We start from the raw sequence: 144179 nt of genomic DNA, 5'->3' as shown, positions 1-144179 counted from the left end.
CACTCTGGGGATGGCCTCTGGCAAAAAACTGTGCATGCCCTGTTTTGATTTTTTTCTTAAATATGTCATCAGAGATGTGTTACTAACATCTCTAATTGGGCCAGCAACATGTCCATCTTCAGAGTCATCAGAGATTGGCTCTGTCAGACATGGTAGAAGTTTCTAGCAGCTTCTCACAGAAGCCATTTCTGTGGCCCCATCTGCTACCAAAAATCAGGCTGTGCAGCCAATGTCAGCTAGTTCCAAGATGGACCTACCAAGGCCAAGTCCTTCAGTGACATGGCAGCATTTCTATGATAGCATATTTAAGAAGGAAAAAAAAGTTATTGCACAGGAACAATTGTAGCCAAAGAAGAGTAGAGTGAGAATATGTAAGAGGAACACGCCAAGGTGAGTGGAGAAGGAGGGGCAGGAGGTGCTGCAGGCACTAGAGCTGAGGCTCCCCTGCAGCCTGTGGTGCAGACCATGCTGAGACAGGATGTTCTCCTGCAGCCCATGGAGGACTGCTGTGGAGCAGCGATCCACTTGCAGCCCATGGAGGACCCCATGCTGGAAAAGGTGGATGCTGAAAATACACCATCCACAGGCCCATGATGGGAAACTTACTCTGAAGAAGGTTCCTGTCAGGGACCTGTAGACCCATGAAGGAAGGAGCCAATGCTGGAGCAAGTTTGCTGGCAGGACTTGTGACTCCGTGAGGGAGCCACTGGTGGAGCAGTTCATGAGGAACTCCAGCCCATGGGAAGGTCTCACACTGGAGAAGCTAATGGAGGACTTCTCCCATGGGAGGGTTGCCATGGAGCAGCACGGGGAGGGCTCCTCTCCCTGAGGAGGAAGCAGTGGCAGAAACAGTAAGTGATGAACTGACCATTCCCAGTCTCCCTGCACGAATGTGGGGTAGGAGATAGAGATTCAGGAATAAAGTTAAGTCTGGGAAGGAGGGAGGGGTGTGGGCAAGCTGCTTTTAAGATTTTTTTAACTTCTGATTCTCCTTCTCTGATTTGTATTAGTAATATATTCGACTAATTTCCCTAAGTCAATTTTTTTTTCCCATGGTAGTAACTGATGAGTAATCTCTTCCTGTCTTTTTCTTGACTGATGCAGCTTTCTCTCTGGTTCATTTGAGGAGGGGAGTAATAGAGTGGCTTTGGTGGGCACCTGGTGTCCAGCCAGGGTCAACCCACCACACTCTCTGAGTGGGGTGCCTCTTGGAGCTTACCAGCTCTCGCATGTGGGACTCTGGGAAATGTTGCCAAAAGCTCCCATGGGACTGGGCTGACACCTCATCCTCCTGGAAGGTCAGTTCTTTGCCCATTGAGAAATGCAAAGGCATTTGACATATTTCACTGAACTTGAGGGGTTTTTTTAAACAGGCGTATATAACTTTGTACATACTTCCGTGTGTCTGTGTGTATGCAGATGGGAGTACAGATTAAAGCAGATGTAGATTGAATGTTGCCATCTCAATTTTACTGCTATGGTTACAGTACACGCTATTGAATAATTTTGTAGGTATTAAATTAGTAAATGACTAAGGGATTTTAAATCCTTTAGCTGTAAACTTTTCTAAGTTTTGGCACAGCCACATCTAGGCTTCATCAAGAGTTTAAAAATAAAGGGAGTCTTCACTGAACCTTGTTATTCAACGGGAGAGTCTCCCTCTTACCCTTTTTTGTTCCCAGCCTCTGTATAATTAATTCTAAAGTGATTCTAACACAATTTAGTAAGTGCTAGAGTGGACCCTGCCATTGAACTTTGTTGTGCTTTTACAAATTTATATTAAACCTGCTTTTGCTGATGGTGATTTGTTAAATGACCTAAACCATTCACTTGTGACAGCATAAACTTTGAGTTTCTGTTCCCATTTCGCTCAAAATGCACCTGCCCTTTGTCATCATGGCCTGTCTGTGCTGGCCCCTTAGGACTGAAATAGAATCAAAAGAACAGTGTTTGAGTTGCATGCTGTTTTCTCCCAAGAGAGCCAGGTCCAGGTCTGGAGAAGCTGAGGCTCCAGTTATTTATTGACACACATAAAAATAAGTGGCCACTAAATACAGAGGCCTTGAAAGGTTGCTATGAAGAATATTTTTGAGAAAACACATCACTTTCCTGCAGTTCAAGATGTGTTCACGTTTTGTCCTACAAAGTCTGCTTCTCCCCATTCAGGAGCAGATTTTCTTTTTCCTGATTTCTTCTTCCTCATTTTTTTCTTAAGTATTTGTTGCAATTAATAGATTTGCTCATGATAAGAAATAGCCACCTCTCCAAATTTTACACCAAGGTGGAAATTTGAACAGTGATAAAAGATCAGGGTTTTGAAATAAGAAATGTCCAGCTAATCCTTCTTTATCTTCCTGGCAGATGGCCAGAAACCATCTCCTATTTTCAGCAATAAAACATGATGTTTTATTTGTCTGTATTTGATTTGGATTGGCTTATCCCTCTTTATCAGCTGGCATGGATCTGGTAGCTTGACTAGAACAGGATTGTTTCCAGAAACTAAGAATCCTTACCAGAAAACCAAAGGAAAAGGTGTATTTTTATATTTGATATGTTAATATAACCTGTTTAGCTGCTGTATACTCTGTTAGCACTAAGTAAAATGGGCAAAGATGGGCAAAAATAGTAGAAATATTCATTGGAACTCCCTTTCTTATGCGTATCTCTACTGAGTAAGACCTAACCTGATGTGACTTCCATCTTGTGAAACTGCATTAGATGCCTGGTATATATTTCCAACAATCCTGAATAAGTGGATATTTTGGGGTGTTTTGTGCTGGACTCATATTCCAATGTACCTGAGGCTTTGGTTGTGCAAGAATCAAATCCAGGAGCAGTTTGATTCCTTTCTCATTTTATAGCAAAGCTTAGTTGCTGGAGTACACACAAGAGACTTTAGGAAGGGGAAGTGTCTATCTTTTCCATGCCTTACATCTCCTTTGTACCCAAGCTGCCAAATATTACATGCAAATATTAGTTTACTTACTGGTCTGACCCTTGAAAAGGCAGCCTCTTGCAGTCAATGGGACTGCCTTACTTGTATGAGTTGGTGGTGTTTTAAGTTCTTGCAGTCTGGGCAGGGGGTCTTAGTAGTTTGGATTTTGTGCTCAAGATGTAATGTTGACAACGAGTTTTTGTAAATAGAGGTGACTCAGTCTTTGTTTTACAGCCCTTAACCAATATCAGACTGACTTCAAAATTAGAAAATATTATGTTGCTCATTCCTTTTGGAGTAGGTAGAATAAATGAACTTGCCACCATGACAAGTAACAAGCCCAGCGCTTTTCAGAACTCTGCAGCACAGAGGCTGTGCTATTTTACCTAGTACACTGTCTTCAGTACATACACTCATGGGCAGAGAAGATCTTCAGAATGTCCTTGAATGTTGATGCATTTGGACAGGCTGCTCTTCTGCAATTAAACCACAGCATTTACAAACCACAGCAGTTACAAACTTAAAACAGTCACTCGTTTGAAATGCATTTTCTTGATTCCTTCAAAGCTGAGAGGTGAATCTTATTTCCTCCCCAGAAGAGATATGATTGCAGAAGGTTGTTGCTGACGCAAGCTACTGAGGCAGAGTCAGGAAGCTTCTTTAGATTTCCACTGTGCTTGCTAAAGACAGAGGATCCTTGCAGCTCTATGGCACTGCCAGTAAGGGTTTTTTTTTTTGTGTGAACATTACACCTGAATCCATATAAATGCTTGGCCTGCTTTTGGGTGGGGGAGGGATTACTGGTGAAGAAGAGAAGAAAGCCAGGCAAAGCATCTTGTACCAAATCTGTCCAAGCGTTGGGGAACTTCAGAATTTGCTCCTAAATTCAGATGCTGCTTTTAACCCTGCAATTCTGTTTATCTGATCTTGTAGCTCCAGAGATGGCATGGCTTGAGGTGAGTGCTCAGGTTTTGGGGTTTGTTTTAGGATCAGAGTAGCTGCCTGTGAGTGGGACCTATAGGGTGCTGAGGGCTGACCTGCACTGGGGAGGCTTGCTCAGCTGTCAGCATGAGCAATAACCCTGGTTGCCTCTGCCAGAATCAAGGACACTACTTCAGGGTCTCCCTGCTGCTGGGATCAGCATTGCAGCACAGTGTTGCTCCCTCCACTTGATCCCAACTTTTGTGTGCTTAGTGTGCGTTAGCAGGTCTGTGCCTGATTCTGAGGCAACACCAGGACACAGTGCAGCTCAGCAGGCTAGCACCACAAGGTGCTCCCAGGGGTATGGGCTGTCCCATCAGTGCCCTCCACCTCCTGCAAGGTGAGCAGGCCCCAAACCTCCCTTAGCTATGGGAATGCTTGAAGGGCAGCCTTCTTTTTCATGGGGATGTAGCACAGCACAGCAATATTCAGGGACAGAAAGACAAGGATGAAACAGTTTTGTCTGTTTCCTTTGGACAGACAATTTTAGGTAAGGTCACCTCTCTAGCATGCCATAGCACCGTATTTCCTGAATTGTCTCTCTTAAGAAGAGCCAGAGGTTATTTTTTGAAAATGTGTATCATCCCCCTTCCCCAAATTTTTGAACCCTATTCACATCCTTTGAACCTTAAGCATGAGGAAAATTTGCAGCCAAAGTACCCAGAAGGACTTGGTTCATATGAGATATTTCCACTCTAGGCATTGTTCTAATCACTCTGTTGAAAGCCCATCATTGTGCTTTGAAGCAGGGCTGGAAAAATATCCATTAGTGACATTCTCTTCTAACTGATGGTTGTTTTACTATTTTGTAGCATTAGTTTTCTTTATTATAGGTGGTTATTTGTCCCAAGAGCTGGGATTCTGCTTCACTTTCATCCTAAGCAGCAAGACCAGTGTCTGGCTAATGGCCTGAGAATGAGGGGTCAAGGGTGTCTGCTCTCTCAGAGCCCAAGGAGGTGGTCAGCTGGGTGCCTCCCCACTGCAGTTAAGATGCCTGATCCTAAGGCACAAGCCAGCAGGTCATTCTGACCCAGAAACCTTCTTGTTCACTGGGTAAGGAGCACTCCCTGTGGAACAAAAAGGATGCTAAAAGCCAGTGTAGCTTTTCAGCTAAAAATGGCTGTCAAATTCACACTAGATGAACAAAAGAGTAGTCTGGGACAAAGTGAATAGAACGCAGTTAGTGACACAGACATCCTCCCTCATCCCTCTCCCTTTCTATACTCGAATACACAAATCCACAAACCCTGCCAGAGCAGATGCAGTTGCCACAGGCAATGCTTTGCTAATGACTTCTATTGAGGTGACAATGTCACCCTTATACCTTTGAGGGGCAAAGGAGCCTCTTGGGCACTGGCGGAGAGCATGCAGGATGGCTCCCCAGCCTCTACCTGCTCTCCACTCCGCTAACCCAAGAGTTTTGCTAGCCTATACCTTGGCTCTTAGGGACTTTCTATATTTGTGGCCGAGTTTGCTCATCCAAGAAGTAGCAGATCAATAGGGCAGTGCCTCAGATCTGAAAAAGGTGTCCTGGCAGAAAATGTTTTCTGCTATCTGGACTTTGCAAAATCTGAGGTGTCTGACTTTGTTCATACACCATTTTTATACTAGCTCAGCTTTATTCTCAGTGCTGTGGCACTCCTCCTTTGTCAACGAATGAAATCAGAAGGAGAGCTTGTGTAAATCCACAGAAACAGGGTGCAGCACACACCCATCCACTAGGTAGTCTGTATATTCCCAAGAGCTTTCTTGAATTTGGCAATCTGCAAACTACTGAGTATTTTCCATATAAGTCATTCATATCAGCAGAGCTGAGAGGTAGTCAAAGGATGTGATTTTATCAGATGACTCAGAAGTGGGAGTGTTTATTCCTCTCAAGCACCTTTACATCATCCTGACTCAGCAAAACAGGTCCAGTTCAACATTTTTTTTTCTTATTTAGCGAACTTCCTAGGGATGTTTTCTTTAATGTGGACTCCATTCTGCACATCCTGATAGTAATGCTCAGGAAAGCTCCTGCTTCAGGCAAGGCACTTTGTCCGGGTGTTGACATCAAAAATGGAGTCCCAGTTTGACAACAAGACCTGGCTCAGAGTATTTGTGTAACATGGTGCAGCTACCAACCTCCTTGGTGCAGCAGCACATGCCCTGTGCGTAGGTGTACCTCCACGCGTGTCTGTCCACACACATGGGTTTTCCAGTGCGTGGTGGTGTGTGCCACAAATACCACTGTACCAGCACTGTAGGAAAACCCCAGAGCTGGGACAGTGGAGAGAACAAGGTTTTTGTCAGTGGTCACAGCTGGCTTTCATTTATCATCAGAAAGAATTTCTAATCTGCAGTGAAACATTTGATTTTCCTTTAAAAACTCCTTGATAATAATTTGTTCATTATTTTCTTCTTCCCCTGTTAGGTCAATAATAAATGATTCAGATTCTTTTTACATTTTGCCCCACCTGACATGGAAGTCATCATCAATGAAATGAAGTGTGATGAAGTACCAGAGAATTCTGCATCAACCACAGGAAAACACAGACCTGAAGTGAAGTAAGGTTGATCTTCTTCCCCTTACTCTCATTTTGGTTGCTTTAACAACACTGAAATCTTTTGTGATTGACAGTCTGAGAAGTCAGCTCAGGTATTGAAGAAGCCCTTTTCTGAGGGTTTTAGGGTAAAGTGTTTGTCGTGCTGACACACATGTCCACCAGGGCATCCTTCAGTCACTCTGATTCAGGGGACAGGGCTCAGACTGGGGAGCAGCCTGTTCCATCTGCTGGGAGCTGACTGCAGCTGGGGTTTGGCAGACAAAACTCTGGGTCTGTTGGATGGACATTTTTCCCTAGAGTCCTTGGAACCACAAGAGGGACATCCCCAGACAGCCTCTGGGGTTTTGATATCAGTGTTTCTGGGTCATGTGTTTTCATTTGCACAACAGCGAGATGTACTCCCAATAAATTCCACCAGGTTCTTTGGATAACCCCCAACAGGCCTGGGACACGGGGCTGTGATGTCTCCAGGTGTTCCTGCCAAGTTTCAGGCTTAGGAAAACTGGAGCTCCTCAGCTGAGGATCTGTCCACCTCCTCATGTGATCATGCCTACGCATGTGTGTGTGCATACAAATATGTATGTGTGGGTGCATATGTGTAATCGACTTTACATGAGGGGAAATGTAAAACTAAGCATGGTGCTGGCTGGAGAGAGGCCATAAAGGGCTTTTTGGGCTTATCTCCTCTAGCACTGCATCAGAGCAAGGTGGTTTCCTCACCTGGAAACCCAATTTTATTGTGGAACAGAAGGAAAATGGCATTTGCAAACTGAATCCAGTACAAGTCAAATGAAAAGCTGATTTCATTAGCAACCAGTGCAGAGCTCAAGTTAGGCAGGCTTGCTCTTTGATTAAGGCTCTTGAATGTGTGATCATAATCTCTGACAAGCAGACTATAACAATAAGAAAGGCTCCTTAAATGAAAAATCACGTGGTGTGAGTGGAAAACAGCTCAAGGATGGAAAGTTGCTAACTCTGACTTCAGAAGATGGAGGTTATCAGTTAATATTTTTGGTTTTACTTAGGCCTTTGATGTGTTCTTCAGCAGGAAACAGGTATTTTCATGCTGTCATACGCTGAGGGTACTAAATAGGAATACTAAATGCAAACAGGGAACAGGCATATTATTTTTACTGAAAACTGTGTGTAGCTTCTTCAACCCCAGGAGTTCTGAAAAATGGGGAGGTTTCAAAGGGAGCCATAGGAGTCTGCAGCAATCCTTTACCTGAGACAGGAGCACAGAAAGGGCCGTGCTGAGCCAGACCAGAGGTCCAGCTACCTCGAGGTCTTATTCTTGCCAGTGGTGCCCAGGGGTGGTTGCAGGCAGGGCACATGCAGTGATGCCTCAGTAGGTCAGAGCAGGACTGCGCTGGTGCTAGAGCCAGGAGTAGGGGCCAGGTGTACCTTTGCAATTACACATATTTCTTTGGGTTTCTGTAGAACCTTGCGGCTGCTGTTGCAATGAAGAGGCAGCTGTGGAAATAAATTTTTCATTACTAGCTGGCTTAGCCATTGATGCTTCAGCTGTCACCCAGGAAAAGGCTGGATTTCTGGTACTGCCTAGCCACCTGCAGTATGAATCACACCCAGGAACCTCTCCCTGCCACTGAGGTGCAGAGGCAGATGTAAAATCAGTCTAAGTCCTACAAGTACAGCATGAGATGAGTTTGCTGCAGCAGCCATGCACCTGTCCAGCTTTCCCCTTACCACACAGCTGCACCACCAAAGGTGAAAGCTAATTTATAATTCCAAGCCCTGATAATCCAGAAGGTGTGGGTCTGCCTGGGTCTGCAGGAGGAAATCCTGTTGTTGACCACCCAGCTGAAATTCACTTCATTCTGGAGATCTGAAAACCCTATAGCAGAGAGGTAAAACCCATAACAAACAAAAACCCGCAAGAAAACAAGAAATTAACAACAACAGAGAAGGAATTCATCTGACTGATGGATAAGCTGAGCGCCTCTGACTTTGGTTGCAAAAGTGAAAGCCCTAATCCTTGTGCTGCTGGAGGTGGCTGCACACCACTCTCCTCCCATTGGTTCTCCCACTGCCTGGGTTGGGGCAAAATAAGTCAACCCAAATGTGCAGCTCAGACTGCGGCTTCTTTTTAAGAAACATAAAGCTGCTCTGCCACATGGAGGGGAGCCCTGTCTTCTCTAGGAGCTTTTGTGTAAGAGGTTTGATAGGTGGGTATCCCCTTACTTGGAAGTGGCATCTCAGCAGCTGATGACACCTGAGGCCAACTTCTTTCTCATATTTTAAATTATGCTTAATGATGCAGATGATGCCAATAAAGGACAATTCTTTTCATTGCCCTTGGGCCAGATGCTGAGTCTTAATGGCCTTATGCATCAGGGAAGGAGAACTGGGCCAGGACTTGTCCTTGTAGATGATCTCATCCACTTGTGTCAGTGAAGCAGTGGTCCACCAGGAATGAGTGCCAGAGTGGTGCTGAGTTCCCTGTAGTGCTGGGCCTGTTGGTGGATTCTGACTGGAAATACCCAGCACCTTTGCTTTTGGTAGAAATTAAATATCCTTCGTGGCATTTTATGTTTAAGGGGGCAGGGCTAATCCTGTTGAATGAGAAGGAGAGGTGAAGGTGCCACCCATGATGAAAATTGGCAATCAAAAAACCTTTATCATGGTAGAGCCACAAAACCTGTGCAGTGTACAAAACTGGACATTGGGTAAACAAGGCATGCAGCTGAAAGAATAGGTGAAAATCACTGTTTGGGATGCTTTTCATCATCATTCCCTTTTACTCAGTAAAACTCCCCAAGTTAAGCCAAGGTGAGAACATTTCTCATCTCCCTTCTCTGATTCATATTCACCTGTATTTGTATTATTTGTATTGTATTTGTCACCAAAAAAAAAAGTTAAGGAAGGCAAATCCCTTCCACTTCTCTTTTACAAACCCCACTTCATGCTAATGGTGCAAGAGGTGGCTGCCATCACCTATGGTTACACCATCCCGATGTTTTCATGTAGTTGTCTGAATATGTCCACCCAATGCAGCAACAGGTCTTTATCCTTCAATGACAAATTCCTTGTAAACCTTCTTATCCTACTTGTACAGTCATGAGGTAACAAAACAGTGTCTTGTATAAGTAAAACCAAGAGACTCTCTGAGAATCTCTAGTATTTTACAGCTGATAGGGTTTTGGACATGTGTTTCTGCTGTGCATGCTTCTGAGCAAACCATTTTTTCTGGAAGAGTTGTTTTCAGAACTATAAGTCCCAGGGAGAACTTATCAGGAAAATGGTCAGCTGAGACCACATGCACCTGCATTGTGTAGGTTAAATCCTTGGGTTAAATCCTTGTTGTGGGAGTTAAACAACACTATGTAGTTGATCTGGATGGTAGGGAATGATTCTGGCTGGTGTCTCAGAAGAATGTGGGGTGCACCCTGAGGGGGGTGTTGGGAGAGAGTCCTGCTTTCCCAGAAGCCACTCACTACTCCAACAGGAAGCAAGTGGCTGGACAGTCTGGAGAAAATGCTCTGAATGTTTTAAAAGAAACAAGGCTGCTGATTTCTCAGGTGGATGGTCTTGATTGGGCAGCATCTCTCCAAATGCAAGGAGTGTTTTTAGGTAGACTTCAGCAGTGCCCAAGGATCACAATCAGCCCAAACATCTGGCTTAAAGTGGGGCCCCAGACAGTGCAAGACATGAATTTACCTTTTGATTTCAAACCACTTCCTTTGAAAGATAAGTGGCTCAAAAAAAATGCAGTTTCATTGGATAAAGACTTTGTAAATGAGGCACACAGTTAATTTTTTACATGTATGACCTCCACTGTTTTGTTACTAACAGCAGCTCCAGAAGACCAGTTAACAGCTTCAGGAAGAGTTTTTCCAGGCAAAACATGGAGCTATTTTAAAGTCCAAAGCTTTTCTGTTGCTTTAACATATCACTCCTTTTTCAAGAAGCACTGACAAACAAAGTGTGTACCAAAGCCCCTTGAAATGTGCAGGTGCCAGGTTCACCAAGATGCATCCCAGCCCTCACCTGCAGACTGAACTTTGAGGTAGATCTTGATGCCTGTGGTGGTGGGGAGGCTGGGGAAACGCATCCTCTGAAGGACTTTTCCATGATGGGCATTTATGGTCCGACAACCTTTCCATGCTAGTTCTGCTCTTTGTTAGGAAAGAAAAGAAAACTTCCCACAGGGTCACAGCCTCCTTTTGGCAACCATCTGCTCTAGCATGGGGTCCTACACAGGCTGCAGGTGAATATGTGCTCCACTGTGGACCTCCATGGGCTGCTGGGAACATCCTGCCTCACCATAGTCTTCACCATGGGCTGCAGGGGGAATCTCTGGTTTCTGGAGCATCTCCTTCCTCTTCTTCTACACTGACCTTGGTGTCTGCAGAACTGTCCTTCTCAAGCATTCTCACTCCTCTCTTCAGCTGCTGTTGTGCAGCCGTTTATCCCCTTCTACAATTATCCCAGAGCACTACCACCCTTGCTAATGGGCTCAGGGTTGGCCTGTGGCAGCTCTGTTGTGGAACTGGCTGGCATTGGCTCCATCAGACATAGGGGAAACTTCTGGAATTTCCTCAAAGAAGTCACACCTTGCTACCAAAGTCTTGCCATGCAAACCCAATACAACTGGTCAGAAGACAGAGGGGCATATGAACTTTTCTGTCTACTGTCTAAGGAGAACTCTGCTGAGTTTGATGGTAGTGATGACCTGCGAAGAAAGTGCCCATCCCACTTGAGTGCTTTGGTGGTATGATGCATTTGAAGTGCTTCTGCCTGTCTGGCAAAACCCAAAGTTGTCTATTGAGCCTGGCATTCACATCCTGACCTGCTCCATGAAATGCACATTGCACACAGCGCCTTCCCTGCCAGAAATGCAGTAGTGTGGTGATTATGCTCTTGCCCTGAATGTGTTGCCAGCTTTATGAGCGCCAGTGCAGGAAGGCTAATGCATGAAGCTCATGCTTGTAGTTTGTCTGAATGAAAATGTACTAGCAGGACATTCATTCATTGAGTGAGCATTGTTAGTTTATGCCTCTTACCAAACAGACACAAAATTTGTGTTTCACAGCACCCTGTCCTTGCTGTATTGCCAGTGTAAGGCATAAGGTCCAGCACCCTCATTCTCACAAGCAAAGCCACAGAGCTGAACTTCCTGCAAAGTTACCTTGTTTGCAGTGGACTGTTTGAATCAAGCAGAAGCCAGCCAGATGAATGGAAGTGGGGAGGTAGTGAGAGCTGAAACTTATCTGGCATTTACAACCTGCACCTTCATGCAAGCAGAGTTTGCAAGTGAAGGGTATGTTCAGAGAAGATGATCAGGTGGGTAGCACTTCTCCTTTGAGGCTGTTCCATTGGGGACCTCAGGTAGATCCAAATGCCTCAGGTAGATCCAAAACTTACATTTGTGCTTTCTGTGCTACTTGGGGGTTCATGAACATGCCAAGAAAAAACAAGTTTGCTGTTGATCATTAGAAGTATATTTTCAGTAGACACAGTGAATTTTTAAGAATAGAGTAGAAGGTCTTTCTGTTTAGTTTTTGCCTTTTTTCCCCAGTTTTTATTCCATGCAAGATTTCAGTGAGACAGTACAAGTAGATATACTGCTAATCCCAGTAAATACTTATAGTGGTAGCTGCCCGTGAGACTCAAAGTGGAAGACCAGGCAGCAACTTTTGGCATTTGAAGGGCTAAAATGGTTAATTCTGTATTTGCATCAGTCTTAATTTTGAGGTGCAGGTTTCATTTTGTGCTAGTTGTTAAACTGTAAGAGCAACCAATTAGATTTCAGCCAAGGGGGGGAGAAGAAGAACCCACAGCTGTGAGACACTGACAGGTTGTCATGACCTGACAAAATTAATCTTCAAACAATGCAAGAGTTGGCTCAGTCAATCCCAGAACTATTTGTAATTACCACTGAAAATTTGATAAAGGCAGGAAATGTAACAGAAGACTCAAAATGTGCATCATGACACCTGCACAGCAGATTGTACCATAAAAACCTGATTTCCCCTGAAGGGAGGTAAGAGGTGATGCTGACATGCAGGAGCAGGACACCTGCACATCTCTTGGCAGTTCTGAGGCTTTTTATACCTTCTCCTGTGAGGCTTTCCAGAGCATGGTTTAAATGAGTTTACTAGAAGGTGGGTACAGATTTTGCTGGACAAATGCATCTGGTGACAATGACTTCTGGCCACACAGATGAGATAGTTCAAGCAAACTCCAAAAGTTCTTGATTTATTATGATTTTTTTTTTCTCAGTCTGGTCCCAGTTACTGTTTTTATTATTGACCTGAATGCTGGACATGTGGCATGTGCTTCTGACATCTACAGATGATGATTAACTGGGATGCACTGCCCTGAAGCACTGGAATAATGATAATGATCTTGGCGAACTGGAAAAGTGGTTTGGTAATAAAAGGAATTATTCTGAAAAAGGACAGGCACAAACACTTGTTTGTGCAAACAACTTGTTTGCATCCCTGCAGTATGTCTGGGAAACTTCTTCCCCTTCTGATAGCTGGCAAGCTGCTTCTGGACACAGAATAGAAAAGGAGAAATATAAATGCCTACATCATCAGCATAAGATGTGAAAGATGTTATCTCATACTGCTCATGCATGCTTATCAGTGATGTCTGGGAGGTGGCTGAGGCATGGGGTGCCACATGAGGGTGCCTGTTGGGAGTCCTCATCCATGAAAAGCGTAAACATAACACCTTTGGATGTTGAGTCATTGGGTGCTAGGTGGCCCTGAGGCCATCTGTCCCGGGAGAGATGGCTTTGGAGTTGCCTGGACTTGGAAGCATGCACTGTGGAGGTGCATTCTTTATTCTCTTCTCCCTGTCTCCTTACCTCTCCCTCCTCCTTCCTTGCACCTTGTTTTTGTACAAATAAAATTAGGACAAACAGGAACCAAAACACCCTGGGGGACCATGAACAGCAGTGATAAAGGGTGTAACAAATACAGATTATTTTGGAAGGTGTGGATTTTCTGCCACCTTCCTTTCCACAGAGACCAATGCACTGGAGGGGAACATGGGATCAGGGATACCCCCATGTACAGTACTTCCCACTGTATTCTGCAGGGGCTTGAGGCTTTAAATAACCAGCCTCTGGGTGCTGCAGAAGAAAAAACCCCAAACAAAAACACTAGAAACTGGAAAAGTTATGTTTACAGAGACCTTTAAGAACAGGATCTATGTCCAAACCAGGGCTGGTGGGCTTTGGGCATGGCAGCCATGGAGACACACCAGCATTGCAGTCGACTCACTGCGATGATGGGAGGGATGGAGCTCCAGGCTGGGATTCAGCCTATATCTGGGGCTGGAAAAGGTTTTTCCCTCAGTGCAAGTCCTTGTGCAACTCATACTTGGATGTGGGCTGGTCTATGCTTGCCCAGGAAAGGCAGCTTGCGTCCAAGGTGTGCAAGGCAATTGATGGGGATTGAGTGGTTTGTTTGGGAGCACACCATGAGCCCACAGCAGGGCTGGCAGGAGGCCTGGCCTGGCTCACTGGATTGCATCACTGCTTTGAACAGAGGTTGCTGAAGCACTTAGTGGGGATACACAACTGCTGATACCATATGTATGAAGGCAAAAGGCTCTGGCCGGACATGGTTGCTGCATCTCCAAGAGAAAGAAAAACACAAACAGGGTAAAGGAAGGGGAAAAAAGACAAAAAAGCTGTATGAGATGCTACAGAGATGGGAGAAAGATACAGCTGTAGTTACACAGAGCACAAAGTGAAACTGTGTCTTGGGCAATCACTCTATGGCTGCCAGTTCAACTCTGGCATGGAGACTGGGAAGGTGTAGGGGCAAAAAGGTTTCTGCAGAAAGTGGCAGAGCACAGGCAGCTGTTTCAGACTTGCAGGAGATTCACTATCCTATTGTGAGATTTAAGCTGGAGTTCAGGAATGTGGCCAACTCATATGAGAATTTTATTTGGACATATCAATCAGAGTGCATCAAATCCTGGCTGAAACATCACAAGGCTGACAGGGAAACAGTCATCTTCATCTGACCTTTTTTTTTTTTTTGGCCAAACTGGAGCAGTATGTACTTGCTTTGCTCATATGGTAAAGGCAGTACTTCCTCTTAAAGATGCTTTGGAAGAAGACCAATGAAAACAGCCTGTTTTAGGACAAAGACGGCAGCTAAATGTTGGTTTTCACCAAGAACAGAGTAAAATTCCTTTAGAAAAGGACTCTCCAGGACTGTTTTACGCATGGTAGCAAAGATTTTCAGGTATTGGGGTGCAAGCATCATTTTCAGGGAGAAGGTAAAAGAGATTCTCATTATGGTGCAATGTAGACCTCTTTTCTACACTGGTGCGGGAGCTGTGCATTACTCAGATGAAGAATCCAATGGCCCAACAAAAATCCCAATGTGGGGACCCTCTCTTGGGAGGTTGCCAGGATGGTTTGAGTCAGAAGCTATGTCTGCAGTCAAAATACAGGCCACTGGGACCCCAGATAGACAGATTTGGGGTTGTGGAGCTGTGGGAAGTATCACCAGGGCTAAAAGCCTGTTCTCAGGCCTTCCACTGTTTCTGTCCCGGGCAAGGGTGTTGGTGACTGCTACCCACTGCCTCCTCCTAGAAACAGGGATACACCTGGTCTGACCTGAATCCTTCCAGACAAGACTTAATACCATGAAACAACATGTCTGGCTTTCTTTGAGTTTTTCTCTTTTTTTGTTCCTCTATTCTAACAGGCACTTTCAGCAGAGAATATGCAGTTGCAGTGTTTCAATTCTGGTTGCGTCAGTCTTGTAAACTAATCTGGTAGGCAGTGCTGCTGACGCAGTGGCTAGAGCCTGAGGGAAACTGAAATCCTGCCATTTTCTAGAGAAATTTTGTGAGGACTAAGCAGCCCAGAGCCCTGCAGAGCTACAGCAGCAAGGCTCTGCAGACTCTTGCAGAAAGGTGATGGTAAGCCTGAAGGGCCAAACCCATTGCATTCTTTTTACCCACTCAGTTCTTTTTTATTTCTCAGTGCTTCCAGTTATTTGCTGCTTTTATGGTCCTGATGATCTACTGTGTGATTGGACATGTGTCTCTCCCAGGGTTTCTTGAATACTTCGCTGTCTGCCTTTGAGGCACCCTCTCAGTGGTGACATGTGGCACTTTTCTTCCTGCATCCTCAGACGCCCCACCACATCTCTGAGAGCCCCAGCAGCCACTGACTACAAGCTTTGCTTTGGAGACATGGGCTGGCAGCAGTACAGCCTAAGGGAGGAACTGAGAAGTCCCAGCTCCAGCCCAGACTGTATCTCTCCATCTCCAGTGCATGGCTGGGCAGATTATCTGCTGCCTATACTTTAGTTTCCCCATCTTCGTAGATGACATCAATACCTGCAAGTCTTGCTATGGAAATTAATTACATGTGGCTGTGGTCTGAAAACTGGCCAAGCTCACACTCGTCTCTGCAGAGGATCTGCCCTGTGACACTCAGAACACCAGCCTGGCATCACACCTAGTGACATCCACACCTCATCTTGTCAGAGAAGAGTGGCAAACCAACCCAGCTGCAGCAATGCATGGGTGCAGGTAGAAACTGAGGGTGGCAGCAGCATCCATCCCATCAACTCACCATATCTAGGCAGGGATGGCAGAGGAGCCTGAGCTTCTGGCACCCTTATGTAAAAGCATGGTGTGCTGCCCTGGCAGCCAGCTCTGCCTTTGAGTGCAGGGGACCAAGGAGTTTCTGTAGCCCTGTTACAGTATAGCAGGATGCCCTATAGGATATAACATTCCTCTTGGAGGCCAAGCCTGAATTTTGACATGACAGCTGCATAGTTCAAGATATAGGGACCAGTGCAGCTTCCTGCTGTACTGCCTTTCTGCCAGAGGGACAACAGCTTTGTTGCCCTGGAGACTGACTTTCCCTCACAAGAAAATTCCCCCCCCCCGAGGTTGTCTGCTCAGGGTCCCATTTGCCCTGCTCCCCGCTGGGTGAAGGCACCCTGCTTCCTGCAGGAGGTGTGACATTCACTTTTGACCTTAAACCACCCTGCTGCAGGGCTGATTGCACGTGAGCATGGTGCAGCACTGAGCACCCAAGGCAGCTGAGACAACATGCTGGGCATTGCTTCTCCACGTGGCTGCTGTGTGGAGCAGTGCTGCCCCTGAAAGACTGTGCCAGGCTGCAGGGCACTGGCTGCTGTGCATCTGGCTCACTGCTTTGTAGTCCTGAAGATACCTCTCTGCTTGCCTAGACAGGGCACAGCTAAATCTCCCACCAACAGGCTTTTGACATTTTTAAATTAGGGGAAGTAATTTTAGCCATGGGCAGCTGATCTGCAGCTCATTCTCCATCCATGCCTAGGGAGATGTGGAGCTGGCACAAGAGGCTGCACTGCTTCCCCTCAGGTAACAGACAGTGGCTCCCCTGTGCACATGTGTGTGCATGAGGGAGGTATAGAAATAACTCATCTGTTGGGGAATATTGGCAGTGAAGGTTTTCTGATAGCAGAGAAAACCTTGTCTGGATTGAGTGATGTCAAATTATTTCCCAAATGGAATTTTTTGATGTGGTGAACAATATAGAAGATCCAGTTGTGGTCTTCTTGTCCTTTTACAAGTGGTCACCCTGGCTGTTACTTCCTTCGTTAGCCCACTGACGCCTCATAGAGATCCTCATCCTTGACTTGATTTGAATTTCATTGAACTACAAGGGCTGTTTCCCAGTAATGATTGCTGGGGATATTTGCAGCTGCTTTTGATTAAAAAAAAAATCACTGGTGATGAGGACAAGACTGAGAGAGACAATGCATCCAGCAACGTGTCAAATGTGACAGAGTCCTGAGCCTTTTTGGGTCTGACAGGGAACCTGGCACCAGTGAAGGCAAGTTCTTTTGCAAGCCTACTTCAGGTGTTCTTTGCTTCAGTCTTTAATACTAAGATTGGTTGTCCTCAGGGTAGTTGAACTGAAAGGCAGGGATATGGAGTAGAATAAAGCCCCTACAATTCCCAGGGAAATGGTTCCTACTGGTGTATCCCAGTGCTCAGTGTTGGTGTCAGTTCTGTTTAAAATCTTTATTGATGATTTGGATGAAGGGATTGACTGCACCTGGAGTCAGTTTGCAAATGACACCAAGCTGGGTGGGAGTGTAGATCTGCTGGAAGGGATTGCAGAGGGATCTGGACAGTCTGGAATGGTGGGCTGAGGCCAGTTGTAAGAGTTTCAACAAGGACAAGTGCCAGATGCTGCACTTGGGTCGCAAGAACCTTACATGATGAAGGGAGGAGTGACTGGAAAGCTACCCAGCAGAAAAGGACCATGGGGTACAGGTCAACATCTGGCTAAACGTGAGCCAGCCGGAAGCTCAGGTGGCCAAGAAGGACAATGGAATCCTAGCCTGTATCAGCAATAATTTTGGACCAGGACTGTGGGACATGACTGTCCCCCTTGTACTGGACACTGGTGAGGCCCCACCTTGAATGCTGTGCCCAGACTTGTACACCTGACATTGCACACCTAATGTATGAAGGACATTGATGTGCTGGAGCATGTCCAGAAAAAGGCAATGGAGCTGGGGAGGGTTCTGGAGCGTAAGTCTCATGAGGAGACTCATAAGGGAGCTGGTATGTTTAGTCTGGAGAAAAGGAAACTACCTGAAAGGAGGTTGTAGCCAGGTGAGGGTCATGCTCTGATCCCAGATAACAAGTGACAGGACAAGTGGAAACAAGTTGCACCAGAGAGGTTTAGATTGGATAGTAGTTAATTTTCTTTTCACTGAAAGGGTTGCTAAGCATTGAAAATGGCTGCCCAGAAGTCACCATCCTTGGAGGCATTTAAAAGACATGTAAATGTGGCACTTGGTTTAGTGGTGGTCTTGGTAGTGTGAAGTTAACAGCTTGACTCAATATTATTAAAACTATTTTCCATTCTTAACAATTCTATGATTCTGTGGTTCACTTTTACTGCATAGCTTTTACCTCTATTGCTCTAAGGCTCAATTACATATCTTCTGGGAAATGTAAATGGATAGACAGGGCTCCCTTTTCTAATTCTTGGTCCTTAAGTGCTTGATGGTTTTCAGAGTGCTGGTGTCTGTGTACCAAGTCATTTATGCCCCGCCAAACTGCATTATATACTACTTTTGCATCTTTTCATGCATAACCTGAAAGTCTTAAAAAACCCCAGTAGCTTCTTGAAAGCAGAAACATAAGAAACCTTCTGGATTTATCTCTCTGACTGCACGGTGTGCTTATTATGCAGTATCATGCCTTGATTTACACTAACTCAACTCATCAAGTCCAGTGCTTCCTTAGAGTCCCACAGATAACCCAGAAAACTCATATGCTTCTTGGTGCAGTGGGATATCAGTTCCACTTACATTCAATCCTTTGTTTTACCTACCATTAGTGACTCCTCCCTGAAGTGTCCTCAAAAGTGGTATATATACATGGCAGCCACTCATATCTGGTTTATGTAATCCTACCAGGGATGAAATCAGAAGAACCCCATGCTTCTGGAACATTTAGGTTGCAAAATCACACTCTGGACAGGCACTGTGCAGTGTGATCCTTGGTGGCATGAACAGGGTCTGCTTGCCCCCTGCCCCTGGCTGGCTGTGTTTATCTTCCCTTATTTACCTGCCATTTTAGAGTGTTGTGACTCAAGATTTTGTGACACTCCTCCTCCTCCCATGTGGATACCAGCTGCCAGCACACACAGGAATGGCAGGAACATTATCTCACTGGTGCTGGCCAGAGAGAAGTCATACTACCAAAACTAAGATGAAATAAAATACTTACAAGCTCTGTTGCTGCATCTCCCCAGTGCCGTAGGCTGGTCTTGGTTTTGCTCTCCTTTCATCTGCCTAGGACTTTGCCAGTGTTGCTTGTTCCCAAGCATGAAGTACAAAGCAAGTGGGAGTGGGAATAGCCAGGTTACCGGCCTGCCTTCACACTTCCCTCTCTCCCCAGGAGCACATTCTTTTTTAATTTTTTTTTCCTCAGGAAGCACTGACTTGTCATTTCTAATGTTAATTTCACATAATTTCCCTTTATTATGATTATCCTTCCTTCACGTAATTTATTCTCACAGGCGCTTATAGCACTTCCCTGCAATAAACAAGATTAACTAATTAGCTGTTTATCCCTTACCCTACATTGTTAACCAAGCTATTTAATAAAATCATACCAGACATCTGGCCTAGCAATACCTGACTGGGCAGCCACCTCTTTTATCAAATTTCTGCATTCAGCTGATGGCAGATATTCATTGCCAGGCACTTAGCAGCCATCTCACCAGTGTCTGCAGGGCTGACACAATTTTTCATATTTATTGTAATCTTGCACTGACTAAGGCTGCAGCCCAGAAGAATGCTTAAACATGTTTTTAACTGCATAGTTGCAATTAAGTACCCTTAATGGTTGTATGACATGACCATATACTTAAGTGCTTTCAAAACTGCAGCTTTCTTGAGGTTTCCATTCTTGTCATACCACACAGTCTCCCATTTTGCCATCCCTTCTTTTCCAGCATGGAGAAACCTTCCCTCACCTTTGGGAATTCCCCAAATGCACCATGCTAGGTGAGATAGGTCTGGAGTTGTGTCCAGGTTCTCCCTGGGCACAGCTGTAAGACGGTCCCTGTTCAGCATGACCAGTAACTACTGCAGGCATTTCTGCCCCCGTCCTACTTGCCAGGGATGGACTGTGGTCCTTCCTGGGCTCCCATGTCTGTTTCCTGGTGTTACTGCCTAGCTCCACCCTCTCCCTGTCCTAAGCCAGGACAAGGTCCAACTCTGAGGCTTAGGTTTTTGCAGAGCATGTTGTGAACCTACCTTTTCCTTGAAGAATTTTCTGCCTCCCCAGCTAAGCCAGGGATGGGCATGCAGCCTGGCTTTGGTGCTGTGTGTGTCTCGGAGGTTGTCCGTTGATATTGCACCCTCCAGAAGCAGCTGAGAGCAGTAATTCCTTAATAACTCCTTTGGCACTGAACAATGTTTGGGACCTGCTTATGGTATCTCATGAGATATGTACACATGATGCAGAAGGGATCTCTGCATATTGCTGGACTCCTGTGTCCTGTGCACCAACCTAGGATCCTGCTCACGACCTCACCTATGAAACTGTAGCTTCCTGGACAGAACTGCACAAGGACAGATGCAGAAATCAGTTGCAATTTCTCCACAACAGTGGAGCAGATGTCAGGGGAAAGGGCAACCCTAGCCTGCTGCAGTGCAGTCAGAGAAGGCAACAGTATCTTCTTCCCAGGTATTGCAAGCTGATGTGGATGCACCTCCACTCTGTGCCTTTGGTGTCTGCCTGGAAAATGCAGACACCCCCCCCAGCAGCTGCAAGCATAACCTGTATCTGTAAAATGAAAAGCATGGGCAAGGAGTGCAAGAGGAAGGGATGGCAAGGCAAGGCAAGGCAGCAGCAGATGAAGGAGTGCTCAGCTCTGTAGGGCTGCCACTGTGTATTGCAGAGGCTGCCAGCCCTGCCTGCGCTGGCAATTGCAGAGCTTCATCACTCTTCGCACTGTGCCTCCCTCCTAGCCAGTGAGGCTGTTGGCTCCACATCCAATGAATCCTGGCGACTTCTGAGTTAGCTGCAAAAAACCATGCCACTCCCAGCTTAGAAGGAATTACTACAGCCAGACTATTGAAAACAAAGTGAAATAAATGGACTGTACTGAGGAAGCAGCTAGGAGGAGATAGGAACAGAAGGCGTGACTAAGAGGCAGACAGGAAAGTCCTGGGTTTGTTTGTGGGGTATAGGTAAGCTGGGATTGGTGACTGCTGTGATTGTTCTTTGCCACTTGGTTGCATAAAGACAGACTGATTTCCTGAGGCTGCTGGGATATAGCATGCCAAAAGTGTCATGCAGGAGAGAAGAGCCTTCAGTGGAGATCCAGGGTCAGTCCTCATCATGCTTTTGGATTGCTATGTGGTGCAGGCCAGCAGCACCACAGTGACAATCTGTCCCTGCCCAGTAGCCTCCTCTTCTGGCCTTTGCCATGCATGCAGGCTCTGGGTCCAAACAGAACTGGTGCCACTCTGGACTCAATGACATTGTCATAGCTTCAAAGTTTCAGGAGACAGAGAAAGAACTTGAGTTTTCAGGACAATCTGTTCAGCAGATGCTGGTTGCAAATGAAAATTTGAAGGGGGACGATTTGCATTCAGCAAAGATACTAGACTGAAAAGATTAAGGTTAGTGCTGGTCCACTGAGCTAGCAATGAGGTGTGCAGATGACACCTGCAGAAGGGCTATCATTAGTAAAGATGATAATGATGCTTAAATCTCATCTGTCATTTTAAAACTGCAGCACCTTGGGGGAGAAGGTGGGGCTCATCTGACCCATACCTAAAATCGGAAGATTTGAAGTGACTTTCTTGTGGTGGCACAGTCTGCCACTGGCTGGGAGAAACTCAAGTGTCCTCTTCACCAGGCCATGTATGATACTTCTTGCAGCACAAAGAAGTATGGGATCACGCTGGTCCATCTACAGGAGGGACACCTGGCATGAAGGACAAACCTACGCTGAAGAACCATGTCCATCAGCTTGTGAAGAACAGCAGCTTTTGTAGTGCTCCAAGCTCAGGAGGGAGAGGTGGCAAGCCTGCAGTGCTTGACATTGGCAGGCACTAGCAACACGTCAGTCTAGAAAGCAAGGGTAATGGAAGTGCAGCCCTGCTCCTGGGAGAGGAGCTCACTGTAAATGGGATGGATATGTGAAGAAGTGCTCTGGTTCATGTGCATGAATGGAAATAACCTTAGAGAAATAGATCAATAATGATACTGTATATTCCACCTGGCTTGCCTCTGGGAACTGCAATTCCTGTCTCTTGGTGCTGGTAATGTGTGGTCAAGGTGTGTTCTCCCAGAAAAGAATCTGCAGGGCGGTAAAAGCAGCAGGGATCCTTTCTGCAGTGAGGATCCAAACTGCTCTAAGAGTTGCACAAACTGTTCCTACTCTGAGATGCAAAAGAGATCTCTGGTCAGACTGTTAAAGTGTAGGGGTGACTCCTCATGCTAACAAGTGCTGGCACACACTAACCCTGTCCAGTGCCCCCCCTGAGATGAGAGTCAACACAAACATTTCCCAGTGTACTTCCAAGCAGCAAGACATAGGTGTCAGTAGACTCCTTTCAGAGTTTTAGCTTGTTCAGTTGTTGCAACACAGAGAACAGGGGCAGGGAAGGAGCCTGTTCTTACCACACGGCTCTTTAAATAAGGCAGTTCTCAGTGTTTCCAGAGCATGCACAAGATCTAAGCCCATGTGCACAGGCATCCCAGCTGTTCCCACTCAGGATTTTTACCCATATTTCAAGTACTGCAAATTTCTATCTTTTTCATAAGATACACATTAAATTTCAAGGCTTCATTAACAACACTATCAGTAACCTCACACCAACTTTTGAGTTGCAGGTTCAGGGAAAGGCTTTCAAACATTGACCACATTTTGCACTTCCAAGTCTCCACTTATGCCTGTGTATTCAAACATTGTCAGGTTTACAACATTATCTCCAAAAACTTCACATTCTAAATCTTTTGCTTGTTATGTCATATATGCTACTTGTTCAGAGGAGTGGTGTTTGAGTTAAAATTTTTTCTTCCTGTTACAGTGATTCTTTACCTCATTTGTCCAGGAATATGGGCATTTCCATACCTTTAAAAATTCCAGTACTGGTGCCGAATAAAACAAGTTGTATCTCCTTCAGTAGTAAGTGAAGCAGGTTTTAATCTGTCTCTTCATGCCAGTGGTAAATTTGGCCTTGACAGGTCTGCCCTAGCAGAACAAAGGATTTGAAAAATGAGGTGCTAACTGCATTTTTATCTGCAAATCCAAACCTGGACTAATCCAACACACCTTCTTAAGTTTGCTGGCAATTGTTTTGTCTTTTTGCTTAAGTGGAGGTCTATTTTTGTAGTCTCTGCCATCAGATTCTAAAGATTAACAGCTTAATATAATTGTTGTGAGGGTTTACAAAAAGAATGCAATGTTGCCTCTATATAGGTACTAAACAGGGTGCAACTTTATTTACAGTGTAAAGTGCATCACATGGAAGTCGTTTAAAACACACAACAAGCAGTGACATAAATGACAATACAGTACTGGGTAGGGAGGGGAAAATATTCCAGCAAGTATGAAAACATCATCAATAGCACTAATATGACAGCCTCTAGTTTCAGCTATTCTGTCCTAACACCATATCTCCTTACAAAACATGTTGACTGGGTTGATCCCAGGACTCCATGTACAAGTCACTAGTGTGAAGCTGGGGTTCTAAAAGCTATTCTCCAGCCCTAAACTGTCCAGCAATGTCCTGCCAGATCTAAGCACTCTCCTCATCACTGCTGTTCTGCTCTGGAGATGACCAGGACAGAGCCAGAGGACACACCAGAGAAGCACACTGGAAAAGGGACAAAAACACGAGAATGACATATAAATAAAGATCTACTTTTCTCACCTATGCACTTTTTCCCTTGAGAAGTCCCGTGTTGCTCACTGCAGCTTTCCTTCATTTGCTGTTAAGGCAGCAAGGAAGTCAAGGAACAAAGTGCCTACAAATAGTGGTGACTGTGTGCTGAAATGTGGACATTACTTACTGAACACTAACTTCAGTCAAAGCTGTAAACGTCGATGGTTGTGGAGCTGGGAGACAGAAGATTTTTGCTATGTGCTAGCAGAGTTCATTAGAAAAAGAAGGTTGTGGGAGCTAAAACCACAACTTTCAGCTGGTTGCAGCTCCCACTGGGAAAGAATCTACATTCACATTAATTTGATCCCCTAATGACTCCTATTCTTTACTATCTGTTTTTCTTTTAATTGGCTGAAAGCTCCTAATGGCTGATAACTTTGCTTGTTTCTTTCTTCTCCATTTCTGGTTTTGGGCTAACAGCCATCAGTTATGTGTCAGTATTTACTAGAGCCCTGTTACTGTAACTGTGAGCTTGTTTTGGTGTCCTATCACTTCCCTGTATCAGGGTTCATGCATAAAAGGAAGGTACATCCATAAAGTGGGGTGGGGCAGTTGTGCAGACTCTTAATCTGGAGGGTAATTAAGCAGGAATAGGAAGCTACAGAAGGTAAAATTGATTTCTCTTTTTCTTTCCCAATGATAACTGCAAATTACACTTTTCTTTTATTATTGGGAAAAATGAAGCTTCTGATCAATGACTCTCATTCTGACTCAAAGATCTTTTTTCATAGATCAGACTTTTTGCTAACTGGTAACAGTTACCAAACATGTGACTTTGAAAGAAGCAATGCATGTGATTTCTGTCTTGTAATTCCACCACCCTACTTAATCATGAATTTTAACATTTCAATTCATCAGAGCATGACTTAATGGTGGAACTCATATGTGTTTTCCTCAGATACAGTGGGATCACCAGTCTGAGAATGAGAAATCTGATAACATGTATGCTCTCAGTATTTCTCAGTCAGCTGAGCATTTCTGCCTGTGTGTGCTCAAGAGAGGCCTTTTCCAATTTTTTGAGGATTCTGCATAACAAAACCACAACGTTTTTGCAAGCAATAGCAAACTTTCACTCGTAAACTTAGCTGGTGCCTTCTCTCTCCATCTCAGGGGCAGTCAGATATTGGGAGCCAATCCGAAGATATCAAAAACATTCACCTAGCAGATACCAATGAAGAGATATACTTCATTTATATAGGAAAGGGATGGTGGTTACAGGCAGGTTGTGAATCCCGTGGCAAATGGAAGGTGCAAGGTTCAGAGATCCATCTGCTTCCCACTGCTGGATCCTGGATTATTCAGCTTAGAGCTACATCTGAACAGCCTGTAGGTCAGAAAGCTTCAAAGGCTCTTGTTGGCTAGACTTAATCCATTATTCTCTGAACGAGATGGTGTTCCCTCATGTCTTTTACTAAGAAATCGGACGTAAAACTCATGTTGATGCCTCCCATTAAGTCATTCTCCAATGAAGTTAATGTCACATAAACTACACTACAGAATCTTCTTATGCTCACCAGAAACTGTGGTTACAACGCAGACCTTATCACATGCAGTTATAATTTTTATCAACTGAAGTTCCAAGACAGGCCCAATGCAGAGTTTAGCGGCTCATTCAGCCTTGTGTAACACACTTTACTGTTGAGTTGCTGGACAGTAGTATGCTTTGACAGGTCGTAAGCAGAATTGCCATATTCTGTTTAATCATGGCTGGCAGTATAGTACAGTTTAATTAGCTTACTTAATGTAAGCTAAGTACTGTAATGTGAGAAATGGGAGGGACTTCACCTTAAACAAGCACTTCGTCAGTGGATTGTAGGAATCTTTACATTTGTATGTATATGTGTGTATGACACCTGTGTAGCAGCATATATTTGATAATACTTTTATAAATGAAAAATACAGAGGATTTCTTTAAAAATTGAAAGATGTATCACAAAATAAAATACAAAACAAGGGAGCTGGGGAGGGGTGGAGGAAGGGAAACAACGGATTTGATTTACAATGCATTAGAATCCAAGCCTTGGTGCCTAGGCTGAAGAAAGATATCTGAATGTGGAATCGCTGCTCTGATGTTAAAAGGGATAGAATCCAGCCTTCCGTTTCCTGCATCAAAAACCCAAACAAAATAAAATCAGTGGTGTGCTGAACATATCATATGATCAACACTGAGGCACAAGAGGATGGTGTCTGAAAGTATACCGCGGATTAGAATGCCATAGCTCAAAGAGGTGGAGAGAGTGGCCTTGGGAAATAGAATAACCGACATTTAATTTAAGTCATGGCTCATCACAGGGTAGTTTGGAACTAGTCTTATTCTGCATGCTGACAAAAACTTTGGGACCTTTCAGCTTCCCCTTATAAATCCACACCTTGTTAACTGCAGCAGGGAATCTCTGGTATCATGTTATTTGCCTGTATTGTTTTAGAATTCCCAGGTATCATATCCCATAAAGAGCCACAAGTAACTGAGGCCAAAACTTAACAAAATGTGAAACAGATCTCGGAGCTTGTTTCTGTCTTCACTTCACCCATCCAGTTATGTTTGGGAAATGTCCTCTCAAAACACATGTCCTTTCTGGAAGGGACAAGCTGCTAGATCCCAATCCTGCAGGGCTAATGACCCACCTTCTGTGCTCTGCTGCACAGAGCTATGGACTTGGACAAAAAAAACCAACAAAAGGAGCCAAGGATAGTCTGGTTTAGGAATAGCCTGAAACTTTTATCATGAGATAAACTCCACTATTTTTGGCTATTATGCCTGCTGGATTTGGGCTTCTCTGCTTCATGTCCTAAATGGATATACTACCAGACTTCAGATGCATACCCTTCTAAAGCTGAAAGATATTGTTTCTTGGCAATACATTTAAGTTGCTTCACAAAGGCACATAGAATCACAGCTGACAATGGAACACTATTTGTTTTTGTCAATGTGATTTCTTAGTCAAGCTTCTCTTCTATAGCTTTAAGATAAAATGTCTATCAGAGATACAGGAAGAAATGTCTGTCACTATCTGCCCAGAAGGAAGAACGGAAAAAATGACAATGTCACAGGCTTCATCTGTTCCCTGCAGAAAAATATCAATATTCATCTGGTTCTTGTTAAGCTCTCCAGGATAATGACCACTGTGTTCAGCAAGAGCCTGTGTGAGTTGAGGTACATACATTTTTGCTATCATGGCCCTAGAGCTGCCAGGAGATTTGAACTTGGACTTGCCTCAGAGGTACCTTGTTGTACTCTTTAAATGATTACATCACTCAATGCTGGTTGTAAGATGACTTATTATTTATGACAAACATTGCATAACCCCAGTCTTAAACATGGACCTAGCTGAGGTGTATACAGTTCAAAATGAACACTAATAAAGAGTAAGCCACCAAAATTTCCCAAAGAACATTCTGTATTACATGTCAAAACCCCACCTCCATTTACATAGTGAAAATACGTAACACAATGAAAACATTGTGGGTTTGCATGTCTGATTACATGTAAAGATAGAATTTTCAGAGTTTTCTACAAGTTTGGCAATCATTTTGCAGGGTACCCTCTAAGGTCTTTACATATTGCCTGTGAAACTTGAGGCATCTAAAGGTTACTGATTTACAGAATCTAGAGATGCTCAAAATGTTAAAATTATTTGCTCATTCCTCAGATTTAGAGTTCAGTAGGATGTGATTCAGTCTAGCCCTGGGACAGTGCTCAGTGACGCTTACCTAGAGCAGTCAGGTCCAGTCCAGGAAGAGGGACAGTAGCACCGGTTTGGTCGTATGCACCTCCCACCATTTAAGCAAGGCAACTGGCAAACAGCTGCACACAAACACACACAAATTTGCATTAATGAGCACATCCCCAACAAGCTGATTTGTTGTGGAACAGTAGCAGGACACTGAAAATCCATCCTGCCTTATTCTGTTAAGAATGGGAAGGACAGCCTGAGAAGCATACGTCTGCTAAGTGTGATTTGACTCCTTCTACTACTTCTGCTGTCTGATGCATTGTATGAGCTGCTTGAAACAGCCAGTGTGTAATTTTACATTGCCTTAAAAATTCTATTGATCTTTGATTCCAATTAAGATAACAAAGGAATGCAAGCAGAAGTAGGAGCAAGAATTAGAAGAATCATGAGATGAACAGGAGAACAGGAATAAACTGTTGTTTTTTTTTTAAAGGTATGTGACAGCTTAACACTAGCTGGGACAAGCAGACACCAGATATGGGAAAAAAGTATAGAAAGAGACAGCAAAAGCAGAGGAAGCTGAAGGTCAGAAAGCCATGCGCAGATCTATAGCAAGCAAGGAATAAGACTTCATGAAATGGCACCTGTATGGGGACAAGGAAAGGAAGCAGAGAACAACAGTAAGATCCTGAAAGACACTGGATAGCCCTAAGAGGTGAGATTAGGTGCAACAGGGCATTAGAGAAAAAACCCTTGTCTGCCTTACAGGTCATGCTGAGCCTGGCTGAACATGCTTTTGTGTGACAGTCTAACCCAAGGGTGTCACGTAACCAAACAAAAGTCAAAGTTGCAAGTCTTCCTATCAATTTTGAGATTGAAAGGTAAAGAACCACACAGTTTATAGAACCAATTTAGATATACACATAATGAGGTCCTTCAAACACAAACATTTATATTGCAGGAAAGATGTGAATACTTTAAAGCAGATAATGCCATATGTAGAGGACAGACCTAAAGATACCAGTGAGGACAAAGTCTGGGTAATATTTTTGCAAGGAATATGCCTCGGGGAACACTGATTATTATGGAATTACAGGAAATGGAAATGAGTAGTCACAGGAATGCAAAAAACCTACTCCAGTTCCTCTGGGCCAAACAAGAACAAACAATGGCAGGAGGCTATTGTGATAGACCATCCATATACAATTAAGTCCACCAAGTGCATAATGTTGAAAATTACTTTTGATTTTGGAATGAAAAAAATGACAAAAACATCTTTAGCTGTCACTGAAGTGTTTCTTTATCACAGCAAAATATCAATATCAGTAGCTGAAACAACAAATGATTAAAAAACTTCATAAGCAGTGTTTATGCTGCAGATGCAGTTGTTCACTATAATTTTCCCTTTAGCTACTGAAAAGCAGGTCAAGCCTGTACAGATTTGAATGGCTGGCCAAAAAGCCAAGAAGCCATCTATCCTCCTCAAGCACCTATTATAGCTGCAAGGCTTGTGAAATATGAGACGAAATGATGCATTATGTGTTAGGCAAGAGTCCCTTCAAAATACAATAGTTCAGAGTGAAAATGTTCTCTCTGGTATTTCATTTTCCTGCAGAGGTATTTGGTTTGCAGTGTATTCCCCAGCTTATCCCCCAGATTCACTATTCTTATCAGTTAAACAAATACTATGAACATTCATTAACAGAGGCATGAATTCCTTCCCAGCTCACCCCATCAGCTTCAAAGTCTTGCAGGAAGGCAAAACTGGGCTTTCATGTTAAGCTCCTATTAAAAATCAGTTAAGGTACACCTGGACAATAAAAATACAGTGAAGAAACTGAAATATATGTTTAAAAATAGCTAATATTTGTAAGTGCTTAAGATCTAACAGTGATTGAAAGATGTTTCACTAATCAGTCAGTTGCTGAGTTTGATTGTCTTTTCACAGGGAAAAGTCGTTCAAAACCTGCTGTTTGTTCAGTCTTCATATGAAATCCCATATTCTAAACTCAGGTTCAAATATTTTCCGTAACTACAGCCAACCTCATCTCACACAAATGGACTGGTTAGGCCACAAACCTGGACACTAGAATCACTCCCCTCCTACCTCTCACTATTTTTGTGCGCTCCATGACCTTCACCTTCAGTTAGGTGCAAGTAAGAGATCTAGTAAAAAGAAGTGCACGTTGAATTTGCTCAAAGAACTTAGATGATACCTAATGTAGGGTACCCATGTACAATGTATCTATTGAACTCAATCACCCTTAAATCCTTGCTTTGGTGTGCTCTCTGTCCTGATTCAGTACCCAGGCAATCACTGGGCATCCACCAAACCAGGCAGCTATGTGGTGAAAAACCACTGTAATACCTGCAGCTTGTTTGTGAATTTAATGGTGACCTGCATTTCCTGAAGATGAAAATGAAAATCATGCACCTGGAATTGAGAAAAATAGTTTTATTCTTCTCCTTGGAAACCCTTTCTCCTTTGCACTGCTTTTTGCAGAGAGTACTTTTGTGAATACTGTCTGTCCTTTTTGAGAGCAAGCTTTTCTGGTACTTTTAAAGGGAGGGACTAGTCTGAAGGTAGTTTACAACTGGGAACAGCAAATCCTCCAGGAACCTTATTGTAGGCCTGGGTTTTCCTGTGACAAGCTCAGGAGTTTTATGAGTCCTTAGAGAACTGTGCTAGGTATTGCTAGCAGAGTCCCAAAAAGTGAGAAAAAAGGCAGGTGAGAAATTTTACCCATATGGCAGCGTGATCCAGTCCATCCGAGGGGGCAGTCACATTGGTAAGGGGCCACACAGCGACCTCCGTTGAGACATGGCAGAATGCATATTGCTAAGGAGAAGAGAACCAGAGAAAATAATTATCTCCCATGAAAGCAAAGAATAGAGTGTGCAAGAGACGAGCTTATATTTAACTAGAAACTCTGCTGCCCCTTGAAGTGTTTGCATGGAGTATCAGCAGAGCTGAGCAGGACCTACCCACCAGGCATGAGCAGCTCATACAACTGGCATGACAGACAGATATGACAAAGAGTAGTGGCAAAGAAATGGATAGGCTGGAGCAATTGCTGGAGTCCTTCAGGTGCTTTGTAGGCTCTGTGTTCATGGGGAATGAGCCAGGGCTGTTTGTATCTCACATGTAATATCCACAGATATTGGCCACTTCTGTGATGGTGGTAACAAAACCAGTTCATGCTTTAATCACAAAAAACTGGATTGTTTGTGAATTCTCTGGGCTTGCAGATGTAGTATCCAAAACAAGTTAATCTGTGCCCTGCCCATAGAAAAGCACTTTGTCTAGGCCAGTGAAAACATGCTGAGACAGGTGAAACTATATGCCCCTTGGGAAAGGCAGCTTGGAAACAAGGCATTTTGGGTGAAAAAAGCTAGGGCTGGAAGCTCTGGGGAAGAAACAAAGCACATACCAAGCAGCTGATGACCTCTGGACAGAGCAGCAATTGAGCTACACTGCTCCTGTGAGCAGATCTGCAAAATTCCCATGTGTTCATGCTTTAAGTAGCTTCACAAAACCATCATCTCCACTATGATAAGTGAACAAAGTACTTGAGTGTACCTGCTCTAAGAAGAGCAAGAGTTTGAGCTGGGTCTCAAATTTGGACCCTCAAGAGGCATTTCCAGTAGAGTTTAATACTGGAAAGGTGGATGGGGGCTGCAGAAGACTGAAGTAGGGGTTCTTCTTCTGCTGCACAGCAGAGATCAAGCTGAGCAGGTACAGTCAGCTTGGATAAAAAAATAATTGTGAACTTCCACTGACTTCACAGGACTAACCTGTATCACCAGGAAATACTTTTCTAAATCATTAAACTTGTAGTACCATGCAAGTTTTTTAGAATGGTCAGGACTCTCTCAAGAAGATGAATCCTATTTTTTTTGTGAAATGTACTGTGAACTACAAGGTGACTAAATTCTCTCAGTGTGCTTACTCTGGCCTGATACTGACAAGTCAGTGCTCAGTGCTAGCACTCAAAAATTCCTTGGGCTTCCAGAACAGGCCCTCAACTTCAAAGACTAAATCTGTTTTTCTGTTCACTGCTGCACCTTGTTTGACAAGCAATGCAAAATTGGTGTTGTACTGACCAATTGTGGGAATTCTTTTCCCTTTTCTAACTATCTATACTAAAGTAAAACAAAACAAAACAAAACAACCAAACCAAAACAAAAAAACCCCTAGTGCCTGTACTTTCATGAAGTGTGACCTGCCTGGTCAGTTGCCAGTCTGAATTGGATGATGACTGAAATGGCTGAGATCATAAATGAAATGTCTGGTTCTGGAGAATGCTTCAAGTGTCATTACTGATGAAACTAATAAATTCAATTGTGGGATACCAAACAATTTTTTCAGACACAGGGTGCAAGCCTCTTCTGCTGAGACTGTGAGACTTACAGGACTAAGTTGCACAAATGGCTGTGGTCATACTGCCAGGCACAGGGACAGAAAAAGATGATCTGTGTGAATATATGACATAGCTGGAGTTTCCATAAATGCAAAAAGACAAAACTTGCTGAACCTCTTGTTCTCATTCTGTATCTACTACTAATTTCTGCCATGTGCAACTGATACTGTCACAGAGAAGACTTGAAAGCTGCAGAGATTCAGAGGACCATTTTAACATATGATAAATCTTAAATATTTGAACCATATTCTTTTCCAAGAACTAGATGAGAATGTGCACAACTTTTGTAGAGTTCCATGTATATTCAGAGTCAGGGGCAGTGACTCAAATCTGGGGACAGTGACACCACCCCTGCTGTAGGTCTTGGACATGCTAAAACCTTACATCAGGGCCATACTGAATACTAAACACTAAATAAAGGCACTTCCTTTTCTCTCCACATAGGCATGCCTTACTATATGTACAGTAATAAGGTTCCTCATGCAGCAGCTATGCCAGGCTGAAAGGGTTAAATCTCCCAAATTCCTTGTGCTAAGACCACCATGAAGAGAAACATGGATCAAACTGGCATCCCAATGTCACCCAGGGAATCTGATTTGAGAGTCAGATTTGGCTCTTTTCAGTGACAACAGATCCAGTTCTCTAATAATTTGGAAATCCGTGACAGGAAAAACCAGTCTAGAACTTGTGAGGGACAAGTACACAGGTCAGGAGGGACAGCCTGGAAAATGGGACACATTACATTATTTGAACATAAACTGATGAGGTTCATAACCACAGACTGATAAAAATGGAAGCCAAGAAACTAATGCAGCCACCAGCAGAACACTCACATCTCTTCTGTTCTAATCCCTTTTCATTCCCCAAAACTATCAGGTATTGCTATTAGAAACAGACTTTGGAGAACTGAAACAAGGTGTTCTTCAATCACAGTGAAAGAGCACTGAGAAACAAAATCACATCAATTTAAAAAGTGCTTGTTTTGCTTAGAAGATGTAAGGGAATGGTTATTTTTCTAGAGATAAGCCAAGTATATACCTTTGTTCCCTTACATTTGTCAAGCAGAATATATTAATGTTTTTTATGGTTTTATCTCTTATGCCTCTTCTGGTTCACTGCAGTAAATCGATCTGTCTTACCAACAACACCCTCAGGATTACAATTAGGAACGGCATACATACGCTCTTCGCAGAGACGGCCCATCCAGCCATCGGGACAGGAGCAGGCATTGGGTCGCTCGCAGATGCCGCCATTCTGGCACGGGAACCGGCAGACAGCTGGAAACATTGCAATTTCATTACAAACTCTGGACACTGAATTAGAAGCCTAGTAACTCAGCAGTAACTTGCACAGACCTTTTCAGAATAAAGCTTAGAGCAGAACAAACAAATGCAGTGAAGTTCAGAAACATTGCCTGATTTTGATTTCAAGGGCTACATCATCTTCTGGGTCTATGTGTTTGATTAGGTACTGTAAGGAAGAGTGTAAGAATCATTAAGATAATCAAAAGATTGTCCACAGAAAGAACGAAAATGTAGACATATTTATAGTTGAATAAATCATTTGGATAGTGTTTCAAGGCTGACACTATTTTTTATTTGATTTTCCCACTAACTTTTGTAATACAAAATTAAAATACCCATACAATACACCATAAAAACCTATTACCCTCCTCACACCTTCACCCCAGCCTCCTACATTGACTCTGGAATAGAATCAAGCTTTCTTCTAACGTTGGTATGAAACACCAAGACAATGCCATCTGGCATACACTGTCTAAAGTAAGATTAACTGTGTGATAGAACAGGCAATTTTTACTGCACTATCATCCACTATAATGAGAAGTGACCAAAAAGGGTGCAGCAGCGGCACAGTAAGTGTTCACCTCTAGAACCCAAAGTATGACTACAAACCTCACCAAGCATTCATGCTGACTGGGGCTCCTCGGCTTCCATTCCTATTAATATGCACCTTATGATGAAAGTGAGGAATTTGGAGTGGAGTCTGTCATGCTGGGCCAATGTGGTGCCTGGGCTAGACAGACTTTGGACTTGTCACTTCTATGACACTGTACCATCTCTTGTCATACACATCCAGGGAAACCAGGTCTACTTTAGAAAACCAGGTGAAAGCTATGCACAAACATGTTACACTTAAAGATCATTGGAGGAAGAATGATCTTTCTCATGTTGGTGTACACACTGTACAGAGAAAATGAAAAATTGCAGCTGCAAGAAAATATGACAGAACAAATACGTAATAAGACTGACAGTAATCTAAGGAAACTCAATCTGAACTCCTAATTGCATCTGAACTGCTATTGTTAATTAGTTATTAGGTGAGCAAAATATGCATTTAAGTTTTGAGTGTTTGTTAGCATTCAATACAAACAGTGGATTGGCACACTGAAACACTGTTCAGACCTCAAATCCTCATTGGAAAGAATGCAAATCTTTCCCTCAGAGAGACAAACTTGAGTCACTCCTGGAGCTAAGACATTCCAAAATGCAAGATACAACTTGGAGTCTGTTGAAATGAGGCCAAGGCTCTGCATGTTATTTTTCAGTCTCAAGAGCCTTCCCATCAAGTGTCAGCTGATAATAAGAATGGGAAGAGATCTCTGAAAGATTAACATAATTTACAATATTTTAACAGTGATTTTGAAAATTTTTATTGTAAAAATATCTATTACTACACAGACAGCTTGTCTCTGGGTGTTGACTAAAGCAGAATAGTGTGCCAAACAGGTTTCTTTTCTGCAGTGGAAGAACCATTTAAAGCTTTGTGTGATCTACACCACTTAAACAATATTCCATGAATGTATAATGGGATGTGAGATAAAATATTAATGTATAAATGATATCCCACATTAAATTCAAAGCACACGAAATAAGGTCTCTGAAATATTCTTCCTCTCTCTTAATGTAGAAGATGCAGATATTTCATGAGTTGCAAAAATTGCTTTGGATGGCAACTCCATGCTACTCAGCAATCAGATGTCAGGTAGAGATAGGCTTTTCCTGGGTTTCTACCCAGGTCCTGGTTGTGAAACTGAATGAGAATGTATCATCCCTAGATGTGCACTTGTTATACACCAATTTAGGCAAGCAAAGACTACTTGTCTGTAGCTGTGAGGATTATTCTTATCAACGGACAAGACTAGAAAAATGGACTGGAAGTTAAGCTGAGATCTCTTTTTTATTTTTTTGTCTATTGTAAAAACAAGCAAATGCAGTCCTGATGTGCCAGGGAGAGAATAGAAAGTATCAATTGTGACTTTAGCTTATGGTAGCAAATCTCACACCCATGGTATCAATCTTTTGACATCCCCTTGTAAATTTATCTACACAGGACACAAAAGCATTACACTGCTGCAAGTCAGACGTGTCAGAAGGGAAAAAATAAATTCTGTTGTGTGTTTTCAGCTTTGCAAAATGCTTCCTTGTGGTTGCAAGTGAACAATTTCCTCAGGCCCCAGCTCCCTCTCATAATGTTCTTATTTGCTGATGGGGTACAAACTTTCTTGTTGACAGCTCCACATGGACCACTCAGAGTCAGCAAGAGGTAAAGAGGCCAAACAGACAAGAGTTTTAGAGCATTTCAGAAAGAAGAACCCGGAGTCAGGTAAGCTGTGTGCATCTGTGCAGCCTAACGAGTCCTGCAGATATTTACAATCAGCAGATCCAGGCTAATACTTCTCACCCCTGAAACTCAGATCAGAATCTGGCCAGCAACCTCTAACTAGTGGTGATTCAGGCAAGTGCAGCTGTGGTGAGAGGTCTTCCAAAGAAGTCTGCTTTTTAATTATAATATTTACATTAACAAACCTGTTCAGCTGGGTCAGAACGTTTCAAGCAGACTTAGAACACATTAATAATCAACTCACACAGCCATAAACAAGAAATGCAGCATGAGTCATTACAAAGAGTGCTTTCATGTAGTTTCTGATGTAGACCACAAAGGCTTGGATCCTGTAGGACTTTTGTTAGGAAAATCACTCACATGAATTATAAAGCAGTTTTGAAAGATCACTTTGACATGTGTCATGAAAATGCAGGACAGTCCTCTCAGAAATGTCTTTAGTTCTTTTAAAGTCCCCTTTTAGAAAAGAGGAGGGAAATTGTTATTCCCCTCCCTTAATACACAGGTTATTCTGCTTTGTTTTCCACCTTCACCATGTCTCCACCTCTTCACTGCATTTTTGGAAATAATTTTGCCTAATACTTATTCCTCTGAACAGTCCCAGTAGATATTGCAGTGTTGCAAACAGAATGTTCGACAGTGCTTTGCAGATCAGCCCTTCTTGGTTCTTGGTGACCTTTCTTAGCAGACAATTGCATCCCTTGGCATAAAGGAGCTCTTTGTAACTAATAAATATTAAATAAGAATAAAAAGTAAAGCTGGTGATATTAAAAGGACAATTGAACAATCCAAAGTGCTACATCTGGAACAGATATTATCCAAATAATTTTGCTATTGAATTCTAGCTTAGGTAAAGTAGCTATTATGCAGAGATCCCTTGAATTCTGTAGCCATCACAGTTTAGAAATACAAACTTTTTAGAAACAGCCTTGTGCTTTGGGAGTGCAAATTTCCAACAGCACTTTTGGATGCATCATGACAACTGAAGTAACTCAGCTGCTTTTTCTTCAAATCTTCTCTTCTTGGCTGCGTGATGGGTAGTTGTTCATGCCAGTGGCAAGCCATGGTCACAAACCCAAGACAAACCTGTTTCTCAGGAAAAGCTACTCTACTCCTGAAATATGCAGAAGTTGCAAACCCTCTTCTTTGGTTCTGGTTCTCCTCAAAATGCTCTACTGATCCATGATTTTTAGGCAAGACGTTATAACTATCAGATACAGGAATTTAGGTGAGTGCCTGCTTTCACAGAGTAGGGTAACTCAACTTATTTAGGTATCCACATTCATAATATTTTGCTGTCAGAATTCATATAAAAAAATTGATGAAGGGTCCATGATTTGCCAGGCTTAGCACAGTATAGAATCCTTTATCTCCAAATGGCTTCTGACCTAAACAGAGGAAGGCTTCTGACCTTCCTCTGAGCAATGAAGAAATTTTGCTTGTATTTTGACATGGGGAGCTGAGACTTGCAGGAGAGGCTGACCTGACAATTTTGATAATGACTCCAATGCTCCCAGTTGAGTGTCCTTGAACTTTTCTTCTTCTGTATGAAGAGGAATGGGGCTGCTCGTGACTGGCCACTGCTGTGTTGTAAGGTTTTCTGCTTTCTCAATAAGATACCTAAAGCTCAATTTGTCATGGTGGCTGTTCCACAGTCTGAAATAAGACTTCAGGGTGCAGCTAACTCCCTGCTCCACAGCTGCCCAGCAGCAGAGAGCAAGCCAAGCTTCTGACATGGAAATGGCAGATGACAAGATCTCTTCCACCAAAGCCCTATGAGCCTGAACTCTTTTGCTGTGCCTCATCCATGGCTTTAAGTTAGTATTTGAATATGCTTATATATGTTTTTTATTGTTGAGTTTATTTTCTCTTCAATTTTTTGTTTCCCCCATTTTCTGTTCAAAACTTTTTATTTATTTGAATCTTCTAAATGGAAGAGTTAACTCTTGGCTTTAAAACTGAATGTTTTAGCTCAACAGACCAAGAAATAACAAATACCTGCTGATCTGGCAAGTGTAGAAAGCCTTGTATATTGTTAAATCTATGGATTTTCTAGAGGGCTCAGTGTGTATTATTTAGTGAGCTATATCAATCTACCTCTTATTGCAAATTGAATTTCAGGAGCTGCCACACTTTAAACATAGCGAGGGACTAAGAACCCAGTTTTCTATTTTGGTTTCTGCAGTGTTCAGTTTTTGACTGTGAAAAACTGACTGGCAGTGCTTATCTGAAACAGGTCACTTCTCAGGAAGATAACTAGTTCTGTCACTTTCTTGCAAAAGATATCAGGAGAAAAGATACTAGGTGTGGGATACAACACTGTAGCAAAAGAAACCCTAAGACTAGCTAGGACTAAAGAAAAAATTATGGAAGCCTTCTCTTTAAATTGGAAATAAAGCAATAACCTGGAATTAAATGCCCTGAGTGAAAATATGACTGCACTAAAACTAGCAAAACATTTCACTTTCATTTTTATTGCACCTAGGATGACACCTCTGTGTTTATGGCAAGTTAAGCTATCATTCTCTTAGTAAAAAATTCTTACCTTTGCAGGTAGGTGGTGTTGTCCATGTTCCATTTTCCAAGCAAATACTCCGCAGGGGCCCCTCCAGCATGTACCCACTGTAGCATGAATAGGTGATCATGTCTCCATACTGATAGAAGCTACCACGAATCAGAGCATTCTCTACATGAACTGGGGGACCACAAGATATCTCTAAACAAAAGAAACCATCCAGATGTTGGTGAGCTGCAGAGCCTACATGACACAGGTTTTAACTGTGGAGACAATGCTGTTGGGGTGGGGAGATGTCACAGACACCTTCCAGATGGTCAATCAGCAATGGAGTCCAAGGATCCGGACAAACTTAAGAAGTGGGCTCATGAGAATCCCATGATGTTCAACAAGACCAAGTGCAAAGTGCTGCACTCAGGTCAGGGCAATACCAAACGTGAGTGCAGACTGGGAGAAGAAGTCACTGACAGCAACCCTGAGAAGGGCTTGGGAGTTCCTCATGGTGAGAGGCTGGACGTGAGCCAACAGCTGCATTTTTGGATGCAGCCCTGAAAGCCCCTGGTATCCTGGCCTGCATCAAAAGAAGTGCGACCAGCAGGGTGAGAGAGGGGATTATCTCACTCTATTCTGCCCTTGTGAGACCCCATCTGGAGTGCTGCATCCATCTCTGGGGTCCTCAGGACAAGAAAGAGTGGGTCCAGAGAAGGGTAGAGGGATGAAGCATCTCTCCTAACCAGACAGGTAAAAAGAGCTGGGATTATTCAGCATGGATCCAGGAGAAGGCTTCAGGGAGACCTCATTGCAGCTTTCCTGTTTCTTAAAGGGTCTTATTAAGAGGAGGTAGTATTCATATGGGAAGACAGAGACAGAACAAGAGGCAATGGTTTTAAACTGAAAGAAGGTATGTTTAGTTTAGATATTAGAAAGAAATTCTTTACCCAGACAGTGATGAGGTGCTGGAACAGGTTGCCCAAGGAAGCTGTGGATACCCCATACCTGTAAGTGTTCAAGGCCAGGTTGGATGGGACCCTGAGCAACCTGATTTAATGAATGGCATCCCTACCTATGGCAGAGGGGTTGGAACGAGATGATCTGAAACGTCCTTTCCAACCCAACCCATTCTGGTGTCCCATGAGTCTAAACAGTATTGCTTGCAAGAAGTCAAAAGGCATTCCAACATGCTTGCTAAAGAATACTGCCTTCTGTCAGTATCAATAAATAAAATAAAAGGCAGCACCTCTTTCTGCAACTCTTGTCTCATCATCCATGATCTCATAGAAATCATTCTTAGGGTATTTAGGGTATCCAAGAGTCAACCCAGCTCCAGGGCTTGCAAAAGGTAAATGAAGAATACATTTACAGAAGGGCCTAGTAAATAGTAGGATGAATACTGTTGAAACACCAACCCACAGAGATGTATTCTGAGTGCTTCTAAAGGAACACCTCTGTTAGAAAGAAAGAAGACCTAGATCTTCTCTAGAGCTTCTTAGAGCCCTCTGTAAAGTATCGATCCCTGTGGAACAGTGCGTCTTGTACTTACTTTCACACTTCGCTGTGGCTGGAGTCCAGGTCTCATCAGCATTGCAGGTGATCACAGACTGCCCTTTCAGCTGGTAGCCTTCCCTGCACCTGATGGATACATTCTGGCCAACATGAAAATCCACCTCTGACAGAAGGGCATTCTCTGGGATTATGAAAGGCACAGGACAAGGGTTTGCTGTTCAAAGTAAGGGTGTGAGGGAAAAGAAGGGAAGAAAAAGAGATGGCAGGAAGAGAGACCACTTTAGGATAGTTTCTGCAAATTTCAAACCCAAAACACATGAGAAGAAATGGATGCTGTATGTGAACCCAATTTGTAATTTGATTTGAAATGATGAGATTTGGGTCATAAAATAATAATTTAAAAATTTCTAATTCACTGCTGCCACATGGCTTGCTACCATGTTCTGTTGCTGTCAGGACAGGGCATACTAAGGATTTAAGTGAGAAATATCCTACTTGTTACTGTGAAACCATTCTGTCTTGTCCTTCCTGTTTACCATAACCTTCCTATAAAAGAGAACCAGACCTATCCTACTTCATGTTCGGAGGGGCTGGATCAATAAAGAGCAGCAAAAATTCAGATGTTTGATTAGAGACTTACTGTGTCATTCATTGGAGTTTAGAATCTCTCTAATTTTATTTATTGCTGGCTGTAAGCTTGCTGGGATATTTTTGCATGGTCTATTGGTGATCTCATCAGCAGTGTGGAAAATATTGACTCCATAAAGAGCAGAGATTTATGTCAGTGTCTTGATACTAAAATGAATAAATACTTTGTAATACAAAAATTAAATGTCTAAATTAACCATCCTGAGACTACACTAGGTCTTAAAATTAGTTACAGACACATACAGTAACAAGAAAGGCTATTGTGAGTGTGTGGGTACAGTGCACATGTACATAACACACTATTTCACAGAATTGCAGAATTTATACAGCCATTAAGTCCGACCTTCTTCTCCATACAGGGCCAGCTAGGTTAGAAGTTGCTCTGGATCCTGATCAGAAAATTGAGTTAAATTTGAGTAACTGTGGTTGGAGATCTCATGTCCTCCCTGGGTTTCTTCTCCTCTGCTTGACTCTGTTGCTGGCAAAAAGTTTCTTCAAAAACTTCAATGGAGCTTGCTTTGTTGCAACTAGTATGTATTGCACTTCACTCTACCACTGTTCAACTCTGAGAAGAATCTGGCACTTTTTCCTTTGCACCCTGTCAATATGTCACTTGTGGATGACAATGAAGTCCCTCTTTTGCCTTCTCCTCCAAATGATTCTCTCACCTGCTTCTACTATATATCAAGTGTTTGACTATAATAACTCCATTTTATGTCATCTTTCCAACTAGAGTGACCTATGCAGAAGGCAGCTTGTTCTCTTACTGTCACAAAAATACACTCAGAGAAATTAATGCTTTAACTTGTATCAGTAACTGCCCCTATTGTTTCTCTGCAAAAACTTTTCCATTACAAAGCAAACACACACGTTTACAGAGAGGCAAGGGATTACTCCATCTTCCATCTCTTGTGCACTCTGCTGCTGGTTCTCCTTCCAAGCTGTATCCCCTCTCACAGAGATATGTTACTGTACTGCCAACTGTATTGTTTTCATAAATTGCTTTCCCATTCAGCAAGGAAACTGGAATTTTGCATCTGGTCTCTGCAAAGGAAGGGGTCTTATTAATTCAGCTTGATATTTAGTCCTAGACTTCAAACATTTCCTGAATTAATAACACATTATGTTAAAAGCCACTACAGACTTATAAATCATGAAGAACATTGATTCAGTAACCTTGGGAAGGAAATGTAGCCAGCCTAGAAAAGAAGCTTCTTCTGGTGATGGAGAAAAGCCCCAACAAAATGGGGAAGTGAGGGCACATTTATGACTTCAGACTGGGGCCAGTAGGGCAGAAAGATGGAAGTCATTCTTTCTTGCCACTGATAGGTTCTCCAGAAACCTCATATTACAGAGTCATTTTTCAAAAGCAACTCAGTCTCTGGATTATATGATATCCATGCATAAGGGAGGAGCTATAACTTATCCCATATTGAAATGTTCCAGGACATGAAACCAAACAGTTACCTTCACACAATGGCAAGGGCTTACTCCAGCTCCCATTGGCAAGACATGTGATGTTCTGGGGCCCAACAAGATGGTATCCAGAGCTGCACACAAAGGTTACATTACTTCTGTATGTGCTTCCAGTAGAAATGGCCTCTGCTTTTTCAATGGAAGGATGAAGCCCACAAGTAATTTCTAGGAGAGAAGAAAACTTTTGGGTTTTATACACAATGAAGACTATTCCTTCTATGAGTCACACACCGTCTGATAGCTCTGTTCTCATCCTGAATTAACAGAAAGACAGCAGGAAAGAAGCTGTGAACTGTTACATGGAGAGTAACAGTTATACAATTCCTTTTCTGCCCTTTCTCCTGGGGTTCACACTGCAGACACCTGAAACTGCGTCTAAATGTATTTGGTGGTGTTATAAGATATGAGGTGTGTTCAAACCAACAGAGGGTCCAGAATATTTCTTCTGTGCATGCCTGAGGCTGCATTTTCAGTCCCCTTTGTGCTCCTACAGTGGAAGATGATCTCAAAATGTGCTCCAGAACAATGGCAGTACTTAAGAAGAATCTTGACTCCTGTCCCACAATGTGGAGACCAAGTAAATTCATTGAAGGTGAGAGAGAAGAATTCAAGGCATAGGACCAGCAAGAAAACATGGAAAATTATTTATTGGCAAAGACTATAAATATTTGCATTTTATTTATAAGCCGTATGAAATAAGTCATAAATCCTTCTTCCTAAGATCCTTCAATTAGTTATTTGCTTGATAGAGAGCCAAGATTTGATCCTAGGGAGCACAGCTGTGGTATCCAGACATACTGAGTGGCCAGGATATACTTGCTTTGGCATGTCAGGGGTGAACATGTCCAAGGCTCTGCACACCATAATTCAAGGCAAGTCAGATACAGCAGGCCACATTCCTACCCTACTGACCTCAGCATGACCCTCTCTATGCCATTTCAATGTGCCAAAAGGAGATTGCTTCTGATCAGAGAAGTACTGTTGGCTTTTCCTCTTGCTCCTCCTCTTACAGCCCTTTGCTGGAGGGAAAGACAGGGAGGAAGCCAGACAAAATACTCTCCTCCTGCCCTAGCTTTCCTGGACATCACATTGCTCTGCTTGCTACTTACGTATGCATGTAGGGGCGGAAGGGCTCCACTTTCTGTCAACGTGGCAAATCCTTCTGCTTGGCCCTTGCAGCTCAAAGCCAGGGTCACAGCTGTAAAAAACTTCACTGCCAAACAGGAACTCCTCTCCCTGAACAGATCCATTTTCTATCATGTCTGGGGGTCCACATGATATTCCTGTAACGTAAACAATACTTTCCAATCAAACAAAATATATATGGCTTGTTCTGTTCATAGGTCCTCCACAGGTTTTACTCTGAAAAACAGGAAAGAACACAGCAGTTACCTGGTCATTGCCAGGAATTTGCCCCTGAGTAGCAGAGCAGAATCATACTTGGTGCTTCCACTTCATGCTAAAAGTAAAAAATCTATTGCGACTGTGCTGGCAGGAAGCCTCAGGAAACTGTTGCCTCTTTCAGCCAACACCTGAAGTCCACGTAAACATTTCTGTAGAAACTCCTATTTCAGCACTGGAATCAATGACATCTCAGAGAAGTGAAGTGCCTTTGAGAATGATATCCACAGAGTTACATTGGAGGATGCTAAATATGTGTAACTCCTGGCAACTAACGTGCTCAGAGATTCTCAGTAACCCATGACCTCAAGTGTCAGACTGGAAGCTCTCTGCAGAGGAGTAAGGCAGAAAGGTGTAGAGATTTTCTTCACACTGCTACCTGCACACACCAGCAATTCTGCCCTTCCAGGCTGTTACCAGCGGTACTTACCAAAAATATTTAGGTAAATGCAGACAGTATGGGTTATAAAGCAAAATGAGCATTAGTGATTTCTGTTGTGTGATATCACCCTTGACCAACATTAAGTGATAGATTCAGGTAGAACATACTTCTGCACACTGGCACGCTGCCACTCCAAAGCTTGTCTTCTTGGCAAGTCCGTTCCGCATCACCCTGTGAAACAATACAAAATACTCAAAGAACAACTTTGCTTTAATTAACTCTTTTCTCCCATCATCTTTAGTATCCAGCAAAGTGAGGAAGCTTTTTCTCCATGTGCCACCCATCCAAAGAGAAAATGAAGTGCTACAGCCCAAGTCTACTCTTAGAGTTTATGGCACAACTTTCAGCAAAATTATGGGTGTCCTTTATAAATCAAAAGTTTGTGGGGCCAGTTAGTTCTCTTGTCCTTATATCTCTGGAGAATCATCTTTTTTTTGTCAGTTTTATCATTCTTGTTCCTAGGAATGTGTTGTGATGATAATTTTTCTCCTTTCAGCACTCACTTATAGGAAATTCAACTAGCAATTTTTTCAACAACTATACAAGCTTGAGTTTGATAAACATGATGTGGTGATTTAACCACATCCCGATCACTCATTCTTTATATTTGCCTATAAATTACATTATTTCATTCTTATATACAAGTTTTATGGACAGCCTAGTAGCCCAGGATTTAATTCTTATTTTATTCTGAGACATGGAGGACAATATTTAATTATGTCCCTTGTTGTAATGTACTTTTATTACAAAGCAGACCTATCGATAAAGAGTAGATATTTGACATGTTGTTGTATGGCATCACACCCAATGGACTTTGCTTCCCAAAGGAAAAAAGCAGGACTCCTATAGCAGGGACACAGGTTGACACTAGGCGGCGAAACTGGATCACGAAGCTTGGAAGAGCTTGTTACTGTAAAACAACACTGGTTCACTGCTTCCTAGAATGACTTGAAACAGCAACACTATCTTTTTGTCTAAATACTAAGACCTTCAACTCCAGTGCATATTTGCACAATTTGACAACATAATGAAAATTAAAGTCTTTGTTACCTAAGCATTCTCCAAACTCTAATTTTAACTTGACTGAGTGAATTAACTTCTGACTGGGTGATTTTACATGCATGAAATTCTTAATTAGTTACTGGTGTTATAACAGTACAAAGGAAGTGCAATCCTGCACTCTGCTTGGCCCTCACAAAACCAGCATTAAGAGCCAGCCTCTGTCCTGGAGACATCTCACCACCTCATGTCTCACTCATCACCTGGGAACAGTGGAGATCATGCCGTGCCTCAGCAACCTACTGTCATTTCTGAATTCACTGCAGCTTTTGAAAACACACCTGAGGCAGCTCTGAACTTGCTAGCCTGAATCCTGATACTGGGAAAGCAATGCTGTTTCAGAGCTCAGGTGGGGATAAAAGCGGTAATAAAAACAATGGACAGGAAAGAACTTTGATTCCTCCTCCATCAGGGAATAAAGCTGTCATTGAACAAAATGGAATACCTTTGATCTATCACTTTAATACCATCTAGCAATGTCATAGAACTGAGGGCAGTGGAGTTTATGAGGACCTTTAAGTCTGGAAGGCACAACTCTTGGCACACAGACATAATGATTGGGACACTATGCATCAGAAAAAAAAAATGTAGTCTAACTCTGGCTAAAGAACCAAGTCAAGGGAGTACATGAGAAATTAACTCTTCTGTGACTTATGACCACAAGCATAGGCAATGCTGCATTTGCAGAGGACTTCAGTTAAGAAAACTCAAATACTGCAAGATACCTGCTGGACATATACCTCTGAAAAGGATATTTGCTTCAACTATACCCTTAAACCATTCAAAGACTGTCCCAAACATAGCATGAACTGTCTACAGACAATAACAAAACCAGCAGACACCCAGCTTCCATGGTGTCAAAATGAATGAGGCAGTCCATAGCAATCACTCAGGAACTGAAAATGAGAACTTGAAGTTTAGACTGTTGGAGATTTGAGCTTGCTTACTTGTAATTCATAGCCAGAGTCACATTTATAAAGAGACACATCTTTGAAATTGTATTTAGTGCCAACCACAAATCCATGCTCTGGAGACTCTGGAGTTCCACATGACACAGGACTGCAGATGTTGCCAGAAAATGGTGGCACCCAAACACCATTTTCCTGAAAAAGAAATGTAATTAGAAATGTAAGAGCACTGCTTTATATGTGCAATCATATCTAATTGAAAAAGAAAAATCATGGTAGGAGCATCCAGTTGCTGTGGGTGTACAGATATAATATTATCTGTTCAATCCTTTATAAAACTTGGTAATTTAAGTAACATTTTCAAGATGTTAACATAGACTGCTGTTATCTTTGGCAGAAACACTTAGCTTGAGATTTAAAAGGCAGAAGGAACAAAAAAAAAAAAAAAAAAAGAGGAAAAAAAGCCTGAAAAAGCAAGTTCACTGCAGCAAGGTCACCTAATCACTCAGTGAACAACACATCAGAAGAATGAAAACTAACATCTGCCTGATTTCATGTTCTGTATTTCTCTCCTGGTTGAATGTCTAACACCATGACTAAGTGCTTCAGCAGCCTTCTCTGACTTACTAAGGGAAGTCTGATACCTGAAGAAACACTTGTCAAAGACAACTACTCCTACTTCTACAGATATTTGAAAGAGCAAAATGAGGGGAAAACATTTCGTAAGAAAGACTTACTCTGCAAACCCACACATGCTCAGCTTTTCTCATACAAGTATACCTAGTGACTTTAAAAGTCTATTTACAAACTCAAGATGAGGCTGTCCACAGCTAATGTGACAGGAGGTTACCAGTGGAATGGATTAAGAGTTTGTTCTTTAACAGAGGATTCAAGTTTCTACAGGTGTACAGTGGATGTCTACTGCCTGTCATTCTAGAGATAAAGCTCTGCCTGCAATCCTCAAAATATATTAGAAATCTTGGACATATTTTTTTTTAAATCTCAGACATGATTTAATGCTTGGCATGTGATAAAATGAATGCTTTTCTAAAATGAATGCTTTTCTAAAGGACAGCCTTTTGATGGAAGGAGAAATAAAATATTTTTAGTTCTGAAAGTTCATACATAGAAAACAAATAATTGTTCTTATTGGGAAACAACTAAACATACAATATTTTGCAGAATATGCTTTGAATTTTTTAGTTGTGCCCAGCTAAGGGCCAAAAGGTAAGGAAGATATGGGAAGGACTCCTGAATTCAAGAAGGCCAGCAGAATAGAACAGTGCTAATAAAACTATACCTTGCATGTAGATGTGCTTGCTCCCACCAGAGTGTAGCCTTCTACACATGACAAAGTGATGCTTGTATTTACAGTGAAGTTGTTCCCCAGAACGATTACATTAGTGATATTTCCTGGAAGGGGACACTTTCTGGGGCAACAGGAAATACTTTGAGGGGACCATTGTCCATCTTCCTGGCAAGTGCATATATCCACTTCTGTTGCCATTGTGTAGCCTTCCAGACATCTGCAACACAGCATGAAGACCTGACCAGAGAGACACAGCTAGGAATAACCCATAAATTAAAAAGTCAGGACAGTAACTTTTCAGCATTAGTTGTTAATAAGTATGTCTATAGATTTTTCTATTACTTCAAGGTAAGCCTGTAAGAAGTATGTCTAAACTGAATTAATTCTGTTGCAAGAGCTGGAGACTTCAGACTTCATTTCCAGTTGTTTCATGCTGCTGTAGCATCACAATGGAAAATGAATTGGTGGCTTCAGTACTAAGAGGGTACTGGAAGTTCTAGTGCAATTTCTACACTGCCCATCTCTTTGCTAGGAGGGCCTTTGGAGAGGTAAAGAGAGTGTGTGAGCACCAAGCAATTCTAAAGATGATCTCACTTTCTTCCAAGAACAAACTAAGCTTTAGCCTTGCTTAGACACCCAAGGCTGACTCAATGGTGCTCTACCAAGAACAACTTAACTGGCTTGCACTAGTGGGTTTAGTAGTGGGCAGCAAAAGTACTCTCTTCACCTTGTTAAAGTTGCATGGGAATGACTGATACTGTTCAATTCACCCACCTGCTGCCTCTGTCCCAGTTCTGTCCCATACCATTATTTGCTTTTACCATCAAAAATACATCTCCCCTTTGCCCAAGGCTTTCTTCATCTTGGAGAAAGAGATCTGCAGTGTATACACTTCAGGAAATTAACAAAAACCCCTCAGTTTCTCATATCTGTCAAAGGAGTAACTTGCTCCAGTGCTCCAGACAGCACAGTGCTGCAGTGCAGATAATGGGAGAGGAGGGATATCAAGTCTTTTGTATTACAAAAGGGCACCTGAAGCAGAAGGAAACCATAAATACAATGCCAAGAGGCGAGAAGCTGCACACCCTGCTGACTGTTGCTGTCACCTGATAAAAAGCCCTATATGTTGAAAACAGTGCTTCAGTGGAGGAGAATAAGAAAGCAAAGGGAAATGGGAAATTAAAGTCAGTGGAGGCATCAGCCTAACAGGCTGAAATGCCTTTCTGGAGTTTTCCTGAGTGGTCCAAATAGTATTTTATAAAGTGCATGGCAATGTGGGCTTTGTCAATCTGAGTATGTAGAAACTTGCACTAACTGAAGGTACATGAACCTTCCATCTTCTTTCCTTCAGAGACTTTTAATGAAAACAGAATAGCAGTATCATCCTTACCTGTACTGGACCTTACTTCCATAGGTGTAAATGTTCCCAAGAACCTCTGCATTTGGGATAGATGGTGGTGGGCCACAGCTTAAGAGCTCACAACTTGGGTATGGCTTCTTCCACACACCTGTCTCCACACAAGTCAGTTCTGGACCCCCCTTCATGACAAAACCTGTCAAGCAGGTATAGATGATTGTGTTCTCATCTTCAGAGCTGCTCCCATTGATAAATGTGTTGGGGATGATGGGTGGAGCACCACAGGAAATCTGTCCGCAGCCAGGAAACCCAGAACTCCATTTGCCAGCTGCCTCACAGGTGACTTCAGGAGGTCCCAGCAGTTTGAAGCCCTCCAGGCATTGAAACTGGACACTTATCCCACAGCTGAAATCTGTACCAAGAACGATCCCATTTTGAATCTGTGGTGTAGGACACACACAGGGTAGGCAAGACGGAAGGCTCCCACTCCAGGAGCCATTGGACAGGCATTGCCGTAAGGGACTGCCATGCAGCTCATAACCAGGGAAGCATATATAGTGGACAAATTCCCCAAAAGTGAAGGCTGAGCCATTCAGAAAGCCATGGGAGATGTCTTCAGGGGGTCCACAAATGACTGGTTCACAGTGTGGTGCTTCTGAGTCCCAGGTACCGTCACGCTGACAGGTAAGCGTCGATGCTCCTTGCAGGCTATAACCATCATTGCAGTGATAGTGCACTTCTTTATTAAAGCTGAAATCTGAGCCAGTAGTTCTCCCATTGGGAAAAGGCAGCGGCACAGGGCAGATCACAGCTTTGCAAACCGGAGTGATTCCACTCCAGCTTCCATTTTCAAGGCAGACTCTACTCCTGTCCCCATCTAACAGGAAACCTTCGTTGCACCTATACTCTGTATGTCTCTGGAATGTGTAGTCGTCTCCAGTTACCTGACCGTTCTCCAGAACTGGTGGTGGGCTGCAGGAAACAGGAATGCAGATTGGTTCACTGCCATCCCATTTCTGGCTCTCTTGGCATCTCCTCTCTGTGGGGCCATTTAACTGGTAACCAGGATCACATTCATAGTAGACAACACTCCCGTATGTGTAGTTTTCCCCTCTTACCTTCCCGTTCAAAGGATGGGTGGGAGAATTGCACATTAATGCTTTGCAGTAAGGAGTAGTGTGACTCCACTGCCGACTTGGCAAACACAGCCGTGTGTCAGAGCCAACCAGTGTGAATCCTGGCCTGCAGGTGTACCTCACTGCACTGCTGAGCCTGTTCTCTGTGACGTGCAAAAAACCATTCTCTGGGGGGGATGGCAAGGTGCACTCTATTGAAACACAGGCAGGGGCAGTGCCGTTCCAAGCCCCATCTTCTTGGCAAGCTAGAACAGGGTTTCCCAGCAGCTCGTAGCCAGAGTAACATGTGTATAAAATGATAGTTCCAAATAAGAAAGTGGTGAGCTGCATTGCACTGTCTTCCTTCAAGGAACTTTTGAAGTCCTTCATGTTGTCAGCCAGCAACACATGTGAAAGGGAGGGGTTCTCTGTAACACCCTCCTGGTCAGGACGCCTTTCCCCGTGTCTCAGCTGCACGTACTCTCCGAAGTCAATGTGAGGAGGCAGGCCACAGTCTGTGGGAAGGCAGGTTGGTGTAGAGCTAGACCACCCAGATTCTTCACAGGTCTGCATGGCAAGGCCTGACAGCTGGAAGCCTGGCACACAGCTGTAAATGACCATGGCCCCATAGCTATAATCTGCACCCTCCACAAAGCCATTCTCAATTGGTTGAGGGGGCTGGCAATTTATGGCCTTGCAAGAGGGAACCTCTGTACTCCACTCTCCTGTTTCTAGGCATCTCAGTGTTTCTTCCCCTTGGAGCTGGAAACCTCTGTCACAGAAATACCTAACTGTCTGTCCATAATGGAAATTTGTGAATGAGTATTTGCCATTGAGAATCTTCTTAGGCCTTGGGCATTGAATAGGTTTGCAAACTGGCTTTCCCCCAAGCCACTGTCCATCTTCTCCACAGAGGACAGTTGTATTCCCTAGAAGTTCAAAACCTGGTTTACATGTGTAGAGGGCTGTGCTGAGGAAGGTGAGGCCCTGCACATCAACTATGCCATTCTGAATTTCTTCTGGTTGAGGACACTCCACAGGAATACATTCTGGCAAAGGCAAGCTCCATGAGCCATCAGCCTGGCACCTGATGGTGGACTCACCCTTCAGCAAAAACCCATCCACACAGATGTATTTCACAGTGCTTCCAAAATGAAGGGATGAAGTCAAGGGGTCCCCAAAGGGGATATAGGGAGGTGCAGAACACTGTACAACTTTGCAGAAGGGAAAGGAATCATTCCACTGCTGGGAGGGCAAGCATTTCAGAACAGAGGAGCCATGCAAAACATAACCCTCCTTGCAGGAGAACTGTACAACACCAACTTGGTAAGACACTTCTCTCAAGACCAGCTGATTTTCTGCTAGGGGTGGCTCTGGACATTTTGTTGGCACACATTTGGGGCTCTGTTTTTTGCTCCATTTCCCAGACTTTTGACATGTCCATGAAACATCTCCAATCAGCTCATAGCCTTCATCACAGAAGAACTCAACTTTGGAGCCCATATCAAAAGTTTCTCCCTTGGAGTAGCCATGCTGGATGGATGGTGGTTTTCCACAGCTGAGGGGAGCACAGTAAGGGGGAGATTCACTGTACCACTGCCGGTTTGCTTGGCAGATAAACACTGGGCTCCCAACCATCTGGTAACCAGAGTCACACTGATAATTTGCCTGATTTTCAAAGAAGTGCCCAGTGGTGTCCTGGAAAACAGTTAAGACAGAGACATGTCTGAAATGAAGATGCATGATTTGGGCAATAAGAGACTGATTTAATTTCTTGTGTTCTCCTGGTCTAGCTTCTAGCTGAATCCCTGACGGCAGTAAAGGCTATCTCAGAAGGAATGAAGGCAAGTAACTGGCACAAAATGTCTTGCCTCTTCTTTTCAGGAAATCTGAGGCCAAAATAAAACAGAAAACTCAAGCCTTTAAAGGTAAAAGCTAGAAAAGAATTCCTCTGCTTTCTCCCTTCCTGACCCATGAGACCAAAATAAGTGTGGAAAGGATGATGGGAAAGAAATGAATCAGGGGAAGCTGCCATCAAATGGCCTATTATTGTCACGATTCTTTAGCTTCTGTGTGTATCTAAGGTTGGAGCCCTCAAATCTACTGTAACTAGGAGACATTTATAAATGCCACATATGCAGCTGCAGGGCCTTGAGCAGGCAGCTGAGTCTGGGCTTTGATTGAGGCATTAAAAATTTTCTCTAACTGTAAGGAATAGATGAGGGAGTGATCCTACCTAAGGAAGACAAAACAGAGTGATATGCATTAATTAGAAGATGCATCTGTGTGGGAGTCTGAACAGAAACTGTTGATAGTACTGCTGGAAACCCATGTAGAAACTGTAATGTCAACCTCCACCCTCCAAATTTAGCAAATGCAGATTCTCTGGTATATGGTATCCCTGGTATCTGGTATCCTGTTATCTTAAATCCCTGGATTTAAGGAAGGAAGAGGGATGCTCAGAAGAAAAATGTTTCAAAAATTCAATGTCAAATCTTTATAATAGTGGTTTTGATCTTCCTTACCACAATATTGTCCTTGTGTACCAAGTGTGCAACATTGTTGCAATTTAATTTGATAAGGAAAGGGAAGTTCTGACTTCAGTAAAGAAAAGTGCTTGCATCAAAAGAAGAAAAAATATCCCAAGGTGATTTATCTATTGCATATCAGATTTTTTAATCGCAGTGAAAAGAGCAAGGCTTGTGAACTGGCATCAGTTCCTCAAATCTAAGAAGGCACTTGAAAGCTACCCAAGAACCAAGCAAATGAAGACTAAGACATTAAGGAAATCAGTTGAATACATCTTCCAACTGATAAACCACTTTATGATAGGAAATCCCATGGAAATAGTCATGCTTTTCAGATACGATTCTGATGCAAATCCACCCGCTTTCCCCCTTCCTTATCCTATCTAATCATGTACTTCCTCAGTTTTAACAGAAGAGCAAAACAGAAGGAAGAAAACCCCAACAGCAACAGTTGTGAAGATATATTCAGTTTGCCATGGTACCAGGCAGATGAGAAATCACATTCTGTACCTTAATAAAGCCATTCTCAAGCTGCGGTGGCTCTCCACAGGACACTGGGTGGCATGTGGGCAAACTGCCACTCCAGTTGCCGGTGGCCTCACAGGTCCGCTTCTTCTCTCCCTTGATGTAGAACCCCTTGTTGCAGCTGTAAGCCACCACTGCTCCAAAACTGTAGTTGGACCCACTGGCATAGCCATTGCTAATGTGGGGAGGCTCTCCGCAGCGGACGGGGATGCACTGGATGCTTAGAGGAGAAGGATTCCACTGGCCCCCTCGCAGGCATTCGATCTTGGCCGAAGTGTTCAGAACGAAGCCTTCCATGCACTTGAAGCTCACAACGGAGCCAGCTGCAAACTTGGCTTTACTAATGGACTCCAGGATGCTGTATGAAACGGTGGATGGCTTTTCACAGAAATCAGCTATGCAGTGGGGCATGTCCCTGCCCTCTGGAGGCACCCATGTCCCTTCTGCATTGCAAAGCAGCTGAGAGTTATCAGCCAGGCTGTAACCATCCAAGCAGAAGTAATAAGCTATATCACCAAAGAGGCGGTGACCACTCTCTGGTGATGCATTTTCCACATGGGGTGGTTCATCACAGGATACTGCCAGGCACTGCTGGTGGCTCACACTCCACTTGCCGCTGGCTAAGCACTCTATGGTTTCAGGGCCAACTAATGTGTAACTGTGGATAAGGAAACCACATAGGAAGTAAAAAATACAAGCACTGGCAAACTCTACCTAAGGTTTCATGAAGCCCTTGCTTCAGGAAGCTTGTTGCTAGAACCCCAGAACAACAGGATCTTTTAAATTAGCTATGATCAACTTCAAAAGGAAAATCCTAAAGCCTACATGTCCATGGGTGAAGTATCACAAAGGTGGATATCCTAGCACACCTTGTGCATCTTACCTCTCTCTCATCTGTCTGTCCAATGACCATTTCTGAGCTTCCATTTTGGCTCAAAGTACTACAATAAACCTAGTATGGTGCTGTAATGGTCTATGCAATCCTCAAGGAAATGATCCCACCCAGAAACTGTTTCTGTTTACCAAAACTGATTGGAAAGGAAAGAGATGAAAAGCCTAGAAAGGCCTTTTGGGTTTCTGTATTAGCCCTTTCAATCTATTTTCATACTTGCAAGCAAAGTGAAACCTCTTAGTGAGTTACCCAGAGATGCTCTTACCAATAACACATATAGCAATTCTAAAATAACTTCTTCCTAAAAACTCACTGTTAAAAATTATTAGAAAGTCAATAAAAAATTAATGCTGACTGGAAAAAACCCAATGAAATTATTTATAATAAAATTCTACCACATTAATATTGTTTGTGTAGCTGTAGTTCTCCAGTCTGTCTCTGGGATGCAGGGACAGGCATTAATCCATGGAGCTCATCATCCCACTTAAACCCCTGCTGCTTAAATATGCAAGAGGTAGTAGTGTATTTACAGTAACTGTGACTGTTTTCTTACTTTTTTTTTCTCTGTGGTGTGCTCTCACAAAGAGCAAAGAAACAATAACTACTGCAAAGTCCCCATTGACTTTCCAACTGCAGGCTGTTCAGATCTTGAAGCAACATCTGTAAAACTGTTTTGTCTTGTTTGCAGAATTTGTTTTCAAGGACTCATGACTGGACCCCAGAAAAAGAGCCTATTATGTGCCAATGTTTAAAATAATCCACTGTCACAGGCAAACAGCTGTGACAGTCTTTAAATGCTGCTATCTTACCCCATTTAAAATGCTTGCACAGGAAAGAGAAGCAGCTTTTAAAATCACAATACAGTCTAGTAAACATAATAAGGATGCTTTGTGTCAATTATGTTTCAAATAACATTGCAAAGCCAATTTATAAGAAAAATGCTGGCTTGTCATTTACCATTTTACACCGAGAAAAAGCAGAAAATCCTTCAGTCACTTTGTACCTAAACTGGCAAAAGCTCTGCTTACCTGCTCTGCCTTTTAGACAGAACAGTTTCAAGAAATTTTATGGAACTGCTTATAGGCTGTAAAGATTATTGTGTGCAAAGGTTCTTGCAGGATCAGAGTCCAGCATTATACTTTCATGCTTGATGTCATCAAAACTGAGCCTCCTCTTTGATGAAAATTTCTCTACATAGAGTAGATAAAAATAAATTTAAAATAATACACCTCAATAAACAAGGAGTCTTAATTTTAAGGAAATAGAATTTAGAACACCACAGCAGATAGTTGTTAAACTGCATCAAAAGCATTCTTACACCCTGATGAGACATAAACAATTTACTATGATCGGAGCCTTGAATTTAACACAGAAGTACTGGTTCTCTAGTACCTCCAAGGAAAAGGGTTTCCGTTTGAATTGTTCTACCATTCCCCCTGATTCCTCTCTATTCTTCTCTTCCTGAGGGTATTCAGTTCCCCTGAAACTTAAAGAAATGTCTCTGTCTCATACTAACCTGACCACCCACAAAAAAATCTCCATTGCATTTAACTTCCAAAAAGTTAAGACAGAAGTAATAAACATGAATTGGTGTGCAGTTAGAAAGGACTTGTGAAACAGTGCACCAGTTTTACTCAACCTGATCCAGTACTGCTGATCTACATACCCTTCCTTACAGGTATAAGAGACCGTGTTTCCAAAAGTAAAGTTATCTCCTTTGATGACTGCATCTTTGATGGCAGGAGGGGGTCCACAAGACACAATGTTGCAAGCCGGTGGTGTGCTGTTCCAGCTCCCTGAAGACGCACAGACAAGTACAGAAGGTCCCTGAAGGCTGAGACACAAAGATCATTATTAAGGCATCATTTCATTCTGTGTGAGGGATGGAGAGTGAAAGAGGCTGCTTTGCTTTCTGGCCCGAGTGAAACTAAGGAGTCTTTCTCACTGACTTTAGTAGAGGCCAGAATTTCATGCTTTGCTCATGGAAAAACACCCTGATGCTATTAAAAAAAGCTGGTCTTCACATCACTTTGAAGAGCAAGCTGGTGGATTTCTTGTGAAGCCTCAAGGCTCTGTGCAGACACACACAATTTCTGCTGCAGCTTTGCCCCTCTTTGAGCACAAAAGAAATACTTGTTGAACCTTAAAATTTTACTTGTATGCCATCAACAACATGCCAGTCTTGAGATTTGCAACTAGGCCTCTGCCTGAGATCTGATTCACTCAACGACTTAAAACACTATCTTCACCCAGGACACTGAAGGAAAAGCTCCAGTTCAAGTCTGTTCACAAAAAGGCATTCAGTTCCTTCAGGAGGTAAAGGATATTCCCAGCAGGATATTGCTTGAGTGAATGGCCACACACATTTGAAGTTGATGATAGTTTTTGGTTTCATTATCTGAGGAAACAGGATTGGTTCAGATGGTGTGACTTGGATGTTTGAAAAGAGTGTGAAACACCTCTCTGAGATGACCCTTGTCTCCAGCTGCTATGTCAGCTGTCTGTGGGTTCCCTGTAAGGCCCACATCATATCTGAGAGCCCTACATGGGAGAGTCTGATTCCCTACAATTTGGTGTCAAATGGTATTAGATCCCCATGTTTAGCTGACTGAAATAAGTTAATGGAAAAGGACACTGACCTGTAATGCTTTTACAAATTTGGTACAGGCCCTTGTGAGGGAAGTAGGGCTTTGCCTACCCGTGGCAATATGTTTAAGACTAAAAACACCTAAAAGGTGCTTGAAAGAAGAGATTGGGTCCAGAAATAATGCATAAGATGGACGCTGTTTGAGAGGGCTTTCTCTGGAGTAGTAACTACAGTAGAGAGGATCTCTCTCACCAAGCTATGGTAGACAGGTAAAGACAAAGAATCAAAATTGACGTGGTATTTGCTGCCTGTATGTCCAAAGTCCACAGTCAAAAAACTCATTGCACCGCCTGGTTTAGTGGGGTACAGATAAACCCACAATGCAAATCTATGACTTAACACTACACTTAACTGCAGCTGAGTTATCCATTTGTACTAACAGAATTAAAACATTCACCAAATGAACACACCTCGCCTACCTGCCTGCATCTGGACAAGGAAATGATTGCAGCAGGAAAATGTAGAAAAAAAATCATCCCTAAACATGGGTCCATATGGGACCACTTATGTCAGAGCATATCTGCTAGAAGTACAAGCAGATATGAGGGGAGGAGAAACCTCATATGTACAGCCACATCCTTGGATATAGCATTAATGTGTTAATTTTTAATTGCAGCATGTCAAAAATATGTTTGCAGTATAATTGCTTACAAATGTAAAACAGAACAAATACTTAGAGTAAATTACTAGTACAAAGAGTTAAAGGAGTAAATTAGTAACTTCCAGAAAGTTCTTCCACAAAAGGTGATGTAAAGTAATAGCAAAAATAATATGAACTACAGTTGTAGAGCTATAATGATCTTTAAAGGCAAATGAGAACTTTCAGAAATAATAAAAACTATTTTTCTGAATATTCAAAATATTTTTGTAAGTTTGATGGTAAAATGAAAGCATTACATATGTATATAGCAAATCCTGAGTGACTTTTCTGAATTGCTCCAGTTCAAGATAAAATACAGAAAGTGCCCTCAAGGTATAAAGAAGTCTTTTCCAATTCTGTCTTAGTATTTTATTACTCTGAGCAATGATCCCAGCTTTTTTCTTTCAGATATAAGTCAGACCTAACAAGCATGCCACCTGCATTTGGTTCAGGCACATTCGAACATTTACCTGTATCCATTGTCACAGGTGTATGATACAGAGGAAAGGTAGGCTGTGCCACTGAGAGTGTACTTTCCATTGCTGATATCCTCTGGGCTAGGGCATGTCACCATTTCACAGGAGGGGGGAGCGTGACTCCAAATGCCACTAGCAAGGCACAGAATTTCCTTTTCACCCACCAAGTTGTATCCGTCATTGCATCTGCATTAGAGGAAAATAAGTGCTATCAAACACAGGGTCTTTTATGCACAACATAATCAGCCATCCCTTTTTGCTCATCATCCACATCTGCATAAACCACCTTTCTTTTCAGGAAATAGAGAAGTAGTACTGGAGTAAACAGTCCCCTCTGCTAATGAACAGCCACTCTATAACCAAATGTCTTTCCATTATTTTAATCCCATCTTGCTCCTCTCCTTCATTTCAACCAATCTCTCAATTCAGCCATACTCTTATTTGCTGCCAGATTGTCAATCAGTTATTAATACAGCACTTCAAACATACTGAATTCCTACCTGTACACCACCTTATTATGGTATGTAAAATTTGAGCCAAAAATGGCACTGTTCTCTGGAATAACTGGATCACCACAGGATATAGCTTTAAAAAGACAGGAATACAAGAGAGGTTGATATAACACAAACAAAAATGAACAGAAAATTAGGATTTGCTTTGTTTTCTCTGAAAAGATTTGAAGAAATATAAAGCCCTAGGTAACAATGAGTTCTTGACTAATCTGTAAGTGACATTTAGGACTCTTTATCTAAATTCACCTTACTGAGAAACTGAACTAATTGGAAATAGGTGGTTACAACCACGCTACAAACCACATGCTTGGTTATCAAGAGGACTCCATATCTATCTCTCTCTGTGGACAAAGTAATTGTTTTTTTGCTTAGACAGTCTTTGTCAACTCTTCACTTTACCTGTTGCTTCATCTCATTTGTTCTGGTTTTCTAAAGAAACAATTTCTGCTATTATACCATGACTATATACATGCATCAGCCTGTCCTTTCGGGTTGCTTTTAATCCACTGAGACAGTTAATGGTCTTTAAGTGATTAATTGCTTGAAAATGGAAGGCTGGGTGGAGAAGAATTAGAATTAGAAGAACACTTCTAATGCTTGCATTAGACTGAGTCTATACCTCTGACGCACTGGAGAATCTGAGTAAGAGAGAACCACTACAGACATGACAACTGTGCGTATGTCTTAAGAGAACAAAGACTTCAACACTGATATCCAGATCTGCTAGGACAGGGTTTCATAAGCTGCCATGATCTCTAACGGCTCTTCACTATTACTTTTCCCCTCCCATCTGTCTAATGTTAAGGTCACATTTCAGCATGCATTACCCCTAGGAACCAACCTTCACAATAGGGTGTTGGGTGGCTCCACTCTCCAGACTCCATGCAAGTAAGTTTCATTGCTCCTGTCAGCTGGAACCCTTCTTTGCAGGAAAATGTTACTTGACTGCCAACACTGTAAGTATCCCCATGTAAATGACCATGGTCTGGATTTCCAGGATTATGGCATTTCACAGGTTCTGAGGAGAAAGAGGGAAACTACAAATAACATACTTATGTGTCAGGTTTTATGAATAAATTACAAGAGAGATCCTTGGGAATTTGCTGAAAGTAGAAGGCAAAGACATGGAAAACACTAAAGTAGTTTACATAAGTAGTTTACAGCCTTTTCTTTTTTATATGTAAATGGCTGAAGACTCATGCAAGTAAGCTAATCTCCACGTGTGGAAGAGCCCTCTGTAACTGAGTTCACATTCCTTGTTAGAAGCAAACATATCTTACATTAATTTCTCCCTCTGTGAGGGAAAGCCCATTCCAGCATGTCTATCCCTGAAAATGAAAACTGCTCAACTACTTTCTATGCCAACCTATACCACTGTCTAGTTGTCTTCATCCAAAGTTACCTTGTTTAATGTTTCCACATTAGTAGCAGCTCTAGCCCTACTCAGAAGCCTGTGTTAAAATGTTTCTTCACTGCGCAGCTCTGCTCTGAGAAGTGAAACACTGTGGCCTTGCCAGGTCTTGTGCTCGGTGTGCAATTAGGTTTTTGCATGTGTGTATGTCTTGGAGCAGCATCCCAGTGACAGCTGTATCCTCACGGAGAGGTGAGTTCTCAAGAAACAAAAGGAGACACTATCACAGCCCCATCCAGACTAAACCGACCTGGTGATGAAAGCGTGCCTGTCCTAGATATCCATTGTTGTCTCGCAACTGGAAAGCAGGATACTGGCCTATACAGAATCTTGGAAAGGCTAGCTGGATGTTTTTCTTTCCCATACCTGCACAGTTTTTACCATCTCCCGTGTAAGGAAGGATGCAAGTGCAAACATAGGATCCGTTTGTGTTGAGACAAGATGCGTGCTCATCACAGTCTGATCCAACAGCGCATTCATCAACATCTGCAAAAAACAAAACAAAACTAACCCACAAACCCCATGTCTCTAGTGTGTTATTTGTAGCGAGCATTTGCTTTAAATTTCTGTCTTACTGTCAAGAGGAATTACTTTAAGTAGTACAGTTAAAAATCACTTACTGCAATCACATTTTTCATCCATTGGTAAAAACACTTAATATTTAAACAAATATTTATAACTCACTGTAAAGTTTTATTGTAATTTTAATTATAATTTACTCAGCAGTATTGCACAACATGAGAAAATCAGACATAAATGATATTAACTTTCAGTCACTACTTTCACATAAAGTATCTGGTTTCCAAACTGCAAAAGAACAGATATTGCAACTATTGTGCTACTAGTCTGCGTAGACACCCTAAGGAAGGATTTTTGCATTAAACTCTTGCTTGGGAAATCCTCTTGATCTCAACCTTTGTACTTATAAGCCAGGAAAACTTAGTCAATAGGAGAAATTCTCTGAAAATATTAGAGCCTTATCTTAGATGAAGATAATTAGACTAGGTCTAAAAAAAGCCTGCAGTTGCCAGAAGAGTTAAAGATAATTCAAAATATATTAGTTATTATAATTAACTATTTACATGGCAGTTGCACCTAGAAATCCCAATTGATAATTTATGATCCATGTAGTTTGATGCTATGCTGCAAAAAAAAAAAAAAAAAAAAAGATCCCTCACTCCAGAATACTCCATAAAATCTTTAATCTTGACAAGGATTAAGTAAGGAAACATCCTTGGTATAAAAACAATGAGTCAAAATTGCAAAGAATCAATTTCAAAGTATCTAATTGAAAAGTGCTGACATCAGGGATTATTCTCAGGGATTATTCTTCTCTATAAAAATGCTTGTTTCATGCTGTTAGAGAGAGGTAGAACAATTCTTAGTCTAAATGCCCTGCTACAGGGCCCCTGTTGATCAAGGTGTGCCATGCAGACACACAGGTTGGGTTCTTTGCCCATTTCCAGTAAAAAATCACTGGTTAAAAGAGCAAAAAGTTTACTGAATTAGAGGGTTTATTCTTCACCACTGGATGAGTCTGATCAGCATGAAAGGACCACAACACATTGAAAAGAAAAGGAGTTTCTTTCTGATATGCAGGATGACAGCTGCACTGTAATACCAAGACAGTTGCCAACTACACCAGGAGAATGCAAAGTGCTGCCACAGCAGAACTGGAATGACTGCTTCTTCTGTAATGTCTTGTTAGGCAAGAGACTTCCAGTGGGGTGGAACGACACGGTGAATCAGACCCTAACAGAACAAAAGGAATGCTTCAGGGCATAGGTGTGCCAGGATTTGTTAGCACCTCCCTGAAGCATGAGTCAGAAAGGTAAATGGTGGGTCAGGGTGCCAAATCCACTCTTGTTTTCATTTTCCCATAACGTCGCTTTAAGAGAGATAAGGCAAGCTGGAAGGTGGGGCGCAGGCTTTTTCCTTCTGAACCTTGTGACTCCTACAGCACGGAAGTTGAACTATTTGGACAGTCTTGACATACCTGGGATGATGTTTGTAGATTCTGAAGAAGTGCTGCTAGACAGGATGCTACAAAACTAGACGGATCCTACTCCAAAGTGAATTTTGGCAGAACTAAAAGGCTTTGGTAATTTCTTTTCCTTGTCTTGAGTGAAAAAAATATGTGCTATACGTACAAAGAATTAGGACTCAAACACAAATCTTCCCAGTTTTTCACCACACAATTCCCATGGCTAAGATCCAGCACAACCAGATGCAGCAATCCAAGTACAGCTAGGTAGTGGATTCCAGCAGGGGTATGCTGGAGACATGGCCCTGCAAGACCAGTGACACCTAGTCCTCGGTACACAGTCCAATGCCAGCCTCTCACACCTTTCAGCTTGTGCCACTGCACCTGGCACATCAGACCCAACCGACCAGCGAGTAAGTTAAGGTGTGGCAACTGTATGAACTGCGGTCACAAGTGTACTCCCAGCGCTCTCAGTGCCGCAGCTGCTTGCTGGCAGGCATATCTGACCCACCAAAAAACCCCCACAACGGAAAAAAGGCTCAGAGAACACTGGCAGATGTGATCTGCCCATCAAGTTAGGGACTAAGGAGACAGCAAGGTGGCCTTTTGTTAAGGTAAACATCAACTAACAGTTGAGTGGATCAACTGACAGTGTAAATGCTTCTCCTTGAGCTTGTTAAAGACTGTGAACGTCTTCTGAGTTAGCCAGACCAGCATAGAGGAGTGGAAACGAATACATGGTCAACATGAGGTATAAATGTCAGACAAGTACCAATGGGCTTGAGCTGGCCTTAACTCACACACTCATTCCCAGCTACTGGGGATGTGCAAGGTCATGAGGGTGAACATATTACAGAGCTTGATAATGGGATACACACTGGAATTATGCCTAAACTGTGTATTGCAATTGCTGTATTTTGTTAAGTAACTTGAATTTGCTTCTCTTGTGCTATGCAGTACATTTTGTATAACTCGGCTTGATTCGAAATCCTGTGCAGCATCTACTGTCTTCAGGTCAGTAAATCTGATATTAAATACTATAATGTCCATGTGTGAAATATCTAAAAGAACCTGGTCAGAGAGCATGAGACACTGACAGCATGCTGGAGAGCAACAAAATGCACAGGTCAGAAGCACAGAATGTAAGGATTGCAGGACATGGAAGGAGAAAGGCTGGGAGTGCAATGCAGGCCTATATAGTTTCATATATGTTTGAAAAAAGCAGGATGTGGGGCATACAAGAGGATGGACAGAAAAAGGTGACAGAATGTAGTTTTGGTTTCACGTAAAATTAATATTTTGGACTGTGGGATTGTGGTTAGCCTCCACAATTTCAGAACGAATGTCTGCTCAAATCTAAGGGCACAGGAGAAGTGTGAGATTGTCAGTGCATGCAGCCAAACGTATGGCACATCTTACCAAGGCATGATGGTGAAATGCTGTTCCAGCTTCCATTGTCTAGGCAGAGCATCCTGGAGTCACCTAACAAATAGTAGCCACTGTTACAGTGATAGGTAATAGTACTGCCAGCAAAAAAGTCCTCAGCTGAATAATATCCATTTTCTAAAGTTGGAGGCACTCCACAGCTGATTCCTGCAAGATGGGTGAAAAGAGGGCACAGGCATTAGCAGAGGAAACACAGATCATCTTCAGAATAATTCCACATGAGAGCCATTACTGCATGCTTTTCTCTGCAGCTGTACAATCCCATTAGCAAGAGAGCCCAGTCCTTTTCTGAAGTAGCTAATCAATTCCAGGTCTAGTGGAGGGTCTTGTTTTCTGGGCATTTTTCAATGAGAGTCTTAGCAGGACTTTCCAGCTCCTGCTAAGAAAATTTGGCTGTCTCTTGAGGAGACATCTGTGGCTGAGATCTGAGTAGATGCCCTTCAGTCACAGAACACTTCTGATAAGAAAGAATCCTTTTTCTTTCCTTATAAGGAAAAAAGAAAACTGAGTTTGCCTTGTTGTTGTTACTTCCCTTTGCTGAAAATCAAGCTCGGGATTGCTGTGTTTAAACACTGCAAAAGTAGCCAATAGAGACTGCTAAGAGTTACAGTCCTGGCCTGAGATGAGGGAGTGCATGAATGATGGAGAGACTGGAGCTGACTTCACATACAAACCTGGGCATCCCTTAGATTGACTATTGTAAATAATCCCATCTGATCCCAGTTGTGACAGCAGAAGTCATCCCTGTACCTGCCTACCAGAGGTTTTTATTTATTCTAGCAGAGTTGCTTCTGTACATCTTTAACTCAATCAAAAAGGCTTAAACTTATTCCAACAGCTACACAGCTCATCTTTGTAGATACATGGGTTACAGCAAGTCCTAGTCCCCTAGCTGTGTGCAAGGATCATGCAACAAGAATTTAAAGCCTATAGTTGTGGAAGCCAAGTACCTGCTGGGAAGGAATAGACCTGGAGAGTTTGTAACAAAGACAGGCTCTCAGGCACCTGTGGTTTTGGGGGTATTTAGCACCAAGAAGAGGAAAAGGATTCTGGTGGGTGAAGACAGTGATTACACTGAGCCTGATTCTGTCAGTACTTTTTCAGGCCTACACCATTAGTATAAACCTGTAGTTCATTATGCAGGAAATAAGTATCTTCAAGTAACTTTCATTCATCAGGTCCTTGTGGAACAGGTACCTTAAAGGCCAGTGTGCAAGTCTAGCCTTCATCTACTCAGCCTGTTTGTGGCAGGTCAGCCCTCTTCTGTCTCAGTTCTGTGATCAGCAGGTAAAACTGCTTGGCCCAATGCAGAGAAAAGAGAAACACTAACAGGATTCTGGTGGTTGTCACAGCTCACACACCAAGAAAAGTGCAAAGCTGTCTCTGCCAGTGAGCTTTCCCTCTGCCCAGCAGGATTTGCTTTTGGGTAAATCCTCATGGGCATGCTCTTGTTTACACAGAAGATGAGAATTTTGCTACAAATTACTGAATAAAGAGGAAGACATTAAAATATAGATCAAACTATTTTAAAGGCATTTTTAACAAATTTGATTATTTCCTCCAAACTACATATAAGTTCTAGGATTATGCAATATCTGCTTCTGGAGCTAATTTACTATTCTGTTGAAATGAAAAATGTAATCAGCTCCAACACAAGCAACTGCAGTCATATGTGCAGTCACAACAGGACCAAAGGAAAGGAGAAAGCAGGAGCAGGAATCATACAATCAAAAGAAACTTGGCAGCCTGAATGCATACAGCTCAGTTTCTTTGAAGAAATCTGGTAAATCTTGGAGCACTTCCAAGTCCTAACAGAAATATATGCTGCCTATAAAGAAATTAGGTCATAATTTACTCAAGTCAAGGCTTCTACTTCAAACCAGACATTCTCAGTGACATCTAAAAATCACAGAGATATTTTAGCATTTCCTGTGCATCTTCCACACTCCTAATGCCACTGGGGAGGAAAGTACCAGACTGCTGATCCAAATGGACTAATTTCTCTAACAGCAATGGATGTTAGAAACTGACTGAAAAACATGTAAGAACATGGTCATGATACAGTTTCTGCTCAGCAAAACATGAGTTTATTTTTAAGCATCCGTGTATACGCTGTAACATGAATGGATTGAAGAGCACGATAGCTGCAAAAAATCCCAGGCCATGGATAGTGATAGGATCCAAATAAACACCAGGGTTTCCTAATCCTGCCAGCTCACTGAGACAACTCACTTTCACATCGGGGAAAAGGCCGTGTCCACTGTCCCAGGTTAAGGCAGTGTTGAACAGAGTTTCCCACTATCTGGAATCCTGGGTCACAGGAAAGGCTCACTTTTGACCCTGGCTTTAGATCAGCAGAAGAGGCCCGCAGATGAGGTATGGATCCTTGCAAAGATGGACAATCTGTGAACAGAATATATGCATTCAGTAAGAGGTACAGCTACGTGCTGAAAGGAACAAGCTGGTTATGTGATTGTTTGATCCTGTATAAGTTTACCCAGGAAAAAGCTTTCAGAAATGTTATGCATGCTACATCCCATGGGCCCAAAGGGTTTTGAGAATCATCAACATATAAAATCAGAAAAGGAATCTACAGAAAAAGAAGCAAGGAGGCAGCAGGTATTTTAATACCATACAATAATTATTAGAATAAAAGGCAGGAGTTTTTTTTTTCTAATCCACTACCATCTTTACTCTTTTCCCATCTCAATTCAGGAAGCAATAAATTTTTGCCATAGATTTCAATGAACTTTTGTTACAAAACCCTGGAATTTGAAGAATGAAGTACTGCATATTCTAACTGTCAAATTATCAAAATAATTTATTCAAGGTTAGTAAAGCAAAGGCTGCAAATTTGCTAGTTGACCCCATAAAAGAGCCTTATAGCGTTGCTCAGAAAAAAATGGTTCTAGGAAGTAAAGTTCTAACCAGCACAAAATATACTCTTGTAATCTATCTTCACTCTTCCAACAACTCCTGGCAGGAAATCTGGCCAGGCTAGTACATTTCCTTTTTGAAGTTCTTCTGGACAGGATGTAGCCAGAGATTCTACCTATGGATTTAAAAAAGTTGGTTAGATGATGTTTAAGGACAGTGTAGGAAAAGAATATTTAAAAAAATATTCCCTTCATGTGTGTATGCAGCACTAGAACAGATCCTTGAGGGAGTAATGCTCATCTTTTCTAGCACAAGAGGTTCCTGGCTGAAGTACTTATTATTCTGTTCTTATAAGCCATCCAGATATGGACAGTTCGTGCTGAGTCACTACCTGAAGGACTACTTGACATACAAACAAGGTATTGAACACAGTTCTTGAGACACAATTATATTTGTTAGTGTAAAAGAAGAACACATCTACGTCACAGAAAAAGACAGTAATGAGGCTGCAACCTGAAGTGAACGCTTATCTATTTGCAGAAAATGTCAAATAGGAGCCAAAAGGAACTTAATGTCCAAGATCTGTATCCTGAAAACTGCTATCCCTGCACCATATATAAGGGACAGAAACACAAAAAGGAGAAGCTTAATAAGGCAATTAGCTGTTTCCAGAACAGCTAATTGTGAACTGAATGAACTAGACTCTGTAGAACACTGTAGGCAAGGCCCAACCAAAGTGGGACGGGGACATAAGTAATGGAGTATAGAAACAGGAACTATACAGGCCAGCTAAGTACAGGAGAAACAAAGGAACACACTATTAGACCAACAGCAGATTGGTATCTTGAATGAAGCTCTGGTCATATGTCTCTGATGGAAGAGTTTTCTCAGATGGGTGATTGCCTTCTGTCAAGTTTCCAGCAACCAAGAATAATATTCTACAATGTCTGTCCTTGTGAGACGGAAAGGTACATCATGAACTTTGGAGCGATTTGTTCTCATATTGTCCCTGCTCTGAACCCATTGAGGCAGACTGGACTTTTAGCAGTCAGTTAGACTTTTATACAGTCAATATAGCTGGAGAAGGAACCAACGTTCTCTGTTTATTCTGAGGCCATTTCAAAGTTATCATTTCAGCAATCGGTGCCAATGGAAACTGCATAGGCCAAAGGCTGCAAACAAATTGCAAGGAATCTGCATGAAAAAATTTCCAATGTAGGAAAAACAAGTTTGGGAATCAGCCCTTTCAAGCCATATGATGGAGAATGGAGGGCCAGAAAGGACCTCACAGCTCCCTATACACAACTCATATTTCTGTTGCTGTCTATTCAACAACCAGAGTGACAGTTTACCTATACAAAATTAATGTGCAAGTGAATAAGCAACTAAAGCATGTAAGTAAAATCTTAAAGACTAGATTCCACCATCCTTTATTCACTAAGCAACCTATTCCGTCACCCTGCTTTCCTTTATGGCTGAGAATAGAAAGTTAAGACATAATGAATAGTTCCAGCTGGCCAGAACAAACCTAATGATTACAGATTACAATAGCACTTTACTATTCCAAGCTCTGACATGAATGAAGTAAAAATTGTGTAGGAAGCTTGACTCAACATCCTGTCTGGTGTTACATCTGTCTTTTCAGATGAGCAATATGGATACTATAAATGAACAGCAGGATTTTCTTCCTTGTCCTAACTCTGTTGCATCTGAAGCAAGTGGGAATTCAATGAGACCTGTCATTAAACAGGGGCAACTACTGGGAAAGTTTCAGAAAGTTGCACTTAAAACTCTTTACCAGTGTGCCCTGTAAAATCACATGTATGCTTATCAGCTTCAAAACTGCTAGTGAATAAAAACTTGAAGATCTGATTGGCAATGCAACAGTTGGTGACCCTAAAAGTCAAGAACTGTAGCAGATAGTTGGGTAGTTTTAAACCTGTCAGAGAGGCAAAGTAGTAAAAAACCAGAGAAATAAACGGAGGAGACATACGGATGCTGGAAGCAAAGATCCTGCTTTACTTTTTTTCCTATTCATGTTATTATTTCTTATTTGGGTCAGGGATAACAAACAGCTACAAACCATCAATTAGTGATGCAAATTTAAGAAAAATCAGGAAAAGAGCAAAACTTTGTAATCCAAAGATTCTTCCTCAGAGAAATTTCTCTAACTTTAAACATTAGTCTTTGTTGTTCAAGTGTTATCAACAGTTTAGCACTTGTGACCTTCAGGATTGAAATCGTAATCGTAATGAGCAGGAAGCAGTGATGGAGCACTGTCCTCAGGTTTGCAGATAATATCAGGCTGGTGATAATATCACCAGTCAGTGTGCTCAAGGACAGAGTTGCATGCATAGGCACTTTGACAGGCTGGAGTAAAGACAGACTTCAAAAATTCAACAAGGAAAAATGGGAAGGAAAAAAATTTGGAACAATATAGGTGAGGAAAGCCAAGACCAGGAAAAGAACTCTGTGGAAAAGAACTGAGGGGCTCTGGTAGGCAGTGAGCTGAGTACTGGCCAGCTGTGCACTGTGCAAATATTGAGGACCAACAGCATCCTTGGCTGTGTGAATAGGGTTACCATCAGAAAACCAAGGAAGTGATGATTCTTTCTCAGTGCTTATTAGATCACATCTGAAGTACTGCATTCCATTTTGGGTTATTCACAGCAAGAAAGACACTGACGAGCTGAAGCAAGCTCGGAGATGGGATAGAACATTTGCCCTGGGAGAAGAGCTTTGTTCCGCCTAGAGCAGAAGCAGCTATGGGGACACCTCTCAGCAGCCCCGTGTGTATGGGGAGATGATCAGGTACAGACAGGCTTGTACAGCAGCACATGGTGGAAGACACAAGCAGTAGTCATAAATGGAAGTGAGAGGTCCCAACTAGGCATAGAGAAACAAATTACACTTGAGGATAACTGAGCACTGAAGCTTAGCTCCCAGAAAAGTTGAGGGATTACTGTCCTTGCAGACATCTTTCAGTCTTTATTAATTTTTAACTCAGTGGAAATTTGGTGCTGCCAAGCTTTTATTTTAGGTACCTGATTAGGTGTAATTCCATTTTAAGTTATCTTGCCCTTTCAGACTTTTTCTGGATCTATAAAGCTCAGATTTTTCAGTGTCTAATGCATTGACTGAAATTGTAATGTCTCCCCTCTGAAGTTTTAACAGCAGAATGAGGAAACTGTACATAGTCTGTAAAACAAGCACTTTACTTATTTCACTGGATTTCTGTTTTGGAGCCACATAATACAGAAAGACTCAATCAAGATAGAAGGTGACTCAGTGTTGATTTTACCAGGCTTAGTTCTGCTTAAAGCTACTTTACTAACCACACTAAGCTTATTACCCTAAGCCAGAACTCCATCTGGTCCCACTGACTTCTGTGGGAGTAGGAGTCTCTCCAGTATGCTGACTGGATGAATGTTCATCCTATGTTCAGAGCCCTCTGCTCAAACATTGCACTCAGGACTTACCTGCTGTGGAGAAAGCACATAGTCCCAAATGTTGAGCTGGCTGATGGAGCCCACAAAAGATTCAGCTGGGTTGAATCCTTCTCCTTTTTGATCTTGCTCTTGACCCAGCACAAGTGCACCGCCACCTAAACCCAGAATTTGAAAAGGGGTAGGAAACAAAGCCTTACAGCAGGGATCCCATAAGAAGATTAAAAACTAAACAAAACAAAAAATTTTGCTGCCCTATGTTACTTGGATTTTGCAGTGAAGACCAGCCACCTTCAAACTCTCCCAGCAAAACCTCTTGGAAGACTTATGTTAGACTGAGATAGGTCAACACAGGAATTTGGAAGCGACTGTCAAACTCATATGGGAGCAGAAATCACCTATGGCTGCTTCAGGAATGATATTGGCTCAATGAGATCACTTGTAGGTCAGTATTTGAAGCATAACACACAGCAACATAAAATACAGTTTTGAGCAGGTGGGGCTCATTTTACAATATCAACTTACAGTTCCTGCTTCAAACAAAAGCTTACAAACTCATAAAGGTTAAACATGATTCCATACCCCCCTTGTGTGCCATGTCTCAGAGCATTAACTACCCTCAGTGTGGGAGTATGGAATCATACTCCCACACTGAGGGTAGTTAATGCTCTGAGACATGGCACACAAGTTAAATTTATTCACCTTGTCCATTAACATGTGAACATGCATCTTCTACATCATAGGGTATGTGGACAAGGTCAAAAAGTAATGGAGACAGCACACTTCCTTAGGTCTTATCTCTGGAGAAAACTACAATTTAAGTGGGAAAGACAGGGGCAAATGTAAGGGTCATGGACTAAAAGTCTTTAATACTCTATTTTTTATTTTAATAAAATAGTATTTTGAAATTCTATGTAAATTTGGATGGTGGCAGTATGCAAACAGTACCAAAACAAAACCTCCTTGCAGCCAAACGATACCAAGATTTTCATAGCTCTTTAATGCTGAAGATACTCCTTTTATGCCCTCTGATATTATGCTATAGATAACTGATCACAGGAAACAATGAAATAGCAAACCTCAACTTGTTAGAAAAAAATACAAACATAACTTCAAATATATGCCTGAAAAGAACGGGAAAAGGCTAAGTCAATAAACCCTGAACACACATATGTAAGGGAAATGCCAGATAAACTTTATTTTGTTGAGTGAGACACTCTCACAAAGCCATTCCAGAACCAGCCCTGCACAGGTTCCTTTGTGGACTAAACTGTGATGTCCATAAAATAAGCTACCTACCAATACACCTCAGAAATGTGCATTTTGTCTTCAGTGATGCTGAGTGGGGGGAACAGTCCTCACAAAATAAGAACAGCAAACATGAGTTTTTCAGAAATGCTGAACATGTGAATAGATCCTAAAAACACCGAAACATTTTCTTGCATATTCTGCAATAAAAACAGAATGAAGGCAACCAAATGTGGTATAATATAAATAAAGCATACCAGGGATTTTTGATCCGACAGAGAGCCCGCTGCCTCCATCAGACAGTTTTCCATCGATGTACACCTTCCACGCCCCGTCCCTGCACGTCCACGTCACTGCAATGTGGTGCCAGTTACCATCGTTCACTGAAGGACAGTCTGTTATCTTCTCTTTCCCATTCACATAAAGAACCCAGCTGCAGGGAAGGAAGACACAGGCAAACTCAGCTGATGCAGCTACCTTAAAAGCACGGTCTGTGCCCCATGACTCAAAGAAATGTTATTTGACTAACAAGATAACAGGCATGTAATAACTATCATGTGAGAAATCTCTCTTGAAAGATCATCACGGAGGACTTGGAAGTTGGCTATCATATACATAGTGAAATGAGTGACATGCTTTTGTAACAAACTATGAAGGCTCAAGTCATGGCTGCATAGTGGATTCTTAAATTTTTCTGTTGAGCCACACTAGAATTCACACTACAAGTCAAACTGCTTTTGCAAAAGTGCAAGTCATACTCTGTGTTTAGAATCATGCCAGAAGTACTTTGACTGCTGAGCTCCACTTGTTCCACTAATTGTCTAAATCAGCCATTAAGAAAAGATGTGAATATAGTACAGAAAAAAAAATCATGTTGTCTAAATTCACAGCTCTCTTGCCATTACTCTTCTATAGAGCAAAAAGTGATGGAAACAAAGCAAGAAGAAAAACACAACAAAGAGACAACTCTGTCAAGGGAGTTTGGATGCAGATTTTTCTACCCCAAAGTAGGCAAACCTTACATTCAAACTGCTGTTCTACTCCCTTTATCAATCCAAGACATCTGTAAGCTATAGAAAAGCAAAACTGTGACTTACCCATTGTAATCAGTCAGAAGAAATGCATTATCACTTCCATTTTCTACTGCATAAGAAATGGGAGTCCCATAGTTTGTGGTGTCCGTGGATTTCATCCAGAATGTACAGGTGATGTCACCAAGAGATGGTAAAATACCATCAAGCATGACATATCCATAGATACCAGAGACTTCAAAATCAAGATTGAAACCAGAGGACTGTTCTGCAACGAAGACAAAGAGTATTAAGAACAATAGTCACACAAACATGGAAAGAGAATCCAATGAAATCTAAGCAAATACAATAAAGTTGATTGCAGTCCTGCACAAAAAATTATTCACTAACTTGAATAGAGACAGAAAGAACTTTTGGTAGTCTAACATCAGCCAGCATACAGAGCTTTGCAAAGCTAAAATACAGTGCTTGAAGATGAATATCCAAGAGACACTGATTATCTAGCAATAACACGAACTGAATCACTGAAATGACATATCCATCTACCATCTACCATCCAACAACATAAAGAGGTATAATCACCTGGTTCCATTTAATCGAGCTTTGAAGAAAAAACCCCAAACAACTCAAGATTTTTCCTTTTCTGGACTTAGTGAAATACACCGCCTGGTATGGGACAGCACTTCTGTGCTACTGCTCAATGCACAGGGACATGCTTTACAAGGATGCTACATGTAATGTAATATAGTGGAGCTCTCTTGAAAGGTGGGCGTTAAACTCTGTCATAGGATGGCAGGTGTAAATGTCTTCTACTGTCCTTGGTAAATCAACTTGGCTTCTGTTTAAAGATTCACTGGCTACTTTATAATTTTCAGGGAGAGGGATTTGAGCCTTATGTTCTCCAGTATATCCCCCAGGAAGTTGTGCTATGGGTGTGACCCATGCCACCGGTCCACAGCAAACTTGATACTCTTTTGCCTGTAGGGAACTTGATGCCTTCAGGACTTCTGAAGCTAAGACTACCCCTTACTAATCTCCAGCCCTGTGATACAAAGCCCTACACAAAATACAAGAAACAGAAAGATCTACTTAACCCAGATACACAGAGCAACTACAAATTAAATTCAATAGACCTATGGAGTATTAAAAAGCTAGAACCATGCCTTAAAAAAGAGAAATGACTCAGACACATGCTGTTACTTGTCTGCAATTACACTTATTAATGCTGCAGTCACACACTCATCCTCTCACAGTCCCCCCACCCTAGCTACTTTCTGGCGAAGCTGTATGAAATCAGCCCAGCCAGTGAAAATCTTGCACAGAGACTTAGTCAAGCCACCTTTTTCTGAGACTTAGTCCTGTGTACCTGTTTCACACCTGCTGCCTGTAAAGCCAGGGGGACATTTACAAACGTACGAGTTCAAGGCATCCACACAGGTGGCTTGGTTTAAGCAGGGACTGGAGGCACAGTCATTGATGTTCACTTCACAGTTCTGTCCTGTGTATCCTGTCACACACAGACACCTATGGAGGAAGATAAGCACACTTCAAGAGTGACAGCCATCACAACAAAGAGTTCTGGCTATGAGGCCAGATCTACCAATGGGAACAGTATATAGCAATACTAAAAAAAAAAAATCAACAGATTATATACTACAGAATTAATGGAATTTTATTTTGGTCATTCCTCTTAAGCATGCACTCTATTAGCTGCATAATAACACGTCTAGACAGGGACAATACAATATTTAAAGAGCCTGCATTTTTTATATGAAATTGTGAGACATAGCCATTACACTTCCATGAGTAAAACATACCTCTTACATACACAGAATTAATGACGAGAGGTATTCAACTTTTCAGATAGTCACCTTTATATATAGGGAAAACCAAGCCAGTATAAAGACACCAAAACTGATACTTGGAAAACCAAGGTGTTTGAAAGGCACTAAAACTTCTGGGGCTTTTGGGAGGGAAAAGACTAAACCAAACACAGATGTTAACAGCTGGCCCATCTACCTATACAGTAATCTAGGATATGACACTTCTGATGGCATTTGTAGCTTCTGATCTGAGTTCAGATAGCCTAAATCATAAAATTAAATATCTGGAAGTTTCCACTGGGGTTTGTATTTTAACCTCTCTAGGCTCAGTATGTACAGTTATCCCTGTCTTTCCAAGCCATAGAAATGTAGTATTACCAGCTACATAATTGGCCATCATGTATTATTCCAATGGAAAGGAAAATAAGCCCCTGAAGTTTGGAAAAATGGACATCTTTTGGAAGATCGGTATTAAAACCATGCAGTCCTACCATGCTTACATTTCAAACTCTGCATATTTTCTTTGCTGTTTTCCTTGGAATTTTTAAGAGTCAAGACACTAGGATATATTTTCTTGTCTTTTAAGATCTCCTTCTTCATAAAGGGACCACTTATTTTGGATCAGGCTGCCAAAATATGATTGCTGAAATCTGAGAAGGCTGAGGCACCTCAACATGTCTGACTTTCCACATTATATTACATCAATCATCTGTTTTTCACCTGAAGCTGTTGATACCATCTCTGCATGTAGCTCCATTCCTACAGGGTCTGCTGAGACACTCATCAATGTTTCTTTCACACAAGACACCAGTAAAACCTGGGAGACATTTGCAGGAGAAACTTCCAACTCGATCTTCACAAACAGCCCTATTAAGGCATGGGTTGGAAAGGCATTCGTTCATCTCCCTTTCACAGTGAACACCTGAGGGGGAAAAGAAACCAACAAAGTAACAGCTCTGGATTAAATTAACCTAAGAAAAAGATTATTAACCCATCTCCTTTTTTTAAAGTATGTAGCTGATCTTCTGAGAAAAAGCAAACATCAGAGTAACCATGCAGGTTTGGAATTTACTCCATTAACAGAGGTTAAGTAAACACAGAAGAATTATGGGAACCATCTTAACAGTTACAGAAATAACATGTAGCAAGCTGTCAAATTTAAACGTGACTAATTTCGGGTGAACCAGGAAATCACCTGAGAAACTATTCTGAGTAACTAATGAAAACCTACTATAAAAGACATTTGGCTGAAACCCTAACTCTAAGGAGAGATGTGAAAGCCAGAAACATGTGACTCTGTGATTAATGATGTGAAAGAGGCCCTATGTCACAAGCGCTGAAACTGCATGTGATTTTATAGTGGAGCTATTGGGCAACATGATAATCAACAGATATGTGTATTTGTTATAGAAATCTGTAAAAGTAGACTATGGGATTGGGGAGTAGTTTTAATATAGACCATTTTATCTGCTGTTAAAATATTTTTATTTTTAAATAAAATTAAAAACAACAATTTGAACCCACTAAAATGCTGTTATTAGTTCCTTAACATCACACAGCAAGTTCATGGCAAAATTAGTAATCAAAGATCTAGCACTTAGATCTAGCACTTCCTTCTGAAGTCACATTTACACTACGGAGAGTCTGAGAGATTAGATGGACCTAAGGAACATCCATAACTTACATTCATATCAACATGTAATATATATATTGCTATAAAGCAGTGAGATGGAAATACTTTGGGTAAGGAAGGAAGACACATTTTTTGGTCAGAAAGAGTAAAAGCTGACTCAAAGAGAACAACGTGTACCTGTGAACCCTTCTGCACATGAGCAGCGGTAGCCATTCTTGCCATCAACACAGTGGGCTCCATTCAAACATGGACTGGAGCTACATTCATTTATGTCTTCCTCGCACAAGAGACCTTTGAACACGCAGGATTACAAGGCATGATCAAGACACAGTCACAGACTGTATGCTGCAGTGACTGGATGTGGACAACAGAACAAAACCGCACCACGAGCATGACAAAGGTTACCGGGAGCGGGTGACAAAATTACATGATTGACTGCACTACTGAAACACTCCAAAGATAATCTGTGTTATTTAGATGCTGGGATCAATATGCAAAGTCCACTGTGTATCTTCATAATGTTTAAAAACCCATACAGCTACTGCTGATGTTGACAAATGTATAGTCATAAATATGAACAGTGGGGGAGACCACTTCTAATGGAAAGCACAGCACCTTGTTTTTGATCACACAAAATCAACCCCTCAGTAGTTTATTTCCATATTTAGAAAACAGGTGCTGTTTTGGCCGGCTATTAGAGCGTGTTAGTTTCCCTGCAAATTTCAATACCTTCAATGCGCAGGAGAAAAAATATAATCAAAAGTCCACTCACTTATTCCTAAGGCTGCAGTAAAGCAACTGCATAAATGCTGTGTCTAGTCTCACAAGCACCTCCCCTGTTAGTATTTACTAATTCCCTAACCGTTATTCCTCTTCAGACCAGAAATGTCACAAAGGAGAAGGGTACATGCACACACACAGACACACACACTCCCACACCCTATCCTTGGATGCTCGCCCTTTTAGTTCAAAACCTATTCACATATAGTAGAAGTTTACTCTAAGCTGTAGATCATATTGTTTTCCTGTTATAATTGGATGTGGAATGACACAGTGTTTGTGCTTTGTCTTACTTAGTTGGCACAGAAACCAAGCCTGTCTGAATAAAAAGCTATGAAGTGAAACAAATTACCTGAATAGCCTGGTTGACAGTGGCAAACAAAGGTCCCAATGCCATCTTTGCATATTCCATTGTTTTGACAAGGAGATGATTTACACTCATCAACTTGTGTTTCACATTTCAAGCCTAGAAAACAAAATAAAGGACTTAGAATTGGAAGCCAAAATTTAAAATTCTTCAGAAAAATGGATGCCATGACTATCTAATATAGGAAAACATAATTAATTGCCTACATTAGCAGACATTCAGGTTTATCATATTTTCATTAGGTTGTGCTTTAACACAGACCTAAGACAAATGTTGTTAGAAAGGTGTGATGCACATTGGGCAACAGACTTCAGCTTCAGAGAGGGGCAATCAAAAGTAACTTCTTGATAACAGCTGGATTATAAGACATCTCTTTGATTTGAAGCAACTGGGCAGCTAACACTGAAGACAAGTACAGGCTCTGTACAGGTGGAACTAGCTGTCAAGACTGCAAATTTCTAGCTTTTGTTAATCATAAATATTGCCAAGTGGTAGGATTTTCACATCCACCAATTCCATTAAAAGAAATCCCATTCAAAACCTTTTCTGCAAAACACAACATAATTCATCAAGGACATGAAGAATATCTATTTTTTATATATTCTAAATATGTGATGCATATTCCAATTAGTTAGGCTTATACTGAAATGCTTTACTCCTTAAAACATCCTCATTTTAAAGGCATCATGAAGTAGTAGCTACTTCACCTGCTTCCCAGTTTTTTTACCTGTATATCCAAGTGGGCATATGCAAATATATCCACTTCCTAATTGCTTGCATGTCCCATTATTGTGGCACGGTTCCAGGAAACACTCATGAAAGACCTGCCAAAGGCACAAATGATACAGCAAAGCTGGCACACAATACTCTAGTTTTAAACCATATACCCCACTAGTCACTCTGGAAAGCTGGGATAAAAAAGTCACCAGCTTTAGCTTCTAGCTCCTCCTCTGTATTCTCAGCATGCTAACCATTTGTGGGTTTTTTCCTACTGAAAAATACAGCAAATTTGAATATTATTTTAAAATTACATTTTACTTAACAAAATCTCCTCAAAACTGTCTGAGCTATGATTCACAGTCTATATTAAACTACATTTATATGCACGTTCTCCACTTTGCATTCCTCTACATCAGCTATCGCTTCCTGCTACTGGCCATTAGGTGGCCTGGCAGGGAATTTCACCATGTGGCATTATTTCTCCTGTTGTTGCAAACCCTAATTCATCAAAGCCCTTAAGTTAATGGTAAACTAAAACCGCAGGAGATTAATTTGTCTCCTGTCCCTGTATTATATAATGGTTCAGGCCAAATTTGTCACGAGTCAACTTCGCTCCTTTTTACACAATTCCAAATCCCAATTCAATCAAAGCAGTCTTGTCAAGAGTTACAGACTAGACGTGAGCGGCTGGGGCAAGGAGGCATCTCCAGCAAGCATTGTCGCTAGACTAGTTTCACTCATATTTCAGAGAGGGTACTCAAAACAGAGGGAGCTCTCCTTGCCTCCTCTCCAGTGTATCTGTGTTACAACATTCAAACTCAAGATTTTACGTCTGAGGCTTAGATGTCTGGTAGAATTTTCTGGAATGCAGCATATGGAAGTCCTCAGATGACTGAACACGGTCAATATACTTTTTCTAGATTGTCTGAACCTCTTCCATGTAGTTTACTTTTCTTTCACAAATGCAATAGGTATTTAATACATCAGGTGAAGGCTGTCAACAGCTGATGCCACATCCTCTGTTCAATGAAACTGCTTCTATGATTACAAAGAGAGTGTGAGTGTTCCCCTCTTAACCATTGCTTTCATCTCTTCAGGAAGTAAAGTCAGCAAAAGAATTACAGTTAAAAAGGTCTTACTTGTTTACTGCTGCACGAAGTGCTTTTTCTTTCATTTGAGATAGCACTGGAAAATAACACTTTAAAATAACACAGTCCCTACCTGACTGCTGGCTTTATACTGCTTGCTGATATTTTCTGGGAAGGCTGGTACCATCATTATACTTTCCTCAGCTGCTGAAAAAGTAGAGCCAAAACCTAAAGAGTAAAAATATGAAAGCACTGTTAATAACACTGTGTAACAAGGTCCCTATTCCATGGGGGCATTATAACTGCATATTATAATGTGCCTAAAGAAATGCTGAAAAAAGGGAATTTGATAAAAAGAAACTTTACAGTACCCATTACAAAAATATGTAAGGACAAACATTTCTAAAACACATACATGTATGTATGCATAAAAATATTTTGTGTCTTTTTATATACAGTTACAGGCATGCATATACATATTACTGTTTATTTATATATATATTTCTCTCCATAGCATATTTGTATAGTACACATAGGAAATATACACACACAGTGCATATGTATAGTCTGTTTATTGAGCCTTGGCATGCATCAGAGTGAGTCTTAAAGCCAGAAGCAACACCAGTAGGCAGAACCAGCTGAGAATTTCACAGCTTGAAATCAAAGAGTCCAGAGAGTAAGCGGGATGTTTTCTGTTAGGACTACTTCTGGCTATATGTTTTAGATGTTCCCCTTATTCACTTTATGCAGAGATTATTTGGCTTACTTGAACAGTCGGTGATGGATTTGGCACCAATAATGGTTGTTGTTCCATAAAAGGGACAGGACAAGCAGTAGGACTTCCCCGGATCTGGTTGGTAGTAGTCTCTGGGACAAGGGTAGCAAGGTGTCAAACCTGTACGAGAGAACTCGCCTGCAAGACATGGTACTGGAAGAGGAAGGAAACCTTTTTGAGTGACCTGATCTCTTGCACAAGCACCTTACTCCCCTCCACCTCTTTATTAGCACTTTCTCTTCTCCTGTCATAGTGTCTTAGACTTAAAAGGAACAAGATGAAATCTGCCAGGAATTCACAACTCTGGGAAATGTTAATTTAAAATCTTCTGTGAGACGCCATCTTGTTCTCAAAGGATTATGGCAATATCTGGGAAGTATTTAATTCTACTACTTTTGCTGCTCTGGAGGCAGCTTTTAAATGGAACTTTCCTTTTGTCTTTCACACCTGTTTTTTGGTTACTGTTTGGTTGGGGTTATTTGTTTGTTTGTTTGTTTTAGTTGTTGGTTTTTTTCCCTTCAAGAAGAAGCAAGGACCAAGACAAGACTTTTTTGCACCTTGAATCCTTAGAGACTATTTCCCTGGGAATTCTTCTGGCAAAGCTTGCCAAACACAATTGAGGAGAACTTCTTTGAAAAAATTACTGAGCAAACTGTGTTAAAATTCAGAATTTTTGTATAGAAAACAAAGGAGAAATAATAGTGACAATTTTCTTTCTCTTCTGTAAGGAAAAATTTTCATTTATGTACCCATCACATATCTCATTTTATTCCTCATTATATAAGAATCAGAAGGAGGGGAATTGGTAACAGGAAATGACCTATCATTTTGATGGAAATATTCATTGGTCTACACTTAACTAGAATAGGAATTCAGTCTCAGGCAGATGAATTGGATAACATTAGCTGATATTTAAACAACAATTTACACATTTTTAATATTTAGTCTAAAAAAAATTAATTACCCTTTTTGTTACAAACCTCCACAAGCTGAGACATCCACTGCACCTCTTTTTACTGTTGATGTATTTTCTGGACAAGAGATGCAATTCCTGGATCCAAATGATGGCTGATATGTTCCAAGTGGACATGTTTCACACGTCTCAAGGCCATTAGGTGAGTAAGTTCCCTGCTTGCACTGAGCTGTAAGGCAAAAGAGTTCAGAAAATTTAAGCAATGTCCAACAGGAAACATGGCTCTGAAAATAATGTTGAAATCACAATACATATCACAAGGAATTTTATTTCTGGAGCACACTCTACTCTGAAGGACTTAATGGGTACAAAGAGCAAAAAAAAAAGACTGTTGTGGTAGGGTACTGATAGAGCAATTATAAATTATTAACAAGTGAATTCTCTGCAATCAGCCTCACAGATGACTTACTGCAACTCTGTTACTCATTTTAATCAACAAAACTAATGGCAATAAAGACAATAAAAATTAAATCAAACTAGCTACTTCCTTTTCAGAAGAAGTCATGAACACATAGAGGTTCTGTGCTGTTCAATGCCTCAGCACTGTAGGGTAGGATGGAAAGTGGCTAGCAAGGATGACAACGGAATTATTTAAAGTGTATTAGTGTCTGAAAAACGCAATCATAGAAATGAAATACAGAAATGAAAGACAGAAATTAAACAAAGCATCAAAGGCCAACTCTTCTCAGAACCTCTGCCTGGGCATCCTCCATGGTAGTGCAGTGATGAAAATGTAGATATTTCCATATGCATTAAGGTGCAATTAGGACTGCTCCTCGTTTCACATGCTAGCTTCATTCCAGTACTTCCACCGTGGGTCCAAAAGGATGTCACCAAGAATTCACAAGTGGCTGTTTGAATAAGACAGAAGTCCCTACCTTTGCACTCGGAGATGCTTCTAGATTGTAGATACTCAGTATAGCTACCAGACGGACAACTTTTGCATTCCAGCTGCCCTTCCTCATCTTGATAGGATCCAGTCCAGCAGCTTTCACAGGTAAGATGTTCCAGGGAGTAATAGGTACCCAAAGGGCAATTGACTGAAATGTAATGTTGGAAACCTAAGTTTCCCTCAGAGTGAAAAATCATACATACCTCTCCTGCCCCTGGAGTTTCCATTTAGTCAAACAAAGTTTTTATGAAATGTGGCTCTGTTCCCCAGCAGGTAGGGAGATATCTCTCTGAAACACTGCAAAGATTTAATTGTGCACAAGAAATGGAATCCAATATCCACCTTAGCTACACATCACTCACAGGACTAACAGGGTTAAAAGACTGCATACCAAGCACTGTTTTCTCTGTATGGCCAAGCAAGGATATGCCTGATTTCCCCCTGGGAGTAGAATCCTGGGTACAAAGCATCCCTTTTCCACAGGCCTTGGTTAGGAACATAAACATCCTTTGGAAGCCAAACTGTGCAAAGCATTTTTGCAGTTTATTGTTATGGGAGACCACAAACACTGGACTGTGTCAAATCATAACCCTCTGCAAACATCCTCTAAAAGCTTGTTTTGCAAAAGGATTTTAAATACACATAAGAAACAAGTTATCTGGCTTACCACACATTCTCCCTCTCAGCACAGAACCAGGCCTGCAGAAAAGAAAGGCTTTTTCGGTCTCCAGTGAGTTGGTGTCAGCTACAATGAGTTCAGATGCAAACTGAAAAGAATACATAGGTTCCTTATTGAGGGTTCTATTCAGCCTGTTTGTGATCATTTCCAGAGTTTTAAGGAGCCGTTTCTGGTTTTCCAGTTCCACTGTATCATTCCTTTCATCAGGCAGTGGCACGCTAGCTGGAATATAAACAGCAAACACAAAAAACACATAAATTTTGCAGTCAGCACTTCCGGTGTACTCTGGAACTTATCAAGAGTGCAGCACTAAAGCTTGTCAGTGGAAAGTGAAAAGGAGGCCATGTGCAAAAAGCTCTCCATGACAATGAGGCTGTGATCTTTCCCTCAAGAAGAAAGTCTGTGATGAAATGGGGCTATCAAATGTGTCCAGAGAACTGCCATCTGCATCTTCACCAGGCTTCTGTGAGCTAAATAAGGTTTATTGAATCTCTTAGAGACACAATTTTTAAAAAGAAGGAAGCAGAGAAGTTCGGTGTTTTGACTTGTCTCACCTGTGATGTTAAATATTAACTTGATTTTTTGGTCAGTCATTGGAACATTCAGCTTATGCCTTTTGACCCGAGCAGGTGCTGCTTTTATAGAGGCAGAGAGACGCTTGGATAAATCTTCTCCTTGTACTGCATCAACAAAATCACCATAGGAATAATCCAGGTGGTTTGCTGTTCCCCAACCAGCAGGTCCTATGAGACATTAAGAAAAAAACAAAAAGAAAACATCATCATGTGGAAAATAAGTACCCTCACTTATTTCTAAAATACAACTCCAATATAATCTGTCTGAAGCTCTGGATGACGTGTTGGCTTTGAATCTGTACAAGTGGCCACTGTACCTGAGTTTTTACTAATGAAAAATCTTACTCCTGACTGATACCTTAGAGGTCCTGAGTCTGCTGAAATTAGTCAAAGCTTTAAAGAACTAGTTATAATAGTCACATGTTGCAATTCTTCCTCTTCATGCCTTGCATGAACCCTCACCTACACCCTCATCTGCCAGCAACTTCTTCAACAATTCCATATTGCCTTTGATTCCACCTCTTGCCAACTTACAGACAGCATAGCCTATGCCATGTCTCCATTGCATCTTCTTCTAACAACTCTTGAACAGTTCTAACATTGTCTGGCCTCTCAGAAAAGACATCACCCTGTCTGTGTATTACCCCCAGACAGGCATTTCTTGTTACACACAGTGAGTCAAATTCACCTTTCTCTAATGTCCTTTATCACTCTAACATGATTTCAATCAAAATATTTTGTGTACGTAATCTACTTTTTCATGATTACTAAATCTAGAGGGATGTGCTCTATTTAATTGATCTAGATTATTTTTTAAAAGACATGAAGACAGAAAATAAAATCTGCTGATTATCTGTTAGCATCACAAATATTATGTTTTGTTTACAGTGGTAACTAGGACAAGTTAACTCCACAGTTTAATATTGTGTGTTTCACAACTAATTTTCTACACTGCTGTGTCTTATGCCTTGAAGAGAGTTCTCTCCTGCTTCCACAGTGTAAAATTATGAGAAACTCCTGGCAAAACAGCAACAAGGTTATTTTGGTAAGAGGTTGACATGAACCAGAAGAGAATAGGACGCTAAATTCCATGTCTGTAAGTGTTTTTTCCACATGCCTTTACAGATTAGTTCCAGCTGTCATCAGCATTCATTCTTACTCTGATGACAACTGCAGACTGAATGTCCAGACCTGCCCCATGTCTGAGCACAAGCAAATGCTCTCAGAGTGAAGCATTATAAAAGGTGAGCATAAGCAGGAAGTTCTACCAAGTAACTCCACTATACACCTGTGGAAGAGACACAGTCCTATGACAGATTCTGATGCGGATCTGCCAAAATGCCTCCTGCTAAGATAGGTAATGTAAGTTCTCCACTTTCAGCTTTTCTGCTCCCAGCACTCCTATGGGACTCAGAAAGGCCAAGAATAACAGCAGTACAACACGGTCACTAAGCCATTCAAAAATGGACTGAAAATGACAACATACTTACTTTGGCATGAACCAAAGCGGGAACAACCACTAGGATGGTTATGGCCTTCACTCTGATATTGCCACAGTCAGGGTGCAAAATCTGCCTGTGCATGCAGGAAGTATTTTCACAGCAAATGAGCCAACTTAAGTGCATACAGCTTTACACAGTGTGGATTCTGTGGAGATCTGAACTGGCATCACAGATGGTCCTCATTTTCTTAACAACCTCCAAATCTATTTATTGTAGCTTTTCAGTATTTTGGTTTTAAACTATGTTTTTAAGAAGTTCCTTTTTCTAGGCTTACCAAGAAGGTTTCTAGGACTCTGTGTGTGTGTGCTTTTTTTCCCTCCCCACCACAAGGCATCCCAGGAAATTCTATTTCACATTATATAGGAAGCAGCATTGATACAAGACATCAAAAAGTTCCACAATATTTTTATAAAACCTTTTATGCAATTGCTTATTATCTTATGAGTACCAGAGTTACTTAAAAAAAAAATCTCACTAAAGACATTGTGGCAAGAATCATGCTGCTTTAAACCTGGATGGCTAAGAACCTATAGAATCAATAATTACCAATGGCAAATCCATTTTCGTAATCATAATTATATTCCAAGCAGTGTTTCTGTGTCTGATCTTCCAATCTGCAGTCAATATCATCAACATCATTACAGAACGATGGGACCTTTCAACATAAAGAAGAATAACTTTAAGAACATAAAACCACATAGCCCTCTCCCCTGACTTACAAAAACTTCTAATTACAATGCAAAGTACTGGTTCTGTCAGTGACACTAGATTTCCCCCTTCATGTCTCTTATAACCCCGGCGTGGTCTGCTGGAAGACCATGTTTAATTGATACAGCTTGGAAATAAGAAAGCAATTTACATGAGTACAATCTCTTCATTATAGTTTTTTTTTTTAAGATAAGATGTTGATTCATTACTCTTACAATTAATCACTCTTGTATGCCAAATCTAAGAATACAGAAATGAATTCAGGCATTTTTCTCCCTGCCAAAGAGGACTGGAGAACTCATATTTATAAAGCACCTGTGTTTTCTCCAGCTATGTTACTTGTAATTCTGTCAGGTTTAAAACAATGCTGTCACCTTTTTCTAGCTTTCAAACCTTACTTCTTCAAATTCTTGGAAATAGTAATAAGCATATTCAAAACAGCCTTTCTAAATGTTTTTCAAAACTGTTGCATTTAGATGTAAATGCTTGGATAGGTCACTACCCACTTTTTTCTTATCTTTTACTTGCCAATAGGAATGGTCCAAGCACTGGAACCTGGTGGCACCAGGGAAAGAAACAGAAATAAAACTAATCAAGATTTCTCTACTGGAAAGAACAAACGCGAATCAGGGCAAGAGAGTAACAGCCATTTATGTCCAAGTGTTAGACATTGCCTGACACGTCACCTAACTTTTCAGCCACTTGACAAGTCTAACTGACATATGTTCCAAAGCTGCAGGAGTTTGCCCATTATCTGTATGTGCTAACAATGTTTGTTTTGGTTAGTAGACAACCTTTTATTAGAATATGGGCTGTGTTCTGCAAAAACACCTGTAGATGCCCAGTTTTCTCTACTGGAAAAATGATGTCGCACTAGGCCTGGACATCCACTCCTGGGATCAGAACTCAACATTCTGCTGGTTCTGCTTCTCAGATGAGGAGAGATTTGTGGATTAACAGAGGAGATTGTGATATTGAAGTGGAGAGCAAGAGTCATGGCAGAGAAGAAAGACAGGGCCTCTTCAAATTCAGTATCATGCAGTTCTTAATGATAAGAGTGAGAACTCAGAAACTCATGAAACCTGAGCAGATTGCTGCTACTGGATTTCAGTGCCCGGAGGTACACACCAAATGTGGAATGTATCCATTGGTACACGCGTGTGTTAATTCATACTATTTGGTTATATAGTATACATATCCTATACAAAATGCATTTATTTTATGATCACATCCAACTTTCAAAAACAGGACTGAGGGGACAATTGATTGGGGGTTTCAAAACTACACAGGTTCTCCTTGGAAGCCTACTGAAAATCTTGGATATTTGCATAAATTCTGTCCTATACAAGTCCACATTGGAGACCAAACTGAATTACATTAAAATGCCAATGAACCATCTTTATTTTTAAAAATAGCTTGTTACCCTCTGAAAAATCTGAGATTTAACTTAAAAGCTTATGCTGTCAATTTCCTTCTAGAAAATTAGTTATTTGGGAAAAGTAACAATATTTTTCAAGAAGTATGCAAAGGGAAGGAGTATTTACTAACCTACCATTTTACCAAGTGCACTCTGAAACGCATCAGTAAAGCTGTTTAGAAGATTGTTGTCATCACATCTTGTTGCTTTGTAGAGCATTTCAAAGGATTTGAATCCATGATTTGCAAAACGATTTACTGAAAAATGTTGGAGAAATAAATTTTTATTGATCAGTGCAAGAGTTTCAGAACTAAAATCAAGACAATTTAGGCTAAAACTGAAATACAAGAAGGTAAGTGCAGTCTTTGAATCAGCAATCCAAATGGATCACTTACATCTCAGTCAATGATTTGACTCTTTGGCAGGCACGAAATTTACTAGAAAAGTTAAAAGAAATTAAAACCCAGGTAACATTTCTACTTCAGATTTTTCTCAATGGCAGAAAACTATGAACTGTCAACTAAACTCCATGCTGACTTCTCAGAGGAATGCAATAAATATAAAAGTCTTATTACTAATGCAGCTAGACTAAATATAAAAATTCTTATCCAGAAATTAAGCCAAGTTCTGAAGTGTCCAAGTTACGGATTTTGAATTGGCAGCTCTGAAACATAACTCTAGTTTGTTCATAGCTGGAACACTGATCTTTTATTGGTGAAACCAATAAACTGACTCTGATGGAAGTGGATGCAACATGGTACCAAGACTGGCTTCAAATGTAGTTCTAATACATTTAATATAAAAATGTCACTAAATGTGCAAAATTCCACCACTGAAATTTTGCATGTGTCCCTCTCAAAGAGAACACATAAGCTCTTCTAATCTGGTGGTAATTAGATATGTAAGCACAGCACACATTGTGAATTTCAATCAGTAAATTGCAAAGACTGTTGTATGCCGACTAAAAAGATAGTGTTTGTTAGTAAACTGTTTCAATTAACCTGTTTGTTTTGCCATTGTTGCTATTTTGTGACTCCTGGAATTGAAATTCACTACTACTTCTGTGATTTAGACAGCTTCTGAAAAAACATATTTACAGACTTCCAAACATTATTTCACCATTTTTGTAACAATTCAGATGCAGAGGACAGAGTATATTTGTTATATAAATAAATAGAAGTCAGATTTTCTAAAATATTTTCAATTGCTTTCTCATTAAATTTAGTGTTTCATGAGTTGCAAATCCATTCTAGTAACAGTAAGACTTACAAGAGCAGCTAGGCCACTCTGGAGAATAAGGTGGCTTCCAGAGACCATCATCATATGCACAATAGTAGTTTTCACTTGTTCCTTCTGAAAAGCTGTAACCCTCTGCACAGTGCAATGTGCAATTAACTCCTGCTTCATCTGATGTGCATACAAAATCACCATTCACAGGCTCAAAGGAAACATCACAGGGAGAACCTATGAAAAGTACAAAGATTTATATATTGATTAATGTGGTGAAATAAGTGATCCTGAATGAAAACAGCACTGATAGGATTTCCAAAAGTACCTAGTATTGACTTGATCTTGCCTCTGCTGAAGTTTGTGGAAGCATTATTTGCTATATCCATAAAGTCAGGATCAGGCTACTGCTAAATAATTCTCAAATTCTGCTATTGCAATCAGAAAACCAGAAACATGAAGACTTAAAAAAATGTTACACATATGAAAAACTATTTACTAAAATAATTTAAAACATCAATCTAAGTTTTCACATAAACATTATACAATGAATTCTAGTAAACTAGATTACATATTGAATTCTGAAATGAAACATTATCCATTCTGGACCCTAACAATAACATATGAATCCATTAAAATCATCTTCGGATAACCTCATGACCCCAGTTATGATTCATTTTTCAGGCCAGCTGTGAAGGAAGTTATGAACGTCTGTAGATACTATGTCACAAACAGTGAACCACAAAAAGTCTGAGGTGCTATAGACCTTGGTACAATGCCAGTTGTAAGCACTGGCTGGTTCTTGCTGAGATTTAGAGCAAATCAGAGACTAGCACATTCATCTGCAGCTTACCTTTCCTGGAAGCTATACCAAAATTCCTGTCTGCATGATTTTAAATTCTCTCTTCACTAAAAGATATTTTTATACAGATGTCCAACTGAGACATAGAAAGTAGAAAGCAGATATAAAGTAGATTTTTCATTCTTAATATAATTTACGTGCCAAATGATTTCTTTGATTTTTAATGAGAAAGTGAACTATGGGGAAGAGATATCTATGCAATAAACAAAATGCAGTAGTATATCTAAAGGTAAAGGCATATTCCAAAATCTAAAGAGTGTTTTATTATCTGTTGCAGTATTTGCATGTAATTAGAGAAAAATTGGCAGAAAATTCCTTTCAACTACACATTTGAAGCAAGATTCAAATAACACTTATTAATACATTTAAATGTATTAATAGGGTTTGCAAAACCTGTAAGTTTTACTACTTAATGAATTATGATTTTAATGCTTTTATACGTAGTTTGAATTTACAGTACCAAATTCACTGCTGTGCTGATTCGGTTGTAGATAATTTATTTGTTGGTACTAGCAAATATTTTGACTGCCTTCAAGTTACCTCAATACAAAATGGGAATAACTAAATGAGGAGGTGGAGCAGTCTTGCATCCTTCATGATATTCAGTTAAAACAATGCCAGGTCTTGGCCAGAATTTGAAGACAACGTACCTTTGATGACAATGTGGATCTCACATGTCCTGTTGTTGCCAGAAGGATCCACAGCTGTGTACTGGACTGTTGTCTCTCCTTTGGGGAAGAGATCTCCAGGTGCATGACTCCTAGTGATGGTCAGTGGACCGCCTAGAACAGTTAAAAGATAACCTAAAGCATTGGTAAGGAAAAGTGTTGCTCACACCCAACTCTGACAAATGGAAAAGGAAATGGCAGCAAATCTTCCAAATTATTTAAAAATAACTAAGTAAAAGGAACCTAAACAAATCTCAAACTCCAAGCGATCAAGGGCAAACAGGAGCTCTCTAGCCTTCCACTGTCTCATGTATATTTTGGGGACCACTGTCTCACCTGAATTGTCTGAAAATTCTGGTTCTTCCCATGTCGCTGGGTAGTCATTCTCTGCTGCTTGCACGGGTGGTGGAGATCTGCACCTGTCAACTACAGGTGGTTCTGCATCTGCAGAATTTGAAAGGATGGCATGACATTAGCTTGCAGAACTACTGCCAGACTCAATAGCATCTCTAACCAGAACAGCAGCTTTAACTTCATATTGGAAGATACAACAAAGGTGCACACTTGGAAGTTGCTGCAATTGGAAGATGCTGAGTGAATGGATAAGAGTAATTATTCTGCTGAATTTGTGGTTTCTGCACTGTTTGCTTTCTCTGGAGCAAACCTTGGACTACCTGCAGGACACCCGAATAATACAACTGTCTGACAGAAATACTTGAATAATGATGTGCATCAGTGCAATATGTGTGAACTTTGTTGGAGTGTGTGGAAACTTTGTTGGAGTCTTTCAAGAATTAAATAGATTCATGATGAAGGCAATAACTGACAGTGTAATAATACATTTAATAAACCAGGGTGAGGAGAAATCTTAACAGTTAGAAAGAACAGCAGAATAAAATGCACCCCAAACTGAACATTGCAAGCAGTGACTGCACATATGCAAAGCCTTTATGGAGATGACAATATTCCTAGGCTTATAACTGCACACATGAAGGCCACAGTGACTCACAGTCTCTTTCTGCACAAATAAGAGGTCTTCAGCCATGATAGACAGCCTTTCCAGTGATTTTTACCAGCACTTACCAATAACCTTGACATTGAATGTGCATCTTGCTTCATTGCCTGACTTATCAGTTGCTGTGTAAGTGATGTCAACTTCGCCAATTGGGAGTAGAAATGGTGGTATGAAAGCTGGGGTAACATGAACTGAGACCTGTTACAGGAAAACACTAATTATTTAAAAGCCAAAGCTGGTTACTAATCATAATATTCATGTTTTAAAAAGTGGACAGAATGGTATCCTTCAATGTCAAGCCTGCTCATTCTGAATGAAAATAGCCCCTTAAAGTAATGAGGACACGCTTTGCAACAGAGTGCTCTATGTCCCTTCTTAAATCTGCCTTCCTTATGGCAACATGGATTTCCCTAGTCAGGATCTTGACCCTGACCTGGTGCAGATTACAGCACTGTGCATTAAGAAAATTCCATAGTGACCCTTGTTTGTCAAATGGGACTGAAGGCACACTATGTCAGCTCAGAACCTGTCTGGTCTGCTGACAGTTCTCCAGCTGCAAGGGCAGCAGACCGGGGAGAGGAGCGGAGCAGACAGTGGTGGGCCATAAGTACTTACAAGTCCAGTTTTAAGCTATGTACCTGCAAGATTCAATAGCCCACAGATGGTTCAGTAGGGCACTTGGCTTCTACAGTTCAGTGAATGACCCTGTGACAGCAAAGCTGTAGTACCTGACCATAGCTATGCCACAGAAAATCATGTCTGAACTTAAATCTCTTCTACTGGGATAGCTCAGTTTCCTAGTGGAAAAAACCTCCTGCATTAAAAGCTCACACAGACTCACTGCTCTTCTGCTGACTTCTGATAAAGCACTCAGTTGCTGTAACTTGATCATGCCTGAGCCTGTAGGGAATGTTGCTCTTTATGAAACAGCTCTGGAGCAAGCTTTCCTGGTAACTCAATTTCCAGACACCCTGACAGGCAGAGTAGCCAATGGCCACATTTCTGAACCCTGCACAGGAAAATCACATTTCTCTTTCTCACCCAGGAAGCTGAAATTATTTTTTTCTTATCACAGTGTGTACTTGTTAGCCCTTTAGATTAATGTACCGGTTTACTTCCTTCTGAGATGAGTTTATTAAACTTCTTCACATTCTAAGTGCTCATTTTTAAGGCAGCTGTCTTCATATTATAAACAAGAGCACATTCTTTCTTTTGACCACAAAAATTAACCATATGAGGTTTTATGCACTGATACTCCATGCAGTGTTCTGGGACTGTATAAATCTAATCATGACAGAAAATGCTGAATTCTCAAGATACAAACTTTCTAGGAGATTTTTCTTCTACTTCTGCTTATCAGAAGAAAGAAATTCTAGTGAATCATAAAAGTAATTGAAATCAGACAGATTGCCTCCAGTTAAATAGATACAGATTTTGACTTGCCTCTTCACCAGAGTTATCCTTAGCTGTTGGTACCTGCCAGCTGATATTAGCAGAGTTATGATGTTCCAGAGTCACAGTCTCAATATTGTCTGGGCAGTGAATCTGAGGCGCTTCAGTATCTAAACCAGAAAAAGACAATCTGGTTTTATATGTGGCATTACAGAAGTAAAACCTTATAATCACTCTTTTTTGTACTGTCTAGAATAGAAATGTAAGCATTTTTGTAAAATTTCTGTCTCTACCCATTTGTAATTATTTCCTAGAGATTCACACATGCATAGTAAATTCTCCTGTGGAAAGGACTGATTTCTGCTGTATTTTTGTTTATCACTGACTACAATGCTATTCTGGTTTCTACATAGAACTAAACCCCAAATAATAAATAAGAATAAATTTGTTTCTTTTATTACCCATCCCTTCCTTCTCCAACCATTTCCTTTCCCTTCCCAGACACAGGACACATACAGATGAAAACACTTGCTTCTGATATTCAGTGACTAAAAAAACCTGAAAGTAGTTGTGACATGATATACATACTATAAACAAGACAATAGTGACTCAAATTCTCTGGAGCATGCTGTGGAACTGACTTAAAAGTGACAGCGTCAAGAACTCAGACAGCAGTTGCTGGAAATATTCCTTAATAAACTCCTGTTACAAGGTGTTATATGGGGCAAATGGAGTCTCCCTGTGACATGTGACAATGCCAGATGGTTCCAGAGGACTGGTGGTACAATATGGGTAACACCACCACCAACATCTACACCCTCAAGTTTCTCTGACAAACATGAAGTACTTCTTCAGTTCCTTGGCACAGGGCCCCCCAAAACATTTGTGGTCAGGTTATTTTATTGCTGTAGTGCTTGATAAGTGGTCTCTAGAATCATAAGACAGGGATACATTTGGCTCTGAACTCATCTATGCCCAAGAGGCTTTAAAACAACTCAGAACTGATATAACTTATATTTTTATTATGAAATAGTTCCAGTAAAAACATAAGTTGGGCAATTAAATTACATAATTAAGAAGGCAAAGCAATAAATACATGGGATTTTGCCTTCCTTTGAACTCATTCAAATGAAAATTTCATTAGAAATGCACTCTTATAAATAACTACAACTTATGGTTCACACTCCCTTGACCACAGTCTTCATGCTGGGGCAAATTCTACTTGAAAGTGAAATTCTCTAAAAAGGGTAATAATAAATAAGTCAGAAAGAAAATGGCTCTTTTGAACTGGTCAAATATGTTGGCAGCAAAACAGAGAAAGACAATAACAAGAATGAAAGCAATTGAAATACAACTGTTCATTTTTATTCAAAAAGAATAAGCTTCATACTTTCTCAGTGCCTCCTACATTAGGGGTTTATGCACTGGTAGTATCTAAAAGCTTGAACCCAAGCCATGCTGTTTTATCTTGATCTAAACACTTCAGCTTGTCCTGGGATCCCATCAAATATTAAAAACTGTGGTTTGGCCCAAGTTTACACAAGAGATTCAGAAAAACAATGTGGTACATCACAAAATGGGAAGCAGTATGTTTAAAGAGAGACAGAAAATCTTCCTGGCCTGTACAGAGGAAAAAAAGCCTCAGTTTCTGTAGCGACCTGGCATGAAAACTGGCGTGACTGTTTTCTGTGCTGTTCCAGCACCCAGGGGCTGGCCAGGGCCCCAGTTTGAGGGGAAAGAAATAATTCTCGGAGCATAATAGTTCACAAAAAGGTGAAGAGCACATTCCCACAGAAAATCCTGTTTTTATCCTACTATAATCCAAAGACAGACCCTTTTCAGTTCAGTTATGGCTGTGTGTCAGAGAATAAATAACCTAGCACCTCTAGAAGAGGGGGGTAAATATGGCAGAACCATACTGAAATGCCCAGTTTTACACTCTGTGTCAGCCACTGCACTAAGTGTTAATGAATTCTGGCCTTAACTCTTGTGCATTGTTGCTTGGGGCATGTCAACAGCTGTAGCCACTCAAAGATAACTAAAATGAACTCTTCTCTATAGTCTGTCTATCAGCCAGGCCTTACACAGCCTTTACAGGGTTTACATAAACTTGTGCTAAAACACAAGTTTATTTTATTATTACTTTATTAGAAGTGTGGCTTCCACTCTGAATATCTTCAAACTATGAGCTTTCACCTCCACTTTGAAATTTCAAATTTACCTCAGGCAGCTTCCTAACAAATAAGAGATGGAGCCCAGGAGAGAAACTTGATGATGAACATTACAAGATCACACTCAAAGGATCTCTGAACTCCACATTTTTATTACAAACTACAAGTAAATCTGACAGGCAAGCTGTAAAGGCACAGGCAATACTTCTTACACACTGTGCAAGTTATGCTTTCCCCACTCCAAGCCTGTTCTCACTCAGTTATTTGCAGTGTGCTTCCCTTCAATTCTGCCCTCATGTATACACAGACATGATTTTGTGCTCTACCTTTACACAGAGCCTCCTGGATGTTTGCACTCCATCTCCCAAATGAAATGCACCTTATTTCTTCTCTAGCTCCAGACAAGATGAATCCCTGGGGACAGCTCAGCTGGCACACAGTCCCAGAAATGGCAGGCTCCAGCCCACATCTGGGAGGGAGAACTGTCACACCTGCTGGTTTCTGGAGGACGGGACAACGCTTTTCTGCAAGACAGCAGCAGAACACGACTTACAACTAACATACACAAAGCACACATTCACAAAACCTGCAAATAACATCATCTGGAAAATTAGTGGGAACAAAAAATACACAGTCTTTTCAAGAGTCTGTAGGGGTATGAGTGCACCAAAACATTACAAACTGATGAAACTTTGTTACTTAACTTTCAGTCATGACTGAAGTAAACAGCAGCCAGTTTATCAGTTCTTCTATTTCTTGCTCATGCTCTTCACTGAAACTGAAACATGATAATTTTCATGCAGATCCACTATATCTTACTCTATAGATTTGCCTTTTTTATAATTTCTTCTTCTTTTCCTTACAACTTCATCTTTCATGATTGCTTTGCAGTTGCATATCTTTGCTTCTATGAAAACTAGACCATAGCAGGAGAGAGGGCATTGAAGAGGACTTGTAGCTTTCTACATCTTCTATACTCTATCTTGAAATAAGAAAGGGAGAAGAAGAAGGATTCTCTGCCATGAACTCTTTATAGGTTATGGACATGACACATGATTTTGCTTACTGCATTCCAAACCAAATTAAATTGGACTTGGTCTTGTCTGTATTCAAAACAGCTGGAAAGACTCAGGGTGACCACAGCAAGCAGCTGAGCTCTGTAAAATCAGGGAACGTTGATGGTTGCTTAAAGGTTTTAAAGGAAGTTTTGAACTACTCCATTAATAAGGTTCACTACAAATCCTGAAGACAGTTTGCGTCAAAGCAAAAACCATGATGTGTTTAAACAGGTTCACAAAAGCTTTGTTTCATTCTTAACCTGTTGTTTTTAAGAATGTTATTTTTACTTCAAATATGGAGACATTAACAAAGGGGCAAAAAGGGGTTATCTCATGAATGCAGTTTGCACACTTTCTGTACTGTTTCTTATAACAGTTAATAGGCAAACACACAAGAAAAATTCTCCCTTATTCAGAGCTAATGAGAAGACCTGTAACTCTTTATAACTTGTCAGTCTAGAAATCAGACAGGTCTTTACACCTAGAGAACACAAAAACCAACCCAACTCAGCTACACAGAGGGCAAGTTCTACTGAGCTCGTAGCAATGGTTTAATGACACAAAAGTGATTAACATTCAAAATACTTCACATTCCTTTTCTCTCCTCTCCTTTCCCAAAACACATAGCAAGTAACTGAAAACTGGTTTTCATGCATGAAAAAAATTGAGAGATTCTAAGCATTCTGTGTATTTCCTGAAATTTAAACCCTCAATGCTGAAATGCTTAAAAGCCCAAGCAGTTAACAACTGCACTTCATTTCAATAGGATGCACAGGGCACAAACACTTCCAACTCATTTTTATAGTTCAGGGAGACACTGCTGGCTCTGCAAGGTGGAACAACTCCATCAGAAAAAAACCCCAAACCCTAAGTTTTGGTTGCTCACGACGTGAGGGTAACTGACAAATAGCAAAAAGACAACAAATTTTAAAAACAGTATTTGTAGAGGGAAGCTAAAAGCATTAAAATATATATTAATCTGGGAACAAGTAGAGAAACTGAAACATGTAAGCATGAAAAGCAGAGAAAGTTGCAGCTCTCAGGGAAGTAAAAACAGCTGGGCCTCTTGCCTGAAATACATCTAGCTATAGTAGAAAAATCCAACTACAGCACAATCCCAAAATGTCTGACAAAAATTAGAATAAAATTTGGTGTATCTAGCAAAAGGGAATTTCTTTTAAGTAAGACAGATTTTTACCAGGAAAAGGAACTGCAATAGTGTTGTTTAGATTTTTTATCTGTGCTCAACTCCAGAATTTGATCAAGCTGATCCAAAAGTCTGGAATTCATTAAGGGTAGAGGGATTTCCATGACATTAGTCATATTGGTAGGGAATTAATAGAGGAGTATTTCTAAGGAGACACAAGAACCTGCTTTCACCTGCAAGCACCTGTGATGAAACACAACACTGTATTGTAATTTTCAACATCAAAAGGAATTTGGCAAATAAGAAGATTACAAAGCAAATCATGCCTCTTTCCTTCAATCCCTTTGCCAAGACTGCTGCAGGAAGTAAAACTGGCCAGCTGCAATCAGGAGTGTGAATTAGCAATTTTTCCAACGCTAGATGGCATCAACACCCTGAATGTCGTTTGTATTTTTAATTCACTAAACCTTGAACAAAGAAAGGAGAAAAGCATGTTGCAAAATTTATTTATTTAAAAGTGATTGATATTAAACTTTTGCCAATGGGTAGGAAACAAAAGAACATGACTATGGAGCTTTCCCAGTTTTGTTTTTTTTCTCCCCAAACTGGACAAATGACCAAGCTTCCCTTTTTTAGCAGATATCTTGTTTGTCAGACACCTATAAAATACATGTAGCCTCCTCAGAAGTAGCTAATTGTTAACAATATCTTTAATGAAAAAGACAAAGATTTTAAACTTGTGTAATATCCAAACTTGTATTACCTTCCAGCCTCTTAGAAAGAGATGCATGACAATAGACCTCACAGAAGTGACTGTAAACAATCCAGGAAATGTTATGTTTTGTGTCAGTGTCAGTTTTGGTTACACATGGCTGTGGTACAGTCTCAGTGAGCTAACTTGCAAATATGGCAAACTTTGCACTGATGAGCAATCAAACCCAAAAGCATTCAGAAAATCAGCTAGAAGGACACCCTGAGTCCAAGACATCTGTTTCAAGGTAACAGACTGAAGAAAACTCCATTTCAGTTTTCTAACAGAAGAATATGAAATCAATAAATTATCAATTGCAAATGTGTAAATACAGCAGGATTACCAGTACCTTTTATATAGCAGACTGTAAATAATAGTTAGGAGCTATTTGGACTAAAAATTAACAGACAATACCTCCATGACAATGATGATATTCAGAAAATGGGTACAAAGGGCAGCTTCAACCTTCAAGAGGCATATACAATATCAGTGTTCTGATATGCATTTCTCCCTGAATAAAACTCCACACATGAATATTGAACCAGAATTTCAGCAAGCTTGTTCTAAACACCAGTCACAAGAAGCAGCAGAGATGCTTCCTAGCTAACACTCTTTCCTTTGTGACAATCAAAGGTAACTTTCTCACTAAATTTTTCAGACTCAGCAAAAAAGATATTGCCACGGGTAATCCAGGAATGGAGACAATATTGCATGGTGTGAAGAAATCTTCTGATAGAAAGTAGAGCTGGATTTTATTAATCAAAATGCTAAGCTAGGAAGGATGAATTCAACTGATGAATATAGTTAATCTTCTAATTATAATATCCCAACCGGATTTCAGGGTCCCTTCCTTTTGAAGTTAATTGAAGTTTTTCCACTGATTTTAACAGAAGAAAGATTAGGATCTCTTAGCAACCTGTCTTGTTAAATTATTTCTTGTAGATTATTTTCATAATTTCAGAGAATGTACTTACAGTTAGAAAATTATGCTTGTCTTACACAGGTCCACATTTTTAAGACTGTAATAAAACAGTAAAGAAATAGCCGGAGGTTCAAGTGAAGTCACCCTACTGGCACTGCATTTACTGGATCCAGGTGATATATACTTCACCCTAACTTTTGTATTGGTGGACTTCAGAATTCCCCCCCCTCCCCCGCTTCAGTCTATGCTTAGAAGTGTTTCAACTGCATTTCATCATCTTTCTTTCCAAAGTTAATTCAATACCTGTCACTAGTCCTAAACAGATAATTTTCAAATATACAGTCCTTTATTTTTTGGAACACAATACATACCTACGTATCCCTGCACAGCTGGTGTGATCCCTGAATCCTGACTCAGAGGTGCCTGGCTTCTAACTTGTGTAAACTCTCGTTTCCTTGCTGTGAGTCCAGCACAAGTGACAACAGCTGCACCTTTAGTCAGCACTCACAGTGCCTGGATAACATAAGCTAGTCCTTGCCTGCATATCAACTTTTGTTTTGTGATGGTAACTCAAACTGCTGGTTGATCATATTTAATCCCTAGACCTACTGCTTCTATGTTTCTTGCAACACACTGTGTGACAATGTCTAACACTAACGAGATCCAACAGCCTTTCAGTAATAAGCACTCCTGCTGTATTTAAGTGATAATCTGTCCAGTTTCTCCATTTACAAATTCCTTTGCCCTTCCCCAACTTCTAAGACAGGTATAAAACATCCATTGACAAATTCTCATTTATGTCTTAGCTTCACCAGTTATTAAAATATGAAGAATTTCTCACCTGTGATAACATGTCAGAAAAGGCTGCACTCTAACAGAGTTAGATCAGATACTTACCCACACACTTTGGCTCCTTTGAATCCCACTGAGAGGTTCCCTGGCAGGTGAGTTTGCTGTTTCCTTCAATTTCATAGCCCTCATTGCAGGTCACAAAACATACTGTCTTGTAGGAAATATCAGCTGTTGAACAGTTAATGTGTCCGTTTTGAGGAGACCGAAGTCTGGGACATGTTCGAACTGCAAAGGGGAAAAAACACCAGTTCACTCTCAGCACTGAGTATCACCGGAGTTACACTACTTTGCCCAGTTTTTCAGAGGTAGGAGAGATACTGTCTTGTACATTAGTTACAGTAGTTTGTATGAATTTAGGGAATAGAGCTAGCACAGAGTAGATTTTTTCAAAGGCTTGATACCTTCCTCTTCCTGAAACATAGAATGTATGAGGTTGGGCACACACTTCCAAGCTCACCTAAGTATTGACATAAGTTCAAACTAACAAACTAACTGTGCATCTGGTACACAGTATGCAGCCTGAGCTGGTGATGCCTATTGGCCTCCAAAACAGGGCAGCTGCAGGCAAATGGCAGCCTGTGAAAAAGTGTGTGCTCTTGGGAGTTTCTAGTCTCCAACAACATCTGAGAACTTTTGGGGGATTTCGAACTGGCAGGCTGGTATGGGCTGAGTACACACCAGGGAACAGGCTAAGAGCTTATGAACAGGTTAGATGACAGTGTCCCAGTACTCAGGAATTTTCTCAGGCACTCTGGACTGTATTCATAGAATAAAGACATGTGAAGGCCTCAGCAAATCAGAAGAGAAGATGTTCAACATGCTGGAGGAGACAGAGAGAGGAGGAAGGAATACAAGCTGTTTATATGGCTTGTATAGCAGGTCCATGAGAGATGAAAAGGAACAAATCAGGCTGTTGCTGATATAAAAGAGACCCTTTCAGGTGTCAGACATGGAGACAGTCCTGGCTCTGCTCACCTCAGAGGTTTTTCCCCTATAACATCTTGCAAACACTGAAAGCAGTGTGATTCCAAGGAGAATGCAGTCCTGAGCAGGATGTGATTGCAGAAAGGGAAGCAGGGAAGTGAAGAGTGATCATCAGATTGTCTTACGGTTTTACTACTGAATCCTGATGCTCCAATGTAGCACAAAGCTGCTCTGTAATTAAGATTGATCCCAGAAGATCTGAATGATCGTAGTAAAAAAAATGTAGCAATGGTATGACCTGGGTTTATGTTCTTTGTTTCAATGTCATAACCTAAGACTTTATAGTAGGACCTATTTCCTCTGTACTGTCTTTTCAGTGCAGTTCCTTTTCAGCTAGGAGGTCATGCTTCAGGATTTGTGTCTTTGATCCCCTCCAGACAAAACTCAGAAATACATACACACCCCCTGGCCTTTGGGTCCCTCAAGGAGCTAAGCTATGCACACCTGCTGTCTGGAAATATGCATGTGATGATGATGATGATGATACACCAATAACCAGCTACTGGCTTTCCAATATGAGCGGAAAACTCTGATTAAAAACTGACCTCAGCTGAAGTTGGCAGATACAGTCCAGTATGTTCAAAAGAGGGATAAAAACAAATAAGGGCAAATGGTGTGATGCCCAAAAATATAACCAAGACTGCAGTTCCCTAAACCCACAGAATGGCTACAGTTCAAAGAGGCCACTGGAGCATTTCTAGTCCAACCTCTCTGCTCTACACTGGTCATCCTAGAGCACATTGTACAGGATTGTGTCCAGACAGCTTCGAGTATCTCTGCTGAGGGAGACTCCACAGCCTCTCTGGGTGGCTTGTTACAGTGCTCAAGTCACTCTCCTTGTAAAGAAGTTCTTTGTTATACTCAGGTGGAACTTGCTGTGCATCAGTTTCTGCCCATTGCCTCTTGTTCTATTGCTTGGCACCACCAAGAAGAGCCTGGCTCCCTCCTCTTCAGATACTTATATACATTGATAGCATCCCCTCAGTCTTCTCCAGGCTAAACAGGCCCAGCTCTCCCAGCCTCTCATCCCTTCCTCACAAGAGGAGCTCTCTTCTCTTGTTGGTAGGATGGCAACCTCTGGTGATGGGTGGTTTCAAAGAGCTGCTTCTCTGCTGTGATTTGGGAAGCTGATTTTACCAATTAACCTTATCTTGCTACTGCCACATAGGAGGCAAAACATGATCTCCTGTATAAATGCACTCAAAGGGAAACCAACTTGGCAACCTCTCATTTCTCCATAAATTGCTTACTCTGCACACAAGTGGACACCACTAGACACCTCAAACTAATTAACGGGCATATAGGCTGAATTATGCTTCAAATGCAAGACAGCTCTATAATTACCACTAACTGCATAGCCTCTGAAAACTACAAACAACACATGTAAAATGATGTCTTTTTAAAAAAAACCCAGCTATGGTGGCACCTAGTGGAAAAAAAGTAGCAAAACCTATGTATATGGGATAAGAAAGAAGGAAAAGAAGACATATAGATGTACCTAATATGTCTTTATATTACTACTGTCTCACTCTCTGAAGGTGTTACTACTTTTGTTCATGCATATGCACAGGCATTCTTTAGGAAGTGTACTTAAAAACAGCCTTGAAATGCTCATTTGTGAGGTACTCTGAGCTTCAGAGTAGCTTTATAATGTGGTGTATCTTAACTCTAGTAGGAGGAGTAAGAAAAACATATTTACAGCTGAATCTCAAATGCTTTATCCACAAGAAAGTAGGTTTGCTCTTAAAAGGTTTCTGCAGAAGTAGAAATACCCAATCTGCAGTAAAAGGAAGGAAATTCTACCAAACCCTACTACTTAGGAAGCCAGAATGAATTAAGAGCGGTGAGGAGGCTCTTGTCAATTGTTCATGTGCCTACAAAGAAGGCAGTTCCTTCACTACCTGCTGTCCAGCCATTTCTTCTGGACGACTACACAGCTGGAGTGCTCTTGCCTCCTCAAGTGTTTCAGTGTTCATGCTTTCATGCTTACTCAGCGTCTAGGCACAGCTCTGGCAGAAACCTGTACCTGAGCCCACGTTACCTTGGTCATGGTTCCAAGCATTAAACACCAGCCCATCCTCTTATCAGTAACACAGTTTCCATTTCCAAAAAGCCAGTGAAAACAGCAACAACAATAACACGATATTCTTCTTGCTCTGGGGTTCCTCCTAATATTTTTTTTCTGGACTAAATATTTAATTCTGGACTCTTAAATAATTTTTTTCTGGTTTGCAGTTTTTTTTTTTTCCTGGGTCACTGGTAATTGCATGACATATGACTGCACTAATCACTTTCTAATAGCACAGCAGATTTTAGCTACCAAAAGAACTGAGGAGTACTTAGTGTCAAAATCCAAAGCAGTGGAAAGGGATTTTCCTTCCCTCTCCTCTTCCTAATTTATGTGATAAAATACTCTTGGGATTAACAAGACAGCTATAAACCATGCCTTTGATCTTGCTCCCTTTCACAGTCTGAGTGAATCAAGACTAGCAGATCCAGCACATGTAACAGCAGTATTTTCAATTTTTTTTAAATTGGAAGTCTTCAGGATGATGGACAACAGCACAAACAAAGCCAAGTCAAAATATATCCTTCCAATGCTTCAAAGGATATTAGCTCAATATCAAGACAGTATTCAATGCAGACTTTCCCCTCACCTTCCAAATTCCCTGTTACAGAAAGATCATACCCCAAATAGACGAATTACTTTAAATGCTCCAGCAAGATTTTCAAGTAGTAGAATCTTCCACTTCTCCATGAAAGAGAAGATAAAGGATCCCTTCTTTGCGCCTGACTGCAGCTTTTCCCCGATTTTTTGCACAAAGGATGCCTGTGTGACAGAAGCATTAACAGAGGGTGCCGTTTCCCCGTGTCCCAGTCTGCTTGAAGCAGCATGCAGTTCTGGCTGCTGGAAAGTCCACAGCTCCAAATTCTGCTGCTTAAGATAGTACTGGCCAGCAATTGATTTTTCTATTGAAACCTTCTCCTCTTGTCAGTGGAAGCTACAAAGGAAACCTAAGATTTCTGTGATTATTTGAACAAAGTTCCTATAAATCTAAGCAGACGTACACTGCTATACAAAGAATATCCCTGAGAGACTGATCTCTAGCTCAGATTCCTCCTTACAGAACCATAAGTTGCTGGCTCTTTCATGGCTGTAGTATTTGCTGTACTGTCATAAATTGCTAATTCTGCCAAAGATCAGTCCTGTCTTTTGCCCTGAACACAAGGCCAGGACAAGAGTTACAGAATGAGCTGATGGCTTTTTATTTCCTAGTTTCCAGTGTAGCACACTAATGTCAAGGGCATTCAAGTCAAATTAAACATGCTGAACTACATCTTGTGGATGTTGAGGAGATAAAGACTTCTACCTGGTTTATTTTTTTTTCATTCTCTCCTTGGAAGACATATGAGACAGATATACAGGCATGGGATTGCAGTTTTCATTCTAAATCATCAAAAACCCAAACTCAGGCAGTTTTGTTGTAGCAAAACAAAACTCTGCTCCTATCAGAAAATCTAGAAGTATTTTTTTTCAGGATGCTCTTTCTTGTGTCTCCTCAGTTTCACACCTTATTTTGGGCTGACATTCTTTCATAGTGAAATTCTAGGGTATTGTCAGTCATTCCCTATTGAAATTCCACTCAAAAGACTTCCAAAGACCCTGCTCAAGTCCCAGGCTTTTGATTTTTAGTAAGAAGAAATTGAAAGAAAGCAAAATGGAATTCTTCCATGGCTAATGCCTCCCAACACCAACAACCCTCTATGCTGACAATGTGGTAGATGATCTAAAACAGCCAGGTGGCAAGGTCTTGTTATACATTTAAATCCTTGGTAGGATTTCACTGGATTTATACAGTGCAGATACAAAAATTCATAGAAATTAGGTACACAGAGGTGAAGAGAGGTTTAAGGAAGGAGTCTGTATATCCACTTGCTAAAGACTGTCCATCTAGTCAATCTTGCTCGCTTTTTATGTTGCAGAAGTCCTTCCATTTTACAAAAGAAGGAAACAGAGTGACTGGGGTGTTAGCCAACCTTTGGAACGAACTTTCACACAGGGCTAACAGGATCAGATCTGCACAACCAACCATGTAATGAGTGAAGAAAACCACTGCTAAGAATGAACAACAGAAAAAATGCTTTTCAAACACATACCTCTGCAAGTAGCCTCTGATCCAGACCACTGCCCATTTGGTTGACAAAGCCGGATGCTGCTTCCAACGAGATCAAATCCTGTCTTGCATCGGATTCCACAGGCAGCATTAAAGTAATTGTTGCAGACATTCTGGACAAAGTGACCATTTTCAGGGGGCTTCAGTTCAGGGCAGTGAACAACTAAATAATTAAACAGCCACAAAAAAGTGGTTACTAGCTGGAGTGCAATAGGCCCCTGAAGGAAAACAATCTTTTAGAATTTCTAACTCAGCTTGCACCTCGGCATTTTTGCTGGTTTGGAATGACAGAGAGAATCTTGTATGCAATTTGACATATCCCTTTCAGTACAAAATCACATTAAAAAATTGTCCCAGCACTGCATTGTGCATTCCAGGGGTATTCTGTTTGTGGATGGAAACACTTACCTTCACAGGTTTGTCCTACAGCATGATAACCCTCCCGGCACGTGCAATCCTCAAGGGAGGTACTTCCCGGTGGAGAAGTATGATTCTCATCAGGACATGAGATACAAGTGCTGACTCCACCTGGTGAACCTTCAGGCTTGTACGTTCCTGGTGGACAAGCTTTCAGCAAAAGAAAACAGAAAGGAATCAGGACATTCACCTTTCACCTAGCATATTTTTTCAGGTGTGTTGTTTTACTCTTTCTACATTTTCATTTATATATTCAGTGTCACCTAGGGCAGGAGCATTCTCCACTTGAAGTACTGCAGACTTCTTAACAGGTTTGAACTAACACCTACCAGACCTGGTGGAGTTATCTATAGTGACTGTCTGGGGACTGACATTAAGTCCATGATTAATCACCTTGAAAAGAAACCCAGTCCCAGAAGACACACCAGATTTTCACTGACAAAACCTGCGCAGACCTTATGAAGACATTCTTGATTCAGAAGTGTAAAAAATCAGTTCAGACTTAATCCTTGCCATTCAAAACTACAAAATGTTTAATGCATAGAGATCATAGCTAAAAGCTAATACAAGCCAGCAAAACCCCTGCCTTTGATTTACACATTATGGTCATATGATATATGTGATCTATATACTAGATGTGCTGAAATGTGAGAAAACACAAACAATGAAGAAATTAATCAAAGCAACTACTGCTTGAGCCTTTGCACTCATTTATTTTGCATTTAATATTATTAATTCTGTGCAACTGCACACACAAACTTTAAAAACATTCAGGTGATGTTTTCTAAGGCAGAGAAAATGCACAGGGAAAAGGCACCTCTCACCAGAGAACTTCAGATGGGCTTGATAGCTCTGAGCCTTACTGCTCTCTGCCTTGAATTCTTGTCTTCAGGAAATCACTGTAATTATTTGTGTTTCTTTCACAAGAGGTGTGAATTAGGGGAGTGACTAATCAACAGGACAACACAGCAACTGCTGCTAAAGTGAAATTTTGATTGACCAGATTACCACTTGAAACAGAATGTAAAGACACTTGTGCTGAAAAATGTAACTGCTAATGAAAAGTTCAGGAAATATTCTATTATGCAATAGGAACACTGAAACCTGGCCAAAAAACTCTCACTCCATTTACTTAATTGTCAGCAAAATGGCCACATTTTCTCCTTCAGACTGCAGGTCAGGTTCTGTCATTCTCCCCTCAGCCAATTGGTACCATTTGATGTAGCTCTGAATGGGATGAAGAACTGTACAACCATAACCAGGCTCAAGTGACTCCCTCCTTACACAGTTAGGCGTGTCTTGCTTGTGGAATTGGTCTCTCCTATGGAGCTGTATTTAATGGAGCTCAGATATTCTGGCAGCATCACCCTCCTCTTTGGTAGCTATAAGACCAACTTGGTCTATTCTGAGACTTGGATGCAAAGATACTTTGCCTCTTGTCTTACTAATGAGAACCTACTGCTTTCTAGGCAACTGGTAAAAAAACCAAACCAAACCAAAAAAACAAAGGCAAAAGAAAATCCATTCTCCTTTCTCCTCACCTGTCATGAGAGAATTGACTTTCATAAGCCAAGTTTTATAGAATATACCCCCCCAAAAAATCAGCCAATATGAACAGGTGGCACTTTCCAGGAGGAGGATGATTTTTTGGATACCTTCCAGAGAAAATACTTTTGTTTGTTTTTCAAAAAACTTTGAGTGGTTTTTTTGAAGAAAGCAACTGAGTGGCTTCCAGTTAAGAGGTAGTTTTGGGTGCTGAAATTGGATTCACTAATTTGTATTTTAAACACACTTCTAAAGAGACAATGACAATGCCTATTCAGTAAGAGATATAAATGCAAAAGAAAACAATTCAGGAATGAAATAGGCAGAAAAATCCAATCAGATTTAGAGAAGGGATTTTTTGTTTTGGGATTTTCAGAAAAGTATTGGGAAAAAAGTCCCTTTCATATAATTCACCTGTTCTTCCCATCCAAGACAATCTTTTTGGACTTCTGCTTCTATCCTTTGTTCTGTGCAGAAATTCCCATCTTGGACATCACATGTCTCCAAAATATTCTCTCCTGCTTTAGATGATTAGAGTATCAGAGGCATTGCCCTGAAATCTTTGAAATATTTCCATCTGGCACTTTGTGAAGGTCTCTGTACATCCTTTTTAAAACTGTATCCAGCACAAAGTGATGAAGTGCATCCAAGAGGACACAGGAAAGAGTGAAAATTAAGCATCACAGGGGACCTGCTCTGTGACAGAGATGCCCTCCATATGCCACTTGAAGTAAATTAGACTCTTCTTTTCCATGTATGGCATATAAAATGACATCTAAACTAAGTAATCCATTCCAAAAAATCCCCCCATAAACCAACAAAACCTCAACCTAATTTCTCTCTTCCTTTCAACCTCACCTAAAATAAAAAAACAGCAGTAATTTTCTCTCTGTTTTGAGAACTATGGAAGAGAAGTAATCACCCATTCTATGATGTGAACATTTTTAACAATAAACCCAGTAATTTGCTTAGAGCTTTGAATCAGTCTGGCTTTGAAGAAAATGATTAATTCTGAAATCACACTTACAATTTGCTCTTTCCAGTCAAGCAGCAGGAGGTAAATAACACTGTTAAGATGGTTATTAATGTCTCTACTGAGAAAAACATGTTTTCCCAAATGTCCTCGTTCTTTATGTATGCTTCAAATGCTTATCACTGCCTTTACAGGAAGTTGAAGTATATCCTAACTTGGCATTTTATGTGGAATTTTCTTCAAGTCTGAATCCCTGCTCATTGATCCCACATGTGCCCTAGACATATTCAAACTATGAAACTCCACACAAGTTTCATTCAGAATCTTTGCCAGAAAGCACTGGCTTACAGAGATATTTCCAAGTGTGTGAGATCACACAGCCTATCCTGAGATGTCAAAGAGGTGATTTAAGAATAGAGCATAAGCACACTGTGCATTTCCGTCATTTCCATGACAGTCACAGAGGTTAGCCTGGCCACAGCTCACGTTAAAACCATCCAAAATCAGCTGTGGATGAGCAGAGCCCTGGCCATCTGCTCTAGAGTGTCCACATTTGACCCAGCTAGATTGCACATCCATCTTAGCCAGCACTACAGCATGGCCCAAGCCTACACTCGGTGATGGATTCAAAGCTAGGACAGAGTTTAAGGGACAAACACATCTGAAGAGCATGTGTGGCTCAATCCATGACTGATCATACAGTCAGGAATCTTCTAGGATCAAGCAGTGCCAAATTTCATTCTAGTCACCTGTATGCATTCAGCAACTCTGTACCAAGAAAAAACTGACTACAGGGAAAGATCATATTCTTTGGTCCTAATCTGTAAAAATAAATTTTTTTCCAAGATTTGGTTCCCTTTCCAGCAATGTCCGGGTGTAAAAAGCCTCAAAACAGTGTGTGAATAAACCCAGTCTAAATAAGCACCAATTCAGCACTATCAAGAATAACAAAAAGAGGCAAGAATTTAAAAATGGGAAAACAATTTTAACAGTGTCAGTCTTTAAAGAGAGAGGAAACTCATATGCACATTGCAAACATGATTTTGAAAACAAAAGATGCGAATTTCTGTATATGTGAACCATGTTGTTCTCTGTCCAGAAGCAAGGGAAGGAGCAAGGAACTGCTTTTTGTTTAATGTAATTCTCCTCTTGAGACCAGAATAGTGAACACTGAGCTACACCAGAGGATTATCTCTTTGTTGGAGGATATCTGGAAGCAGGGATTAGTGTGTGAACTCAAACAAGCACAAGGCCCAAATTCCCCAAGCACACAAAGATGGGTCATATTGAAGCTGTCATCAACAATCTGCTTTCATAAAAGGGTAGATATTCATCAACAATTCACATGCATATTCTATTGTCTATACTAAAGACAGTGTGCTAAATTTCTGACCAGAAACGACAATGAAGTAATACATGGTTACTTCAGCATGCCTCCTGCCTTTTCCTCCTCACATATGTTCTCCTAGGGTATATAGCTGACCGAAGAATTGTAAGAAAATCGAGCATGTCTCTTCTGGTTTTGAACATTACTGGGCTTGATGACATGTTAGGCCACCAATAGAATGCACTTTCTTACTTATACTTAAGTTGCACATAGAAAAGAAATCACTAGAAAAGAAATATGACAGGGGTTTGCTAAAATCAAAGACCCACAGGACAGACATAAAAACATTTCAGTCAACTAACCATACTGACAGCACACCTATATGCCAAGATGTTGTTTGAAAGTAAACAGTGAACATGGAATGTTAGAAACAGCTGCCTTCCTTCTGCCTGCCTTATTCTGCCTTCCTACAATTATCAAATAACTGACATTTTAATCTTTATGCAAGAATTTACTCTTGTAAAAGTAAAAACAAAGTTTATTTCAGAGATTCATCAAACAATTAATATGTATTATGCACTTTGGCTTTTTTAAAACTGCAAATACTAAAGCCATCAGCAAAGTTAAGCCAACTAGCACTGAATTCCCACAATGGCATAAAGTCTCCAGTCTGGACTTAAACAGGTGGAGATCATAGGACAAAGCGTTCATCTACTCTGTGGCATGGGATCACAATTCTTCCTCTAAGTGTACAAGTACAAATTTTAAGGATAAACGTTTCTGCCTTAAAAATGTAAAACTTTCAAAATCCTGGGAGAGCAGGAAAACTCAATTCCCTCTCCAACTAGTCCAGTGCTCTAAGTCACTGAAATGGAATTATTCTTCAATTATCCCAGTGTTAAGAAAGAGGAGACTCAAACTTCACGTATTTCAAAGATTAATTTGAGGGATTTTGTATTTTTCTTCAATGCATAATTTCTTCCACTAACTACCTTTACTAAGTAATGCCTGGCATGAATCGTTTTTTCCACACTTTATGCTAATGAAGTATCTGATTAAGGATTTATCTTTTGTGGGATATGGCAGGAATCAGCTAGGCAATATCCTGTTCTCTTCTGCATCACCCTGAGTTCTATTGATACACAGCTACTCTGATGACTGTAGTCTATAATTCTCATTTTTTCCTCAAAAGTGCAAAGCCTAAATGAAATGACACCTTCATGCAAATCTCCAATAGTCTTTGTAACTCAGCCTCCAAACATCTTCAATGAGGAAAGAAACCCTAGTTTGCTATTTAATCAAGTCGTGTTTATGATACTGTAATTATTTTTATGACATTGATTGCATGGATAGGTACTTGACAGATCTGTCCCAGAATCACAGTATACCACAAATACCTGCTCTTACTTGGTTTCATGGTGCCCACTAAAAATGATGGAACCCATAGGTTACAGAATCTTCAGACAATGGACATGGAGAATTTTAGCCGTGTGGATCCTAGACCTACCATATGATTCCTTGTGGTTCTAGTAATTTTTTGGAAGTTATGTGGAAGATCCACAACCAAAACCTCAAATTAAGTCACACTTATGTCCTTGAAGAACTGCAGTCTGAAGCTATGGGTTCTCCCTTCCACTCCTTTACTCCACCTATTATTGCTATGCATTGGCAACAGTGGAAAAAAAAAGTAGTTGTCACTGGAGCCTTCAAGTGTGTGAAAAAAGTGCTCTGGTAGCTGTATTTGCAAATAGTCATGTATTAGATTTCCCACCACAAATAGATCTGACTATAAAACTTATTTTACTAATTGGGAATTAAAATTTTAATAATGAAGGATATATGGATAAATTACAGTACAGTATTGTGCTACATCTTACTACTTTCATATCTGTATCCCTCAACATGACAAAGTACTGCATGATCAGATTCGTCTAAGGGCCAAGCACTCCCTTGCTTAGAAGCAGCAGTAGGAACAAGTATGAATTTCTTTTGACATTAGCCGGCCAAATAAAATGCACTTTACAATGACAAGCCATGGTGTTATGTAGGAAATGGAGATCCCATTCCACACAAAGCAGTCAAAGACTTCTTGGGATGTCCTACAGTACCAGCATACAGTGTTGCTCATACTGACTCGTGCCTCCAAAACTCTTTCTGCTGCTGCTGCACACTTAAAGTGTAAGTGACCTCTGCAATGGAAGAATGTGAATATCATATGGGAGGCCACAGCTGCATGGAACTCCCCAGACCTCTGCCATCTCCATATATTTCACAGTGGCATCTCTTGCCTTTTGCTGCAACCATCTTATGAGTCCTTCTCAGCTTGGGCCAGTAGGATTACTGGCCAGAGACCATCATGGCCTCTGAAATATATTTTACTGCACCAGCGCATAAATATCTTTAAGCTTACTTCTCTAAGACTTTCCACATGATGGGTCTCTATTGTAGAGATTACTTCCAGAAATTACAGCTTTTGTTGTCACCTTTATTATCTAGGAAGATGGTTTTTCTTAAGATCTTCTGTATGGTAGGTTTGTCAGGTTGCCCACATCGTGGTTATGAAATGCCTTTAGAATGATAAGGAAAAACAAATCTAAACTTTTGGCAGATGCAGTAATCTACCTTTCTGCAGTTTGCAACATGTATGATGCTTCAAAAAACCCTCAAACAAAACAACAAACTAACAACAACAAGAACCAACTAAACAAAAAACTAAGGCAGGAGCATGCTAGGATTACAAAAAATAGGCAAGGAAGTGGCTTTAGTTAAACATTTGACATGTATGACTTGTACAAAGACTGCAAAGGAAAACCCTGAACTTGCCTTTATGTGTAGGGATCAGGGAAGGATTTCTAAGCCTTAGCATGTTCTCCAGCTCTTTAATATCTCCTGTTATCCCCAGCATTCAGATGGCATTGAACCTGCTCATCCATCTGCACTTTGTCAGTATTTTTTAAGCATCCTTCTCAAAGCAACATGATTAGCAATTTAACAAGCTAGATGTCTCTGGTCTTATTTGATGTATTTTCCTCCATCTCCTTAGTAGTTGTACAAATTTTGTCTCAGGCAAAGGCAGCAGGCTGAAACAATTCAGAAGTTTAGCTGGCTCTACAGGATACATAGGGGATGGTTCACTCAAACATTAAAGATGAGGTTGCATACAGCAAAATTGAAACATTCCACTGCCAAGTAGTCTGCTGAATTTGCTACAACATTCTGAGATGATTTAGCTCTAGATTTTTAAGCACTTCAAACAGTCATAACAAACTTTCAGAAGAAAAAATGTTTTCTTGATAAAAATGAGAATCTTGGATCCCCTCCCATGGGGCAGAATATGCTGCCTGGAAGGAGATCCAATCGTTGGGTGAGCATCTCATCCTGCTGCTGTGAGCATCCACAATGTGGTGAACAATCTGCCTGCTTGAAGAATATAAGCCCAGGAGGCATCACAGCTTGTAAACGTTAGGATGCCAATGAGAACCTTCTCCACAGGGAGGTCTGGCTGTGCTGAGCATCTCTGGGTAGGCTTGGGGCCAGCACATTCACACAGGATTACTGCAAAGCAATGAATGCCGAACACCCTCCTTGGTCATAGCAGCACTATTGGCAATATAGAGGAAATCCACCTATGCCCACTTTTAAAACTTTTTTTAAGAAGAAGGCCAACTATTACAAGTTACAAGCAAGATGAGTGCCTTAAACTTGATCCACTCTTGCATTGTAAGGACATAGAGCAGTGAGATGTATTTTATATATTTTACAATCATAAAAACAAAGACTACTGATAGAGGTTACTACATATACTTTTACAGGTTACTTCTCTTTTTGTTTCAAAGCATGTGGCATACTTAAGAATGAGAACAAAATTCCTGATTCCATGCACTGTAACTTTAAAAGAAGTCTGCTTATGCTTCATTCAAACTACAAGATCACAAGATAGATCCGGACAACTTGTGCAATATCTATATACAAAAGTAACATTCAGGTATTGAAGCGAAGCTCTTTGGGTTTAAGTGTCAGTGCATTTCACACAGTTACAGGTTTGCTGTTTGCATGGACATAAAATCCAGCCTTGGTGATACATTGGAGGAGATGCCCAAACATATACATGCCTATCAGTGACAAATATCAGTTCATACCAGCACTTCTGATTTTTGCAACTTGAATACTGATTTATGTGCTCATGTCCCCATGTATTTCTAGAAGTTATCATTTCTAGAAGTGTAAAACTAATTCCAAAACTACAAAAAATTATTTATGGGAAATTAATTCAGTTAATATTGTTAAGTTTGCTAAGCAAATAAAGATTATGTATGAATTTATTTACATGCAAGTGAAGGGTTTTTTTGTCTAAAACTTCATGCAGAGTAAGACCCTTATACAAAAAGGGGAAATACAATAAATTCTGAAAATGCTTTGCTCAGAGCAGCACTGATATACAGTAGGCTTCTCTGGACATGGTCTTTATCATAATCACAGACACACATTCCTCAGCAGACCTTGATCACTGTTGATGTGATAGCACATGCTACTCTAAATACTACTGTTTATATATTTAAATAGCATCTGCTATTTAAATATATAAACACTGAAAAGGAGCTTCGCCATCCTGTACTAGCTGCACTTGTTTGCCATTTTGGTATTGTTGCTGTGAAGTTGCACATTCTTTTTTAGAACAGCAAATTCAAAAAACCCCAACAAACTGACTGACTGATGTAAAGAAAATTCCATTAAAGAGAATCCAAACATTTTGTTTCATTTGTGCTACACACAGATGAGCAAATACCTGCTTGAGAGATCTAGTATCTCTCTTGTCTGAAGGCACTCGAAGCCCAGGGCTCTCTAGGCCTGGTCTAACCATTTTACCGTGTATCAAATAATTCTACTTGTCCTTTCATCCTTTCACAAAAGGGTCTGGGCCAAGAAGGAAAAGAGAAGGACAAGAAAAGGACATGTTTGCACCAACCCACCATCTGCCTCCCTAACAGGAAGGACTAATAATAAGCAACTAGGTGCCTAAAGGGCTAAAATTATCCCTAGGTCAGATCCCAAGTGATAGCTGTTACATATGGAAGAGTTGAAAAACTCCACTGGGCTGTGATCTGTGCTGCCCAGCTAACTGCTGTGCGACCTAGAGGCATACACTGGGAAACAAGAAATAGACTTCCTTTATCCATAGCTTGAAAGAGGGACAACTTGGCAAGAGAGGAGTCTGAGCTGGGATGAAAAACCCATTCTTTAACAACTAATGTGCTACACCCAGAGGAATCTGGACAGAAGTGAGAATCTCCACTGCCTGCGACCCCTGGGACTTGCTGAAATTACCACAAGCCGGCCAGCACTTGCTCAGCACAGCCTGCACTTTCTTCCAGAAGCAGGGAGCAGGAGTCTCATGTTACAGCTAACTCAACACATCATCTTCTCCTGGGATTGCTCAGTTTAACAAAATAAGGGAGAAGGGTTTAGAAGCTGACAAAGCATGCATCCCAGTCTCCACAACACTAATAGGTTACTGCAGGGAAGAACGTGCCTGGTGGTTCAAGATCCATTTCCACTATGTTCATCAACTCAGCAACTTGAAAAGTTTTGTGTTCAGTGATTCTTGGGACTTAATAGTAACCAAAATTTACTCTCTGCTCAAACTCAGTGAGCAAACTGGCTTTCCCGAGAGAAGCCAGTTGTGTAGGGAATCCAGTAGTCAAGAGACATTCTCAGATTTTCTCATTCTCATTGATACAAAAATTGTGAATTTTCTCTCTGGCAAAATATTAACAGAGCCCTGTATGTTCCTGAATAATTTTGCTAGCCTAACATGAAATACTCCTTTTCTTCTGTTGTCTCCAACACCCACTCCTAACAGCTTCTGGTGCATATAATCCTGGAGTTAAAAAAAAACCAAACCAAAAAACACCAGATACCTATTTCTGCCTCCTTTCTCTGCAGATCAGAGTAGTGCCAGTGCTCAATCACAGATGGGGAATGCAGCAAGTAAAAGTTATTATAAACAGGAAAGAGAAGCTATTTCTGCCAGACCCTCAATAAACTGTCACTACTACATTAGGTGCCAAACTTGGCCTCATTTCCACATCCCTTATTTTTATCATTAAATATACTTTTCAACAACAGTGATTATACTCCTATTAAGTAACATTTCTGAGCACTGAAGATATAGCACATGACTGTGCAGATGGAGAACATATGTCACTATTTCCATGTTTATTTACTTAGGGTAGGAAACAGAGCTTTTGGTTAACTTAAGACTGCTGGAGGACATGCAATGGCTCAGGCCAGTAATCAGGCCATAAAAAGTGGTGGTTTTGCCAATTATTTTTTTACATATTGTGAAACTAGCCCAACTATTCCTGCATAGAGTTCAGTAAGTCTTAATGTTATAGTTCCCGCTTAATTCCTGGAATCACCACTGGTACTCCTGATTTACCGTGAAAAATGCCATAAATCCCACTCCCCATTCCTCAAGCAAAACTCTTATGGAAACTGACAGGATTCCCTGAATTATTTTAATATTTTCCAAATATGTGTATCAAAATAAAGTCTTGTTTGTAGAAAGCCAGAGCACTGAGATAACAATTAATCAGTATGCTCACTACTAACTGCTGCTTGCTCAAGACACATTTGGAAAACTGACTGCTTTTCACTTCACATTTTCTCCAGTTGTCCTTGTCCCCCCCCACCATTCCTTCGCAAGATATAAAAGATGTCCTTAAGAACAGATCTGACCCTTGCTAAAGCAGTATCTACTGCAGGAAGAGGGTCACTGCAGATCTGAACGGAAGAAAGTATTTTTAAATACTAAGTACTGTGGCTGTCAACAAAGTGAACATTACTGCTGCAAATTAAAGGGATGAAAGATAAAAAATATTATGTTGCAGTACCTTAACCAAATACACAGCCTCAAGCCTCAGTCTAACACAGCTTCCTTCTCTGAAGAATTGCCATTTAAAACATTTCTGAACCATGCTTTTCATCCCCCATTAGACAGCCACTCTTCAATGACCTAATTTTCTGCAATGCAGGAATCTTCCCGTAAAGAAGGAATCCCAGGGCAGTGAGTTCTACATTTCTAAGGCCTCTATTTTGCTATCAGTGTTGACAGAAAGTGCTAAAGTAGCACCTGTAAGATCCAAGGACTTTACTGAAGAGTAGATGATTAAACTAGAGTGAATCCCCCTGTGGCAGCTGCCAGAAAGGGAGCAGGGAAACACCAGAGTAAGGTTGTCTCAGGAACTGTCAGGCTCTCAACCTCTCTGCACATTTAAGTGAATCTGTGCTCTATGTCTCACTTCTCCATCCTTTTCTCTGCTTGAAAGGTAATTTTTCCACCTTAAAAATGCAGAAACTTGTTCTCTTTCTAAAGGGCAGCGAGATTCTTTGCATGTTTGGGGAGAAAAGGACTGCTACACTTCCAGTCCTACCTTCTCCTTTAAATACATGCTCTCTTTCTAAGCTCTTTTGCCATAAACAAGACTATATACATCTTCAGAGATGGAGAATAAGAAGGAGGGAACACTTTTAACAGCAATCTGAAGGAAAAAGGAAAAAAAAAGGTAAGTGACAAAAATTATTAAATCACTGCTCAATGGACCCAAGACTCAAAATTATCAAACCACAGAGTTTTAGCTAGAAAATCTATTTTTAAATAGCACTTGATTCCAAATAGTTATCTTCACAACATAATTAATACTATCTACAAACATCCCATTTTTTCCTGAGATGGAGCCAAATTCTTAGCTAGTTGCTTCTACTTTTGCAGACTGTGAACCAGTGAGGGTGCAAGTGACATTTTATGAACTACCACTCTGATTATGAATGCATAAGGCACTGCACTTTCTATTTCAATGTAGGAGGCCTACCAAAAATTACCTTAAAATAATGCGAATAAATCAATCTCTAACAACACTGTGAGTGAAATTCAAGATGTTAGAGACAGCTTTGTGAAACATCAAATTCATAGACCTTGAACTTACTACCATTAATACTTGCCTGTGCTACAGCCTTGAGGCAAAAACCAGACAAGTCACAGCTGTAATCCATCACCTCCATCTGGAAGGATAAGTAGGTAAAAAGAAGAAGGGGAACAAGAAGGCAATAAGAGCCTTCTCACAGGCTCTCAGAGTGCAAAATTGCCTTCTTGTCTGAGACAGAGGGGAAGGTGCCCAGGCAGTTGATGATAAAATGCCGTTGATGGTGAAGCACTATCTGGAGAGTGAAGACAGCAGAATCCTGGAGGTGGGCAAAGCAAGATGCCTCACTTCTTAAGCTGGAATTGAGGGCCATACATATGCTCTTGGGGTCACAGGATAGCTTATTACTGCTTCTAGGCCAAACTCTGGCACTTGGGCTGGGAGAGCCATTACCATGGGTGAGTTTTGGGCCTTTCACTACAAGAAAGACACTAAGGCACTGAAGTATGACCAAAGAAGGGTAGCAAAGATGCAAAAGGGTCTAGAGCACAAGTAGCTGAGGGAGCTGGGCATGTTTGGCCTGGAGAAAAGGAGGCTCGGGGGCGGGAAAATTATTGCTCTCTACAACTCCCTGAAAGGAGGCTGTAGCCAGGTGGGGGTCAGCCTCTTCTAAGTAGGCAGTCATAGGATGAAAGGAAATGGCCTTGAATTGCACCAGGGCAAGTTTCAGTTGGATACTGGTAAAAAATTCTTCACCAAAAGGTTAAGAAAGTCAAACATTGGAAAAGACTGTCCAGAAAAGTGGAGTCATCAAACCTGGAGGTATTACTAGATGTGTAGGAATGGTACTTAGGGATGTGGTTGAGTGGTGGATCTGGCAGTGTTAAGTTAATGGTCAGAATCAATGATCTTAGCGGTCATTTCCAACCTCAACAGTTACATGATTCTATGAGTATTGAAAAGGAGTATCACTGCTAAGTAGTGAAAAAGGTAGGCACGATGGGAACCCTCAGCTGCTGTTACACTAAAGAGATACTGGCAGAGGGTCCCTCAGTGTCCGAGGCAAGTAAGAGCCTTCTCAATTCAAATTTTGATCACTGTTCTCAGGGGTTTGGGCTGTGAGCACAAGTTGAGCTACTGGTCCACTTTAAAAGCCACACATGAATGCAGCTTGGCTACTCTCACTGATGAAATCAAGTGACTAATGAAAACTAAGTGTCCTTGCCTCTGTGCCATGACCTAACCAGAATCCCTACCATGACTTGCGCCATGACTAGCCAGAACCCCTGTGCTGCCACTGGGACAATTTTTTAGTGTTTTTGGCCACCCAGGAAGAGTGTGCGTGCTCACAGAAGTGCCATGTTTCAAAAAAGGTGTTGCATTTCATAAGGCATTTTGAATTTCCATTCAGAAATAAAAGAGATCAAAATTTATATATGTGTTTTACTCCTCTACAATTCACAATGAGATAAAAACTCAAATGTAGAGATTTGCAAGTGACAGCGTATTTTGCTAAAAAGTTGAGGCAAAAGCTTATGTTCTAAAATGAGGGAAACATTTGCATTTCATGTGATATTCTTTGCAAGCTGACAACAGAAATAGGCCTAAAGGATCGGAATATGTTTAGGCATACATATTAATGCCTCTGTGAGACAGAAAATAATGCAAGTCTAAAAGATAACACCAGCTTAAGAACATGTAACTCTTCTGGTAAATGACTATGATGCTTGGCAAGCACTACTTACATCCTGTGCAGACACCATGACTCCTCAGAACAAGGCCCCTCAGCCTCCCACTTTCGTCCTTGTATTAGAAAAACTTAGCCCTGTGAACTGAGTTACCTGACTGACTTTTGTAGTATTTCACATTCCTGCAAGAAAGCCCCCTTTCCATACCTTCTTTCTTGGGACTCAAGGCACCACTGTGTCACAGGGATAACAGATGCAGAAGATTCAGACAAGTTACCTACTGCATTTAAATTTCCTAAAGCACTTCCTCACTGGACTGGACTCCCCAAAGTGAGCATACACAGTGTTGCTGATGTCAGATGGACTGGTCTTGACTGCTAAGATGCTAAAGCTATTGCAGCAGGCTTTAGCAGACTGGCATTCCCATGCCTGCACAGGCTTCATGGTCTGTTCTGAAGTCATCAGGAGGGCAATGTGTGAAACAAGGCATATAAAGAGAAAACAGAGTAACAGGCCAGTGTTTGCTTCCAGAGCTCCAGATTTTTTATACAGGCATAAAACTCAGAATATATGTCTTTAAATTCATGTGATGTAGGGTATTCCCAGCCCATCATGTAGGTGCTTTTGGTCCCACCAGGACACTGCCTCTATCTCTACACAGCTTCTAATACCACCTATGTGTATTTCCAGATATGATTTGTTCTAGGGGAACACAGTTAGAATGCAGCAAGCACTTTTCTGCCATAAAACCAAAAACTGGAGCTGACATGGAGCCTGACAGTAGTCAGAGCAATGCTATACTCTCAATTAATCTGTGAAGTACTAACCAACAAACACCTCAGAGTTAATGGCAATAAGTTTTGAAAAAAAGACATGCAGTACTAGTAGCCTCAATGTAGAAAAGTTCTCGTATTTTATCTTCTGGAATTTTTGTTTGAGAAACAAACCACATGCTACAAGGAGATGGCAATTTTGCATGGATACTTGGTAGCATTTACAAAGGAACACCGTTTCTTTGAAACTTTTGGGGGCGAAATTTCCCCCCTCCCCTTTTTTTTTTTTTTTTTTTTGTGTGTGTGTGTGTGTTCAGAATGTTTCTTTTGATGTCAGGGGAGAAAACCCCCAGCAGATTTTTGTTAATGGCCAAGAGAAGGAGCCAGTTCTTAAGTTACAATAAGTGCAGGTCCATATAAAATCAGCACATCTGCCCATACTGACACAGATGGTAGATTTTTGCCATTTCTCTATGGTTTATGCTGCTTAAAACCTGCAATTTAGTCCCTAATTTTATTGGATTTTGTTTCAGATCTGTCAGGTCCAAATTGTATCTATAAGATATGGCTATAGACCATATACTAGGTTAGACCATATATTTAACTACATTATACTCACTTCTGTAACATCAGCTTCTCAACTGCCCACCAATCCCAAGGTCCATTTATTCTTCCTATTCTTATTGACTAAAACATTTCCTATTCAATAAATTTCAGACTAGGGAGAAAAAATTCAACTTCTCAAACTACAGTCAGGTGTTAGTTTTATTAAAACATCTGCATTGGAATTGTTGAGTTGCTGCTCTTTGTTTTGCATGGTTACAAACTAAACCCCAGGGTTTTGGCTTGAAGATGTTTCCATTTTTATGCAGAGTCCTAATTCTGTTTTCATCAAATCACCTACAAACCCAGTAAAAAACAATTTCCTGATTGATGAAATCAATCTGTGCTGCTGCCTTCTCATTCCCTAGGGACTGGATCACACTCCACTATGCAGTCAGCATTGTTTCAGGTTGAGAAATTTGGGCTATCTGCAGCAGATTTTAGCCTGATAGAAGAAAACATGGCAGCTTGTAAGACATCAACCAAACATTCTGGCTGCTGAGTACTTTGCAGGTATAATCAGCTTATAATAGAATATCTATAAGCTATCTGTAACCTACATGCTGTAATTCTTCTCCAAGGTGAGTGGGCTTCTGAACCCTTTTCATCACACTGATTTTTCCACCACATCCTTCTCACTGTCCATGGTCTTTGCTTGAGTGGTAGCAGAATCTGAAGTGCTTCTGGACCCCTGCGGGTCTGAAGAAACAGAGAATGTGGGAGAGAGCGAGAGGACAACTGCAGAGGGCAGAGAGGGTTCTTCCCTGAAGTAATTGTGAAATGATCTGAGGAGCCTGCCAGACATTTTCCACAGAGAGCACAGAGAAGTCAGCTGGAGAGGACTGAGCCAGAGAGGGAGCAGAAAAACAACCTTAGTCCTTCCCACTATAATGTTTATGCTCTTGTGATAGTGGTAGATGAGTGAACAGACAGTAGTAGAAGAAGCATCTATATTGCCCTTTGGATACACGTCCCTTGAAAGGCTTTGCATAGGTCAAAATCTGCAAACAAATAACTTATTTAGATGCGGGTTATGACCTGATGAGCTTTGTGCACTTTTGTTTCTATGTTTTCTTCTCCCTCTGAGCAAAACCAAGGCAAGTAACGTCACCACCTCTGAACATTTGCAATTGCTGCAAACTGCACTTTATACACAATATTATTGTATTGGGAGAGGAGTAGATAATTTTGTTTAAAATGTTGAAAATAGTCTTTCTTACAGGGAAAGCACTTTGCAATGTACACTGGCTTGGGCAGAATGCATTTCACAGCATAACTGAAGAGAAGGATTTAAAAAAAGGAGAAAATATTCCTAAACTCCATCTTAATTTGAAACTGATTCTGAGAGCTAAGAGTCAAATTTGTTTGACACATGACAAATACAGTGTGTACTATCCATTAAAATCCAAATGTAGAGACACGGGCTGCCTGATTTTGTCACAATAGGAGTGCTGTGCTCAAGTCCAGTTAAAGGAATCATCTTTGACAAGACTTCAGGTGCAATTTATGATGCTAGAAACCCTGATGCTTATTCACAACCTCACAGGTACTAAGACTGAAACTTTTAAGTTAATTGTAGAAGAAATTACTTTATAGGAATGACTTGGGTAGTTAAATGTGAAGCTTCGGAGCCCTGGAGAGCCACCAGGAACAAAGTAGCTAATTAAAACAAATGTTGAGTATTATAACCTCTCCTCACTTCAAAAATTAACACTTGCTTTATACTGCTGTCTCATTTTATCCTTGATGCACTGTTTCAAGAATTTAAATATTTTCTTCTCTAGAAGAAAAGCTACAAAAAACCTCACAGAATGATAAATTGTCTGCTTTTAATTTGTGAGATGGCACAAGTTCAGGAAAAATATGTCTACAGAAACATCCTGGCTATGTGTCTCTGAAAAGGTAGTGAAAGTAAGACGACACTTTGTGATCCACAGAGGTAAACAAATAATGTTGCAGTAGAAAACTTTTGATTAAGGATTTCAGGGGACAACTATTCCAATAAGAAGATAAGGAAAAAAGAGTAAGTTTTACATCACTTTCTAATATTCCAACAAATGTATTGTAGAAATAGTTCTGGACTTAATAGGAAAGAGCCTCATTTAGCATAGAAACTTATTTTCTAAAGCCTCAGATAATCTAGATGGGAAGGATGGATGTTTTTGTACAGGTGTAAAATTACACCTTTGTTTTTCTGGTCTGCATATGCCAAAATTGAATCTGGGTTTTCATCTTCACCCTACAACTTCATTTGTTAAAGCAATTCCTCAGGAATGGTGCAGAAATGTAGAGAAAACTTTTTTGTTGGTTTTGTTTTGGTTTTTTTAGCTTCTGGGTTCTCTTTTTCTGCCAGAGTTGAGTTTAAAATTCAAGGCAGACAAGTTACATGGCACAGAGTTAGGAAAAAAATACCAAAGAAACATTGCTACCCATATTAGTTATCGTGTTACTTACAATTTTGAATTTTGCAACAGAAGATATATATAGTTGATACACAAGGTGAAGAACCACTCAGTTCCAAATGCTTGATCCAGATCTCATTGATACTAGTGGAGATATGTTCATCCACTTCAACCAGCTTGTCAAAACTATGGATATGGTGAAAACTCACCAGCAGTTTAATGTACCATTTATTTATGTGAAAAAATTTGTACCAAACTGACTGAGAAAAGATCCTTTTTTTACAATTTTGCAGGTAAAGCCCCGGCAGTTAGATGTTAAAACTCATGCTTGTCTTTTTTTTTTTCATGGAGAGCTCATGGTCTGACTCTAGAATTTGTTAAAGAGTTTTTCTGGTGGACTAAATCTTGATTTAAATACACTGCCAGAAATGCCTCATCTTCATAAAGCAGCTTGTACAGGTGGGAAACAAACTGCTTTGGTGTCAGAAATCACTTAAAATAACAACAAAGCTACTGTAGGATCATGTAGCAATCTTCATCTCTATCAATCATTCATACAAAACAAAAAAACCCCAAAAACTCAACCAAAAGCCTCTCCTGAGATGAAGAATATGCTGACAATATATTTTAAATTTTCAATCCAAAGGAATTTATCTCTATGATGTGCTACATTTAAAAAAATCTTGCAGTATCCAATTAAGTTTTCCCCTCAGCTTTGCTTTGCTTTCTATAGCAACAAGTAGGAGAACTTCTACCTAATTTCCAGAAGCAAAGCACACAACACTAATTTTTAAGAAAGCAGTTTTAAATGTAAAAAATCTGGAATAGCATGTCTGCATGCTTTTGGATGTATTTATTTTGCTCACAAAACACTCGTAAAAGCCATTTTCTCCAGTCTTCATGAAAACAATAATTATTAATGTTTTTACATTATTGTTTTAAGACTTAAAAAGACTTTTAAAAATATAATTAACCTGCTAAACTTCCATAGCCATGTCTATAGCATTTGCTTTTTATATCCACCTTTCTCATCCACTTTTCTTCCAGTACTCAGTGGAAAACCACTGGAAAACTGATTTACGTTGCTTCTGTAGTCACCCATCATGATGTTATGCTACCCTCATTAGAAAAACACATTTACATTTCTTTTGTATTTAACCATCATGATGTTTCCTGAAACCCATAAAGAGTCACAAGATTTATAAGAAACAGAAAAAAAGACACCGAATGGCAGCAAGGAATATTTTTGCCATTATTAATTAGGCATCAATTCAGCATTACTTAGTTACAGGCATTTTGCATCCTTCCTCCTGGTTTAGCTCCCTCCTCATGACAGCCAGGCATTTTGACACAGCGTACTCACAATAGAACCTCTGTGTATTATCACAGATTGAAAGTCACTATGTAACAAAAGAAGATTAAATTACAAATAATGAAGTATACAAATGCATCTCATCCCCCCACAGGTTATAGAAATGGGATCATGATTAAAGAGCTGTTCAGTAAAAGGGGTGAATCACAGGCTGACAGATGTTGTACACAGAGAAAGGTCTCTCTAGTACAGCTTTTCTGTCTTCACAGCAGGTGAGCCTAACTCCTAAGTCTTTCCAAACTATTCAGGTTCTGAAAGCATTTCATTATCGCTTCATTAAGCACGTACATTCCAAATTCCTTGCACAACTGTAATCCAATTATTTGAAATAATCTGATGTAAAATTTTTATTTGCTTTCTTGTTTTGCTATATCAAGATTTGCAGGGTTATGTGACACAAAATCCCAAACTAGCAGCTATTTAACACTTTCTTCAAAGAAATGCCCCTTTTTCAATTTGTCAGTTTTCAATGGCTGCAGGTCTTACAAGGAGCCCTCTTTTAGTGACAGCTGAGTTAGAAATCATGACTATTTTTCTGATTTAGAAATTGAAAGCAAAGGAGGAGAGAGAAATCAAAACAAACTCCCACCCAGTTTTAAGATGCAGAATCAATAAATGAAAGCATAAAATAGCACTGCTTTGTGAGACAGCAAGAAAATAAGTTCTAAGGGCTTGAAAATCTGCAGTTCCATGAACTAATTCAAATCTTCAGATTCAACAGGCAAATTTAGCCCAAGATCTTCCTATGCTCGAAGACATTTTCTACACTCTTTTTCACACTCCCTTGCTTGCTTTCTTTTCTCCCCCTGTCTGTCCGAATCTCAGAGTGGTGGTTCTCCTCCAGATCCATGGTAGGCACCTGCTGAAGAGTACAGCATACATTGTATTTGGAAGCCTTGGGAGTTGGAGGACTCTTGAAAACTTAGTGAAAATTTCCAAGTACCATCTGCCAAGTTTCAAGATGGTTGGCAAAGCTCCATTTAGTCAGTAACTCCTCCAAGGGTAGCTAAAGAAATACCTCCCATAGAGAAATACTGAGAAAGGGTGATTCAGCTTCTGGAGAATGGAAGCTCCTATCAAAAGGAAGGGAGGAAGGAGACAGCATAGCAGGAGAAATACTTACTGTCCTTTGACTAGATGACTGGAGTCACCACTGGAATTAATGTTCTTCCTGTGTGACTAAGGAAAGAACTGCTAGTAGTGTATTAAATGCAAAAGATTTTTTTCTAACTAGAAAGTTATCCACTTTATGAACATCAGGTTTGGTTTTGCATTCTCAAAGTAACAATCCAGAAAATCTCATGAAAAAAACGCTCAGATGAAAATTAAGTCCACAGTCCAAGAAACCACAAAATGCAAATCCTCCCTCCGTTTGTTGGACCTATATACCCTCAGTTTAAAGTCTTTTCAGTAATGTGTTCTGAATTAATATTTGGAAAAAAAAAAAAAGAACTTTTCACATGTTTTCATATTTCATTGGAAAGGCTCTTTAGAAATCTAATCCATGTGGTGTTTTGAAGCCAAGACTGTTGTCCTAGTAGCTGTGCATCTGATTACTGATATGCTGCATATTCCTAAATAAAAGCCTAGGCAAGCTATTAAATATTCATGCGGATGGTGGAATTCAATAATTATATCCAAGCAGAGAGCTAAATGTAAACAAAAGAATGAATAACCAGCCTAGAGAACAAGGAATTAAGTTACTTGTTCTGCCCTGTGAGCTGAACATCATCTTTATGGATACCGTGTTCTGCAAAAAATGGGGTCTACACGTTAGACAAAAGAAACTACTGGTTGTAAGAGGGCAGTTTCCTAATCTCTCCAAAAACAGTGGCTGTGCTTAGGAGTAACTGATGAGGTGAACATGATGGGTACTATCTTCAGTTGCACCCTCTTGAACCTAGAAGGTCATCCAACCCAAGAGACCACCTAAACCAGAACTTTCCGAGGAGAGTGTAACTCAAAAAAAATTGTGAAAACAGCATGTCAAAGACATACATTCTAATCTTATAAGAGAGAGAAAAAGATATCAATGGAGATCTGAATCTTTTTTTTTTTACTTTCCTATGAAAGGTGCAATTGATTTAAACAACTCATCTTTTATTGATGAAATGGAAGAAAGAGTCCTAATGAGAAATCACAAGATTTATTTTTGCTGCCTTCTGTGTTTATCTTTGGTTGTCCCTAGTCTGACCCTCAAAGAATTTGTAATCAGGGAAAAGAAGGAGAAGAAAAAGTGAAGAGTTACTGAAGAGGAGGTGCTCATATGCTCTGCAGTACTCAGGTACTGGTTACAATCCTGCCTCTGTTTTTCCTCTCACTCCCTTCCTTTGCCACATTTATCACAGATATGTCTGGCCACATGAAGTACCCAGTGTGGGCCAAGAAGTTTTGTTTAGTTTGCTTTTTAAAGCAGAGAACAGTCAGTCTGCTCTTCCTTTAGTGGCACATCAACAATACTACAAAGAGTGGGAGCGGGACACCGAATTTCTGCTTTTCAGCACAAAGCACATGGCTCCTATTTTATTTCACAGAAGATTTCTAGGGTGTTTTCTCGTAATTATGAAAGTAAAAAACTGTAAGGATTTTTACATATTATTCTGATGCCTCACATCTAAAAGCATAAACAACAGTAAGGTTGTTTACGAAAAGCAGAGAATACAGAAAATAATCACAGAAAATAAACACAGTAGAAAAACTAACAGATGCTACACAAAAAAGCAATTTCCCTCTTAATTCAAATTCTTTTAAAAAAGCCTTACTGTATTAGGGAAACACAGGCTAGTGGAGTATCTTCAAGTTTTGCCAAAAACCCCCTAAAGATAGTCCAATTAAAATCGAAGTCCCATCACTGTAAGCTTGCCACAAATCCTCCTGCACATTATAGAATGAGGAAAAGTTAAGATGCATTCTTAAGATTCCTTATGCTTTACAAATCCACAGCTATGCTTGGATGTGAAATGTCAAAAAAAGGCTGGAATCCTTTTCAGAATAAAAGATTTCAAAATACTCTCTTTTTCCGTTAAAGAACATGTCTGTCTGTTCAAATACAAGAGTTGAACAGAGCATACATAAAGAAAAGGTTTGAGTTACTTAGGTCAAATTCTCCCCAAAATACATGTGTGCAACTTCAACTACCATCACATACACAGCAGATGGCTGCAATTATCAGCTTACTTGCAGCGTATCTAATACCAGACCCTTCTACAAGTTTACTTCAGAAGCACCTTTCAGAAGCATCAAGGAAGCAAAAATGAAAGTTTTGTCTGCAGCTGCAAAGTACCCATTTTAAGAAATCTGACTTTTACCATTTTTGGTGGTACCACTTGAAAGGTATGCTTACCTGTCAAAAGACCCTTTCATGAAGAAAGGGCAACTCTAAAATGATAGTCATGCTTTCTTGATGAATAGCTCAAAACAACAGTTAATGACACAACCTATTGGTAAAGGCAGAAATGCTGTATGTATTTTGTTCCTATGACAAAAGAAAAAATATGATGAAAAGGTGGTTTTGTCTTAAATAAATTAATATTTGAACTGAAAATAAGAGAAATGGAGTAGCGTATTTGTTTAGAGTTAATCAAGCACAAAAGGGAGCTGCAACCACTTGCATAAAATACAATTCTGATCCATTGTGCCAGTGCTGATATAGGTTCCTAACTGCATTCCTGTATTCATGTTGCTTTCAGAACTCAATGAATTCCTGCTTACACACTAAAAAAAGGAACGGTGTTCCAGAGGCACAAGGAGAATTACAATGTGATATATGGCAGGGAGTGTAATACAACTTTATGGATCAACCTCTGTAAAGAAGTATAAACTGTTATTTTAACCATACTTTGAATGCATGAGTAAAAAGGTCTTGTCCAAAAGTAGTAACAAAACCAGTATTAGCAAAAAATGTCACAATGACAAGTTTCTCTTTAGTGACTCAAATGTTTTCTTCCTCTATGGTAATTGGAAGTCATAATGGGAGAATTAAAACACATTTCCATGATTGTAAGTTTCACCCAGAATTTATCCAGCAAAGATCCACATATATATCCCCTCTCCAAACAGGAGACTTTACGGAAGTTCAAAAAGTGATCAGCAAAACTCATGAGGGAAGAATGTACTATGAGCACTTGAGAGTAAAATGTATTACCTCAGACTCTGTAAACTTGTAGTCACAAATTTCAGGTGTGCTGTGTTTTAGGAAAGTTTTACTTTGTCAGAACATTTGCCCTATTCTTACCTCTTTCCTGTGCATCTCTTTGAGCTATTGCTGAAGACAAGGTGTGAGGTGAATTTTACTGCTACAGCTATTCTATGTCTTCAGTCAGAGAGTCTTCCAGCAGTCTCGGATGCATTCTGATCCAGGTTTATAGCCATAATCCTCAACAGATCTTTTAGCTCTCAGATAGATTAGCCATGCATTCAGAGCATGCAGAGAAACCCTGAAAATGCTGAGATTGAGACTCACCTGTACACTCATGTTGTAGTCCTTTCCCATAGTATCCTTTCTCACAGATACATTCGAACTGGCCGGTGTGAGTGCCACACTTACAGCTTGCCATGATGTCACAGCAGTTCTCGTTTGCCTCGCAGAGATATGAACAATGAGATATATCTTCTTGGATATAGCTGCCAGAGGGCAGGTCTGAAATAATATCAATTTATTAACCAAGAATTCAAACAAGAGTAATGCCACAGTCTCACATTATACCATTAGTGAAAGATTTGTTAAAAGCCCTAGGCTCCAGCTCTAGGTAGGCAGTATGGAGCAGAGCCTTGCTATGCTTCACATGCAAAAGATTGGTGTCTTATTCTGGAAAAGGGCTCACTGAAATCCATGGTGCATTCAGGTTTTCTCCTTGTTTGAGTCTAACACAGTCAGAATGCAGTCTCACTCCCAACAGAAGCTGTTGGGACAGGTTTTCCCAGCTTTGGTGGATGGTTCTTCTGATTTGGCATCAGGAGAACATTTGGTCATGGTATGTAAAACCATTTGGTCACATTATAAACTAAAAAACTTCAGCTCATTCACATAGACCAATCCAGCCTTACCTGGAACAAACAGACTGGCAACAAAGCACCAGAAAACCTTATTTTACACTATTATTTTAAAGTAGTATGTCTTTAAAAATGATAGCAAATAAATTCAAATGACTAGTCTGATGCCTGTTCTAAGCCTCAATCAAGCAGCATTGTCAAACAAATTTTTAATTGTGTGTTCTCTCTTGCTTGTCTAAACCTACCCTATACTTCAGAAAGAACTTTTATTTTAGAATATAGCACATTAAAAGAGGAATCACAGTCTGAATTCTCTTTCCAGTTTTACTGCATGTATAAGGTCATAAACACAAATTGTATTGACTCTTACAGAGAGGGATCTAGATTGGTTCTGAACACGCTGTTTTTGCTGTGTGAGACACCCTAAAAGTATTAAGTCTAGTTCTAAAGTGTACACTTGGTGCCTCTTGTACCTGACTACGAGGTTCACTTGTTCAAGCACAAGATACATTAGGCCAAGAGCACAGTCTGTTCTTCACAGACAAAACGAGGAGCTGAAGGGATTTAAGCATGTATACACATCAGTAAGGAGAATTTTTCTCACATCCTGTTGGTGATGAGTTAAGCCAAATAAAGTTTATCCTTTTAACTGAGGGACAAACACCTCTGCTAGAAAGTAGGAGAAAAATAAAAAGAGAATCAACACTACATGAACTGTAAATGCAAGACAGTACTGGAGAGCTTTCTATTCAGACCTCTCTGCTCCCTGTAGATTTCTGAGGTTAGGACATTAATACCTTCATGAAGAGCTCTGCGCGCCAGAGCTTCAAACTCAGTAAAACTGTGAAGAAGATAACAGTGATCTTCTTTTGGGTGGGATGCCATATCATTCAGTTCTCGGATATTCCCCTGCCATATCCCAAAGGTGAAGATCTCCACTCCAAGTTCACGCAAGGACGCTGCAATGGGTCTTGGGTCTCCCCCATTGGAATAGCCATCAGTAATGAGAAATATCACTTTTGTAGAGTTTCCGCGGGCATGCCGTAGTATTTGCTGGAAGAGAAAATGAAATTGCGCACCTCAGCAAAAGGTTGACAGTGGTTGGTTGGTACACTACTTCCTCCATTATATGACTCCTATAAATTGAATTATACAGCTAATAAGGCCCTTGCAAGATCATCCACTATAACAAAGGTCGAACAGCTCATAGAGCCTGTGGTTGATGAAGGCAAATCACCTGAGTCACACTTTAGGTGGTCACAGTTTACACAACCACAGAAATCATTACATCATAAGAAATAAGACACTTTTCACGCTGATTGATTGTCACCCATGCATCAGATTCACAATGATTCTGAGGAGAGCTTAAGTGACTTTGCTCCAACTGAAGTTTAAATAGGTACTACAAACATTGAAAATCTAGTGCAAGACCCAAAATACAATCTAACATATTTTAATACAATATTATGTTTTGATCCACTAAACTATAAACCCTACTGCTGATTTATTGTAAGGCTTCTCCTAACAAATACTTGGACTGTTGGTTATTTTAAATTCAGCATAAAATTCCCCATTTGTCCCTGTTGAATGATGCTTTCCTCCCTTACAACAGGCTACCAAGATCACTTTGGATTGTCCATCATGGCCTAAAAAATGCCTGTAGATCCTTCTACTCTGCTGCTTGCTCTTCCTAATACTTCACATAAAGCATGTATGATACTGTTCACAACTGCCTGAGTGAGATTCCTGCCCATTTCAGTCTTCCAGTCTGACAATGCACTAGACTTCCTAATCATGGCCAGGTGCTGTCCACAACCCTAAAGCAGGGGATTGTGAAGATATATTTTCTCCATCCTCTGGGAACTTATGCAGAAAGAATTAGATGCAGACTTCCAATTTGGTAGCAGGTATTATGCCCATGTTTATTTCAATAATAGATTATATAATACTACAATGAATGCAAAAGACCACATTTAATAGACCTTTGAATGATACTCCAAAAGACATGTCATTGTATGACAAGGAGGTAAATGTGATTAAGACACTCTTAACAAGTACAAATTCCAAAACCAGAGATCAACCAAGCTGAACTGTTTTATTAGAAAATCTTTATGTAAGTTTTATGATGTAAAATCATCTGGCTTTCAGCTGATCCAAAAGGTTACTAGCTAGGCCAGCCTAAAAAACTTACAGAGTTTTTATACCTCTTCTCAGTAAACCAGGCCACATTTTAGGACAATTGGATTTTGATTGTCAGTTCTCTGATTTCAGGTAGATACTATGCAAAAATAAGTACACACATCATAAATCAAAGCACATACCATTGGCACTGTGGTCTGAGAGACTGCCAAGTAATATTTTGCTATTGGGCTTGATTTTATTACTACTTGTTTGCAAAACCCAAAGGGAGTGAAACCAGATTCTCTTGCAGTCAAAAATATCCTTCACAAATCAAACTTATTGTTCCTCATATTGCTTAAGTTATAAGTGGAAAGCCAGAATGAAGTAGGAAAACAGAATGAAGTGGGAAACTAGAATGAAAAGAATCAGGAAGAAAAAGACAAGACAAAGGGCAACATGAAGACAAACAGTTAGAAAAATGTACAAATGCCTAATTTCAAAATGCTTTCCAAAACTGATGCTCTAATACAAGTGACTGCAGACAGAGACAGTAATGTTATTTATAATTCACATGTATAATTAACATATTTACCATTAACTGTGCTATTTTAAAACAGAATATAAATGACTTAAACTTCTATCCAACTTCTCAAATATTCAGGATGATATTCTTCACTCAGGATGTTTGTCTAAAGCTATTTTAGTAAAAATGGACCTTTTTTGAAAAACAAGACAATGAAAACATATGTTCCATCCATACTCACTTGGTTTTGGCAACTGTAGCATCTCTGAGCTTTGAAAAAAGAACATTTAATTTGCAAATTACATAATAAAGGTGGAAAAATATGCACCAAATACATCCAAATTGTGGAATGTGTGTAACTGAGGAAGAAACCACAACTTACAGAGGGTTAAGAGACATTGTGGAGATTGCCAGTGCAAGCCTCTGAAGATTCCACCTACAGGGAGATTGCTCTAGCAGATTATTATTTCAACTTGTGATTGTGCCATAACATGTACAGAAGGGGGAACAAAGCTTAATTTTGGAAGGATGGCAATTTCTGTAGTATCCTTCAGCACTGCTTCCCTCAGTGCATAATAGGGAGCATCCCACACTTTGCAGATGAAGGTAGTGGATAGCATTCCACATCACCCTGGCTCTTCAGCAGCTAATGCTCATAATCAGCATCAGTTAAACTTCCACATTTTCCCTAAACACAGAGACATGTCTGTCTGCATGGCCAGTGAACAAATGAGCTTGAACCCCAGTAGTCTAGACAGGACTACAGATATCTCAGGACTATTTAATTCTGACTAGCAAATAAGCAGGGGTTTTATTTTACAAAATTAGACTGCCACAAATGCCCTCTGAAACTCCTGAAACACAAACCCTCCATGAACTTCCATGTAATCAAGAAATTGCCTGGTCCCATGAAAAATTGCTTAGCAAGACCTTTTAAAAGATGTGGGTTTGAGTAAGTGGAAAGCATCAGTGAAAGACCATCTTTGAGGAGTAAATGACTGTTTTTGAGAGGAAAATATGCCTTGGCTACATAACCGTCAGATAAGGCAAGAGCCAACATCTTTTCTGCCCTCTGCATCTCAAAGGGCAACACCTCTGCAAGACGGCACTTCTGTCACACAGACACGGACTAAGCCAACAGGTAAGAGAGCATGAACATGTCTTCCTGCTACCCAGAAGACTTGAATATTCAGGCACCAGGGAATCTGAGCAGAGAAACAGACAGACAAACAGACAAGATTGCTACATATTGCCCCTAGAAATCAAAACAAAACAAAGCGAATGACCAGCTTGGCCCTCATGTCTTGCAGCTGTAACTCTAGACACAGAATCCCTGCTGCATAAAAACAGAGGAAAACAGCAAGGGAGGGAAAGAAACATTCAGCATGGAGGGGGGGCAAGGAAGAGGTGGGAAGGAAGACAAAAGTCTATTATAAAACAATTTGTGTATGTCTGTTGGTCCACTTAGTATTTTTTTTCTTTTTGTGAGAACAAGAGGACAGGCCACCAGCCTGTCGGTGCTGCTGACAATCCAAGTATCAGTCCCCATTCCTCTTCTCTGCAATATTTGTGCAGCATTTCACATAATTTTTGTTTTCTCTAACCCTGACTTACATCCCTCTATTCTGAGTAACCTCTCTCTCCTTCCCTCTCCAGAAAGCTGTTTTGAAGCTGTTTTTTCCCGAAGAAAAACTTCATATATTTTAAAATGTTTGTGCAACCCCTAAACTTGTTTAACCCCTAAACTGGTAAGTACATTTAGATATTGTTCATCAGCCCCTGCCAACTTAATGGACTGCATCTACATAAAGATTACTTTTTTTTCATGACAAGGCTTTGCAGTCCCTTCATAAATTGTCAGGTTCTTCATAAATACAGTTTAAAAGCCCTCTAAATGGTGCTAGTAAGTTTAAAGGATCCTGAGAACCTGTTTCTTTGACATGAATATCCACATCTGCTTCTGATTTTACCATCAAATGAAATTGAGCACCAGCCATAACTCAAATTACAGGGCTGAACGGCCTGTTAAATTGAGAATTTAGCCCATTTGGTCAATACTATAAATTAATAGGGGCTAAGTATTTACAAAACAAAACAACTAGTGCTATTGATTATTGAATAGAAATTCATGGGGCCACTAAAAATACCTAGTCTTTTACCATTTCAGTAACTAGTTTCTTGTCTACACTTCCTTCACAGGAGTAGTAGATCAGTCAGTTTCAGTAATCCCCACAAATTTTAAATAAAACATTCTTTTCACATTAGCAAAAAGTTATTACCATCTGTATTGTGTTCAGTGACTGTTTGGTGTGTACAAATATCTGGCAGTCTAACCAATTTTTTGTGCCAATAAAAGTCCTTAGAATTAAAATATGAAGTCTTGTGCAACAAAAGAGTTATCATACAAAATCCTTCTCTAGAAATTCACTTCTGTATTGGAAAACGAAATCCTATCAGTACAGTCACAAAACCAGCTAAATCCTAACTTCTGCATTTTTAACATTAATATGGAGTTTGTAACACAAAATTAGGAGATGAGCAGTATTGAAGGGCAAAGACATCTTCGGTCACTTGACAGCCACAGCAATGATGTTGTCAAGGTTCTTTGTTACTGTCTCAACTACATCTTCTGCATATAATCCATAAACATCTTGGGCCTGATTCCTGTCTTTACTCTCTCTTTTGATTTTAAAGAAGATTCTGATCATACAGAATTGAATCCTAATATATCTATCTAGAAGGAAACAAGTTGAAATGGGTTACCCTCTCTCACTTTACAGACCAAGCCAGGCTGTAACATCATACGGCCCCAGGAGAAGCTTGCTTGAAAATGCTTAAGTTGGAGCCTAACCCTCAAATAACATTATCCAACATTCACTTTGCAGGAAAAAAACACTACAAAGCAAATATTATTTCTTATAGATCAGGAAGAACCACCACTGCATCTCAGAAGCAAACCAGAAAGCTTTCCACTAGAGAGCCATTCAGCTGTTGTAGCCCAAAAGACCACTTACATTGGATTTCCTTTCACTTTAGGAATGACAAAACATACACACCAGGGCATGAGCTCTGAATAGAATGAAATTATTCTTTTTCCTATATGATCACTCATTCAATATAAAAGAAATAATTTCCATTTTATAATATTATAGAATTAATTTAACTATGAAAAATAATGAAACATATTTGTTATTAAGCCTATATTAAAATGAATAAATGTTAGTTTACTACAAAAAACGCTGCACAGATTTGTTCCATGTATTCATAACAATATTAAAACAGTACATCCTAATTTATCACAGGTGGGTTCAGAAGCAGATCAGTATTTCATTCACAAAGGGAAATGGCAGTGCTAAATCTCTTTGCCAAGCTCAACTCTGTTCCAAGATTTCTTTGTTTTCATCTTTCCCCCAGGTAAAAATGTTCAAATCTGACATGAGATTTTACATAAATAAACATCCTATAAAGAAAAAAATAACCAGTACTGTGATCAAACATAGCTTTTGGTGAAGCTGATCACTGAATCCAGAGCACTCCTGAGGAATCTGGTCATCTCCCAAGAATAATGCAGAGCTAGAGTGTGACAAATACAGTTCCTCTTTATCAGGAAACTGTTGCCAGGCGAAGAATTGTTTGTGCCTGGTAGGTGGTTGTTCTTCAAAAACCACTGGCCTATGGAATCACACAATGCTGATTCTCTAGGAAGAAGATCTGGAAAGCAACCCAGCCCAACTTTGCAAGCTTTTATGAGTTCACCAGGCAGTCAGGCATGACTTTGAGGTTGCCCACCACCAGGGATCACCAGTCTCCCAGGACAGAAAGCATGCCCAGAGGGAAGGGAATGTAAGGTAATGACTTTGGGAAAATTATTATCATATGTATAGTTTTTTCCTGGGAAAATCTATGAATATGCATGTAAAATATAGTATATAAATAGGAGCTTTTCCTGCACTCAGCAAGCAAGATATTTTGGAGGAGATATCCCCTCATGCATCCAACTGAACAAAGAATGCCTGCTTCTTAGTGTTACATTGGTGCTAAGGAGTTTTATTTTATTGATTTTGGGTACATAAAAGACTTGGCTACACCTCCTGAGCTCCCTCTCTACAACAGCAAATACGGTGATTCCATCATATTTTCTTTTGGTCGCTATACATTGCTCTTTTCACTGCTCAAATTGAATGAATCTTATCCCCTCTTTAGGTTTCAAAAATGAACTAAAAGATAGTCCCCAGTTAGAGGTTTTGGCTTCCAACATTTCCCACTCTTCTCTGCACTGCTACACAGGCCTTAGAGAATAAGCTGTCACCTACCTAGAAGAAATTAACTAATATTAAAGCTTCCCTTGGATATTTCACTAGCAAGAAATGCAATCTTGATTCAAAGAAAAGATGTATCTATAGAAATAATCTGGATATTTAAAATACTTAAATAGTTATTTCAGTACCTGGAAGGCATGATCTGAGTAAATCCCACAACTATGTCAGACAACCCCACTATGTGGATGAAAGCACACAGGTGAAAAAGCCAACCAAGTTCATGGCCAGGAAATGTACTGACATGACATCTGAGTAAAGACTGACAGATCTAGTAATGTTCAGATGGGGGAAAAGAAGGTTTAAAGTCCTCTTATCCATGCATATTATACTTAATGAGGGGGGCAGTAAAAAGATGTACACAGAGTCTTCTAATTGGTATCAAGAGGCAAGAAGCACATATTTAATTACCAACTTTCCACTTAAAGAGAGGAAGCAATATTTCTGCTGCAAGAGTAATCAACCACTGAAACAGGTTTCCCAGAAGGTTTGTGGGCTCTCCATCCCTGGGTATATTCAAGCACCAACTTAGACACAGTCCTGAGCAACCAGAACAAAAGCAACCCAAAACCATCACTAAATGGTTTTAGTGATGTTTTTTCATTGTTTAACCAACTAAACAACCCAAAACCATCACTGGCTCTACAATGATAGGAGTTGTGACATAGAATTTTGACTTACACAGTTGTGTTAGGACTGTTGGATATTGTGATTTCAAATTGTGTAGCTTGCAGTTTTGAGCTCTGAACTAGAAAGAACAGAATACACCTCGTTTCCAGGAAGAAACTAACCTGCATATCCTTCATCTTCAATCATCCTGATGTCTTCTAAACAGGACATTAAAAAACAGGGCATGTTATGAACATAGACATTTTCTGAGCTCTTGTGCTACATAACTTTTAACAACTTCATCAAGACTTTGCAAAGTTGCTGGAGGCCTTTATATGCTGCCATGTTGCATGCTATACTTAACATATCACTCGCTAATAGATCTCAGTTTGATTTAAAAAATGAAAAATCCTAGTTTTCTTGTCTGTGAGCAGGTTCCATCATTAAAATTACAAACATGTTATTTGATTTCTTTAGTACTGTTCTGGTCTTCTGCTAATGATAAAAATAGGGACTCAAAAATATTATACTAAATATGTAACCGATTTTCGTGTATTTTCAGACCAAGCAGTCCCATCACTATTGACTAGTACATCTGCCAAATATTTGTTTCTTTTGTGTTTGCTTTAAGCATTTATTACTTTAAATAAGCAGGGGGAAAGAAGAAAAGCTGAACTGAATAATAAGTTCCAAAAGGACAAACACAATTCATGACCTGGCCCATCTACTGCCAGATGTCACTGCTCAATTATCATCTGAATACTTTTTTTTTCCTTTTCTCCAGGACTGCTAGAATTGAGCAACACTAACACAAAGTTATCACTGATAAGAGATGTACCAGACCAACTGGGTGTGGGGGAGTGCTTGGGAGAGAAACCCAACTCTCTGCTTAACTGTTCATACTGCCCAAGCTTAGCAGAGCACCACAACTCTGAACATTAAAGCTCTTTACAGATTGCTGCTTACATTCAAGGAGGCTCTTCATCTTCCTGGCTGAGGTTGCCAGTGAGACCTTGAAGCAGAAGGAGTATTATAATTTTAAAAAGAGCTTTTGTTTTGGATTGTGTTAATGTCATAGAGAAGTAAGCAGTTCCAAAATTTAAGCAGGGTCCTGATCCTACAAAGAACCCGTTGCTAAAAGCAATAGTGCTTTTAATTTCTGCACCTAGAAAAGTCAGAAAATTCTTAGCATCACAAACATGCAGCCTCACCTGCAAAATCTGACTCACAGATTCCAGTAGCATATGGAACTGGGGCACAAGGGATAAAATAAGTATCACAGAACATGTAAAATAAACATTCAGAAGTTTAATGCTGAGGCTTTTGTCAGGAACTACTGCTAAATATTATGTATTTTGCTGTAAAGGCCTCTCATAAGCTTAGGAAATGAATTAAAAATGAACCAACTTATTTTGTCGTGACTTCTTCAAAATTTTAATGTTGTGAATTTATTCCTTCTCTCAGAACAAATCACTCAGCAGCTTTTCTGGTTTGTCTTTGTATCTCTGAAGTAAAGCACACGATAAGACTGATTTCTCTGCAAGGGTCATAACTTTTAAGGACTGGGTATCAGAAGGGGCTTATTGTCAGACCCTTCCAAAAGAAGCTCTGAGATGACAACAAGAAATGGTTTTCTCATGAAAAGGAATCTCTATTCCTGAAACACTTAGGATGATATCATCCAGATTCCATAATGGTGACATGTTTCATTCACTGTATTGTTGGTTCAGATATTACATCCACAAGATTTGTTTTATTTTGTGCAGCAATATCTACACCAGGCTTCCAAATGACACGCTTCTGATTAGACCAAAAGGCAAGGCACAATTTTGTAAGCACAAGCAGAAGAATTCCAAAGAACAGGTTTTCAACTAAAGAAAGTATTAATCCTGATTAGGCAACCACAGATATGCTAAACAGAGCACTTTTTGTCTGTCCTGACCAAAAGGTCAAAGAAAAATTAACTACTTAAAAGCCTCTAAAGGTAGGTATATTTAAGGCTTGCTCTAAGGGCAAGGAACAATGCACAGATGTGTATCTTGCCTCTGACCCTGCCTTATTGATCTTGTGAACAAACCCCACGCAAGGCTGCAGTATGCAGGACCAGTACTCTTCACAACACCACACTGATTAAAACTGGAGACTTAGAGCTGACACCCGTGATGGTTGACAGGAACACTACTTGCAATTTGGTAATCCCTTACTACCAGCTAAACCAAGATGACTTTTTGATTTTTTTTACTACCATATCTTTAACACAGACTTCCAAAGCCATGCCAAAAACACTGTCAACCAGACAGTTAGCTCTAGCTGACCTAAGCCATCATGGGATATTTAGAACATGATGCCAAAGATAACCCAGAATTTGCTACTCTCTCATTATTAGCTAGAGATTTTGCAGAGAACATAGGAACAGAAATCCACAAACACATGTTTGATAACCAGACAATACACATGATTCTGAATGGTCATCTTCTTAGTGAGAGGGCATTACTTTTTTTCAAATTAAAAAAATGTAACCAAGTACATGGTAAGAAAAGATTTCCAGTTCATTAGCTCCAATAAAATTTTCATTTTAATTTGAAAATGAGATTCTGAATCTGAAAATGCATTGAAAGGAAAAGCTAATTTTCCTAGTGGGTAACAATGCTGCATCTTGTACTTTTGTCATACAGAAGAAACAAAGCCACTGTTACTTATTTAAACAAGCATTAAATAAGCATTAGAATTGTTTATCCTAAACTGATATGTGCTTACATTCTTTTGGGGGACATTTTTTTAATATTTATTAACTATAACACAGAGCATGGTATTTGACATGCTGGTTGAACATCCATCACACTCCCCCAAAATCACATTAGATACAAACACCAGATTTCAAAGACCAGATTCTCAGAAAATGTGTAACCTTACTCTGTAGGTGAACAAACCTTCCACTTGCATACACCAATACTGACTTCAGTGGAGTGAAGATGAATTACAAAAACAAAAAAAATTACCTTTTTAATGCAACAATTATTTTTATAACACAGAACTCCCAAAGGCTCCCTCAGCTACTCCTTTGCTGGATTTTTTACAATGGACTGGTTTGAGCCTGTCTGAGTACTACCCCTGACTTCTGCTCAACAGTAGTGCACACCTACAACTTCCACTTCAATTACAAAGAGAAATTGTTCCCATTTTACTTCCACTGAAAGACAGAAATTAGACTATCTTCTTTTTGGAAGATACACTTTTATCAACACATTGCCACGTGGAGTAGTTTAAATAATTTTTATTTTTGTCTTTTGGTTTTTTAGACCACCAAACCAACGCAGCTTCAGGATGTTTATACTGTCCATCAAAAAAGATAGCGCACCAATGCTGGCATATATGTAACTGTGACTCTCAGCTGCTAAAACAAGAACCCATTAAGCTTCCATAATTGCATGATGACCCCTCAGTTCTGTTTCAAAGCCCATCTGGTAACAAATGCACATCCTTCCCACAAAACATAATGGGTGGTGTTAGCAGTGGCTATCTCAGGATCAGAAGCTCCAATAGAGTTGCCTATAGGTCTCTCAACACTTTTCACCACTGAGGTCTTTTGGCTTTAGTTACATTCCTTAAGCATCAGGAAGAACACTTGCTTTAGCATGTTTGTATTTTCAATTCTGCTTTGGTTCTTTCTTGCTGTCAGAACAGCTCTGTAGCTTTCCATAATGCAATAAGCAATCTGCTTAACATAAGCTGCATGTAGTTTGTGCTGTCCCACCAACTTATGCTGTGAAAAACTGAAGCCAAAGAGTTTTGAATTAATAAGCTCAGTTTCTTCCCCTTTCTAAGACTGTTTGCATTTGTCTTAAAAGAAAGACTCCAAAAATGAGCACTTGCTAGCTCAAGCATGGCACAAAATCACAAAAAGGGTGGCAAACCCAAACATCAATACAAGTTCAGCCATTCTCATCAGGATTCTGTCTCTTGCCACTGTCTCTTGTGGTATATTTGGCATATTTCTGTAAATCACATAGAATTTATCTTTAACAGGCAGGGTAGGAATGCCAAAGTGTGGTCTACATGGCAAAAGTTAGTAAGGACAGCTTTGACAAAACACAGAAACTCTGCAATAAACTTCTCTGCAAAGTACCTTTGGAGAGGATGCAAAGCTGCAGTGTCAAGAAGAACTCTCTTATGTTTTTCAAAGAAGATGGACGCTGTGTGGTTGTGCAACTGCTTTTAGGATGACGTTTTGCTGCCACAGGTTTTGAGACAGCTACTGCTATGTAAATCTTGCTCCTGTTCACTCATGTTCCCAGGTCAGACACTAACTGGCCTGATGACCTTGCAGAATTCACTCATCTCTCTGCCTCTGTGGTTTCAGTGGAACTGTCACAGATGTGAATTAATGACTTTGAGACCTACCGAAGAAGAGGGCTGCACAACGATTTAAGTGCTGGGTTTATTCTAACAATGCACTTTCCTAAATTTTCTATTACTATAACACATAAGTGATACAATCACAGAGACTTTGTAATGCTTTGAAGATACTTTTGAGTTTGGAAAAGTAGCGGAGAATTCTGGTCAGAAGAATAAGGAATCCCAGGTTAAAGTGTAAAAGAAACGGAACAATTAAAAAAAAAGACAAATTTTAGAAAAGTGAAAGAAAAAATAATTATGGTTGTACCAAAGGACAGTTAAAAACATAAGGCAGCAGTCTAAGAGTCCAGAGGGAATAGCAGTTTTATTATACTTTAAAAACTTTCTAGATTTATTCCAACAGTAGTATTTTAAGCTTAGAACAGTCATTTTCTGAAGAGTGTCTAGAAAGGAGAGTATTCTCTGAAGATGTTAATTTGTCTGACATGAAGAAATCATACTGAAGAAAACCACAGTACAGTATCTTTAACCAAGAGCTAGTAAACAGACCGGAATTTAACCTTGTCATTCTATCTTAATTTTCCCTGTCACCATGTGAATATTTTTCTTCCCACATTCTTATAAGAACACAGTGTAAAATGACAGTCATGCTGTTGCAGCCACAAAGTTTAGCTGGGCTAAAGAAACTAAATTGTAGGTTTCTGAAGGGATTTTTTGTTTATTCCACTTTAAAGATATCATTAGTCAAGATTTTGTATCAAGACAACAGATGGTATTTCTTAAGCTTATATTTTGTTTTTAATGGTTATTTTTAACTTGTATCATTAACTTTTTCACACAACACCCCTGGGATGGATATATATTGAAACACGGCTTCACAGTGGAAGATCTAATACAGGGATGTGTTTTCCTAAAGCCAATTTGGCGTGTGCAGCTCTGAGCACATTTTAAGTGAACTTGCTTTCTCCTGCCAAAAGTGAAGAAGAGAATAATCTCTGCCAATTTCATATGCCCAGCAGTGATGCACCTCTTGCAATCTTGCTCCTCAGTTCCAAATGAGAATGTGTAAGTGTTTCAAGACAAGTGCACCCAATGCTCAGCTACAGGACACTACCAGAAATTAGATTAAAAAAAAATTAAAAATTGCAAATGAGACTTGGTTTGGTGGTTGTTTATGAACACAGAGGCCAAATGACAAGGAAGAACCAGGCCTAGCCTTGTAAAAGAAGCTTCCTGTGTAGACTGGCTGTCCCTTGACCATCAACTGAGAAGTCTCCCCAGTATGACCAAGTGCCAACACATGCCCAGGGGTTGCATTGACCAAATTTCTGCTATGGTTCTGCATGACAGCATGAAAAGAGATTGTGTTACGGTGTCTGGAAGTGCTCCTGGGGACATGCCCCTACTTACTGGTATACTGCACACAGCTTAAGGGGACCTTTGTAAGTCATCAGCAATTAAAACAGACACCTGGCAGATAGGTCTGACAGCTAGCGGGCACTCAAGTCCTGCTGCCATGAAACCAGGCAGGCATTTCAGATGCCAGACTTGACTCATACGTATCACTTCTGAAATCGAGACACGGGCTCCATGTCCCTTCAAAGAACGAATTTCACACGTTTGTTTACAAGGGCAGCAGAAAACATGGGAGTTGCAGGTCCAGACAGCGCGGGAAGATAGTGACTAATTGCTCTGACCAGACCATTCTGCATCCCACACCCCATCGTACAGCCCTACATCCCTCGTCGTGGAACACCCTCGAGCAACGCAGAGAGCCACATTCCCACACCACACACTGCACAGCACACCGTACACCGTACACCCCAACACCCCACGCACTACCGCGACTCTCATCGCCGTGCCTTCCCTCGATGCCGACACCTCGCCCTGCCACAACGCACCCCGCACCGCACGGGCGCTGCCCCACCGCTCGCTCCTCTCAGCGCGCAGCGCACCCCTCCGCACCCCGCCCCGTCTCACCGCCGCCTGCTGGAAGGCGCCCTTGGTGTAGGTGCCGCCGCCGCGGTAGGCGATGGCGGGGATCTCTCGTCCCAGCAGGGCGCACTTGTGCTGCTGCGGCCGCCGCCGCGAGATGTAGTCCACGCGTGGCACCACGTTGCTGCGCGAGGAGAAGGTGACGATGGCGACACGCGTGGCCGCGGGCACCACGGGGAAGTCGGAGAGCAGCTTCTTGACGAAGCGCAGCTCGCTGAGGAAGTTGGCCGGACCCACGCTCGACGACTCGTCCACCAGGAACACCAGCTCCAGCCGCCCGCTGCGCGCCCGCAGGCGCCGCACCTGGCGCTTGAAGGCGCGCCCCAGCTTCTCCACTTTGCTCTCCGTCGTGTCGGGCAGCGGCGGCGCCTCCAGGGACGGCGACGCGAAAGTTGGGGCGTGGAGGAGGGCGCCCGACTGGCCGCCTGGCCGGCCCTGCGGCGCCGACGGCGACAGGGACAGCGACAGTCCCCCCCAGCAGCAGAGAGCCACCAGGGACCACATGGCGTGGCGGCGGGCGCCGGGAGACGCCGGCGGGCGCGGGAGAAGAGCTGCTGGTCGCCCCCTGACGCCCCACCTCTTGTCTACTCGGAGAGGCGCCCGGCCTGCCTCTCTGTCTCCCCGCCGGCCCCCGCAGGTATCCGCGCCCTTTAATCCCCCGCGGCTGAGGCGCTGCCCCTCGCACGCCCCTCTCGCCGTTTTCCCCTCCTCGCCTTTCGGAAGCGTTCTCCCCCCCCCGCGTCCCTCCCCGCCTCCCGCCGCCCCGTCCCGCCCCGATGGGTCCCGCACGGTTGGCGGGGGCCAGCCCGACAGCGAGGCGGGTGGCGGTCACTGGAAACGCGCCGAGCAGAAGCGAAGGGGGGCGGAAAGGCAGGACCCCCCGAAAAGTGAGGAGCGCATTTTCCGCTCCCTCGCCGCGCGGGTTGGAGCTGCTGCTCGCGGGGACGGAGTGAGGGTTTGCACTGACACGTGCTGAATTAATCGTGGTTAATTTAGCCCTTTGTTGTGCGAGGAGGATGCGCCTGCGGCTGGGAGGTTTGAAGGTTCCATATGCTCTGGTCTCGCTCCTGGCTCTGTCACAGTCTCCCTCTCTTGTTCAAGGGCACACTTCAGCCGCCTGAGGACTCGGTTTTTCAACTTTCAAGATGTAGCAATACTTTATTTATGTACGTCTCACAGCAGTGACAGCGAAGTGTCCAGATACGTGGGGTGAGTGTCCACAAGGGTGTGTGCACGAAGGACAGGGACAGCACTTGCATATGTACATCCACGTGTGTTTGCAAACATATACACTGACGTAGCAACAGTGACAATAAACTGTGCGTGTTATGAAAATTCCTGGTTGCCAACTGTGACATTACTAGCCATTTCTCCGAAGAGGTCCTCTGCTGTCTTGCTGTCTGTGAGTCACTTTAGGAGAGAGATACACTCACAATGAGACCTCCTGCCAAATTCAGAACCCACTACCCTTCAATCAATCTCAGTATAGATTTAATTCTCAAGAATATTATGAGTTGAGAACTTGGGTTTGTTTTAGCCATTGATTTCAAAGGGAACAGTTTTCTACTGTTTCTCAATCAACTGCATTTTTGGGAGTAACTTAGTCTCAGGAAAGTTCCCCTGGGACAGATTAGCCATGTAAAGTTGTTGATTGCAACTTTTGGCCTTATGTTGGTATTTTCTTTCTTTTACATATTTGCTACTCCTCCTCTTGAGTTTGCTTCTGTTGACATCACAGTGTGATGGAATACGCAGGTACATTGGTTCATTTGCAAGTTCTTCCCCACATTTACATTTACATTTGGTTGAATGAATACATTCCTTACACATTGAGGCTTTTAGCTGATGGAAAATTGATCTGATACTGTCCTTTTGACTTCCCAGCAGTACTCAAATTTCACTGCAAATGACAAGAGACTAAGTAACAGAAAATATTATTTAATTAGGGAAATGATGCGTCTGATATACACATCCAACATGTTTTTATATGTTTTAAGTTTATGGACTAATCCAAGTGCTTCACAAAAATCTGTTTCTTGGGTATACTTCTGCAACTCAGTGCTTGAAGAGAAAATAGAAATCAGATACTTACAGAGGCATATGTGAAAAACAGTTCTGGTGCCAAAGGATGTGCTATGTTATGGACTGATCAGTTTCTGTTCATGTTATAGTGAAATGAAAGAGTCAACATCATACTTGGGCTACTATGAGACCTTTTTTCTTGAAAGGGTAGCTGAAAATTGCTACAACCACTGAAGTCCTCAGCAAGCTGATTTGCTCCATTGGTCTTTGGAAGATTAAAGAAATTATGCTCCAGTTGCATCCACTGTGGTCACACCGCACCATTAGTATACTTAGTCTTCTCATCTATATTTCACTATGCTGTAAGACTGTGTTGGTCTTTGCACAAACCAGAATGAAAGAATGGAAAAGTATAGGCAAGATGAGTGGTTTCTCAAGGTGCTCCTAACGGAAGAGGATCATTGCAGTTACGATGTTCTGCTATTATCCCTGAGTTTTCAGATCATAAAAAGTACTTTAGTCTGGGTTAGCTTGTTGGAAAGCTAACTGTCAGTTCCTCTATTTCACCTATATTTACATATTCCCAGATTCATCTTTATAGATGCCACACATTTTAGGACTCAGAAGCAGAGGAAAAGAAGACGTACTGAAAACACTTTTAGCAAAAGAAGAACAATTCATGTCAATGGCCTGTTGCCAGTGTGCAATCAGGTATGACTAATGGTGAAAACACAGTAGTTAGAAATTAACAGTAATTAATTTCAGCCTTGGTGATCTCATCAGAATTACGAATGCAAAAAAACCCAGGGAGATTCTAAATTAGTCCTTGATACATGTACAAATTTCGAAAGCATGTATTTTCTTTAGTCACACAGACCCTCCAGTCATGCTGCACAGAAATTCTTACTGGTTTAACAAAAATAAACATGTGTACAGGGCTGCAGAGTGAACTCATCAATGCAAGATGTAAATATATCTATCACACGGGGAGTTTGTAATAGTAGAGGGATAAAGAGGTGAACAGCTAAACTCTGACTATGGCTGCAAGACTGAGACGCTAGCACAGTACTGATGTGAAACAAAATCCAGGAAAATTTAAATGGCAAGAGGAAATTTCAGTCAATGGATAATTAGTGTGCAAAAGGCTTTGAAAAGAATCAGTAACTTGTATTTAGTGAATAATTCTCCTAGTATATTTTCCCTTGTATATAACACAGGTACATCTCTTTATATTGAATGGCATTCAATCTATTTGTGCAGAGAGGAGACACTAAAGCATTACAAGACACTGAGAAGTTAGCATCAGCATCTGTAGTAAAGGAAAACCAATTGTAGGAGGGAAAGAGTGAGGGCAGCCAAAGAATTCAAGTCTGCTCCTAATGTGATTTAACAAAACCCTAGAATAATATCTGGAATAAACTGAAACTTAAAAGCTTGGACTCAGCGTGCAAAATCCTCAAGAAAGTATTTTATCCACGAGGCTGTACTTGCAAAAGAAAAAGTCTTGCAGATGGTGAAGGTCATATATGTATGTGTAAGCAGCAAGCATTCTGTTCACTGTATGTTCACTAAGCTTTTCTGAAAGCAGCATTTTCAAGGGAAATCTCTGTTATAATGAAATTGCCTTCTCCAAGCCTGCCTGCCAGCTTTTTACAAATCCTTTCCATGTTGGTGTGTTTAAGCCCTCTTCTTTTGATGGTCTTTTCCCTGTTGTATTCATGCATATTATTTGCTCTTTGGTTCATACTGATCTGTAGCAGATGGGGAGGTGGAGAGCAGAAGGAGTTTTTTCCCACTTTAAGTGTCCCTGAAGGTCAAAATATCTTCTCTGGGCTTCATTACTTGAACAGAAAATGCAGGTTTAATGTGGCTTCTGATGACAGGGTACTTAAGAAGGTGGTGCTGGACTGTGACTCTATTCCATTACAAAACAGCAGGTAATAAAAAAAAAAATTAGATCTTGTGAATAAACTGTCTTTGTCATGTGACAGAAGAGGGCTGACTGGCCCCGAAAAGGAAAGCTAAAGAGCACCACTTCAGCTGCTT

General features: G+C 40.7%; 1 protein-coding gene across 2 annotated transcripts; it reads right to left on the bottom strand.

Annotated features, from left to right (window-relative positions):
- Nucleotides 1-23419: 23419 nt before the first annotated feature.
- On the bottom strand, nucleotides 23420-140823 carry SVEP1 (sushi, von Willebrand factor type A, EGF and pentraxin domain containing 1). 2 transcript variants are annotated; one of them, XM_030968165.1, is made up of 50 exons: nucleotides 140097-140823; nucleotides 126989-127244; nucleotides 125662-125838; nucleotides 102586-102744; nucleotides 102161-102340; nucleotides 97064-97243; nucleotides 92615-92812; nucleotides 90169-90287; nucleotides 88794-88923; nucleotides 88047-88154; nucleotides 87693-87824; nucleotides 86223-86417; nucleotides 85089-85210; nucleotides 83375-83483; nucleotides 81306-81494; nucleotides 80740-80973; nucleotides 80059-80220; nucleotides 79188-79349; nucleotides 78199-78360; nucleotides 77566-77660; nucleotides 76352-76448; nucleotides 75610-75723; nucleotides 74655-74768; nucleotides 73565-73766; nucleotides 72388-72545; nucleotides 71088-71289; nucleotides 70248-70423; nucleotides 68776-68900; nucleotides 65348-65471; nucleotides 64652-64822; nucleotides 62393-62566; nucleotides 59356-59475; nucleotides 58420-58596; nucleotides 57567-57651; nucleotides 57061-57252; nucleotides 54970-55137; nucleotides 52397-53069; nucleotides 48277-51056; nucleotides 46878-47103; nucleotides 45617-45772; nucleotides 43718-43781; nucleotides 42877-43050; nucleotides 41759-41932; nucleotides 41162-41335; nucleotides 39681-39857; nucleotides 38171-38341; nucleotides 33165-33260; nucleotides 30306-30401; nucleotides 27600-27693; nucleotides 23420-25991 (listed from the first exon to the last, which is right to left on the bottom strand). In XM_030968165.1, exons 1-50 carry the CDS (start codon nucleotides 140613-140615, stop codon nucleotides 25961-25963), a joined length of 11073 nt encoding a protein of 3690 aa, XP_030824025.1. In that variant the 5' UTR covers nucleotides 140616-140823; the 3' UTR covers nucleotides 23420-25960. The 2 variants fall into 2 exon arrangements, with proteins under 2 accessions (XP_030824025.1, XP_030824026.1); XM_030968166.1 differs by lacking the exon at nucleotides 41162-41335.
- Nucleotides 140824-144179: the final 3356 nt, after the last annotated feature.

This window comes from Camarhynchus parvulus, chromosome Z (assembly GCF_901933205.1).
Source record: "Camarhynchus parvulus chromosome Z, STF_HiC, whole genome shotgun sequence".
NCBI lineage: Eukaryota > Metazoa > Chordata > Aves > Passeriformes > Thraupidae > Camarhynchus > Camarhynchus parvulus.
This window is presented reverse-complemented; position numbering and strand designations above follow the sequence as displayed.

Coding starts and splice junctions, on each gene's coding strand:
- SVEP1 (XM_030968165.1), bottom strand. CDS start 140,615: ATGTGGTCCCTGGTGGCTCTCTGCTGCTGGGGGGGACTGTCGCTGTCC. Junction 127,245..140,096: donor GCGCCTTCCAGCAGGCGGCG/GTGAGACGGGGC, acceptor TTTCTCTTCCAG/CAAATACTACGGCATGCCCG. Junction 88,924..90,168: donor AGGATAACTCTGGTGAAGAG/GCAAGTCAAAAT, acceptor TTCCTGTAACAG/GTCTCAGTTCATGTTACCCC.